The following is a 106,000-nucleotide window of genomic DNA, read 5'->3' on the forward strand; positions in this document are numbered from 1 at the left end:
AGTCCCAGTGCCTACTCACTTCTGAAAAGCAGAACCCAGGTAAAGCTCTGAGTAGGTAGCCACCTTGAGTGAACCAGTGGGAGACACAGGTGGGATCAGACCATTTCAGTATAGAATCTTTCAGAAATAAACCACACATGATATTTACCATGTCATTTTCTTGCACTCACCCTCAAATGCCACCTACACATTGTAATCTACATCATGCCAATACTTTTTCATTTATTTATACTTACACAAATACTTAACTATATAATAAAGAGACTGAAAAATAAAACCAAGACATGTAGTCAGGTTACAGTGTATGTGATCTTCTAACCAGGTGTAGGCCTGGGCCCCTTCCTCCCGCTTACCTGTCAGAAAATTAGGAATGTGTAAATCAGGGCCACAGACTGAGAGACTACAACAGACAAATCCATACCCTGGAAAAAACTGACAAATAAAAGAGCTTCCTGAGGAAAGGCTATGGGGGACCAAAACTAGGAGCTATAACTTGAAACCATCTTTGCCAAAGCAGAAAAAACTTGCCTCTAACTTTAGATTTGATTCTCTATAAAGTGGACTTCACCACATGTATGACCACAAAAGAAAGCATTGCAAAAAGTATGTGGGTTCAGAAATTAAGGACCTCTTGTTAGAAAACAATAGGAAATAATGTATATATATTATCACACATATTTTTGTTATACTGCAATATTTTTCAATGTATACTCAAAAATACTTACACATCCCTTAGCTTATACAAATAATATTCATATTTTAAACAAATGTTCAAGCTGAATCACAGAAACATAGAATAGTTAGGGTTGGAAAGGACCTTAAGATCATCTACTTCCAACCCCCCTGCCATGGGCAGGGACACCTTACACTAAAACATTTCACCCAAGGCTCTGTCCAACTTGGCCTTGAATGCCACCAGGGATGGAGCATTCAGAACCTCCCTGGGCAACCCATTCCGGTGCCTCACCACCCTAACAGTAAAGAATTTCTTCCTATATCCAATCTAAACTTCCCCTGTTTCAGTTTGAACCCGTTACCCCTTGTCCTATCACTACAGTCCCTAATGAATAGTCCCTCACCAGCATCCCTGTAGGCCCCCTTCAAATACTGGAAGGCTGCTATGAGGTCTCCACGCAGTCTTCTCTTCTCCAGGCTAAACAGCCCCAACTTTCTCAGCCTGTCTTTATACGGGAGGTGCTCCAGTCCCCTGATCATCCTCGTGGCCCTCCTTTGGACTTGTTCCAACAGTTCCATGTCCTTTTTATGTTGAGGACACCAGAACTGCACACAATACTCCAAGTGAGGTCTCACAAGAGCAGAGTAGAGGGGCAGGATCACCTCCTCACGCTCCTTTTGATGCAGCCCAGAATATGGTTGGATTTTCGGGCTGTGAGCACACACTGCTGGCTCATGTTCCTTTTCTCATTGACCAACACCCCCAAGTCCTTCTCTGCAGGGCTGCTCTGAATCTCTTCTCTGCCCAACCTGTAGCTGTACCTGGGATTGCTCCAACCCAGGTGTAGGACCTTGCACTTGGCATAGTTAAACTTCATGAGATTGGTTGGCACCAGCACACCTCACAAGCGTGTCAAGGTCCCTCTGGATGGCATTCCTTCCCTCCAGTGTATCAACCAAACCACACAGCTTGGTGTCATCAGCAAACTTGCTGAGGGTGCACTCAATCCCACTGTCCATGTCAACGACAAAGATGTTGAACAAGACCGGTCCCAACACCGATCCCTGAGGGACACCACTTGCTACTGGTCTCCAGCCAGACATTGAACCGTTGACCACAACTCTTTGTGTGCAGCCATCCAGCCAGTTCTTTATCCACTGAGTGGTCCACCTATCAAATTGATGTCTCTCCAATTTAGAGACAAGGATGTTGTGTGGGACAGTGCTGAACGCTTTGCACAAGTCCAGGTAGATGACACCAACTGCTCTACCCCTGTCCATCAGTTCCACAGCCCCATCATAGAAGGCCATCAAATTGGTCAGGCAGGATTTCCCCTTAGTGAAGCCATGCTGGCTGTCAGCAAGCACCTTGTTGTTTTTCATGTGCCCTAGCATGCCTTCCAGGAGAATCTGCTCCAAGATTTTGCCAGGCACAGAGGTAAGACTGACTGGTGTGTAACTTCCTGGGTCATCTATTTTCCCCTTCTCGAAAATGGGGGTTGTATTTCCCTTTTTCCAGTCATTGGGAACTTCACCTGACTGCCATGATTTCTCAAATATGGTGAACATTTTTCAAATATGATGGACAAATATGAATGGTACTTTTAAACTGCAATTTCAGGGGCCAGAAGGTCTATCCATTTCATTTCTAGAAAAAATCAAAGGTACTCCTTTCTATTTAGATGAAAGATACTTTAGCAACGCATCACTATTTTCTGCATTTCAGATGAACACTGGCATATCAATTTTTTTCTTACATCTGCATATCTCTCTATGACCAGAAATGTTAATTAGCATTAGGTTTCTCTGACTTAAAGCCCATAATTTGCCTCAAGGTGAGAAAAGTATTAGGGAGGGGGACAGACAAAATGACACAAAATCTACCTAACAGATAAACGAGAAGGAAGTGGGCACCTGCATCACAAAATCTACACCTACACACAGAATCACAGAATCCCAAGGGTTGGAAGGGACCTCAAAAGATCATCTAGTCCAACCCCCCTGCAAGAGCAGGGTAACCTAGAGTACATCACACAGGAACTTGTCCAGGCGGCCTTGAATATCTCCAACGTAGGAGACTCCACAACCCCCCTGGGCAACCTGTTCCAATGTTCTGTCACTCTCACAGTAAAGTTCTTCCTGGTGTTCACATGGAACCTCCAGTGCTCCAGTTTACACCCATTGCTCTTTGTCCTGTCACTGGATATCACTGAAAAAAGCCTAGATCCATCATCCTGACACCCACCCTTTACATATTTGTAAACACACTGTCAGAAAATTTTTTCCTCCTCTCAGTGTCTTTCTCACACACAGTCAGTGCTCAATTCCAGTGCAATACAGTTGTTATAGGAATGTCTAAGTAGCTTATACACAACTGCAGTTATCTGATGGCTTTCTTGGCCAAGACAGTGGGAATGTCATGTGCATCCATGAGTTGTTGAGTGTTACGTGCAGCTTTTCTGGAATTGCATTTTCATGCTAGTTCCTCCAACGAAAGACTGAATTCTATTATCTGCTTTCTCGCTGGCTGCATTTGGTTATTATTTTCATTTTCTTTGCAATAAGTGTTCTTAAGCTGAACTAACTTAACTTGCCTTCCCCAAGAGCAAATTCTGCTACAAGTCGGTCAATAGATTAAATTACTGTCTCATTTTAGAAACCCTGCTTGGCAGCACAGTATTTGTAACTGCAGTTCTAAAGTCTCCATTTATATACAGTAGTAACACTACTGCACTGACCTCTGATGGTTAGTTTTAGTTTATGTGCAGGTTAGTCCTTTTTCACCTTCTGACCTTGTTTAAGAGTATAACAACAGAGCAACCTTGACAAAATTGGAATCAACTCTTAATTAGAATTCCATTTAATGGGGATGAAAGCCAAAGCGTTCTGACTAAGAGGATACTGCACACAGCATTCTGACTAAGAGGATACCACAGTTATTACATTACATTAAGCTATATATAACTGCATCAAATGGAATATTTACGCATTGTAACTTAAGCATTTTATGCGTTAGTAATTTTCTTAATTATTTCCTCTAGAGAACAAGGGGTACAGTATCATGCCGATGCACGAGGAGTTATATGAATAACTCTTCAGGCATCAGGATAAGATCAGATACGCGAGAGTCTCACTTAAATCAACAAAAGCAGAAGGAAGTAGTGGGAAGGATACTGCATCTGGCTTATTTCATATTGCTTGTATGTACAGCAGGTACACGAATCATGCTGGAGACCTGGTTGCCTAAACTTATTAAAGATGTAACTCATTTTTTCACACTTTCATAAAGAGCTACCTATGTTACATTCTCATTTAAAGCATATCTGCTAGCCCTCTTGCTTCATGATAATCATCTTCTAATGAATTTGAGCTATTTAGGTCACACTATTTCTATATAGTCACTAGAATTTCAGCAAACAGGTGGGAATGAATCAGTAGAAAGAATGAGAGGCCATAAACAAGAAACTTCACTAACGATTCCCTGTAGATAAATAAATTAATATGCCACTATTCTTCAACACAGAACCTCATTAACTCAACTAACCCAGCCCCTCTTTAAAGTATTTTCTACAATGTGGCCTATTTTTATAGCTCTGAATTTGATACAGCAAATATTACATCTGTAATCAATGACTGCACAGAGTAATTGAGATGGGAAGGAGCTATAAAATGAGCAGGAGAGGCAAGAACAAAGCGAACATAATGTCAGAGATGTGAAAGGGGAAATGGGACTTCTGTTCATTTATGTGTATGTGGTTTATTTTATATATTATTTTTATTTTATTATATTGGAAAGTAGCACCTGGAGGTGGGGATGGAAAAACTGAAAAGTAAAGAAATAGAGACTGACTCAAAACTGGCAAAGAAAAAGGAGCTCAGAATATGAAGTGTACCTGATCCCAGCTGCATCTGATCCTACAGACTGGGTGGCAGCCAGGGAGCTCCATCTTCAGACCTCAAACTCCACTGCAGCTGTGGTAAAATCTACCTCACACTGTGAGTCAGACCAGCGTAACATCAAACAGAATTCAAGCTGCAGGGTTGCCCTAATACATATGCTGCTACCCAATTTTCCTGGAGGAGTGTGCTGACAGCTCAGACTAACTCAGAAGTAGAAACAAACTTCCAACTCTTGTTTTGCTCAGGCATTTCAAGAGATTGGACACTGGAGAAAAGTTTACATTAGGCTGCTATGGTAGTTGTCTGTTATCAAGGGATTCCCCTGTAAGTGGAATTCCTAGCTAGCCGCCACTTTGTTTGCCTTTTCAATTGCTTTGTGCTGCTGCTGAAGAGATATGATTTTGGTCCACACTGCCTAGAAACTAAGAAAATATTACAGGTTTTTACATAGCCCAAACAGCACAAAGTGTTGGCTGTACTTACCAAGCTGAATATTTCTGAATATTTTGAGAAAAATATCCAGCTGCTAGCTGGTGAATCACCATAACAAAATGTTCATTTCTCTAAAAAGTTATCCATCAATGTAAGCTATGTGTGGTTCTAAATTCCCCATTCCACAGCCCATTTGACTTGGTCATTTTGACGTCATTCCTGACATGGTGTTATGCAGCTGATGTAGTTCTCTTAAGTCTTGGAAAATTCCCCACAATGAAGGAAATCAAAAGAAATTCACTGCCATTTTCCCCTTCTTTGCCTGCAGTTATTCCAGTAACTAGTTTTGTTGTTGCTACTAATGAAGGTGCTCAAGATCTTCTTGTCAGTTTGCTACAATGCTACCTATCTTTCACCTTTTTGTTTTCCATGAGTACAGATTTTGGTCCTTGACTCTCAAGGATGCTTTTACTCTTTTTATAATCATTATTCCATTACAAATAACCAACTATAATAAACCCAAATTTCAGGCCTCCCCTCAGCAGTCTTTGTCATGTTGTCATTGTTGCACTGTTACAGCTCTTAACTTTATAATTTCCAATATCTTTTTTTGCCTAAAGAGCCATCCACAGCATAGAGACAGACCTAAAATGGTCACACTGTCACAGTATAGTTCTGCTGCTGAAAGGCTACAGGCTTATATAAAAAAGTTTGGGGAAAAGAGACTGTAGATACTCTCCCTGTACATTTCCCCTGCAGTGGTGAAATACTACTACTTATATTGATATTTGCATTAGCAGTATTAATTCTATGCACCATCTCATCCTTTAGAAGCTTCCAGGAAAATCAACAACAGTTGTTAATATTTGAATTGTTACTTGAAGCTTTAGCCAGGAAGTGAAGATGTAGATGTATACGGCTTCTTGAAAGAAAGACCTGTTTCCAGTTCCTCACAGTATGGATTTTGAAGGATTCAGAAATTGTAAGAGACAGATAAACCTATCTGTTCTGTCAGCTGGGGGAGGAAGGGGACTTACGATACTGATCTAGAATAGGCTCTCAGTAACATAGTACATCTTCTCTGGGTACTCCAAAAAAGGGGACAATCATAACTGTCTTTTTTTCATTCATTACTATGTATGATAATACTTTCATTTCAACCTTCTGTCTTGATCTGAAAGTACTATATAGAGAATACCTAAAAGCAGAACCAGGTCACTGAGGACTTACCACTTAAAAGTGTAAAACTCACGTCAGATCCAAACTGGCATCTGAATTATGCAGCTTAGACCCTTTTCTCTATTGTAAAGAGGAGGTTTGAGTGTTTTTTCATTGTTGTTCTTTTGATTTACTTTTAGTTGCTAAGCAGTATTACAATAGTAACAATGTGGGCAGAGAGATAAAACTTTATATAAGGCTTTAGCTTCAAAGTATGTATATTCCTTGATAACTAATGTAAAGCAGCTTTACAAAGAAATTCCATCTCTGTATACAGAACAACCAACCAATAGATGAAGAGCAGGCAATAAAAACGTGGCATATACAACAGCTTCCTCCTGATTTCAAGCCAAAGAAGGAGGAAATAGTATCAAATTATGTTTCACAAATCCTATCACTGTAAGTAAGTTTCTGAGGAACTGTTTTCTCTCTTAGAAGTCTTCACTGGCAAAGGCTCTGACCACACCATACAAGTCTTGGAAGGCAGATGCAGGGATTGTGAGAATGAAGACCTTGGGCCCACTGTAGGAGAGGCTCTGGTTTGAGACCATCTTAAAAACCTGAACGTACACAAGTCCATGGGACCTGATGAAATCCATCAATGGGTCCTGAAGGAGCTGGCAAATGAAGCTGCTAAGCCACTGGCCATCATATTTGAAAAATCATAGCAGTCAGGTGAAGTTCCCAATGACTGGAAAAAGGGAAATACAACCCCATTTTCAAGAAGGGGAAAATGGATGACACAAGGAATTACAGACCAGTCAGTCTCACCTCTGTGCCTGGCAAAATCTTGGAGCAGATTCTCCTGGAAGGCATGCTAATGCATATGAAAAGCAACAAGGTGCTTGGTGACAGCCAGCATGGCTTCAATAAGGGGAAATCCTGCCTGATCAATTCGGTGGCCTTTTATGATGGGGCTGTGGAACTGGTGGACAGGGATAGAGCAGTTGATGTCATCTACCTGGATTTGTGCAAAGCATTCGGCACTGTCCCACACAACATCCTTGTCTCTAAATTGGAGAGACATCCATTTGATAGGTGGACCACTCGGTGGATAAAGAACTGGCTGGATGGCCGCACACAAAGAGTTGTGGTCAACGGTTCAATGTCCAGCTGGAGATCAGTAACGAGTGGTGTCCTTCAGGGATCAGTGTTGGGACTGGTCTTGTTTAACATCTTTGTCGCTGACATGGACAGTGGGATTGAGTGCACCCTCAGCAAGTTTGCCGATGACACCAAGCTGTGTGGTTCAGTTGATACACTGGAGGGAAGGAATGCCATCCAGAGGGACCTTGACACGCTTGTGAGGTGTGCTGGTGCCAACCAATCTCATGAAGTTTAACCATGCCAAGTGCAAGGTCCTACACCTGGGTCGGAGCAATCCCAGGTACAGCTACAGGCTGGGCAGAGAAGAGATTCAGAGCAGCCCTGCAGAGAAGGACTTGGGGGTGTTGGTCAATGAGAAAATGAACATGAGCCAGCAGTGTGCGCTTACAGCCCAAAAATCCAACCATATTCTGGGCTGCATCAAAAGAAGCGTGACCAGCAGGTCGAAGGAGGTGATCCTGGCCCTCTACTCTGCTCTTGTGAGACCTCACTTGGGAGTATTGTGTGCAGTTCTGGTGTCCTCAACATAAAAAGGACATGGAACTGTTGGAACAAGTCCAGAGGAGGGCCATGAGGATGATCAGGGGACTGGAGCACCTCCCATATGAAGACAGGCTGAGAAAGTTGGGGCTGTTTAGCCTGGAGAAGAGAAGACTGCGTGGAGACCTCATAGCAGCCTTCCAGTATCTGAAGGGGGCCTACAGAGATGCTGGGAAGGGACTCTTCATTAGGGACTGTAGTGATAGGACAAGGGGTAACGGGTTCAAACTGAAAGAGGGGAAGTTTAGATTGGATATAAGGAAGAAATTCTTTACTGTAAGGGTAGTGAGGCACTGGAATGGGTTGCCCAGGGAGGTTCTGAATGCTCCATCCCTGGTGGCGTTCAAGGCCAGGTTGGACAGAGCCTTGGGTGAGATGGTTTAGTGTAAGGTGTCCCTGCCCATGGCAGGGGTGTTGGAACTAGATGATATTAAGGTCCTTTCTAGCCCTAACTATTCTATGATTCTAAGTTCACATTACTTGAAAATTAACACAAATCAAAAGAGTAAAAATGAAAGCTGGACTTCAATGAATCAAATTGAAAACTCCTGCTTCTAGTTTGATCAAAATTTTCTCCCAAGTTTATCAGAATGACATGAACCTCAGACAGGAATGGACAAAAGGAGATCTAATGCACACCTCCTTTCCTAATTTGGACAAGCAGCATTGTACAGGCTTTCTATATGGAAAAAAGAGCTTCTAAATTTAACATATCCATTTAGAAAACCCTGAAGTTAATGAGAATTGTTGTATTGAATTCAGTGAATTCTAGAGTGGACTGGCACTAATATGCAGCATAGAAGCTATTCCATTTACCTCCTGGATCCAGAAGCAAGGTTCTCTGGTTCCAGGACAGACAGTTCTAAAGATCTCCAGGAATCCCTGAAACTGAAACTGCAGTGCTTATGTGAAAAGGACAAAAGAAATACCAAGATGCTTCTTCCTTGGAAGCCATGCAACTGAGCAGCTGCAATGTCTATACTGTATCACAATCCAAACAATTCTTATACAGTAAGTTATCTATAACTCTAACAATTCACTGGCTTAATATCATGTAAGAGTCATGTCTTAAAACCTTACAGAAAGTGAGTAGCCCACCGTGCAGTTATCACAAGACATGTGCTTTCTTCTTGCATGTCAGAGGAGGATGACAAATAAGCTCCTTAGCTCTCTCTTACATCCCAGTCCCCTCAATCGTCTACATAACAAGTGTTACTTTACACACAGGACCTCTTTTCTGCTACCTTACCTTTAAAATGAAATTTGAGTTGCACTCTGAAACAAGCTGATTGCAAGGACCCACCTTAAAGGTTAAACATGTACAACCACATTGGATTTATTTGCCTCCACTCAAACACAATGCTGTAAGGCTGTGGAACAAAATCCACCCTCAGACTCTCACATCCCTCCTGCCAAGCCTCCAGGCACACACCATGTACCTGCAGCATCATTCCACACATATGCTGCTCAGACAAGCTACAACACAGCTCTCAGATTAGTTCAGACACTTTGAACTGAAAAACCCAAACCAAAGTAATGGTTAAGGGTGTACAGCCCAACGGGTAGAGCAGTGGCCCAAACCACATTGGCCAGCAAGAATGCAGTCAGCATGCCTCAGAGCAAACCCATCAAGAACTAGATGGACTTGAGCCATTCCATACCACTTTTCCTTGAGGCTAGGAATCTCTCCTTGTGATACAGCCCACAGTATTTATTTTCAAATGAGAAAGCTGAGCAGAACATCAACTCTTTCAGCAAATACATAGGTATTGTACTGACTTCAACGAAGTTAATCAGGAGCAGAACAGCCACCCATAATCACTAACTTTCCTAACCAAGCTATTTTCCCAATCTCAATGTGGCTGGAGGTGAAGCAGTTTGACCCCGGAGCTACCATCTTTCAGACAACCAGATTAAGCATCCTCTCCATCACTATCTCCAAGACTGCCCTTGCCAGGCTAACCTAATAATCATCTTCCCATCTTTGCAGAACAACCTGCTGCCTCCAACCATGACCCTTCTCAGGTGGTTTGCAAGCCAGATACAAGATCTCAAATGGAGACAGTAGCTGTCACCATCTGCTATGGACACGCTCACGCCTGTGACAGGGATGATTATAAATACCCATCCTCGGCTGCACAGATCGCTCCCACGATTTGCGCTGTTGAGCATCACCCACCACTGCTTGTACATTGTCCGGGAACTGTTGCTGGTATTGCCACTAGCCAGTGGGTGTCTAGAAACAAGGAGTGGGCAGGCACAGCACTTCTATATTCTACTTCACTGCTTCCTGGAACAGAAACTGAACATAAGAGGAGAAGGCAGGCTCATAAGGAGGCTGTATAAAGAAACTTCAGTAGGATTCAATCCACAAATATCCATGTATGGTTTTGGACTCATCATATTTTTATTACCAAAAAATAAGAATAGGTTATTTTTTGTACTATGAGTACAGCTCCTAAAAAAATGTTCACAACTAAATGCCAAGTTACAGGAATAATGTAATGATAGTTTCTCTGAATTCTTTAGTATTCATAGAATCTTCCCTGAACATTTTTCTAGTGATTCCCTATTACAGAGAGGGGTTAAGAAGCTACAAATTTCTTTTCAATATGGAAGTACAGTTCTAGGATTTTTAAAGTACACTCAAATTACTGGTATTATGTGCTTGTTCTGTCTTTTTCTAACTGCAAAAAGGAAGAGGTAAGGACAGCACCAAAATTTATGTTTTAGTTCTTTGAAAATACAGAAATACTACTTTACACCTCATATGTGTTTACTTGCTAGCTCAGCAACAGTGTCACATTCCAGTTGATGTCTTTATTTTCTACCCCACAGCAAACATTGATAATTCCTATTCTGGTTCTAACACACAATCTTGTAGTGATGTAACTAAGATCAACAATGTGCAGATACTATGTTCAGCTGCAGTATTCCACACTCAGCCTCAGGCAAAACCAGTTCATCCATTTGGAACAGAGTACACCTGTTGTTAGCTAATCCCCAGCCGACAAATTACAAAAGGGAGAATAACAAATATGTAGTTATTTAAAACACTGTGGTTTTGGCATGAGTCACCTCATGAACTCCTGAAACCTAAATGGATTAGAAGCTTCTAACAAGAATTTCATCAGGATGTTGGCTTGCTACTAGTGCCCACTTCCAAAATAAAGTTACAGATCCCAGGGCATATTTAGATTTCAATAACATGAACATCCTAACAGCATTTACACTCTTGAGGAAAAAAAAAATAAAAATCCAAGGCTGTGTATGAGCAATATAAAGACTGTTCCATTTGCTTAACACTAATATCTATCTTGTTACATTATTAAGCACTCTGAGAAAGCTTTGAGCATAAAGGTTATGCAAGTTTATTTTGTTCCATCATGCATAGTTTGCTTGCCATCTAGTGGTCATAGCACGCGAATTAGAGTCTCTACTTTCAACAAGAAATGAGCACTCAAAAGGTGTGGGTTTAACAGGATTGAATTAAATATTTCAAATAGCAGCAGAAAACGATTGGCATTGCCAACATTGCCAATTGCCTATGAGTGTCCCTTCAATGGTAAATTTATTCTAAATTCTGGGCAATCTCAAAAAAAAAAAAAAAAAGAAAGCAAAGGAAAGGAAACTTGGAAAAACCCCGTATTTTTCTACACCATTCTTTACAGTCTCAAAAAATAAACCATAAGAAGAAATCAGATCATAATTCATCTTATAACATTGCCAAATAATTTGCCTTTTGAGACAGTTGATATGCAAAATACAAGCATCCAAAGCATTCATCTCCAAGACAAAACAATCATCTTCAGTCTAGAGAAAGAAAAGTTCATAAAAAGCCTTTTGCACCTCCTTGATTCCACTCCCAATGTACAATGAATTCATTATATGTTTAAACTAAGCGTTTGATTAAGTGTCTTCCTTGATCAGAGAGCTCAGTATCTTATCGAATTGACCTGTCTGAGTTACAGCTCATTTGCTTTGAAACCAGCTCGGGACAAAAGGAACAGCAGGGAACAAAACGATTTTGTGCTTGCTTGCATCCAGTTTATACTGGAGTAAATCCATGTAACTACCCAGAGCTGAATAAGACCAAAAGATTCAGTAAAGCCTTCAAAAGTTTTCTATAATTCTTTCAAATGACAATTCTTGGTGACCTTTTGTATTGTCAGCTTGAAGAGGATTAAAATACTTTACTTTAAAAAATCCTTGTAAGTGTCAACAGAGGACAAAACATACACACCGATCAGAAAAACAAGCAGGTAGAGTCACTTTAATTTCCTATTCAGAAGATTTTATTCTGACTCTGAATGTTGTTTGGTGTCACTAAATAACAAGCTGTGTACATTTATTTTTTCTTAGTCAAGTTAAATGTCTGCCAATGACCACAGGGAATGAGTTAGGCCACAGCTGGCTATATTATGCATATGTGATTGCTGCTTAGCCACAATTTATGTAATTATTTACAGTCATATTAAAACACATATTACAGATCTAATGATGAGCTGCATTAATGGATCATTACAGTATGCTTAAATTATTTCCAAAGAATATCTGAATATGCTGCTGACATGCAAATAGGACACTTACAGAAAACAATCACATCAGAATATTAGATTTTAAGCGGAATGGTTTTAAACTGAAAGAGGGTCGATTTAGGTTAGACATTAGGAAGAAATTATTCATTATGAGGGTGGTGAAGCCCTGGCACAAGTGGCCCAGAGAAGCTGTGGCTGCCCCTTCCCTGGCAGTGTTCAAAGCCAGGTTGGACAGGGCTTGAGCAACCTGGTGTAGTGGAAGGTGTCCCTGCTTGTGGCAGGGAGTTGGAATGGAATTAACTTTAAGGTCCCTTCCAAAGCAAACCATTCTACAATTCTGTGATGCTTATTCAAAGGAATATTTCTGAATATGGGCTTTTACAAAAGATACATCAACTATACCATTTTATCATTACCATTTCAATTCTATAAAGCTGCCAATACATGGGGAAATTTTTCTTGTTGCTACTCACTTTGTTGCCAGTTTGAAATAGAATGCTCAAAACACACTAAGTCTGTTTAGAGGGAGACTTTAATTCTGGAAAGGGTGCTTGGTGGTGAATTATCAAACACACCTACAAGGATGCTTCATCTGATAGTTATACACAAAAGTTACAAAGCTTCACCTCACTAATATTATTCTGCCTACCTAATACATATTCCTTGTGATGAATTATCAAAATCCTTTGTGCCTGCCTGGGATATTGTGCTGAGCAAGCAACGTCTTCTACATCACTAAAGTCCAACTCATCCCTTTAATGTGCTATCATCAAGGGGGTCTGTTGGAGATTATGCATAATTACAGGCCTACCAGTATTGCTGTTTGACATCAGGAAGGTGTAATGTGAGCAGCAGAATGACAGCTAGTGGGGAAGGAGTTTTGTTTTCTCAACAGGCAATGTGTTACAAGCTAATACCAAAGCTCTAGTCAAAACATAAAGGATGTCTGTTAAGGATAGGCAACTCAGTTGGACAGGTAACATACCTCTGGGGATTGCCCCCTATAAAACACAAATACTGTCTCTTGTAACATTGTAGAATATTTTCATCACTTGCCAAGTTACAGATTGTTGCAAACAGAACTGTTTCAGCTCTGTTCCTCAACTTCTGCTTCCTGGGAACTTTTGAAATTCACCTGGATGAAACCCTGAGCAACCTAGTGCTGAAATTAGCCCTACTCTGATGGAAGAACTTACCACGTACACTACTAACTTGCCAGGTTCCATCCAACCTGCATCATTCTTGAGATGCAGTTATTGCTTGAGATGCAGCACACAGATAGTCAACAGACATAATTATACCACAGGACAGGTTCATCACCAAAGTAAGAATATTTCCTTCTTCATCTTTTCTGTCCAGCAAAGCAATATATGTTAAAAGTAAGCATATAAAAAGTAATCAGATGGATTTCAGTTCCAAGCAGTTCAGACAGCATATATGACTAGTGTTCACAGCTAGACTCCTGCTTTGAACTCCTTCCAAGAGCAAAGTTAGCAAGTACTCTTTAGAGTCTCTAAGAAACAATTCCCAAATGTACAACCCTGAGTACTCAAATGCTGCTGCACCCAGAATTCAGTGCTATTGATAAATACAATAAAACAAATTTCTAAATAAAAATAATATATCTCACGTTAGTGTGTTTATTACAAATGCTCACAGCAGTATGTAGGCAACCGAGCATAAAGATGTATTCATTAAGGTTTCAGTTTTGCAAGCTATTAAATATTCTGTTCTGATCAGGCAAAACACTCTGGTATGATACTAGAAGACTACAGTACAAGCATTTAAATGTAAGAGCATCTCAAAGTAATTTACAAAAAATAAGATCTCACTCAACCATTGTAAATTCATATTGTTTGCACACATCAGGAGTAATTCCAGCTAAGTCAGTAATGTAACACTAATCTTAACACAATGTAAGCTCAAAAATCCCCTATTAAGGGAATAAAATATTTGCATTTGTTAGGAGCTCAAGCAGACTTGTTTTCTCATTTGAAAATTGATGATTTATACCAAAGGTCTGGATACTCGTAAATTAAGAATTGGATTTGCTTGTCCAGTTTCAAGGTTTTAAATCACACAGTAAAACGCAGCACTACACCAGAACAGGGAAATGCTGCTAATTATTAATTGATACATAAAATATTTCTAACACCACGACAGAAAGAAAATACAGAAAAAGCTTCCAAATGCCTAATACACTTGTGAGAGTCTCAAAATATGGAAAAAATATACAAGACTATGGTGACAAAGCAAAACATTAGTAAGGTATTAAATGTATTTCCCACACTATAATTTTTGTATCAGCATTTCATTTCAACAATAAAACCGGTTGTTGCTTTTTTCCTTCATAAACACACAACCTGATCTCCTAAGGGGTTTGTAAATTATTATTTATAATGCTCACTTCTGAAATTTGAAGAAAACTGTTAATTCTTTAATAGAGAAGTCAGTCCTGATATTTTCCATCTGTTAACTGCATCAACTATTTATGAGCATTTTAATCTGTAAATAGAGGAATTAATGGAGGCAATCATTACCCCACATTAAGGACTGATTCTTCCTTGCTAGCTCCATTTTCCACTTAGGCATTCTTTAAAATTTCTTTTCCTTGTTTCCTTCCCCCTATCCATCCACTACTTCACAATTGTATTTTTAATTTCAATGTTTTTTTTAAAATAATGTACAGCACTAAAAATTTAAGAAAGATTATGTAAAAACTCTAAAAATTGCATATACATGAAGTTTACAGAAATTACCAAAGGTCAAGAAGAACACACAAGAATATGAAGTTCGGTAAACCTTTACAATATTTACATCTGCTTACAAAGTAAAAAGGCTTTTAGAAAAGTATATTTTGAAATGTTAAGCATCCCCACATTAAGCATCATAACTTTTTTAAACAATTCTACCTACATTAATTATCCACATTGTTTCTTTCTGATACGCATATTTCATTACTACTTACATTGCTGTTACTACAACTGAACTGAATCATGCCAACTGGAAACAAACACTGAATCCTAGGTGAGCTGCAAGCTCTCCACATCGTTCAGAGGAAATACGACAAATGCTTTGCCCCTAACAGGAATTAAAATCTCCCTGCTATACAATACACTCCCAGCTCCTTTAGCAGGAGCTGGGGAAGGAAAAATCCTTTTCTACCTTCCTTTGGGTACCTGCTTCCACAAATTTGAATGCCTGCCATGTAGGAACATCCTTTTCCCACAATGTCATATGGTAGCACAAAAGCAGTAGTACCCAGGAACAGCCTGTTTTCAGACTCTTCAGACAAAACGACAAAAAGATTCGGGAACAAACAGTACAATTCTTCATCCCATTCTCAGGCTAGCAGCCATATCACATTCAAGAGGACTGTTTACATAAGCACTGTTTAGTGGGAACATAAATTGTAGACTTAGGCCCAAAATAATTCCCTAGACCTATAGGATAACATCATAAATTGGATTATTACAGAAAGGCAATTAATTCCATAAATACCAGAACTCTGTCAAGACTTTACCTGGGAGCATGAAGCCTCAAAAAACTGCCTCTCTGCCCAGCATTTTGCTTGTATTCAAGATAATGCTCCAACTACACACTTTTTCCCCAGAAGGTAAATTGTACTTATAAAGGCATAAACAGCTCCATGTGCTTGAATGAAAACATTTTCATAGCTACAGAGATTCAATAACAACCTCCTCCCACACCAGAGTCCAACATCTACAGTACTGTTCCAAGTCCAGTGTTTGTTGCCTGCCTGCCACTATTTTATTGCTGCAATAAAGTGTGGGAATCAGAGGGAGAAATAGTAACCAAGAGAAGGATGTCCAACGTGTAAGGATGTTGATTATGCCTCATGCACTCAATACCTTGCACTGCGTTTCAGTTTTAAAATACCCAAGATTATGAAATTCCCATAGGGTCCTTCAAGATAGCGTTGGTATTACATTATCAGAGAGCTATTCCAGCTAGCATACTTTAAATTAATCTCACAATCTCTGGACAATTTATGGTCCACAAAAATTTATAGCTTATCCCAGCTTTCCTCACCCTGCTCCCCCCAGGAAGGCCTCATGATTCATTTCACACAATAAGGATGACTGGGGCACTGCTTTATTGGTGTATATTTAAAAGAAATCTTAAGCGTATAGCATGAAGCTCGGGTGATGCACTGGACCAGGACTCAGGAAAAACACACTTTAGCCCTTGCCTGAGTGTCCCTGAGGAAACCCCCTCTCCTTCATGTGGTGCTGCTGTGCAAGGAAGAATAAGAACCATCCCAGCCTCACTAGCACCACTAGGACTACACTAATTAATCCTAGCAAGATTAATTAATTAATTCTTATAGAATCCTCACTTGATTGCTGTGAGAAAGACTTTACCTCCCACTTTGTTGGGCACCCGCAGCACTGCTGCCTCCTGAAGAGGCTTCCATAATGCCCCGGCTTCCGGGGATCTCCGCGGGGCCACAGCCACCGGGCAGGGAGAAGGGAAGGAGGTGTCAACCCCTCAGGTAGAGGAGGTCCGAAGCCGAGCGCCCCGCCCGCTGAGGCGAAGCGAGGTGAGGCCACCCCGGCCCCGCCCGCCCAGCCAGTCCTGCCGCGTCAGGCGGCCGCGGCCCCGCAGGCCCCGCCCCGGCGGCCCTGCCCGGCTGGTTCCACAAGTTTTTGACAGTTTCTTAGCGGCGGAGGAAGGAGCTCGGTCTGTTGAGGCCGCCCTGGGCTGGGGCCGAAGCGCTCTCCGGAGGACGAAGCTCTTTCCACCGGCGCCTCCCCGCAGTCACCATGTCTCGGAACCCCGAGGAGGTGAACAAGCTGACGGAGAGTACCTACAAAGTGAGTATACGGGCCGGCGAGGGGCTGCCTGCAGCTGCCTTGGCCGGGGACACGGCGGCCACCTTTGCCCCCGCTGGCCGGCTCCGGTGTCGGCTGAGGCGGGGGCCGGCGGCAGGGTGTAGCGCAGCCTCGGCTCCTCACGCAGGAGCGGTGCGAACTTCTTTCTTTCCTCTTTCCCTGTGAGCGCTCTCGGCCGCCCCAGTGTGTCAAAGGCGGCTCGGTGCTGGCTCGTAAATATCCCGGAGGGGCCCGGGACGGAGGCAGCTGGAGACTCGGCCCCCTTCGCCCCGTTTGGTCCTGCCCGTGGCCGCAGAGCCAAGAGAGACAGCTCTGGACAAGGCGGGCTTTCAGGCTGGGTTCTCCCTCTCTAGCAGGCTCAGTTCTCCAGCGAGTCATAGTGCCCGCAGTGTGTTTTGGTGATGAAGTGGTTTGGAGATCTTGGTGCTTGTGGTCCTCTGCTTGAACCGTTTCTTCGTACGGGCAAGAGCCTAAAAACAGCTTAGCGCTGACTTCAGTTGCTTGCCTGGGTCCCGAGCTGATAATCAGATTTGTGAAGGTACGCCCCAGCACTGCCTCCCAGCACCGATGGGTGAGGGTAGTCCAGTTTATGTCAGCGAGCATGTAAACTTTACAAAATGCCTCGCTCTTTGTAGGATTCAAAGTATTTTGCATATGGGCAGTAGCTGCTTATTAAACTTTCTATAAACTCATCCCTTCCAAAACACACCAATTCTAATTGGGGAAAGTTCCCTTAAGAACCATCCTTTTGGCAAAGTAGCAATGGCAGTGTTGGGTCTGTAAGCTTCATTCTGTACTGTGTGTTGTACTAGAGAAAGTACTTATATTTGCAAATGCATTTAATCATGCAAATGAACTTACAGCTGCAGTGCATTCACAGCTTTGAGCCCAAAGGAAGGCTTTCTGGGGGATTGTTCTATTTTACAATTAAATCTTACTGGTTTACTAATGAATGTTTTCATATTTCCGAAGATGTTGTCATTTAAAGGTCTCTGAGAGTATTTACTGGAGTATTTTGCAGTTAGTTTTGTTGTTCTCCAACACCCTTAAGGTAACTTTATTCCTTCAAGTAGTCCTGTTATATCAGTGTCATGTATTTGCTAGTTACTTTCTTTGGATTTAAATATCAAATTCATGCAAAACTACTGGAAAAAAAAAGAGATTATTTCCCTGTAAATTTTGTCCTCTATATTTGATGCAGGTCATCTTAAACAGTCTGGTGATTTGTGGTATCAGTTACATTCATGGCAAGGCCATAAGCAAATATAAATTCATCTTTCTCAGAAGAACAGCCTGTAAATACAGGCTCATAGGAGAGAAATGTGCAAAGTTGACTGTTCAGGGCTGTGCCGACAAAGGAATGTCCTTCTGTCTATCGACTTCCAGAATGTAGCTAAAACAGCTTTACAGAGGAGAGGGAAGAAAATCTTCTGTGTGATGTAACAGGTATAATATATAATAGACTTTAAAGGATGACAGACCTCTAAATAAACAAAATCTTCCTGGTTTTTCAGTACTTATTCCCTGAGCAAGTTTACCCTTTTGTTGTTTTTTGTTTTTAACTAATTCAAGGAGCTATGTAAGACTGAAATTACCAGCAAAAAAACAATAATCCAAATTTAATGTTGACAGTGTGATGAAATGTCTTCCATGTGGATATTTTGAGCGATCTGGTGGATTGCATCACATAGCTCGTACTCACAGGCCTGGAAACCCTCCTGCTCTGCCCTCATTAAAAGTTGAAACTTTATCCAGATAAGGTATAAAGGCTGCTTCAGGCAGAGAATGGATTCTCGGTCTACTTTGAAGCAGTTATTTCTATATCAAAGTTGAAATCTTGAAAATAGCCCTTCACTTCTTAAGGGCAGGGAGACTACTTTGTGTATTTGGCATTTGCAGTGACTAATCACAGCTCCCTCATCTAAAACAAATGAACACCTCTTTGTGCTGTGCTTTAGCTGCAAGGTGAGTGTGCTCTCCTTTGCTTAATAATGCACATGGAACTTCTGCTCTTACTGTTTGCCATCCTAGCAATCCAGCACTTAAAACACCATGCTGATAATGATAAAATCGGGGGCAGTGTTTGTGTTTCTCCTACCAGTAAGAAGAACTTGGTACAGGGAAACAAATGTGGTGTAGCTATGGCATCTGTGTGCTGCAGGACCAAACGCAAGCTTCTGACTTCTCAAAAAAACAATAAAAAGAAATTGAGTGACCTGGAAAAATAATAGAGAATGAAATTGAATGCCATGCTCGTCTGCTTTCTTTTTTCCCTTTCTTACAGTGCTAATCCATTGGATTTATTCAATACATAGTAACCCATGTTATGCAAAGCTTCAAAATATACTTACAGAAGTCATCGGGCAGCTAAGTAATGACCTTGTATTTTTACCTTGTTCATCCTTTTCATTGGCAACAACATCGGAAAGTGAATACTTCAACTTTTTTTTTTTTAGTTAACCTGGCTAAATAAACATAACCCACAAATATATGTGTGTGCACACAAAAATCAAGGCTGACATTTACTCTTTATGTAATACCTGAAGAATCACTTTAATGCATGATAGGAATGGCACGTGCAAAATGAAGCCAAAGGGTGTGGAAACCTATGACTAAAGAGGGCCACAGCCTCCCTTTTACCAAGGAACTGCTGAGGGGTTCACTGGTATGATACTGCTCTGCCCTTGAACCCGCTGCAGCCATGTGGTGTGCTCTGGAGGGACATCGTATGACCCCTTCATACAATTGGTAACCCCAGGAAAGATGTTACATGTTGGCGTGTCATTGCAGCTCATACAGCTTTGTTTTGTCTGCTGTATGTGGGGGAAAACTATTTGGCATCCAACTGTGATACACACAGTGCAGGGGAAAGGGGACAAAACAGGAAAGTACTGAGTTACAGACCTGTCATTCTGTCTATGTGGTCAAAGGGCTAGGCAGGCAGCTCCCTTATTGCTCCTGTGGTTTGAGGTTGCTGGAGCACTTGATAATAGCGTGATAGCTGTAATTCACTGGTGTTGGTAATCGTGGATTTTAAAGATTTATTTAATTCAGGTAAATCTTACCCAGAAATTTTGATTGTTAACCAAAGTGTAATTAGAAAAAAATGGGGTGCATCAAAACAACCTTTATTCAGTGGAATGCTGTGTTCTCCTGAGGGGTTGATATGATTATTTTGGTAGGCTGTATTGTTTTATCATGAAAATATATCTGATAAATTCATTTTAAAGTCCCAAATTCCATGTTCCAAATCCCTGTCCATGTGTTTTTAAAAAGACTTGCAATGAGATTAAACTACCAAAATTCACTTCTGGTCATAGCACATGCTGCAGTTAGGCTGTTATTTTGCATCACTGAAACGTAAATCTGACATTGGGGAGGTGGAGCCTTTGGGAGTTCATGTGTGTATAAAGTCCAGTTCTATCTTAGTGCAGATTATTTCTTGACCTTACTTAGAGTTATTCCTTTTTAGAGTCTGTCCCGGGTTGCGTGTTCATAACCTGAAAAAGTTTGTATTTGAAATGCACTGATGGATGATTAATTTCTGTATTAAGCAAGAAATGTTCTGTCAAGGTGACTAATAATTAGTCATAAGAATCAGTCTTTTTGAATAAACACTGGCATCCTGATCTTTTTCATTCTGTTAAACCTGTTTTAAAACAATATTAAGCTAACTTACAGCTGAGAAAGCTTAACACGAGATATGTCAAAAGCTTAATCGCACCCTTCTGAAAACTGTATTGTGGATTTCAAAAGCTAAAGCAGGAAATGAAATGCAATAATGTATAAAACACTCCAAGTACAGTAGAGCACAATATGACTTACCTTCTACATGGCTCTTCAGATCTTCTCAAGTGGGTTTTCAGACATAGACACTGAAGACTTTTTCCAAAGCTTAATTTTACTGTTTTCCAAGTTGAGGGATAACAATTTACATTATTAATAGCTATACAAAAGTTAGGTATAAATATATACATTGATGATGAGTAATGTTAGACATCAAGATCTACTTTTTCGGTGCTAGTTCTACAGTTTCAGATTTCCACCCAAATACATTGTTATCCACTCTTGCAAAAGTGCCTGCAGGATGTAAACTTGAAGCTACAGGGAGTCTATGCATTGTTTAGTTGTACTCATACCTGCTGAGCTATTGTTCTGTGAGGTGTGTCTTTAAGTAAAAAGCAAAGCTGAGCATTCACAGGAAGGCACTTTTACAATGGATGTCATTTGTTTTGAAGATTAATGTTGTTTATATCACTATCAGGAACTGCAGAAGATATAATACCTACACATAACAAGTGGAAATACAAGGCCTCAGTCATCTCCTTTCTACCAGGCTGGTTAATTCACATTGGCCTCATGTGGTGAAAGGCATATAGCAGCTCTTATACCGGATTATATGAGGATTTAATGACTCAAATGACCAGAGCAGGTTTAATCTTACAAGTTTTCTTGGAAGGTCACTTTTGCCAACTCTAAAATTCTCTACATAAAAAGATATTTCCTGCTGCCTGTTATAAAGTGTTTCCCTTTAATTCCATTCATCCTAAATAATAGAAAGCTGTAGGAGGTGATCATGTGCCTCCTCTTCTCTTGTGGTAAATTATTCTGTTCATGTGAGGTAGTGTGTCACTAGAATATAGGACACTTCATTGACAATTAGGAAGCGAGTGTGTGTCCCTCATTGCAAAGACAAATGATGTCTTGTGAACCATTGTCTCGCCTAGGTGGTTTTTTTTTTTTTTGCTTTATGATGTCTATTTGGATTAAGATAAAAGTTTTATTCCCATGTCATTGTAGAGCATGGCACATAACAAGGCTGTGATATTTTATGAGACTTTTGATAATTTTATATTAGTGTTTGTCTTGATCAGAAGTTTTTTGTTCCTCTGTCTCTGCTTTTTTGAGATCTGGCTGCAGTGTCTGACTTGAAGTTTTGCACTGGTGTTCAGTCCCACTCATTTTCATTACCTTTTACTTATACTGCAAGAGAAGCTGTACAACTGTAAGACATCATATGAAAACAATAGCTATACAGATGGATTTGAGGGGCTCTTTTCCCCATAACTTCTGAAGCTGAACAAAATATTACAATCACTTTAATTGATTTGAAATGACTTGGCAATTATAAAATTTATACCTAGTCCTGAAGAGAGTGTTGCCAGTGACCATTTTCCTTTTGAAAATGTGCTCCAGATACATGTTCCTGGGCAGTACTTTAAAGGCAGCAGCAATGGTTAACTATATAAAAAGAGCACTAGAAGCACAGCCAGGTTTTTCTTTGGGAATCTAGAAAGAAAAAACATGTATTATGCTTCTCTATATTGTTGAAGAGAGGAAAATCATCTAAGAATTATTTCATTATACCATCTTGGAGACCCAGCAGGGGTGGGAGTGGGGGAGCTAAGTATCAAACACAAACTCTAAATAGGAAAGTAGATGAGCCTTGCACAGTTCTGTGGGGATGAGCTAACCATACCCTGCATTAAACCAGGCAAATTCCTAAGGGGAATTTCCATTGCAAAGGTTTTTACTGCTTCTCGGGCGTTCACTGGTGCAGACGCTTCTGCTAACAATCAACTACTGTGGCAGTGTAAAGGCTGAAAAGCTTCCAGAGGCTGCTTGGTCTGATGGAGAAAAGATCCGTTAGTTGTGTGCCTTTCAGCTAGCAAAGGCAGTGACCTATAAAATGTTTCTTCAACTTTTGAGCAGTTTAATGTATAAGTTGAGCAGATGTGATGACTGGAGCTCTTCTTCAGAGTTTGGTGTGTTTCAGTGCAACTGTTGTGTTTCCACAGTGTGATCTATAGCTGCTATACATGAGTGTTCAGTAAGTACTGAATCACCTAGTGAAAGTAAGGAGCTATGCGATCTGGCTTCAGAGAGGGAAGTTTTTTGAAGGCATTTTTGTTGGGTTTTATTCACTTCCTCCTAAATTAAAACAACTAATGATGGAGATGCAATCTCTGCTTTCTGTTTGAAATCTGAATTAGATGGCAAGAAAACTGGAATGTTAACCCCTGAATCCTTAAGACAGTCATTCCAAAATCAGTATTTTGAGACCAATAATTGCCATGTTACTGTTAGAATTTTTGGGTAGGAAGCAGTGAGGTTTTTACTCTATGTCCTTGTGAGGAGCAGGGTAAGTAGGGACAGGAGCTGTCTTTCAAGACAGTTATTTTCAGTGTCACGTGACAATTCAAGGTGGCATTGGGATTCTTACCTGCCATGGATACACATGGTTTCTACATCATATACACCTTTCTCTCTATCCATATCCTTGGAACACGGGACTCTATATTCTAACACAATACCCTAATTCACCCTTTTTTCTTTTTTTCTTGTGATTCACTGGCTCCATGTATGCCAAGAGGCATCATCTTTAGTATGCTGCTGGGAAGGAATGGCAAGAAGTTGGAGTAGGAAGAAACACCCCTTGGAACAAAAGCCTCACAGTCACACTGTCTCAGCTGCAGGGAGGGCAAAAGAGGCACAGCAGCAACATTTATAGTAGTAAATTAAAGAGTTGTGGCAGGAGAAGGGATGTTCCCAGCCACCAGAGCTTGAAATTCCATAGTGTTGTTAGAATAGCCTTTGGCATTGTTGGCCCAACCTGAAACACACTTTCCCAAATGATTTCTGGATGTGGTTTGCGAGTTAATACAAATCAAGGGCCTGAGGACACTAGGTAGTTTGTCTGCAGTGATCATGTTTGGGTGGATAAGAGTTTAATGGTAAGAATAGAAAAAAATCCCAGTTGTATTTAATTTGTACAAATAAAGGCAGTGGGGCTAGGTATTCTCATTCTGTGTCTGCTTTTGATGTCATATATACTACACCACCATCAGAGCCTAACAGGTTTTTTTGGGCAGGTTTAATAGCTACATTATTTTTACTCAATATGACTGCTAAAGTAGAGTTGGTGAAATGTGGAGCTAATTCTTCACTTTTTACATTGACTGGAGTTCAGGTATAGCACTATATTCAAAGAATAATAACAAAGTTCTGTCTGAATGACCTTGTCTGAAAATAAGACAAATGTGATGATGATATTCCTGTTCTTTCTGGATCCATGTACATACTAAATAGAAATATTTTCATTCTGTTAGTAGTATAATAGACAAAAACTGGAGACTATTTCACTTGTCTGTGCTTTGTATTTTTGTAAACAGAAAGCATCTGTTTTGAATTCCTGGAACTTGAAAGTTCTGCTGTGTGAACAGTATCTAGAAACATGTGAGTTGTGTCATAAAAATACTGTAATAAAATAGAATAGCAAAATGGTGTCTTCAGGTATCTCATGACCATAAAATTTTACAGCGTAATGTCACGGGTATAGTTTTGTTAGGAAGATTCTGGGAAAACAAGGTCTAGAAGCTGCAAAAACGTTAAAGTTTTCCTCTGTGGAAATACAGAGCTTCTGTGAAAATAAATGTAATACAAAATACTCATTACCAAATTGTTCCTGAGACTTAGTAGTTGCTGTTAAATGAAACTGTGGTTTGTATGGAAGAGAGAAAAGAAGGGATTAGAACATTGCAGTTACTTGACTATTAAATGACCAGACACATATGGCAAATTCTAGAATACTTGTTCAAGGTAGTTATTTACATACATGCAAAAGGAGGTTTTGTTAAACAAAAATGCTGTGTCTTCAGTTCAGATAGTGATTCTACCTGAAGAAACCAAGGAACTACCAAGTGAAGCTCAGAGGGCTCTCCTTCAAACTTACTTAGCGTCGTTCCAAAGTCAATTGCAACATTCAGTTCTTTGGAATACTGCTATTTATGCTACATGTGTTTGAGGCATCTTGAAGGGTGTGATTCCAAGGAATGAATAACTACTGCATTTATATCAGCATGTCAGCTTTGCTCTTTTTCAGTGCTAATAACAAGATAAAAGTAATTCTGGAATATTGATTTTGGGGAAAGTTTCCATCTCTGACCAGAAGGAAGGAAACTGAACCTTTCCTATGAGTAGGGTCAACTCAGTCTTTGTGAGTGACTTTCTCTTCCAGGTGAACAAAAGCTGCTGCTTCTCTCTTCATCACCCCCTGACTCTGGTTAAGTTCAAATTTGAATTCATGCATCATGGCTTAACTTATTGTCTACTTTTTGCACAGATTTGAAACATTTCTATTTAATGGTGTAGCTATTTTCTTGCACTGTGAAACTGACAGTCACAATTTCTACCACTTCATCAGTTCACAGAATTTGCTATGTATGAGGGTAGTCATGCTTGGAGCTGCTGGATTTCAGATTCTGGCTGTTTCAGCCAATAATTGTATTTAACAGCCAAAGCAGCTGCAGTGGACTATTTTTCTCCTTCTGTTTAAATAAGGTCATCATTTTCTTGCTGAGAGGACCACAGCTTTGCACAAGGAAAAGCAGCATTTTCAAACAAACAAACAAACCCCAAATGATTTCCCTTAATGCTCTCTGTAACTTAGGAAAGATAAATAAAGCACTTGTCTCCCCTGATCAGTTGCCTGGTGAATTTCTTATTTTATTTTCCCAACATTATACTTTTTTTCAGCTCGGAGCAGGGGCACAGAAAGAGCTCAAATCAAGGTTCTTGTTACTGTCTGACTTCATAAAACAGTTAGTGGGTAGACGTTTTTCTCTCACTTTTATTTCACCATCACCTACCACAAGAGAAGGATCTGTGCAAGCTTTGATCACATACTTGACATCTCTTTGTATTATGAACAGCCAGATTCTTTTTACCCCAGTGGAAAGTTTACCTTTACTTTTTCCTGTTTGTTGATTTTAAATGCTCAGTTCTTCTCCCTTCCATCCTTTGCTCTCCTCTTCCTCCCAAGTCTTCTATTTTTCACCCATCCATAGACATTTCAGATGTATGCTGTACATATGAAACCTAAAACAGACCTAAATGACACTAAGATAAATACTTCCATCCACTGTTGAACTGCCTTGGTTGTAACACACATCTTCTTTTCTGTTCCCTAGAATGTTATGGAACAGTTCAATCCAGGACTGAGGAATTTAATAAATCTGGGAAAAAACTATGAAAAAGCTGTTAATGGTAAGTCTTCTAGGTGCTGACTTTAAAATTATATTTATTTCATTTAAATATGCATATTGGAGTCAAAATCAGAATGAATAAATTTGAATCCAAGGACCCAGACTCTCAAACTTCTTCTAACATGGATGTTTACTTCCATTATTGACTTCACGGAAGCTGTCTGCCTAAGAATCGGTTTCAAGGACTGGGCCCTGGATTCCCGAAGCTCATATTCTAGGGCCTGTTAGAGCTTGCTCCATTTCACCTCTGCAGACCTGTTGAGCTGCTTGATACCATATTAAAGCGATGTAAAATCTCTCTAATTTTGCCTCATTCAAGTCTGTGGCATATCTTTTCCCTATGTGTAATCTAGTACTCTGAGAAATGTGATACTGCAGAAGTAGTGCATAGCCAAATAGACATTGAAATCTCTCTTCATGCAAATTTTAGACCAGGCTTGAGAACAAGATGAAACTAAAACCTGCTGAAGATGAAAACAGGGAAATGCTAACTTACACACAGTAATGCCTAACCTGATGGCTTAACACTGTAGTTACCTAATACCTAACCTGGGGATTATACGTAGTACCAGAAGTAATAACAAGTATTTCCATGATTGACAGAAAAACGTTTATACCAGTTTCTGAGGGTTCTGCTTTTTACGTACTTTACTGTTGATAAGTTACATTGTGCTGCTTCTCTTTTAATTCAGTTTGTCATCCATAAGTCACAACATAACTGTGCACAGCAGCACTGGAGAAGCTGATGGAAATGGTGGTGTAGCAAGTTTGTCTTTTAAGACTGGCTGATAAAGCATATCTAGCATGAATGCTTAATTTCAAGTGAATAAATGTTTACAATGTTGCAACAACTGTTGAGAAATGACATTAAAGTCATCTTTGGACTCATAAATTGTTAAACTTCTTCAGTTCTGAGTGGTATAAATAGGTCTGCAACAAGAAGTAAATACTCTGTTGCTAAACAAATACTATGCAGATTTCCAAACAAGTCAGAGTAGGCTGACAACATTACAAGACCTTCTGATAGATTTAAAATGTATTTTTGTACATCCTGAACATAAAAGGTCAAAACTTCTTTTCTGCCCAAGTTGTTTACTAGCCATAGAGCTAGTGAAGACTGTCCAAGTGGAGTTCTTGATTTAGCTTGATTAGCACAGGAGAAATCATATATTTTTGTTCCTGGTTTAGTGCCTGTATTGAGACAAAAGATTGACTTGGGGCTATCTTCAGAAAATGTTAGGTAGGAGGAGTTGGAATGGCATAAAATCTTTGCATGTGGGTGGCATACTTCTCATTCTGTCAGTAGCACCAGTACTATTTATCTGTTGAGAAAGTTTGAATATAGAGCACCTGTGAAGCACAGCTTAGAAATTACTTGTCTAATGCAGTAAAGCTTGAAAACCAATCATTGTTTCATCTGGAAGAGTTTCAGGTTTCTCGGTGAATATAGTTAGGTAACCAAAGTTGTCACCTTTGCTAGTAAAAATCACAAAATACAAACCTAAAATACTCTAGTTGGCAATTGCCAAATATGTTCCTCTCAGGAAAGAGTATTCTAAAGTCAGCAGTGAGAGTCTCCTTGGCTTCTACTTTAGGTTGAAAATGTACTTACTAGTTTGTCCTTGCTATTTCTTTGTGTAGAACAGTTCTAAATACTGTGCAGATGCAAGGCAACAACTGCAGAATCTACTACATACATGTTTCTCACTACTGGCCTCCTTGCAGTTTGAATGCTGATGTTTCCCTGTTCATTCTAGCACAACTGGCTTTGCTGCTAAGATAGCTATAACCAGGAAATTATTAACTGAGAATAACTGAAACCTTAGTAATATATAAGAAGAGCTTATTAGTTCCTGTAAAACTGGAATTGTTAAACCCCAACTATAAAGCATAAAAGGGGGGGAACGGTCCTGAAGGGATAAAAAGAGGAGCATCCAAATGTTAACTAGGGTCTTTTTGGTTGGGAATGTTAGGCCTTCAGATTTCTACTTAAACTATATATACACCTGTTGCCTGAGGTTGTTATTGCTTAAAGTACTTGGAATACTGATTTTCTCTGCCATCCAGAGTTCAGTAATGAAGACAAAAGTAGACACTTTCCTGGACTGTCAAAATAACTCTGTGCAGAAATTGTATGTATCAGTGCTAGGTTTTCATGTCTGTCCAAGAAACCAGAGATCTTCCACCATTTTAGCTTATTACGTTGCTGAACAATATAATTTATAATGATTTTAGGTATTGATGGTACATGGAAAATTGAGAAAAGAATACCAAATGGATTATCTCCATAACCTTAATATCATCTTTCAGAGACTTACTTTTTGAAGTTTTAACTTTTAAGGCCTAAAATTTCTGGAAAGTGGAAAAGTTAGTGTCTATATATAGAATCCTCTTATTGCAAGGTCTTGTTCTGACAAGAACTTGTAATTGATGACAGATGATGACTGTACAGTGTTATCCAAAATGGAAATTTTTAGGAGTGACTTTATCCAAGCTTTCACATTTCACCATTATTTTATATCTGTCACACCTAGCAACTGCATTCCATCATAGCTTTTTAGAAGCAAGTTACTCTTTCATCTAACTTAAACAATAAATGACGGTTTGCTTTTGGAGGGCTCCCTGTTTCCTTCGGGCAACCATAGGTCCCTTGTCTCATGGCCAGTAGCCATTTCTCAGATATGTGACCTGGCTGCTCAGTACAGGGCAGAGACCTTGGCATTTCGAAGAAATTTGGGACTGCATTTCTGTTTTTTCCAGCAGTTTTATCTGTACCAAGGAACTTTGTTATGTCCTGACCAATGGCTTATGGCTAAACCTACCCACTGGCTGCTCAGTTCTTCTGGATATGAGTGAAAGCTGGAACTAAACAACAGGTGGAAACTTCATTCATGTAGTCTTGTCTTCTGTCTTTGTCACCTGGTTTCACGAATTAGCATGTAGCTCAGCGACTCATGGAACTTTTTCTGGTAGCAGAATTTCCTTATTGCTATATACCCCTCTCTTACTATGTGCTCTGGATTACAAGATTTCGTAGGAGCATAAAAGTAAGGATAATGGAGAATATTTTGACTTTGACTTTTAACACTCTTTTGTGTTTTTTTTCCCTCCACCCCCAAGCTATGGTAGTGGCTGGAAGAGCATATTATGATAGCCTTGCAAAGATTGGGGATATATCAGCTGATTCTCCAGTTTCTAAAGAATTGGGTAAGTGGAATCGCATTTTTTAAAATCACTTTAAAGTATTTAAAATATAACAATTACTTTTGTTTCCCTGCTGGTACTTCACAGCACTGATGCAAAGTAGAGAAGGATCAGAAAAAATGTCTCTCTCTTGTGTGACACATAGATGGAAGGGATTACATTCCTCTGGGGTATATTATTTCTCAAGACACTTATGTTGTGACAAAAATTACTTTTTTTTTTCTCTAAGTTTGTGCTTATGCATTTAAAAGCATCAATTGTTTAGGTTCACGTAATTTTATAATAAATTAATACATATGGGAAAATGTGTAGTTTGATTTGTAGTACAAGGATGAATGTTAAAATACTTCAGCAACAGAATACTGGTATGAGGAGTCCTACTGTATGAAAACAGGTCTAAACTAAAACAATTTTCTGGATGAGTTTAGTTCTATTTCACTGGTTTTCATCAAGTATATCACTAAAAGCTCTCAGATGCATTATATTTATTTTCTAGTTGAGCTGTTGAAAGAGAAACTGTAAAGTCAAAGATGTACATTTACAGTAATGTAAAATTAAAGTTCTCCACTTTCCTGGAAACAGTTTCTGGATTTTTGGAAGATGGTCATCAGCGCTTCATGTTGTACTCCTCTGGCTAGTGTTGACATGATACTGCTCAATTTATGAAATTGTCATCAAAGTATTTATAATGTTTCTGACAAAAGATAATCTAACATCACTACAAAAGAAAGAAACAAGAACTATGCTGTAATGAGGAAACATTTGTTTAAAACCTTTGTTTGCTCTTTGACAAAAATACCTTGATAAAGTGTCTTGTGTCTGAGCATTTGATTATGGGTGACACAGGAGGGTCAGTGATGTCACATGCATCTGCTCCTGTAACTCACACAAGCAGGATAATTCGGCTGACTAAAAAGGATGTTTTTACTAAATGTTTTCTTCTAATAATTCTGCTGAAGCAGAACTGAGGGAGGACTCTTCTTGAGCAGTGGTTTCTCTGTGCCTGCACACATTTTTATCATCTGTGCTGAAACCACTTTTGTGTGAGTGTTAACACTGTGTGTTCAAAGTTGGGAGCGGCAGAACAGCAAACAGTACAAAGCAAACAGTCCTAACGCAGTCACTTGCTGTATTTGCTTTGCAGGCTGTTTACAGAAAGCAGAGCTGTTGGTTTCAAACTATAGAACAGCAGAAGTATGAGCAAGTGAAAAGTAATAACAATGCAGAGTATTATAAAAATATCAACAAACACATAATAACAATTTTTGCCATCAAGCTGTTGGTCAAATGAATCTATTTATGGAGCTTCATATGACTGTGGGATATTGCCTGCTTCTTTGCAGATATTATAATTGGGTTCTTTTGAGCTGAAATCTGAAAATAACTAGGTTTCCTTATTATTTGGGACCATACAGAATTGTGATTGAAAAGATACTTTTGTTTGTTTGTTTGTTTAGCTAGGAATTCTTCCCTGCAATTATAAAACCTTTTTTAGGTACACTGTATTGAGAAAGTGTGGCCTTCTTCAGAGTCAGGCCTCTACCACTACTTTCTGTCCATCTTAAACTGGTACTGCAGAAAAATATTTTCTTCTTAAGGAAAAGAGCAGCTCTGGATTTCTTCCAGCATATACTCTCTGACAGAATACTTAGAGATAAGGAAAGGCAATGAGCATTGGAAAAAGCCAGATAAGGTGGTTGGGAGTCTGTGAGAGATCATTTGCATTTTCCTGAAAAAGTCTTCATAGTTCTGAAGCTGGGCTACAATACTGAACTATTTAGCAAAGAAAAGTGATACACCCCAGATGGCTCTAAAGTATCTCTGCTTAAAAAGAAAAGAGAATTTACTGCACATTGTAGTATTTAAAAATACTTGGATCCCTGCTAAGCAGTGTCAGATGTGTGAAGACTAGATCGAACCTTACTATGATTTTGCTGATTTGTGGACCCTATTAACCCCAGTGGAGTTACTGTAGGTGCATCCTACTGTGGAGTGATCTCTTCTGTGCGTTTTAGACTTGCCATAAGACATGTTATTAACCACTAGCAGCTCCATCATGCATAATACTTATGCTACCTTTGCCAAAAAAGAGATCAGTAGCCATCAGTTAAGCTTTGTGATACTGCTGTTCTGTACTGTGTTCTCCCGAGCATCAAGTGAGTTTACACAGTAGCTTGTTCTAGGAGAGCTGCAGACTAAAGGTGACTGGCAAGGAAGCAGAGGAGCAGTTTCAGTATCTTTATGTGTGCATGTTATCTGGAACATTTCTGCAACTTTTTACTTTTCCCTTGCCTAAAATTATAAGGCCTCATCCTGCATCCCGTATTAACTGAAACCAATAGCAACATTCCCACAGACGTTAGTAGGAGATCATTGTAGGTTTTTCTGGTACTTAACACATTATGTGGGCTCTTCCCAATGAATTAGATAAACACAACAGTGTCAAAGTTTAAACCATTTGAGAATGCTTTAATATTTGAGGACAAATTGAGGTACTGTGATCTGATGTGGACTTCCAGCATTTGTATCCTTGGCCAACCTGACAGTATAAATGTTTTCATTGGAGTAACAAAAAATTGCAACATTCAAACTAATGCTTAAAACAAATCTGTTTAAAAGCAAACAAGGCCTTCCCCTCCCTGGCTTACCAATGTAACCACCATCAAGACAATTTAGCTTATGGATGGTTAAGACTTCATGGTAGTCTGAAATCCACAGTGCTGTATTATCTACAGCAGAAATGGTGGCAAAGCATAGCTGCCAAGTAATTTTCTTTGACTTATTTTAAATGTACATGGCTCCTCTATTAGTTGTGTTTTGCCCATCGGGTACTTTTTGCCTGCAAAAAGGTGTTAGAACAAGATTCTCCCCTTTCCCCTTTCTCTGATAGCTAACATATCAAGCTGTAACTTTGGCAGATACAGCTCGTAGTAAAATTAGCATTCTGAATAATGAACAGTGGAATTAGGCAGGAACAAAGTTTTAGGTCTTTCCTGTAGCAACTTCACCTTTAGCAGTGACAAATGAAATATATTATTCTAAATTCAGACGTGTTGAATTAAGGCTCTTACACTTAATTACAAAAAGACTACAAGGCTCAGATGGCTAAAGCAAACATTCTTTAGAATTTATGGAGGATCTTTACGGGCACATTGCACTGTCACCTCACAGTTCAAACCCAAACCTGCTGGGTGACCTGGAGTGTATTTACTGCCAAGTGTGATGTAAAGATTTGGATCAAAAACACAGTCAATCCTTCCTTGCATTAAGCAAATGCATAACATGGTCTTCCAATAATGAAACAGTAAAATGCATACCAACCCCCAGAGCAGGACAGAAACAGAAATGGAAAAGAAATGGGAGAAAGCAGAGGGTAAAATGCATAAAGGGAAAAGACGTAGTGGAGCAAAAAATCAAGCAGAAATTCCAGAAAGTGCTTTTCTTCTGTGGTATGAGATTGGAGCAGAAGAAGGAAATGAGAATTTAATGGAAATCTGGATATTCCAGCTGATTTGGAGCTTTTGTATGAAGTATCTGTATCTTTCAAGTCTGGTTGAAGCTCTGAATCATTTTAATACAGAATAACTTAATGTCAGTTGAGGAAGTAGAAGACTATTACTGCATTCATAATATCCTTATGAATAAGGGATAAGTTGATTTAGGTCAACATTTTTTCTAATTTTTTGTATTTGCCTAAATTTGTAAGCTTGTAGTCCCTCAGACTTGGCTATGAGCACTGAAAAACGTAACCTGAATTCGTGAGGTTCAGGTTATTCTGCAATATGGAATTTGCATATATTTCTTTCCTAGACACCTTTTGTAAATCCCACTAGGAAGAAAGGACAGGAAACAAGAAGCTATGTATAAAAATGTTAACATTTCATATTATTCACATTTCAGCATACCACATCAGCATAGTAAAATTTGAGGGTTCGGTAATTTCATGTAGATCCTATACCACTGTTACAGTGTTAAAATAATAACTTCCATTTTGTGTGCTAATCTATTTTTCTCTTGCCCAAACTATGGGTTATGAGGCTTTGTTGTACTGATTTTTAGTAGTTACAATTGTAATAAAGTCTCTTCTAGTAACATTGGCTTTGCTACCTTTACTTACTCAAGGAATCAGGAAGTTATTTCTTGCTCACTCAATGAATACTACTTCTTGTATCCTCCCAACTATCCCCTTGAACACCTGCCAGTTATTGTAGTTACAGCTCATTATATTGTGGCTGTAAAGTCCCGGTTTGTTTTGTGGCAACTGCATCTATAGCAGTCACCACAGTTATATTGTGGGCCTGTACACAGAGCTAATTGCTCAAGAACTACTCAGTGTATATTATTCATTGCTTGTCAAAGTATAAAAAGTCAAATTGTAAGAAAAATATCACATTGGGTGGTCTTGCCAAATGGAATGAAAGTGCACGTTCAGCATGTTCAAAGGAAAATCAGAGACGACAAAAATTTCTTCCCTAATCTAACCAAGGCTGGTAATTTGTTTAAAGGTTACTCTGATCTAGGCTTAAGTTTTTCATAGTCTCATTCTGTTCAAACTTACCTGGAAACAGGTATGCAAAAGCTTATGCTCATCTGCAGTCTGGAATTTAAGAATGTGGGGAAAAACTGTGTTCTTTTCAGGAGAAATGTTCTATTTAAAAACCACTAGAAGTAACCTAAAGAAGCGTGTATTGGACTAAAAGATTACTCTCTCTTGTGGTAGTCACAAGACAGGGAGAGGTTGGTAGAAAAAAAAAACAGAAACTTCTAGCAGTGCACAGAATAAGTAATTCTTGCTGCCAGGGGATGAGCCCTGAACTGGATGTTCCTCTCCTGCACAGAAGAAAGGACTGTTCTTCAGGTCTAAAAGACATCTTTGACCACGTTGTGAAATACAGGTTTGCTCACAAAGTGGTGTAATTGTAAAGGTCTCCACAGTTTTGTCATGCTTTGTCAAATACAAAAACCTCTATTGTGAAGTGGCATAGTAAATACCCATAGTGATCCTGTAACTATAGTAATACCAGGAGTAGGGGTTCTCTATATGCGCATTTTCTTTTCTGAGATCCCTTATACTTCCCTGCAGTTAGCCAAATGTCTGTAGTTCCTGGGATAGCTGCATAGCAGTTTGAGAATCAAGGCTGATAAACCATCAGGGAGGTAAGAGAATAAGCTAAGGATTAGTGACTAGGTCTGCAAAGTTAGTATTTCTTATGAATCCGTGTGAGTAAGCTGTTAAGTTAGAACTCTTGCATAACTTCTAACAGGATCATGGAGATACTTTGTTTTCTAGCCTTTTTTTAAAAAGCAAACTAACAGTTACCAATTTGATAATAATGTAAATTTAATGATAATGTAATCAGTTGTGTGAAGTTCAATCTATAGAGTTCTACCTGTTTGGGTTCTTTTTTCAAGTGATAACCAGTTCATTTTACATTTGCAACCAAGAGAAGCCCTGTGGACTGTTCTCTGTCCTCATCTCTATTTGCAGAAATGAGAGATTTTCTGTCAGAAACTGATCTTTAAGTGGCCAACTCAGAAAAATTTTTGCAACTGAATTGGAAAATTCTTTTGTTACAAAGAACAAATCTCCTTGCTGAACAATTTGTGACCAGAGTAAGGCGACACCTGTCTTTTTAAAACACTCTCCTGCAAGTATTTGTCATTCAAAACTATTTCCTTCCTGATTGATAAGGAAAATTGTTACTTGAGCAGGTGCTTTCCAAAGCTATAGCACTCTCTTGCTATTTCTGTGGTATGGTACTTTGTCAACTCTCGCTATTGACAAAGCCAAGCAGAAAAAGAGAAAAGTCCATTGTTTAAGGTGAATGTAGCTAGTTGCACTTCAATTAAAAGATAAAGGGGAGGCAGGGGGGAGGTGGAGTGGTTGGCTTACTTTAGCATATAAATTGACCCTTTCAGGTGGAATGCTATCTCACTTGTGTTAGAAAGATGACACCTCACACCCTTCCCTTCACAGGCTCATTTAAACGAAAGAAAAGAGATCTGACATCTTGTCTCCTGGTACTTACTGCAGCAGTGCCATCTCTTCTATAGTATAAATGTTCTGCTTTTGGAATAGATTCTGTTGGCTAGAAGGAGAGGTTAAGTGTGCCAGCAACTACAGAACCCCTTTAGCACTTCATCTGATGGAAACTTCTGGGAAACCAGCTTAAAGGCTGCAGTTTAAGAAGCTAGAGTGAGGCCAGCTTTTCCTTGGAAGATGAGCCAGCCTTCATAGATACCTTTTTACTGATGAAAACAGTAACTGGATTAGTGGAAACTCCCTGCTATTTATAGATCTACTTTTCGAGGTCATTTATAAGGTTAAAGCAAGCCAAAAATCCTACTGATTTTTTTTCTCTCTAGAGTCACAGTTGTGGGGTATGAAGTTTGGTATTCTGGATGTAAAGTCTGCTGGCAGAAACTTCAGTCTTAGATTCTTAAATATGAACAACATAACTCCACATCTAATAATTTTCCTGAGCATCTATTGCAGAGCTGTTGGAAGCTGTATATATTCACTGATTTATAAATCAATTTAACTATGCAGATATTCATAAACATGTGCCCTGCTAATGGCCTGGCGAAAGCTCCTTCAAGCCAGTGTTGTGAATGGTGAAGAATACTTGGCACTGTGCTATTAACAGACCAAAAAGAAAGGCAAGAGAAACCCATTACCACGTTGATATACAGAACTATAATTTAAAAACGAACAGAGGTCACAAAGCAATAAATCAGCAAGAAAGGTTGCTGCCAAACATATCTGAGACCATGAGTGTGATCAGGCAGCATCACACAATGAAGCTGAACAAGCAGTTGTTAGCTTAAAGGCTTCTGGTTGTTGTTAAGTTCTATAATCTTTCCCTGCTAAAATATAAAATGGGAATTATCCTACCAAAAGATGGAGTAAACAAGAGGTGGGCTTGTTGCTAAACAGAAAGTATGTAAATGCTTAAAAATGGATATTGCAGCTTGTTCTGATAGGACTACCCCAAACAAATGTTTGTTCTGGAAACAATCATGTTGTAACTCCTGTTATGAAGACTTCCAGATAAACTGCAGATTTTCTGGTTCTAGAAATGGCTGAAGGGAGGAACAGAATATGAAAATAGGCAAGGCTCTTTTTTAGGAACAATTGCAGTAGCACCAAGGAAAGAAAAGACAACAGATATTCACAGGACTTCAGTAATATTTTTCCAGTTATTTTTTCATATCAAATTCTAGATAAGTGGTCATGTTTCAATAGCATGAGTCTTATACATAGTGAAGACATATGTCACCAGGCAGTGGAAACCCTGGAAAGGATGCCCTGACCTTCCCTGAGGTGTACATACAATGCCTTCTAGATTGTGGGTAGTGTATGTCTAAATAAGAATAATTTGGAAGTGTGAGCATTGGCATTCTGTGTGCACAGGGTGTGTGTGTTTGCCATAGCTCTTCAAACTCACCCAGAGGTAGCACAGGGCTAAGGTGGTGGGGGTACTACAGGAGGTAGTCCTGCAGGCAGGAGGCCCTTCTCAGCTCATGCTTAGCAATTGTAGTTTTTCTCTAGCTCCACTCCCAGGTATGTCTGTTGGGAAAGAAACAGGCCTGAGAGCCTGTGTGGAAAAAATACACTGAGTTGGCTTATCAGTGAAAGAAACAAATGGAAAATGGGAAGTAAATTATAACATTGCAAAGCAAACATCATATCTGTAACTAGCTTGTAGGTCCTTTAACTCAAGGTCTAACCATATTTTGTATGCACAGTCAGCACTTCCTCAGGAGTTACTTCTCGACAACAAAAATACAGTATCAGTTGTAGATGTCATGAATGCAAGGGGAGAACCAAACCCACTTGTCTTAGACTGCTGAGACAGATCTTATCAAAGCTTCTGGCTTGATATGAGTGTGGATATTTTTTCCCTTTTGGATATTGCTCAGACTATTCTACTCGGTTGCAGTTCCAAAATGCTGTAAAACAAGTTGCAGTGATTCCTTGCATTTTATTTTGTTTCATGTAACACTCATAAGGATAACTCAAATGTTTCTCCTCTCCAATACTGGAAACCCATTGCCAACTTCAGGTTTTGCTGTTTAGTGTGATTTCTTTGTTCCAGTTTTGCCGAAAAACAGAGATTAGCTCTGTTGTATGATTTTCCTGAACTAATCTGCCTAAAGCCAGCAGGGCTTCATACAGGCAAGTTCAGGCTTGTGGTTGTATTGTAACTTACTTTCTTGCACCTGACTTGTCTAAGAACTACAAGTCACTTGCTTAACACTCTTGCAGCTGAACTATGAAAAGCTATTGTATATAATAAGCCATACAAGGTCCTATGAAAGATCAGTCGCAGACACACATACCTTAATATATTGTGGTTTTATATGTTTGGGTAAAAAAAAGAAATGCCTGCAGCAGTCTTTGTATTAGTAACAGAGTAACAGGTGGAAAAACAAGTTTGCCATTTTTCATGCATTATTTATGTGGCATATGCTTTTCCTTTCCTCTTTTTAACATTAAAATTTAGTTACTCAGCTTACCCATCATCTGAAACAAGTTGAATATTTCATGTTAATTAACATCTGTTCAATGATATGGTAAGTTTTAAAAAAATCTAATCTGAATCTTTTTGACTAAGAGATCAAAACAGCTTGGGAAAGAGGGGAATTAGGCTAAAACTGTAATGAAGTCACATTCCTCTTTAAAATAATGTAAGGTAATGTTTTTGTTCTGTTTAAAATTGTGAAATAGGCACATCGCACCAAGAACAAACTCACAGTAACTGGAAATTGTAATGGCCTTGATAGTCTCTTAAATATTCACTCTTGTAAAGTCTGATGTGGGAACAGCTAATTGATGAACAGTTCACTGCCCACTTAAGAGCATGTAGTGGGCAGTGTGAATTTTGTAGTACCTTTTAAAATCACTTGTGTCAAACTGAAAGAATTTGGCATTAATTTCAGGCTAAGTAACGTATATTTAAAAAGCAAGTTGACCCTTGGGTTTAACTCAATATGTTTTTTTTTTTATAAACAGTCCTAGACTTTCTGAGGAGCTCTTTGTATCTTTTAATAATTAAATATTCCAAAGCTTTAAAGAACAATCAGAATTTCAGTTGTTTCATGTATTGGGCAACTACTTCGTTTTACTGTCTTACGCTATTTTCTTCCACATGATCATCAACAAAGACAAGGAAATAATTACTACAGAATTTTGACCCTGAACTACAAAAGAAAATGCTATCATAAATAAGAGGTGCTGGGCTACTACAGTGGAAGTGAACTATGATGTGTCCCTTCACTATTTGTCTGATTATGAAATGGGGAAAGGATTTTAGAATAGCAAGATTCTTTGATTCTGTTCCTGACACTGAGAGCAATGTGTAACCTTGACAGGGGAAGTGTTAGAGTATTGCCAAGTATGTGCTCTAGCAAATTTTATTCCAAATAGTATACAGCTAAGCTCCTGAGAATTGGTAGTTATGCCTTTTGGTTTACCCTTTAGAGATAGAAATTCGTTTGGGGTAAAATCCTAGCCATCATCTTATAGCTGGTTCTAAATACATTTTTCAGGCTGGTTCCACAACATGATAGGCCTGTGACTAGAAGACAGAGGTCCTTGAGGAGATGGAGGCCACGGCTGAGCTGTCACCAGCAGTGCAATTTACCCAGTTGGCTGTATGCTTCTGCCTTGGTGTGAGAAACTTGCTAGGAGGGAGAGGAACCAGGAGAAAATAGCAGTAGTAGCAGCCTGCTACTAGCCACCTTTATTTTCTGATTTTTCACTTGCTGCTCTTTGGCTCTGGTGCAGAGTGAACAGCCTGTCAGTGAGATACAGACAGGTGTCTGTATGCATATGCTATATAAGTACATGCAAATATATACATATCAAAATAAAAGCAAATATTTTGGGAAGGACAGAATTTAATGTACAGCACTTGCTGTAAAATGATAAAATGTCATTTTCTTCCAGTACAAGTATGTTATACCTAGAAAGTAGTATCTGCTGATTAAACCAGCTATGGACTCAAAGTATGCTGGCTATGGCTGGAAAGGCATTATTTGGCTGGATAAAAACAGAAGCCATAGTACTTCTTCCCCACCCTTAAGTTTCAGCTTCAAGCTGATGAAGTCTTGATTGTGGTCAAACATAAGTAAGAACACTGGGCTAGAATATGTTTTTTCACTAGGGAGCCATATGAGGCACACAGGCAGTAAAGCCCTATGTGAAGAAGGGAATAGAGCACTAGGAGTTCATCACCACCTAACACCACAGGTGCCTAACTCACAAAAGTAGCAACAATGTCTTGCACAGTCCCATTTGTTACTTATTGTTTTGTCTGGACACAGAGGCAGGATATGTAGACTTGGGCATCTTCCAAGGTCTTAGAAACTTTGGAAGACTTGGTTATCTCTATCAATGGGACTGTGAAATATCTGAAAAGATTTTAAATATTTAGAAGTAAGGGAACTTGTGGAAAAAGTTGTGATAAAACTGAGCTCTGGAGAAATTGAATCTTCCTAACTCTGAGCATTAAATCAGTTTCAGATATTTGCCTGAATTATTATGAGCTAACTATAAATGAAAAAATTATGCCTTTTTACATGTCCAATAATGTCATGATGTTCAGTTTCATTTCTCATGGCTCATAATCAATATCACTTTGGGATTTTATTTTACTGGACTGCGCATGAATACATTGTGGCAGGTTTTTCTTTCCTTTAACCCATGTTTAATCTGTTTTAAGTTAACTTATTTGCTTGTTGTATTCCAGAACCATCTCTGTTCACAGCCTTAGTGAGAACTCTGCATATTTTAAAGTAAAAATTGATCTGAGAATGCCATTTAGAATATGAAGTTCTCTTTGCTTCTGTTATATTTACAGATTTTATTATTTATTTGCTGTTCTAGCAAAACTATGGAGTTGCTGCTTCAGGGCACTACATCTAACATGTGTAACAGACTTCAAATATGTTGTTATACTCTGAAATCTCTTCCCCTTTTCTCTTTTGTTATTCTTCCCCTTCACCTTCTGCAGTCACCTTCATAAGATGGCACTGTATGGTCATGTGTCAATGCTATTTTATAAAATTAACTATAGGGAGATTTACTCCTTGCTTCCTGTTTCATGCTCGTTCATGTGGTAAGGAAAGGCAGACTTGACCTTGTCCTACTGATTTATGTGCACATCAGTATTAATTCTACAGATTGTGGGGGTTTGGGGATAGGTTTTTTAAGCTTTCTGGACAAATTGCATTAGAAGCAAAATACAGGCAGGGCTTGCAAAGTTTTACATTACTTTGTCCTTCTTTATGATTTTATTATTTTACATTAAATACTATTGAAGCTTTTCACCTTCTTTAAAACATCTGATGCACAATTAAATCCTTCCTATGACAAAATGATAAATTTAACACACTCGAGGCTTAACAGATGTTTTGTTCACTCATTTATTTGTTATACTGTATTCCTTTGCAACTTTCTATTTTACTGCCTTTCATGTACTACTGGCTTCAAAGGACTTTGTTTCCAACTTTCCCTTGTCGTCAATGCCTTTCTTTTGGGCAAAAGGGTAACTTGGAAAACAGCATCTTGACAGAAACAGCACTAGTAATATAGTTGAACTGCATTGTCTCCGTGTGGAGCTTTGACTCAGCCTTTCATTCTCCTGTTTAATGTAAATAATTTTTGGTTTCATCTCTAATACATGAAGTTACTCGACCTGCCCTGAATGCAAAACAGGACAACAGCAGATAAATGAGTGATATAATTAAGCACTCTGTCCGTTCCCAGACATCTAAGAAAGTCTCTGCCAAGAGACTTGCAATCTTTCAAGCATAACCTTCTCTAACTAAAACTAAACTGAAGTATATTTCAAGTAAGGTGATGCAGTTAATATTTCTATTGATTCTAATATAGCTATTTAGTAGTTTTCAAGTTTCAGTGATTTTGCTGGTAGCTGTTAGTATTTGTTTCGATTGAGTTCAGGTTTTTTACTAACTTGAACTAATTCTTCTAGTCTTCTGTTCGTAAGAACAGTCAACATAAGATAATAGGGTAAATAAGCAGTACAATTACCCAGTGCAAACAGTGAGGCTGAAGTGCAACTGCTGCAGGAGTTCTGCATTCTGGTCTTACAATGAGTATTTCTGTTAGAAATTGCTTTCCTTGTTTTTCATCAACTGCAAAGATGATCTTTTAGGATGTCCTCTTGCTCATGGGATGCTGTGTATGGAGAAATAACCGTTATGCATTTGGGGTTAGTAATTTTTATTTTTTTGTAACAAACCTTATAGCATTCATGGAATTCTAGTCTTGTCTTATTTTCTCAATAGAAAATACAGGCACAACCAGCAGTCTTAGTTAAGCCTAAAAATATTCCAGAGACTCCTGAAGTTTCAGCTTAAAAGATCTTTGTACCTGTGCATTGAACCTATTTGAAACCAAAATAAATTTACCATGGGACTTGGCGTTACTGTTCATGGCCATAGTTCAGATTATAGCTGTGTTATGCAGCATGGTATCAAGAACCATATAAGGGAAATGTTTGGGGTTTTTTTCAAGTTATTTGAGATACTTGAGGTGTTCTCCCATAATCCCTGTCTGAAAGAGATTTTCTTCTCTTCCCTGTAGTGTACTTGAGGTAATAGCAAAATAACAAAGCAAGTATCTGTAAACATTAAAACTCTGTTTCTGTTTTCTTAATCAAATGTAGGAATAGTTAATGTGCCTCTGCTCTTCTAGTCACAAAGATTTCATGTTTAGGGTATGGGGGAATGGAAAGCAGAAAAAACATTTTTGAAAGCCTGATATTTTAATAGTTATGTTTATCATCAAGACCAGTGGGTTTGGATTATTAATTTGCTGCATAATATAATGCCAACGAACTGGTTCAAGTTTAGAGCATGTCTGCCACAAACTGGGCTGAAGTGGCCTGTTGCCATGCAGTCTGGTTGTGTTACTCTGTTTTATAGGTTTGGGGGTTGCAAATAAACAATGACAAGGTTAATACCTGGTTATTGTATAGCATGAGCTCTCATGTATCAAACCTCATCATGAGCAGCTTGAATACAGAGCAAAGTGGTTTTAGTTGATGTGAGAAATAGATATTTGTCTTTACCTGAAGTAGGTTCCTTTACCTTTTTACAAGATTAATAATTAGTGAACACTGGAGTCTGACCTTAGGTTATGCTGTTAATAATCCAGAGTAACCCACTGTCTTTATTAGAGCTATTCTGTTACATGTAGGCTAGGGGTTGTTTTGCCTTTCCTGAATTAGTCTTCTACAAAAACTTGTGTCCTTGTATAAATCTTACTTGGGAAGGTACAAAATGTGGCTAACCTGTTGTCTTAAACTAGCAATGCTTTATATTCACTGTAAAAAGGTGCTCTGTTTATTCGAAGTGCAGGATCTGACCTGTAATTTAACTCTTAATAGGTCAAAGTGTGCTTACTATAGGTTCTTTTCAAAATGATGATTCGAAACATGAAAGAGGAAATTGAATGGGTGAGCCAGTACATACAGTGCCTGTGGATTAGCAGTGGCAGTACAAGATCCAGCATAAAATAGCTTTTGCCTGATGCACAGCATACACAGAGTCTTTGGTTGAGAGAAAAAGAAAATGCAATTAGAGATACAGTCGCTAGTATATAAAAATACTATTTGAAAGTGTTCTAGAACACTCTAAAATAAACTTGTAAAATAACCCAGCCCAAACCATTTAGAAGGAAGTGTAGTTTTTAAAGTTCTCTTCATTTCAGGACATGTTTTGGCAGCATTCTTTGTAATAAAGATGAAAAAACCCTCTTTCTAACCAAGCATTCAAAGCCGAAAGACTTGAAGGCTGCAGTCAGTTCAAGTGCTGTGTGAGACAGAAATAACAACCTCCCAGCGTCAGGTTTTCCATTCTTGCCGCACCAGGTGAATGGGTGTTTTATTGAGCGTCTGCTCTGTGGTGGCAGTGCAGGCCAGAGGAAGGGAGGGTGAGAGCTGAGTCAATACCCGACCTTGTTGGGTGTCTGTCGGTGCTCGGATGCTGGGGCTGGCTGCATTAGCAGTGCCAAGGGTTAGCCGAGAGTGCTGCTGTGGCAGCAGATGCTCAGAACGGGCTTTTTACAAACAGGGAGAGTAAGCTTGCTTTTAATAGGGCAAAAAGTCTGTCAAGGCAGTTATTTTGAGGGGCATTTCAACACACACCCTGAATTTCTAGAACTTTCTAGTCTGCACATTTAAAACCAAGCAAACTTTGTAATTTTGTTTGTGCTTCTTGGTTATTTTATTCCTGATTTCTTTGCATACTATTTTCCTTTTAAAGTTGCAGATAAGTGCTTACAAAAGTCTTTTAAAAGCCTGTTAAGAGTCTAAAATGCATCTTTCAGTTGAGTTCAGTGAAACAGAAACTCAGTGGACTGAAGTGCATTCACTACTACAGCCTTAAAATAACAAGGTGGCTTACTCATGTCTGTTACTTCAAGTGTTTATGTAACCACATTGTATTTACTTTTCTATTGCATATGAGCAACTAATTACTAGAGCACCTCTTGTTCTCATAGTATTTATATTTCAGTAGTCACCAGCAACTTTAAATACAAACAAAAAGGACACAGAGGAAAACAAGGTATCTATAAAAAAATAATACAGGACCCTCTGTCTCTCTCACCTACCATCCTGACTATGAATTCCCTTTATCTTGCTAATAAAGAAGTTAACTGTTCTCACTGTATTCTGATTCCTCTTCCAACTCTCATGTAGCCTGTTGTGCAAAGAGACAGAGAAGTGGGGACTGGGGTGTGAAATGGGAAAGGCCCATTTTTCTTCCTGAAATGCCTCATGTTCTCCCTTAAACAATAATGCAGACCCTGTTTTTTGTTGTTCAGCTATATCTGTCTGTACGTTAGGAAAGTGCTATTGGAGGTTTAATACTGGCAGCACCCAGTATTCGCAGTGGGTAACTGTAAGGTTGATTGAGGAATAGATAGATTCCTGAAGGAGACATGCCAGAGAACCAGCTGTGGAACAGAGCCTGCTGTTCTTGCCATGACAGTAAAACACACCTCTGGTCACGGCTCTCAGATGTGACACAGTCTGAGGACCTGCTCATGGCCCCAGCGCTTCCAGTATTTTGCAGCAGCTCCTGGTGGAGACCTGGTAACTGTGTGTACACGTCTAATGTGGGTGAAGTCAGACTGGGTGCTTCAGGACACTTCCAGCTGCTCTTCCCAGCAGCGTGTTGCAATCACCAGACAAGACTGGCACGCACTCAGTGTGTCAGTGCCAGCACAAAGAAGGGAGTGGGGATGATGTGGCCATCTGCATCCAGAGCTGGATGATGTGGCTGCCTGCACACAGGGCAGGACCACAGCAGGCAGAGTTTACCTTGGTTTGCACACAGAACCACACCCAAAGGAATGAGGTATTTTCCCTCTTACATCCTCCTAAAGCAAAATGAAACAGTTCAGCATTTAACTGCTCAGGGCTAAAAGCAAGCTGTGTAACTCTGTGCTGGAGAGCAGCAGAGCCTACGAGGGATATTTAGGATCTGTTGAGAGGATGCTGAGAAAACTGCTACTTCTTGGCTGTTAGTTACTGCTGTTCGTCAGGCTGTAATCCCTGATAAAACAGCATGGGAAATTAATCAGTGTATGGATTAGCAGGTGTGCTGTGAATGAATGTGAGAGGCTACTTTATTAATTCTGAAGGTGCAATTAGTTAATAAACATTAAAGTTTAATTTTCAGACTGAAAAATGGGTAGCAGCTATTTGGATAGTAACAACTATCTCTAGTTCTGTGCTATTCTCTGACTTGGCAAGAAAAGAGGCTGTTACTAAATCAGTGTGAGCTATTCTGGAGAGAAGGAAGTATTTATTTTGTCTGGCACTCCATGTCCCTTTTGCATAATAATGAGTGATTAATTATTTTTTCTGTCCCTTACGTGCTTCTTGGTTTGTCTGTGGCCAGATCTGGTTACTTATTTAAACTACTGGGATGAGCAACAGCAAGAAATTTCCCAGTCTCCTAAATATATTCCAGTTAATAGTAATGTTAGTTACATATATTTTATTACTGCTCTTTGTTAACTAACTTCAGAACTCTCTGAAAGAAACAAATATGGTTGTATGTTTATCAACAGGCCAAGTTTTGGTAGAAATTTCAAGAACACACAAGAAACTCAATGACAGCCTAGAGGAGAGTGTAAGTTAAATAATTTCTTTTTCTATTTTCTGTCTGAACTTAGAAATTACTTTTTTGCCAATTAATAATAACTCTTCATTCATTTGCTTTTAAAGTTCAAAAAATTTCATAAAGAAATTATATCTGAACTGGAGAAGAAAACAGACCTGGATGTGAAATACATGACTGTAAGTACATTCAGTTATAAAAATTGAATTTTATACATCTATGGCTAGTCAAAGAACTTCTCAGAAATAGTTTCCTAGCAAGTAATCACTGTGTTAGAACTGAGCTTTAGATGCATAAACACTACAGAAATTGTCATACTTATTTTGTGTTAAAAAAGGAACCAGTGCAGGGCTTTAAAAACATTTTTAAACTCAAGTAGAGAGAGGCAATTGCTGAACTCGTTTGCTGTGTGATAGCAGTATCTCATAGGTGATGGCCATGTTTCTTAGTGACTTACTTACCCAGGTCCGGGGCTGACTGCACTGAGATGTTTTCAATGCTTTGGTTGCAGGCAACTTTAAAGAGGTACCAAACTGAACACAGAAGCAAATTAGATTCTTTAGAGAAGTCTCAGGCTGAGCTGAAAAAAATCAGGAGGAAAAGCCAAGGAGCACGAAATGTAATGAAATATGAGCACAAAGAAATGGAGGTGAGTGTGTTATCACTGATCTGGTTCTTTCTTTTATCGGAACTGGTCAACAGCAAATGTCAAGTTATTACTGGCCACACCTGAGTCTGCTTTTAAAACCTGACTTCTGAAGCTTACCATGTTTTTTGTGCATGCCATGTCATTAGTTAATACACATAACTCCTCTGTAAGTTGTTCAGCAAACAGTAAAACTTTACGATTTCAAAGAACACGCATTTTTGGTTCCTCAGAGTTGGTTTGTGTTAAAGGCACTCCTAGAGTATGTATTCTAGTGGAAATTATGCCCCGGACTGCTTTCCTGTGCATATTCAGACTGTTTCAGTTTCTAGGTTTCATCCCTTGATCCCTACTTATTTTTTTTGTTATTATTATTATTTTTAAAGCATCTCTGTATCTACACCTTTATACAGAGGTTTACGCAGGGACTTAGCTACTCTATGCAAATTCAGTAGTCATTTGTTGTAACTTAATTTCCCAAAGTAGGCGTACACCAACTCCTGTTACCACTATTACCTGTCCTACTGATCTTAGAGCAGCATTGCCATCTTGAGGCGAAGTAAGAAATGGCAAGACAATGAAGAGAAACTGAATTAAGAAGTCATATCCTGATTGTCACATCTCTCAAAAAATATTTGCTACTGGTGTATTTTTTGCACAGTACTTTTACTTCGTGCTATCCTATATATTTTTTCTCCATATTTTTCAATTTCAATTTCAACATGATTAGTACTAACTCCTATTTCTTACTACCTGCATAACAGTCCAGGTTTTTTAAGGTATTGGACTAAGAATTCAAGGATTAGCATTTAATCACAGTTTAGCCGTGAATCCTCATAACCTCAGAAAAATAGAGCTTAGTCTTTTATTAACTCCTTCCCCCCCCCCCCCCCCCAAACACAGTAACACAGTAGAGATGCAGCTTAACTTTGTGAGTATAAATGTAACTGCCATGGAGTAGATAAAGGCAATTAGTCTGATTAGAACACCTGTGGCCTTAAAATTGCTCAGCACAGTTGCTGCTTTGATGTCATATTCTTATTTACTGAAGTGTTTTATTTAGAGGCTAAAAGAGTGCTGCTCATTTTGCTTTGCTTTCCCCATGCCGTAACTATAGATGAGCTGTGCCTGATGGGATGTGGGAAGTTGGGTGTGTGCAGAAGAGAAACTTGGCAGTAGAGCCACCCTATCCCACCTTTCCAAAAGCTTTTTTGTAAGGCTTTGGGACTTTGCTTGAGGAACTGGATCTGGTATCAAATAGAACTCAGAGTATATGTGATTATTTTTTCTTTCTTTCCTTAGTATTTGGAAACAGTGAGCTCTCGACAGAGTGATATTCAGAGGTTTATTGCAGAAGGCTGCAGAGAAGCTCTCCTTGAAGAAAAGAGAAGATTCTGTTTTCTGGTTGACAAACACTGCAGCTTTACCCAGCACATGCACTTCTACCACATTCAGGTGAGTGGCATGAGTGAAGCAGAAATGAAACTCCTGAAATCTAATCATCTCAGAGATTGTAATTATCAGCTGCAGTATGTAGATCTGACTTCCATAAATAGCTAAGGAACACTGTAGTGCTAGACAGATGTGCAATATTCTCTTAAATGTGCTGTAGCAACAGTGAAGGGTTCCATGAGTTTTTAAAAAATCATATATTAAGAAAAAAAATGTATTGCTGGATCAGGTATTTCCAGTATCTGATGCTGAAAAAGGACAGTCTCCTTCCACAACAGTACTTGTCTCACACAGATACTACTTAAAAAAATCTTTAAGGACTTCTATTTAACTGATGTTTCCATTTTGGTATCATGAAGATTAACAAGTAGGTCCGTGTAATTTACAAAAAAAGCCTATCTTTGACAAGTACCTTTGTAAATTTGGATGCAGTGTGCGGACTTCCTGAAATCCAAGCTGCCTGGGTGGCAGGAGATCTGCAGCGATGCCACCAAAGTGCCTGAAAAAGTCAGAATGATGATAGATGAAATAAGGACACCTGGTTCCACCCCAGTATCAGGAACTCCACTGCCTTCCCCAATGATAGAGAGAAATACCCTGGTAAGATGTACTTTGATGGTTAAAAGTTCTCATCTCTGCTCCCCTGGGAACAAAGTGGCTTCACTACCTGCTATTGTACCTGCGTTTGGGATCGAGTCTACAATGTACCTCCGCAGGAATAATGGGTTGGGTATGATGCAAAATCATTCTGCTGAAGCTCTGCTACTGGAAGAACACAAGATAGAGCAGGCAGGAGCACAGCTCCAGACAAGTTCCGTTTTCAGTTGGGTGCCTAGAACTTCTTCTGCAGAGCCCAGCCTCAGGACAAATTTTGTCCTAACCATTCGTATCCTACATTCTTATCTTATTATGTAAGTAATAGTAATTACATACTCAGTAGTTCAATATAAACTTAAACAACTTGTTATTTTCTATTTTCTTTCCTTTCTTCCCTTCATGGTTCTTATGAAGTTATTAGAGCACAGGTTACATTCTAAATTCTACCTATTTGTATGTTATGTTACCATTAGTTGTTGAATTTCTGAATTATGTTAGTAAACTTCTAAAAGAAAAATCAGAAAAATCTGGATATTATCCGAGTGTAACTGTGCTATTTGGGGGGAAAAAAGTCTATTGTAGCATTCCCACTAACAAATGTTTATCAAGGAACAGAAGTCTCATACAAATTATTCTGTCAGCAATTTCATCACAATGTGAGGATTTTCTGAAGGTCCAAATATCAATTGTTTGGGAATATTTTAGCACTGTTTTCAAAATTTAATGTTGCAAAGAAGTTTTCACCAGCTCCTCAGTATCACGACCCTGTTGTTTTTGTGACTCCAGATTGGACATGATTTTTATCCTCACAATGAGAATGCAGCGAAGGTGCCCCCTGCTCCGACGGGCAGGGCCTACACCAGCCCTCTCGTTGATATGTTCAACAACCCTGCAACGGTTCCCAAGGCGTCTTCTGAAAAGCTAAATAATTCATCAGGTGAGTGTCACTCTCTAAGTGTGAATGACATCCTGTAGTGTTTAGTGTTATCTCAGGGCTACTGTCATCATGTGAATTCCAGAGCGTATAGAGGGGCAGAAAATGGTCTTTAGATACATAAATTACCTAACAGAAGAAATGTACATTATGAGAAGAACTGTTTGCAGTAAATTCAGGTCAAGATAGGTAGATTCTGGTTTAATCCCTTTGTGTGTCCCTGATGAATCCAGCTTAACTGCTGTTAGGACTTCAATCTTACCAGAACACGTTCTGTAATTTTGCACAAGGTACATCCGTTATTTCAGTGTGCACAAAGAAACATCACAGTCTAGGTTTGGTTTCCTTGAAGAGCATTAGGGAGGAACACACATGGGACAAAAGGGGCACAGTAATGTATTTATTTCCTGAAACATAAAATCCTATTCAGATTTGGTTTCTAAGTTTCTAATATATTGGGTGTTTTTAATTTGTTCTACTATTGGGCAGGAAGTAAAAGGACAAAGGCCAGATCACAAAAGACATGTAGAACTCTGCAGTGGGATAACAGCAATTCCAGCATTTCCTCCTTAAAAGTGTGTTTACAATGTATTGTACTGATCAAACAACATACAATTTGAGATCTCCTTTATGCTGTTTTCTGGTAAACATCTGGTGTCTGCAGAATGCTGAGTATCTTGCACTCACATGGATTTAGCTGGAGCTGATTGCTCTGCACATTTGGGAATGAAATCTTGGACTTCACACACAGTGACAATTCTTTAGAATAGAAATTTTCAAAGGTCTTTTCCAGCTGGGAATGTTCAGCAGCATTTCTCATGCCAAAAAAGGGAAGAAGTAGAAGTTAAAATTTATATTACTGTTCCTGTCTGTTGGTTCAACTTTATTGTGATGGGTGTGTGCATACGTAAATGCACGTGCTATTAAGAACCTTAAGGTGATAATTAACACTGGCAGGTAACTGAGAGGAGTCTGCGTGTAAAGTACAAGGTCTCAGAACTTGGTTTGCACTCACGTATTCCATTATCTACTTTTTATTTTCCTATCAGGCTATTGATTTATTCGATTTTATGAGTGTGGCTAATTTTGCTTTTTTTCTTGCTTGTTGGTGTGTTTTTTGACAGAGAGTTCAGAGGATGCCAGTTTATCACGTTCAACTTCTGTTGCCACGGGGCTAAATATAATGAAAAGGCAAAAAGTAAAGACGATCTTCCCACATACTGCTGGAAGTAACAAGACATTGCTTAGCTTTGCACAGGGGGATATCATCACCCTTCTTGTAGCTGAGGAAAAGGACGGCTGGCTTTATGGGGAACATGAGACAACCAAAGTGTAAGATCATCTATTACCCAGGGTTGAACATGAAAGAAAAACATGTCTCATCAGATTTTGTTTGGAGATGTTAGTAAATGCTTTTCACCTCTTTTGCTGCCTGTCACTGACTGGTAACTTGGGATCGTCCTGTAAGCTGAATCACTGCAATTACTTCAGGGAGATTTTGTACACTAATTTGGTATCACCAGAAATAGGGTCTTTAAAAGTTAAATCTCATTTCATTGGGTCTGTTTTGTCCACTGCTGTCTCTTGAAGTATCTTTCCAATTTTATATACTATAAATCTGAGAAACTTTCCCATTACAGAAAAGGATGGTTTCCATCATCATATACAAGACCACTGGAAGAACCAGCAGAAGAAAAAGCATTTGCTCCAGTGCCAAGGTAACGTTTTGTGTAGGACTTGCAGAAATGCTCAAATGATATTTTTCTACTCATGTTCTTTATTTTTCAGTAACATACATTGTATATACTTCCTAACGGTGTGTAGAATGATGCCTCGATTACATTAACATGTTCTGATGGTTATACAAAGACCCAAGAACTACCTTCACCCCAATTTAGAGTCCTGCTGACTTCAGCAGGGTTGTATGCTGTTACTGACTTTCAGCTCATGCACCTTCATGGTTTTTGGGGCTAAAGTTGAGATAGATGACTGCAAATGTCATTTGTTGGGTTCTGTCTTGCAGCCCTGCACCAATCCGAAGTATTAGTTCTGTAAACCTTGTGGAAAAAGGTGATGTTGTCCTCCCACCACCAGACTACCTGGGGTCTTTGCAAACAGAGAAGAGAATGGAGCCTTCCAAAGGTGCTGCTGTTAAAACACCGACTGACAGACCAGAAAATGCTGGCCCGGTAAGTCATTGATATATCAGAAATCCAAATGTTCCCCCTGCAAATGTTCCCCTACTTTTCTTGACCTACTTAGCTGAGCTCTTAAATGAGGCTCTGGAATGTTATACTTTGGCTACTTGTGCTTGACTTTGCTGCTGCTGTCTTCAGGAATGTCATCAGGTTTTGGTATTTCAGACCACCAGTAGTAATAAGAAAGAAGAAGTGTTCAGGGATATAAGAGTGCTAGGAGACTTACTCTGCATAGCAGATTTCTCAGGAATGGAATCTGTTGAACATGAAAAGAAATTCTCACAGAAAATAGTACAAATTAAAATAGTACAAAAGTGATTTTTTTGTAATGTCAGATTTTATACATTGGTTCCTACGGCTGGTTGTTGAGACCTCGTGGAATCAACATGTGTTTCAAATGCAATTATGTTCCCAACAGTTAAAAGATGTCAGCCTATGGAAGCTGCCAAGCAAGCAGTTGAATGAGTTCTCTGCCCTGTGACAAGCTGCCTTACTCTAGAGCTTAAAAAATATTGCATCTTGTGAACTGTCTGGGTGTCACAGTGCTGTGCTGCTGGTGTTGCTATGGATAACTGTTCTCAGTCTCAAAAGTGATCACTATAAGCATTGCTTTATTTGTTCTGTGGCATTAGTTCAGCGGTTTGGGGAATAAATTTAGGACTTGTGGACTAATGTTCTTGTTGAACTGAAAAACCAAGGGGAACGGCAAAGCACTTAGTTGACAGACTAGGCCAGAATTCTAATTAGAAGAGTATATTCTCTTTGGAGGCCAGAATGGAAGCTTATAGCATTTCCAGAGCAGAAAACAAATGTACCCTTTTTGAGATTCTGAACTGCCACAGGGAAAACAAAACTAAAGAAAAGAAAAAAGGCAATTCTGAACTACAAAACAATACCTGCTGTTGAGATAGATACCCTCTTACTGTGCCCCCCCTGGATTCTTCTTACCTGTTACCATACCAAAGAAAGAAGAAAACTGTAGAGGAGAGCGGCTGCTCTTGCACCCCAGTATTCTGCTGGAAAGTCACTATTTATTTTCCTTCTTCCTGAACTCCTCAGAGCTTCCTTGTCGTTCCTGCTTCCGTGCAAGGCACCAACCCCCACACCACTGCAAGGCTTTGAGAAATAAGCTCATTAAACCAGGCTGGTCTTTAGGCTCATACAGAACTGACATATGTGTAAAGCAGTATGCTTACAGTGTCTGTTATGCAGAAGCAGGATTCCTTGAGGCATCTCATTTTTCTGAATACATTATAAAAATAGCTCAGGATTTCAAGAAGGAAAGATGAGGAATGGCTCTTGCAAGTTATATTGTTCATGCTCTCATGTAGGACAGTGCTATGCAGAACAGTATCAACTAAGAAAGACGTAGTAGTTAACAGGACTTTGAGAGTTGGAGTTCAGGGAGAAGTAGCATTTGTTCATTCTAATTAATTTTAGGGCTAATTTGGCCTACTTCTAAGGTCTAGGTCTATTCCTGACTGATATATGTGAGCAATTTCATTGGAATCACAAGTCATGATGCACATAATGGGTAAGAATTCTGCTGAATTAGGTCCTGATTAAATAGGTTTCTTCATGTGCATCATGATATTGTGAATATGGTAGGTAGAACTACTGGCACAATAGACAGCGTGCCTGAAAACAAAAGGCTCACAGGCCTTTGCTCAGCAGTGACATTTTAAGTCTTAAAACCAAAGTGGCCATAAAGACTGAATGATTAATACACATCAAGCTGTTGCATAAAAGGTGGCTGCGTATTCCTGCTTCTACATGCAAGAGTGTGTACTCAAATTTTCATTTTGGAACTGTATCTGACATCAATTAGAAGCAACACAATTAGTTTGCAGTTTAAAGTACATCATTAAGTATTACTATTGCTGAAAGTTGGGGAGGGAGTAGAAATTAACTGTCCAAACTCCCACATAAAATGGGCTTGCAAACATCAATACAACAGGTTTCCATTTTATCACACCTGGAATACCAGGTCCTGTAGCAGCACTGTGACAGTGACACTGCATCTCTTGGGTTGAACTGCCTTCACAAGAATGAAGCACTTCATCCACAAATACAGTGCAGGCTGTAGCTATAACAACAAGGCTTTTCAGATTGTACACTTAAACATGACAGCTTCATTAGACTGAAATATTAGCAACAGCTCATTCCTCCTTTTGTATCACTCCCATACAAGCAATGTAAATTATACGTGTACGTCCAGCAGCTGTTTTCTTGCTTTTCTATTACTCACCACTCCTACTAGCAGAAGTCACAGGAGATAACTGAACTTGTACTTCAGGAATCCACAATAGTTAAATGCAATACTTTGTAGAAAAAAAAGAACCCTAGATCAGAAATCTGCCTTCACTCCAGGCTTTTAGCATTTAAATATGTCATTATGCTGGCTGCTGCCTCTTTTAACTTCATGGCTTTACATTTCTGTGAAGACTCACTGAAATTTATTTGCTCTGTGAAATCTGCACAAAACCTGGTTTGGTATTTTACTGTGTCAACTGCATTTTATAAATGCTGCTATAGAAACAGAATGGTGTATTTGTGCTGCAAGGAGTTCTGGCCTTTTTCCTTTGGTTTATGGCTACTGCAGTGAGTTTTCACTTGTTCTTTTAACGCAGAAAATGCCCAGTGAACCTTCAGGTGATCACTGATCATAAGGGTCAGGGGGAGGACACCACACATAATAAAAAGCCAGAAAGTGCTTACATCATTGTTTACCTTTCTAACTTTGATGTTCTGAGAATTCTCTCCTTCCCAGTTTAGCTGAATTACACAATAATTATGCTAAATGTTTTAGCTGAACGACAAGGTCTCTTCTTTAGCAGGATAGTGAGATCACCTCTAGCATGATTTTTATACCTCTATGTAAATATCTTCTTCTTCTTCTACAGAAACCTGACGCAAATGGCATTATAAAACCACCTTTTCTAAGGTATATTTTTAAAAAAGCTTTTACACTAATTTAGTTGTGTTAAGTTTTATATTGACTTATTGTATTGTATCAAGTGTAAAGGAGAATTAAGGATGTTTTTGCCAAATCACTGTGGCCAAATCACTTTCCTAGGCACTGGTAAAGCATTATAGCTGTAATTAAAATACCTCAAGTAAAATACAATGTATAGGCCTTTCTGAGAAAAAAAAATAAGTGTTTCTGCAGTAATTTGACAGGGAACAGAACTTAAACTGTCTTTGTGGTTTAAAAATCTTTCAAAACTGGAAGTTGTTTAAGAAGAAAAATGTCCAAATCTAACTGGGCACTAACTTCCCACATTTTGGATCACTGCAAAGTGAGCCTTCATACATCAGCTTCTTTTTAAAATTCAAGTTAAAAAGAGTTACCTGGAATCCTTTAGTCTGAAACCATAACTTAGTCTTCAAACGTGGATGAAGGAACTGCATGGCTTAAACACGGGGTTGTGTTGCAGCAAACCTTCTAGTAACTGTATACATTTCTTTTCAGTGGAGAAAATCCCTTTGCAACTGTGAAACTCAGACCAACAGTAACAAATGACAGATCAGCACCGATTATCCGATGAATGTACAGTCCATCATGTGTACTTCCTCCTTAGAAACACCATTTTCAGTAATTATTACTATCTAAACTTGTTCTAAGAATTTATTTAAATGTAATTACTGTACAATAGAAGCAACCTGGAATGGATTTCTGATTTATTTTTAAACCTGTACTTTCTAATGAGGTAACTGCTTTGGGCTAATGTTTGAGCACTTTGCCTTGATATTACAGTATGCCTTTTTGTAGTAGGAATTGTGAAAATACTGGGGCTAGCTTGGATTCTCTAGTGAACCAGTGTAACTAATAGCTCTCAGATCTGATTCTTTGGCATTTGTTATTTGGAAACTGCAATGCTAAGTTCTAGAACACAAGCCTGCATATGCCACTTCCTAAATAAGAAAAAAATGATGCCCCTTCCCCCCCAACAGAACAATGTAACAACTGCCTTATTCTGGAATAGACAATTACCTGTATAAAGTGATGATTCATTATTTTGTTTAAGAAAGACACCTTAGGTTATAAATAAATATTTATCCTGTAAGAATAGACAGTTTGTAATGCTTTGCTTAATGTTCAGATACAAATTTTCAAGTGTTAACATCAACTCGTTTTAAGTCTGATGTTGTACTGTCACCACATTCTTCCATGGTAATTTTTTCTTTAAAATATGTTGTCAAACTTTAGTCTTATAAAAAGATGTAATAAAACAGTGCCATGTTTTTTCTCTCAAATCCTAATATAAAAAGATGCCTTTGAAGTTACTCCATTACTGAGCTTTTCACAAAAGAAAAACAGATAAAGTCTGAAAATCCCTGAAGCAGTCCAGCACAACTGCTGGCATAGTGCAGGGTTTGAGGTGAGTGAAATACAGCTTTTAACTTCCATCACAAGCAGAGTTGTGCAGTTTGTTACCTAGGGCTCAGATTTCCTACATCCAACAAAGCTAGCTTGTCTGAAAGACTCGTCCTAAATTAATAATCATCTCAGAAATTAGCCTGGAATTTTAAACCTGCTCTGCATCAGCAGTTGGGGCTTTACCACTGCACAGGTCAGGTATTTCCCACCCTGAATTCTGTACTGTGACTGCTGCCAGTCATCGATCCTTACTCTCAATTATTACATGCTTCCTACAGCATTCCATGGCTAATTCATGTGGTGGTGTCTGCTTCTACTATAAACTGTAAATTCAAGTCATGTGAAATGCCTTTCAGTTACTTAATGTCAAAAAATAGTATATGAGCATGTGACAGCTGAAGTGGTAGAGTCCATTCATTCTACCTCCTCCTCTCACACAGTCTTTCAAGTTCAAGGCTGAGGGCACTCCATGTGCTGTGTGGAATCTTGCAAAAATATCCATTATCCCCTTTTGACACACCAACCTTTCAGAAGTGTGAATTTACACCAGAGACCAATTACTAAAGCATATTACAGGCAAGTCAGCCTAGACTATATAAGCTTTCAATAGCTCAGAATCAGATTTAAATTATCTGGAATGCAAAAACCTTTACTGAGGGCAGCTCTTACCTGGCAGTGCTGCAAGCTCTCTACCGCTGTCTGCAAACTATCACCAGCTTCAGCAGGTACAATACTGCCACTGTGTGATGCAAGACCTCCACTAATGGAAACAGGGCTCCCACTGTTACTGCTATAAAGAGGGTACATTAGAATGGTGGTAGCACACACAAGCACTTGCAACAGTTTACTCAAAAACATCTGATTTGCTTAAACAAGTACAGCCCTAAATCATGGGTTTGGTTTTTTGGGTTTTTTTAAGATTCTGGCAACAACTTATCCTTCTTTGTAACTAGGATTACTAAGTCCACTTTCTAACTACATGTTATCTGACACATTAGTCACATACTTAATAACCCAGTCACAACTTGAGGATTGCAAAAGGAAAAGCAGTTTTATTTAGTTTTCAACAGGTGCCACTAAACATGGAAAACAAGTTGGGTTTTCATGTTTTGCAATGCACATGCTCATAAAAGATTAAGTTTAAATTACATGCAAGAGACTAAATTTCTTCACACTTTACAAAACAGGTCTGAAGCAAATAAAATGATTGTACATGACATTTACATTAGAAAGAGTATGCTAACATTTGTAGCTTCCATAAGCACGTCCACGTTCATCCCATTAACCAAAAGCTGCCCCACAATTTGGGCATCTTCTCTGCCTCAGTGCAAGACAGAACAGAATCCCAATTGGAAAGAATACAATGGCACACAGAACACCAAGACAGGTGAAGGTGTCCTCCAACACGCCAACCCTGCAAAAAGGGAAAACAGACTCAGTCAAAGATACCCACCAAGTTTGCCCCAAAGTTACCACCTCGTGATTTGGTAGTCACTCAAAATAATGTAATTTTATTATGCAAGATAAGGTACAAAGAGGTTAGGGGGAGAGGTTCTCCTTTAAAAGGCCTTTATTTTCACAGCTTGCAGCAGCAGGTTTTTAATTAGACCACATAAAGAAAAACAGGAAAGTTGCAAGTGATCAAACTGTAGATAACAAGCTGTTTAGTTCCAGACAACAACCATTTCTCTACCACTGCAACCAGGATTGGTACTTTGATCAGAACAGTCACTACACCTCGGACCGCTTGTAACAACTCCAAATACTGGTTAATGCAGCTACACTGAAGAACACATCCAGACACAGCACTTGCTGAAGAGCAGGAACAAGTCACACTCCCACCTCAGAAAGCTGTGCCTCTGCAGCCACCGCTGGGCACTTCTGCAGTCATGCAGCCTGGCTCAGCCAACCTGGCTCAGTGACTACACAGGGAATAAGAGATCACACACGTGGGACAGTATCAAACTGTATTCCTTGCTTGCCCTTCCTGGGGTACAGTCCTCATCCCCAAAATGAGGAAACAATCTTCCAGAACTAACCCTTCATTCACTGGAGTTTACTCTCAACCATGAAAAGCAGCCTGCTTTTAGAATAATGCACTGACTTCTGGAATGACAGTGCTGAAGATCTAACTGTACCAGTGTTGTTGCACTGGTTATTGCACACCAAAACAGCTCTGTTTCTCAGCTTTTTTAGCTATTTCCCCACAGGCAGCAGTCACACTGCTGTCATATGCTTTGCCTGCCTAGTTTCCGCAATTATCCCGGGATGAACCCTCTCAGTTCACTTAACCTCGAGTCTCCCACAGTGTATGTGTGCTAGAGCTCCTTCAGAAAAAAATACCCTGTTTTCTGAATGCTTTGATCTGATGATTTGGTGCTTTTTTCATCAGCTTCTTCCCAAGAGAAAGGTTTGAATGGGCAGTGTTGTGTAACACTGGTGAAACACCCAGCTCATGTTTTCACTAAGCAAGTTAAAACCACTGCAGACAGGTTTGTTTCAGTCTGTTACTTCAAATTAATACACAACCTGGCAATGTCTGATACCTGCAGCTGCCAGCACATTCTCTCAGATGTGCTGGTGTATCTTCCTTCAGAAAGCACAAGTCAATGTAACTAACATGCCAAGGTCTGGGTGCACTGGGCATTTAGGGCTATGACCAAGTTAGCAGGAAAAGAATGACTTAAAAATCTTAACTATAAATCTACAGCAGAAGACAACTTTGAATGTCAGCACTCTGTTGTGGAAGGTGCCAATTAAATAAGTGTGTAGAGGACTATGCTAACTACTCACATTCGGACTTCCTAAGTCACCACAACAGCTGAGAGCAGCACTACTGTCATGAGCTGTTTAACAGGTTTATTTCTGGTAGCTAGGAAAGTCCAAAGGCCAAACACACATCACTATTAAAATAACCCTCAGTAGGTGTTCCTGGTTTCTGCTTCCAGAATCTGATGTCCCTTTAGAACTGTATGAGAACCTGATGTCAGCCAGCTCCAGCTGAGTCCTCACTGAGTGACCACTCCACAGAGAAACTCTTTTTTAGCACAGCTCTGTAACAGCAGATAATTATCCAAATTTCAGTACCTGACTTCTTTCTGAAGTGCTGTATCTCAACGTCCACCAAAATGAAGACAAACAGTAAAGCCTGAGTATTCAGACCTCAGAAGTTTAAGCAACTAGACTAAATAGTCAGAATTTGGAGTTCAGCTGAACACTCAAACAAGATGCATCCCCTTAATTCCCTGGTACAGTGAATGTCAACAGAAACAGAGCTAAGTGACCTTGAAATACACTCTACAAGCAAGGTGCCAAGGCCAATAAGGAGTTGTTTCCTACTGAGCAGTCACAAACAACCTATTGTACACAAAAAAAGAGTAAAGGAAGGAAGATGCAGACTCAGAGACCATTTCCTTACCACACTTGGCTAAAACATTACAACTTACCCCCTAATATTTACCGAGCACTTTGTACAATAGCTTTGGTATCACTTTTACTCACCAACTGAAGCAAAAGCAATGCTTAACGAGTCAAGCATAAGGTAACAGTGGAAGTTTCTTGTTTATAAGCAGATTTCTCTGTATCTCCAAAAGGACATAAGAGTCTCCACCAATGAGATCTAAACAGACAGACTGCCAAACAACACCAGTACCAGCCTACCTGCCAGAGCTTTGTATTTGACTGATTCTTGCCACAACAAGTTGCTGACTTAAAGAATATCCGGACCTAACACACAATCCTATCTTCATTTCTGGTATTTCTACTACAGGTCTCTCCTGTAGGTGTGGCTGATAGCACAAGAGTTTCTTTTGGGAACAATGAACTGTGTGCCATCAACTTGCCCTTACGCTTCTGCTGACTCGATGACAAGTGTGTCCAGTGGGTTTGTGAGGGTCAGAGAGAAAGGAATTGTGTACCCCCACCTAGCATGCAACTCATCCCTACCTCTGCAACGAAAGTGCTGACAAATTATGCTATATGCCAGCAGCCAAGAAGGAGCCAGGCCATTCCTGCTGCAAAGCAGAAACTCACCCTTGTCCTGGCACATTAGTCACTGACTCACAGCTCTTGCCCTGCAAACAGCACTCAGAGAAACTACAGGCACAAGATTTGCTCAGCTTGGTTAATATTTCTTTTTCGTCTGTGTCTAGTGTTCTGCTACAAAGAATTCTAGCCCAGGACTCCCATCAGTGTAGTGCCTCCTTCCCTTTCCCTCCCACCACAGGCAATACCAATGGGGAAAACAGTACAATGGGATAGTGCTGCCAGGGAAAGAAATATGGAAGGACTTACTGAAAAATTAGAAGCCCAAGAGCAGTAACTGTCACTACCAGAAAAAAAGAGGAATATACAGGATTATATAATGAATTCAACTTCCTATATACTATGGATTATTAATGCCTCAATCAGACCACTGTATACAGCTTCAGCCCTCAAGAAGAGAGTCAAAAGGAAAGAAAAATAGTAGACAAAATTAGTGCCCATTAACTTCCCCTCACTACCCAACTTTCAAGGCCAAATCAGTCGTTACACCATTAATCTGTGTCAGGAAAAAGATCAAAATCTTCTTGCTAGGTTGAGTTCAGAGCACACTAATGCAAACAGAGATTTTTTTGTTAGGCTGACTTGTAAAGCAGAATTGAAGACCCTCATATTAATCCTTGCTTCTAGATATTTCCAACTAGCTGTCCCACCTGAGTGTATTACTCTGTATGAGGAACGGTTAAGTAGTACTGCTTAAGGCTAACTGGAAAGCTTTAGCATCATTTCCTTGCAGCACAACCTCTTTCCCTAGGGCATATCTGGACACTAAAACTGCAAAATTACATTGTAAGTGACCCTCAAAATTAGACTGCAGTTAAAGAATGGAGTCAGTAAACAAGGCTGCCATACTGTCAACTCCATTCACCAGGGGAAAGATGTGCTACTAGAAGTGCCATCTCCTGGGAAGAAACTACTAATGGGACTGAAATGCAAAGCAATTCAATATAGGATAGCCAGACTGGTTACAGGTACAGTGCCAGAAAGGACACCAGCTTCCAACCAGAACTGGCAAGCCTGGCTGCAGAAGCTGAATGTGGCAATTTGTACTTGTGGAAATGGTAGGAATGCTGAGCAACCTGGGAGCAAACAAAAATCAGCAAGGGACACTTGGGAAGGGAGGCCTCTCCTTTTCCCCTTTCTACAGGTTAACCCAGTAACATGTTGTGTGTACAGAGAGGCTCAGACACAACCTAGATGTTTCTGAGTAATTAAAGATTTAGGAAGGTTTGAGTACTACAGATCCACCCAAGAAAGGAAAAGCTCCTTTTCCAGGCATTTCAGTGACACCAAAAATAACATTACTTGCTTTGTTAGTGCTTTTAAATCTTCTCCTTGTCTCTTAATAATTCTGTATTCAACTCCTACCCTGAAGTCTATCTTTGTGAAAGTAAGCCAGTGTTTTTAGTTAACAGTATAACCAGCCTAATTTTGATCTGACTTTAAAGAATAAACATATTCTTTAAACATTAGATAGGGATAAGTCAGGGTACTTCTGGTCAGCCCCAAGTAGCTGCAAACCCAAGTGTAGATGACTGCTGTCTAGCCCATTACAATCAACACTCTTAAGCAGCTTGCAAAGCCCAAGTCTCAGATGTCCCTGACACTTTAAATAGATTTATTTTAAACTCCCTTCCCCCTAACCAGGGTTATTCAGGAAGTTTTGTGGTAATGCAAAATGCCAATTAAAAAAACAGGGAGGGAATAAATGACCATCCATACTGAACCCCAGACACAGGGAAAAGGTCCCACAAGAGACAAAGCAGCCCCAGGAGCACTGCTGGGATGGTGACGGAGGAAGACCAGTGGCAGTGCAGCCAAGCAGCAGACCAAGGGAGCTCCAAGTGACACTCATTTGGAAAGCTCATCAGAATTGCAGCTGCATGACCTCCACCATAACATACCTGTTATTTCAGAGCCAGTTCCTGTCACGTCTAGAGCAGGGGGATTACTACTACAGCATTAGCTACATAAACGCTTTTTGGCTTGTGCTGATTTGTGTCACCACCTAATTTTAGATGAACACTTATCCAATCACTGCTTAGCCAGTTACTAAATTTAAAAGGAGAAAAGAAAATTTTTTGTAAGGGAGACTATGCTTATGTCAGTCAGTGTTCACTTCTGTATCTTACCTGAGCTGCAGAGTAATTAGAGGCTCCATATTCAAACTGTAGATTCATTAATGTAACCAAACAAATTTTGTTCTACAACATAAACCACATAAAAGCTGATTATAACTGCACCACTCCCAATCTAAAAATAAAATGGAAAGGGTTATTTATACTGCAAGTAGCATCTTGGATTTAAGCTGTAACTGCAGCTGCCAACTCCATAAAGTAAGGTCAATTATTCCCACTGACAAGCATTTAAAACCAAATCACTTTTCAGACAACCCCTTTAAAAGTAAGTTTTAAGACATTAATATCTTAAGTCAAATGCTTCTGATAGTGTAACCTGTGAACACAGCATCAGCACAATTCAGCATGTGCATTTGAGACCTCACATTCCATCACAGTATTTAAATGGGTGCTTATCAGCATTTTTCATTCTTTGCAAATCAAGTCGAAGGGTCATCCCAGGTAATTAGAGACAACCTGGTTGTACAACAAGTTCTGCAAAGCCTAAAAAGAAACTGCACTAAAGGTGACTGCTGTCTTCTACACAGATACTCACTCACTGATCAAGCAAGAGGAAATTTCTAGTCAGTGTCTTATCTCTCCTGCCACTGAGGTCAGCAAGTCTCTAACTTTAGATTTCAATGGAAACATCAGAGCAGTGACAAGTCTGGAGTATGGAAGCTGCACACTTCTTTAATTTTGAACATGAAAACATAGATAGCTTTTATTTACATCTGTCCTAGCTAATGCATCACCAGCAGCTAGGTTAAGCATGTTCACATTTCACCTGCAAGCAGCAGAAGAGGAAAAAATTGACAATTATGTATGTAACTACTGAGTAAGCATGGGCTATTGACAGTTTTAATCTCCAGGAAGAGAGAGGTGCCAGCTCCCCTAGCCTCAGTTTGAAGGCACTGGATGGTTGTCGATCCATATTCACAGAAAGGACCACAGATCTATATAAGCCTCTGGCATGCCATTCTCAACACAAGCTACATATATATGTAAATGCAATTCTCCTTAAAAGTTACCTTCGAGTAAGAGACAGCACGGTATCTGCAGATTTATCTGAACTTCCTTATACTTCAGGCCCATTTCCTATCCAGCGGGCGGGCTGCAGAGCCAGAGAAATTCTGGCAACAGGAACAGCTTATAGCTAGCTGTTGTCTTTCTGGAAATGCCTACAAATCACCAGCCTTCCACTGCTTTACTTCCAGTTCTGAGAATACATTAATGAAGAGACAAGATTCCTGGCTTCACATCAGCAGCCTGACCTCACAGCTGAGGTGAAGCATGTCAGTTCAAATGCTCTGTGCATGGCGGACATCTATTCATGGCAAACTAAACTGAGACCCTGTGTGGTTTTTCCAGACTCATCTGCATACACAGCCAAATCAGTATCATTTCTGGCTACCAAAATCAAAGCCAGTTTCCTCCTCTCACCCAGAACAATTCATTCCTGCATAGAAATTCTAATTATCAGAATACAGACACCAAGACAAATGGTGACAGTAATAAAAAGAAAATGCCACCAACACAGACCCAGTGACAGACTGTTCTCACTCGGGACCTATTACTAGGCTTACCACCTCCTCTCTTCTGAGCTTAGGTAACATTTCCTGCTAAGCAGCTGCATGCCCCAGCTACTAGGCAGGGAGGAAGAAAAAAAGTTAGCAGCTATCCTAGTCAGTAACTCCAAATGGCAGACTCATGGCATCTGCTCAAGTCTGCTGTATCAAGGCTTTCTTCTTTGGAATCACGTGCACAAGTCACTGCTGAATTTCATGCCCTAACTGCTCCAGCCACCAGATTAGAGCACAGCAGGATGAACATCCCAGTCTGCCTGAGCAGCACACGCTCACAGAGAGCTGCACACTAGAGTGTAAGGGAGCTACAGCATTCCCGATGAGGGCTGAGCATCTGTGTGACAAAAGCCAGTGCCAGGAGCTGCTGCATTATTATACCTGTTCCTCTTTATATCACTACTGCAAAGCTGGCTCCGGTCACAAGATTCAAAAGGATCTCTGGCATGTCAGCCTGCTGCCAGAAACTGAAAATCCATGTTTTTTCCTCAGAATATCAGACATAGATAGGTTTTGAATAGATATATCTGTATCTCTGAATAGATAGGTTTTGTGTTTGGGTTCTGTTTGGTTTTTTAAAAAATTATTTGCATATTTAATCAGTACATATTATTAAATTATATTAAAGAATATTTACATAAAGTTTAAGTATAGTTGTTGTAACTATAGAAAACCTATGTCCTGAGCAGTCTTCTCTCAAACAACATAGAGATTTTGTGATTGAAATAACTGAAGTAAAACCACAAGACTGACATTCTGAAGCATTTGATTACCTAAGTGCAATTTTCCCAGTCTCTTTTGTCAGGAGACAGGCACTTAGCTGGAGAAAACTTCAACCAAAACCTGAGAACGTGCTACTTTGTCAAGTAAAAAAAAAAAAAAACCAAACAAAACCCAAACCAACCAAAGCCACACAAAAACAGTCACCCCCAAAAGAACAACTTCTGGCAGGAAGAAGGCAGCAAGAGAGATGTTTTAGTCAAACTTGCTCATCTTCCAGTCCTAGAAGCAGCATCAATGCTCCAATTTGGGGCCCACTACAATACGTCTGAAGCAGCTGGTTTGTAACCATGAGAAGAGAAAGCAAGTGCTACAATGCAGCAGTGTTGTGTCCTTTCCCTTACCCTTTCCTCCAAGCAACTGAATTCTTCTTAAACAGGAAAATAAAAACCCAACAGGGCCCATCACAGGCTCTTTCCCAGATTTTGAAAACAAGAGCTTCTGCAAACATCAGATCAAGAGAATGTTTTCACAATTTTTAAATGGACCTTTCTTTGGTTAAGCAATAGGAAAGCAAACATTCCCCTGCAGTCTGTTCTACCAAACAACGCAAGATGGAGAAATAGAAATCGAAAGTGACCACAGGAGAAGCAGCCAGGCTGCATTCTCCCAGCTAAAAAGGTAATTACACAGCTGGATCACTAAAGTTAGTGGCTGTAATGACTTAATATGCATTTGGGAACACAGAATAGTTTAAGAGCAGGACTGGGCCATTTCTTAGATGTCAACTACAAGCAATAAAGCTGACAAGTAATTCTCTGTACATCAGGGCTGGGAGAACAACTCACAGCAGGACAACAGCACTACAACCACCCAAGACATTTTAATAATGCAAGGAAGGATGAAACATACATTAATACTGAAGTCTGTAATTAGAAAGCAACACTGACCAATGATGAATGAGGATGAAATGACTAATGAATAATTCTGAGCAAGAGGTACAGCTTGCAAGACAGGAGAGTCATCCCTCAGATGCCTCAATGTCTCAGAGACAGAAGGAAATAAAATGCAATTACAGTGAGCACGGGCATTCCACCTACTGTAGAGAGGCTACTTCTGGAGATACTTTATACTTTTCATACTACATAACATAAAACAAGACCAAAGATGAACTGTGGCTACCTTAATACTCCTGAGATCATTCATGACTGCAATAAAAGACTCCTCCACAAGTAACAGACCAATACTGCATATTTATCCTCAACACCATATATTTTAAGTTGATTTCTATTAGCAACATTCCTACATGCCAAAGTGCGAAAGACTGCTTTGTTTTTCTGATGGTAGAAAACCTTGTGATAGGCTTTAGCCTACTCTATCAGCTACATTATTCGACACCTACAAAGCTTTTTCCTCATGATCTAAAGTAGATGGACTTCTCTAATAACCATGCACAGCATCAAATCAGAAAAGTAACATGATGACTGACTTGGCAGCTTAATAACAAAGTTTTTATGTACCATTAATAGCTTTTTATCAATGCCCTTTCAACAACTTTTCTGCTCAGTCTTGTATTCAGAGTGTAGCTGCACACTGCATTCTTTATAAAATAGGTTTCCAGGCCAAGGAAGTAAGACCAGAACTATGTTTAAGGTCTTGCGAAGTCAAAGAGGATTATGAGCTCTTTCTTTAAGAGAAGCAGCCAGTGTAACCTTCCAGAACACGAACCCTGACCCTCCAGGTTCCTATGAGTATTTCTAGTATCATGCTTCCCACACAGTGTCCCTGTCACTTCTCTGGAAGTAGCAGACTTGTTACTTGTCAGAAGGCAAGCAGGCTGACATTTTTTGCTTCTACCTTGACACTTGACCCTTCCTCTTAAGACAATTAAGAAAAAAACGTAGTGATGCTGCAGAGAAGACTGACCCACCATTACTAGGTAGTTACTCATCCTTGGATTTCCAACCAAGAATATTTCAGAAGTGCTGAGAAGAGTCCTACGGTCACAGCAGTGCAGTATTATGCCTCACAGTAATCAACATGTCATAGTGCTCCTCACAACTTTTTTTTCCACAGCCTAACCCAAAACCTGAGGATCCAAGGTTTCAGGGGAGAATATTTTGCTTTAAGAAAGAGTCCACAATTAATACCTCCACCAGAGCAAGCCTGATGACCTCTAGAAAACTATTCAAATGAGGCCACTTAAAAACACCTTACAAAAGATTGCTCATTTTCCCAAATTTGGCTCAAGGATACTTGCAAATGATTGTTTCAAAGGTGTCTCCTAGAGCATCCCAGGATAATTCCCAGGAAAAAAAAGAAATCCCAAGAACAGCAGCATGAGTCTACCAAGTTACTGCAAAAACCACTTCCATAGTATAATGTTTTCAGATTTATTGAGTTTGGGGCCAGAAGTATAAATATACTGCCTGCCTTTTACCAAGCAACACATAAAATATTTTCTGTCTTCTGGTTGAGCTAAAGCATAAGCATTTTAATGCCACTCATGTGGCAGCATCCACCATATCCTCTGAATAGCTCAGTCATTACTCTCCCTCACTGTTCGAAACACACATCTTCTAGACCAAAAATGCTAACTGGTACAGGTTTTTCAGCCTTAAGCAGTGGTATTTCAGCAGGCACCTGTTTTTACACAACTCCACAATATACTTCTTATCTGAATCCACCTTTCAAGGGATGCAGTAACTCTCAAATACCATTTCTAACAAAACCAAAAGGCACCTGGGGCAGCCTCTGCCACTACAACAATCTATCACATTCACCATTTCAGCTATTCTAGCAAGTCTGTTTCCTACACAGTGTGGAACAGGTAAGGGTTCAGACCTGAAGAGTATCCTGGCAAGATGCCACTAGGGTAACTCCCATACATTCTGACAGAAGGGGAATGATTCTGCACTTGAGCCTGAGCTGATCAAGCACACACCAGTGTCTGAACTGCAGCAGCAGCAGCAATCTGGCTGCCCTCAACCATTAGTTCATATCCTGGGATGAGCAAAACTGAGAAGCAAAAGGGACTACAGCTGACTTACAGCACTTGTGTGGAAACACAATGCCTCCTTCCCTTTTTTATGGCTGTTGATCTCTGAGGGGTAAGGTGTTCTTTTGTTGCAACTCTCACTAATAGCTGACCACATTTTCTGGGTTTTACTCCTTCATCAAATTAACACTTTGAATCAAATCCAGTAATCTCCCTGTACTTCTGCAGTAAAAGGATTTTTAAAGCAAGAGATCTTTTAAAGCCTCAAGATACTGATGTTTTCAACCAATACTGACCATCACCCTGCCTGGTTTTCTACAGTCTGGATGCTGGTATTGGGGACACACACCACAGCTGCAGAAGCCCTTCCACAGTACAGCCAGATCACCAGAAGTTACTATGGTCAACAATTACAACGTTTCACAATAAAGTCATGCTATCCATAATGACTTGGCATAACACATCAAAAAGGACTTCCTGTCATCCTCTCCCCCAAGAATTAACCCTTTACATCTCTTACTAAAGTACTTTTAAATTAAAAATACCACCTACAGATCTTCCTCCATCAAAAAGAGCAGATTCATATTTATATATAAAGTCTGTTGTATCAATTATAGTAATTGTCACGAGCCCATTAGGACAAGCTCATGCTATGATCAAAGCACTCCATTGCTAAATCTGTGCTTTGTCAATCAATTAAATTCTGATATATACACACAAAGAGAAACTATTAAAAGGCAAAGAACTGCATGAACACCTGCATTTAGAAAAGAAAACCCAAGACCTGAGTTGATTTCCCAACTAGAGAGATGGTTTACCTGCAGGCAGGACAGCCACCAACTACTACGACAGAAGTGGTAGCAACAGGCTGCTGAATAATGGTGTACGTGCTTGAATAGTTTGGCTGTGATGTCGGTGGAGGAACAGCATATCCTAAAATAAGGAAAAAAACTCAATCACCACATGTAAGGCACAAAGAACAATGATCATGATTAAAAAGTATTCAAACAGAGTGTGGAAAAATAAAGAGAAATGTAGTCTCAACTGAGGACCTGAAGAAGCTCTATCAAAATCAGAGTTGGAACACAATACTCAGCACATCTAATAGCAAAGCCACCTCATAAACCCAAGTATCTAACACAATTTAACCATTGAAAAAGAACACTGAGCTAATAATTAACTTTATGAATTTGTTTCAATGCTCTTTAAGCACCAGGGAAAAACAGATTAAACAGAGAACGACCACAGCTTTCACTTCTGGATATTATGTATCGGGTATGTCCCACTCCAGAGGGCAAACTAGTTTAAACAGGATAAATTTTCCTATGGTTTCCTGCTTAACTTCAACATATTAAGTTTATAACTGCACAGACAGGTAAGAGTGATAGGATTCAAGTGAAAAAGAAGTTGTATACGATAGAGAAAAAAAAACAACTTTCAGAACCATGTTGTCAGCCAGTGAAGGTGTCATTTTAACAGCTGTAGTTAGGAGACACAATCCTTTACCTACTGCATTGACATTAAAATTTAAGAGGGAAAAGATAAAAAGCTTTTTAAAGGGACAGCTATCTGCAGTGTACTCCTGCAGTCGAGGTACACTGAGTCGTTTTGAGCTTCTCTCCCAGAGAACAGTTCTCAGATTTTCTTGAGCCAAGTTACATATCAGTAAAGTCCAGCATCCTCCCTAGTTAAAATTAACCTGAAAATAATCAATAATATTTGTATTGTAGGACAGTAAATTCCAATTTATTAACTGGAAGTTAACCTATAGCCTCAAGATTCAAGCCAACGCTTGCTAACCGCAAGATCTGCTATGTCTGCTCTGTGCTTTTTGTAACTTCTGAAGTACTCCCTTAACTTTAAAATCTTTTGCGAGACGCTACTTCTTTCTCTGATGAGGTCAGCATTAATTCGGTTAAGAGAAGTACTGTACCTACTCAAGCCTCTCCAAGACTGCTGAAGTGTACCAGGAAAAAACAAACATTAACCAGAGTACAGTGAAGTGTGTGCAAAGAAAAGTGCAGGTTTGGGGGCTGTTTCGCTGCTAGCGCAGCTGCGCCTCTGCTACTGCTTTGAGGCAGAAACCCCCACATCGCAGGAACACATGCAAAGCCGGTCGCATTTTCGGGAGGGCGGCACATAAACGCATTTCACCTCACAAGCACCTAAGGAAGGAGGGGAGCGGGAGATGGCGCTTTTAAACACCTGGATCCCCTCCGCACCTCCTCCCTACGATGGTTTTAAGCGTGCAAGCCGAGAGGCTCCAACCGCCTCGCTGCTGACAGGGAAGACCCACGCAGGAGGCTCAAGAGTTCCCCAGCTCTCCCCGCTTCTACCGGACAGTCCCTCAGCGGTGCAGGCCACGGCCCTACCCCACAGCCCCTGGGCACCCCACAGCCAACCCCGTCCCGTTGTTGGGCTGGAGGGGGGGCCTCTCCACAGCCGTCTCCCGTCCCAGAGAAGGGGGCAGCGCGGCGCAAGCACTCTCCCTCACGCCGGGAGCCGCGCACCCCGCCGAGCCGGGAGCCCGGCCCTTCCCCCGCCGCCTCAGACCCACCTGCGGCGGCCGCGGCGCCCGGGTAGGGGTACGGCGGGGGCGGCTGGAAGCCGGGCTGCGGGGCGGGGATGGCGCCGTAGTTGCTCTGTCCGTAGTCGTAGCCCGCGCCCTGCGCGGCGGGGCTGTAGGCGGGGGGCCGCTCCTGCAGCAGGGGCTTGTTGTCCATGCCGGGGGCGGCGGCGCTGCCCGCGGAGCCGTGCGAAGCGCCGGGAGGGCGAAGAGGAAGCGGCGCCCTCGCCTCAGCGCCCAACTTGGCGGGCGCCGCCCCTCCGCCCCGCCCGGGGGCGCCGGAGCTCAGCGGCGGCGCGAGCGCCCCGCCGGCAGCGCCCCGCGCGTTCGGGGCCGGGCACGAGGCACCGGCGGGGGGGGGGGGAGGGGGGGGGTGTGTGAGCGGCCCCTGGCGAGCGGGCGGCCCCTCCCCGACAGCCCCGCGCCGCCGCGCTCGCGGCCGGTCACAAGACTGCGCCCCACGTGACGCCGCTCCCCAGCGGCGCGGGGTGACTCTGCGAGAGGCGCAGGAAACCCTCGTCCTTAAAGGGGCCGCGCTCCGGCTCCCGCCGCGCTGAGACCCGCACCCACCGACCGCATGGCCTGGCAGGGCTGCAGGGGTCCTGTTCTGGCTGCGAGGGTGCTGTGCCCCTCCTGCTGCCCTTATGTTGGGGTGAGAGCAGCCACCCTTGGACCTCGGGTCACCGGGTGATGATGGATTCTTAACACGCTCGTTGAGAGCCTTTCTATCATCGCTTTCCTTCAAGTACTCCGCTCCCAGAACGAAGTGCCTGCTGGAAACTGGCGGCCTGAACAGGATGCAGATGAGGTTCATTAAATCCCAGCTAATGTTGGGGTCGGCCACTGCTGGAGGGTCTGCTCAGTCCGGGAAGGCCGCGGGAACAGTGACAGAAAGGGGAATGCAGGAGGTTGTCAATTCTGCACCTCTAGTAACACCCAGAGCCACTCTGAATCATGCAGTAGCCAAATGAATTCAGCTGAGCTTTGGGAAGATGGAGACGTTGAGAGATAGTGTCTCCATATATGTAAATATACACATACATATATATTCTGTGTGCATATGTGTTTGCTTTTACACAGCACCCACAGTCTGAGGAAAAAGCAAAAATCATCAGCAAATGGTGATGTATCCTGCAGTGACTTCTGCAAACTCTTTGCATCCCCACTGAGAAGAGCTGCACTTGAGCTAACGGGAGGAGAACACTGGGAGTGGCAGCACAGAATGGGAATGTTGTAAAATGGGGAAAGCTTTTGAAATGAGATTAAGGAAAAGCAGATGAAAGCTCACATGGCTCAAAAAGATACTAAATTTGTTAGAACACCACAGAAAGGAAGAGGAAAGCAAGGGGCGTGCTGCTTTCTCCCAAACAACAAACTGACGGAACACCTTCAACAGCACTTCCACCAGGCTCAGCTGCTTCTGAAACCTGAGTTCTCAATGGCTGGTCAGCTCAGGCCAGATGCTGAAAGAATCTTAAATGTCTTTTATCACAGTTAGAACTCTGGCCTCTTCTCTCACCTTCATCCTTTGAGCTGTCTGATTCACCAAATCTCTTATTTTTTAAACACACACAGATTTTACCTTCACCACAAGCACCAGCACAGCCCCATCAACCACTGAGTCCCATGACACTGCTCCTGTGTGGTTTGGAAAGCTCAGTCCCGCTCCATCAGAAGGGGAAAGAAGACATAAAGAAGGAAAATGATTAAACAGTCTGCCCCAAATTCAAACAAATTATTGGAAACAAGCAGAGATGCAGATGACATGACCCAAAATCCAAGGCAGTGCCAGCATCACATGATGGTGAGAGGCTCCCTGCCCTCCTGCTTCCCGTCTCCTCCCTCCGGTTTGCAGTGCCTGACTCATCTGGAAGGGGCACCGCTCACAGTTTGCAGTGACATTTAAGAGACTGCTCCCACTCTGAGGAAAGCTTTTGCTTACTGTAACTGTAATGGTATAAATATTACATGAGGTTTTTGAAAGAAAAAGCTTAAAGAACAAATGCAACACAGTACTTCCTCATTAGGGGAAAGATACTTCCCTAAAATCAAAGTCAAGTGATGAGGAAAATCCCCCTTTCCCCACCTTTTTAGGGAAGTGAGATTTGGGAAAGCGTGGAAGAGCCAACAGTAGGGAAGCCACCAGTATGAACTGTCTCTGCAAAACAGTGGAACAGGATCTAAAATACCTTCTATGCTTTGGACAGAGGAAAGTCTTTTGTAATAACAAGAGATTCAAAAGTTCAGAGTTGATTTCAGAGTGCTCCAGCCATGCACAGGCCAGGGATGTGCTCCAGTCCCAGGAACAGACCTCCCTGAACTGCATTTTTCATATGAACTGCATCTGTGCTGTTGTACACTGCAGATTGTATATAGATAGCTACAATCAGGCAAAACTGAGAGAAACCTCCACAGCTGACAAGGGGCAGCGACCTTCACCAAGTGGTACCTCCTTCATTGGACATAATCCTTCCTCCTAAGTTGCACAGTAGCCACGGGACTGAAGGACAGACATAGGAAAGGATATCTGGATGTTTTCTCTCTCTAGATGATCTTAAGATCCATTCCAACCCTAACTATTCTATGATTCTTTTGCAAGGCCTCAGAGCCCCATTGAGGGAAAACCCAGATGCAGCCTTCACAAGACACAGACTGGAAGTGATGTTCACATTACCCCAGTGCCCCAGAGTCACACAGCATATCCACTGTTCACACTCATGGCAAAATGAACATCAGTTTATATTTAGCTGGTTGGTTTTGCAAAACCTATCTCTTGTTACCTCCTTACCAAATGGAAGTCTCTATTGCAGCAATGGCAAGTGAAGAAAGCAGGGCTCAGAGCCAGACACCCAAAGCAAGCAAGGATGGATGAATCTTCATAAGGCATCCATTCATTCATAGCTTTTACATCAAATTACGGACAGAGCAGAGCCACCAGCCACAAAAACACCAGTGTCATGGAGAATGTTTGTTGGGTTTCACATGTAAGGTCCTCCTTAAAATAAGCCTGAGAAAACTGTACTGGTTGTACATGACTTATCACGCAGATGCCTTGCATAATCAGTCATTCCTTTTGACATCGTGTAAGACTACAGCACTGTGGTTCAAAATTCAAACTGTGAGAAAATCCCAGAAAATGCTCCTTAAATTCTTCTGCAATACAGTTCCCATGGAATACCACCACTCTTGTTTCCGCATGCTTGAAATGGCAACTGGACAGAATACATGTCATATATATGTTCAGTATTAGAAATCTTGTAAAATTAATTTCCTATGGCACATGCTCTTTATAAATATGTTTTGCTACAATAATCAAATCGTCAAAACACAACTAGAGAGTAAAAAATTCTGTTTTGAGGTGGCATCAAGCTGTGCAAGGGACCAAACCACAGCAATGTGAGTCAAGTGTCCCTGCGGCACAGAAGGAAACACCCCAAACAGGATGGTTTTGCCTCATCCAGGCTTCCTTCTAGAGAGTTTAATGTGTACATCAGCCCTCTGAACCACAGCCCTCTGCACATCAAAACCATCTGAACCTACAAACCACAGAAGAGCAAGGTAAAGGTGTTCTCTTTAACCAGCAACTCCTCGGGCTGTATTCACAATGGATCCACCAGTTCCCTTTGGGAAAGGCCTGAAATGAAAGCTGACTGTTTTTCACCATTCTTTACTGCACCTTTGAGGTACACAAAGATCTGAGATACCTTCTGTTTGCAGATCTCTCTTGTGTTTGGTTATTTGAGTAGACAGGCATGGAAGGCCTTGTCCATCATGTGAGGTTTCCTGACTCACTTCAGAATTAACTGGAATGAGATAGCTAAACCTGAGATTTATAAGCAAACTCTTCCTAAGGGAGATTACAATTCTGTAGCAGGGAAGTCCTGCAACAAACGGTAAGCAGCACCTTTGGTGCTCTCCTGGGAAGGACTGCGACTACGCTACGAGGACGCCTCCTTCCTTATACCTCAGGCAGGACATTCACTGATGCATCAAGAACGAACCGCACTTCGGGCTGCATTCACCCCATTGCATTCATTGCTCTCCCGCGCAGAGCACCTCCCCGCGCCTCCACACCCCTCCCCGCCGCGCCATGACGCGCCGCAACGCAGCCAATGAGCGCCCGGTGCTGTTGGGCGGACGCTGCCTGCGCGTCGGTGTGGGGCTGTCCTGGCGGGTGCCGTGCGGAGGCTCCTTCCGCCGGTGAACGGCGCCGGGCGGCGGGGAGAGGCGCGGCCGGCGGGAGGCAGGTGAGGGCCGAGCCCCGGGGGCCTGGCTGGGGCAGAGCCGCTCGCTGTCAGCAGTCCCGCCGCCGGGAACGGGGCGGGCGGCGCGGCTTGAGATGGGGCCGCCGCAGGGCCAGGCGCAACCCCCGCGGTATTCTTGCCCTCCCCCCCATCGCCCTTCCCGGCGGCTCCGGTGCAGGCGGCAGCGGGACCGTGCGGAGATGCCGGCGCAGCTGTGCAGTCCCCCAGGGGGCGGCGTGCGGGTCGTTTGAGTCACCACTGGAGACCCTCTCCTGTCTTCTGCTGCCAGCCTCCCTGCTGCGGGGGAGTGAGCTGGAGGGGGAGCGGGAGCCCTGACCGGCCGCCATGGCGGGCCCGGCGGCAGCAGCCCGGATCTGGCCTTACCGCCCGGCTGGGAAAGCAGCGGGCGCCACCGCTGCCCGCGCCGGGGCCGTTCCCGTGTGTTGTTTACGCGGTGTTGAGCTCGTACCGCACTTGCAGACCCCCACGCACGGCCCGCCCAGGGTGCTGTGGGCAAGGGGAGGCGAGGCAGGTTTGTGTGGGTTTGCCCCGCGGGCACCGGAGCCTGATGTTGTTCTCGCCCCGGACCGAGGAACCGGGGGGACATGGCCCCGTCTCCGGAGGAACCTTGTCAACATGAGATGATTTGAGATGGTTTCCTTGAATTCTGTAGCAATCAGTGTCATATCAGGCAGATGGAAATGATAATTAACAGTATCTCATCTTCATCTCAGTAGTTGTAGTTCAGAATGACCTGGCTGAGCTGAGGGATGAGGAAGCATTTATAAGATGTGGATCTGAATATTCACAGTCCCCTGAAGATACTGGGCAACTTATGCATTTACTGAAATGCACATGAGCTACAAGTGCTGAGCATCCTTCACGATCAAGGGATACATGTCTTCATCTTCTGCAATGCAGTCTGTGCAGAGGGGCCAACACTGAAGTCTTAAAAGTAGTTTATAATCCCAGATTCGTTTGTGATTTTCCTGTGATTCTTCAAACGCTCGGTCCTCAGAAGTTCAGAAGGAATGTACTCGGCAGTGTCTTAGCTGTCTTGAACATTTTAATCCAGTTACATCTGCCTGGATTATTTTAATTTATTTTTGCAAACCTCGTGATCTTTGGACCTTTTCCTGAACTTTTCCATGTACTTCCTGACTGCTCAGTTTGTCCTTCCAGATTCAGGCCCTTGCTTGCATAGCTGCCCACTTTTAACACACTCAAGCATCACTTCCCTTCATTACCTGCTAGGCAGGTACCTTCACTGCAGTATTTGTAATGTTGCCTTTGCTCCAGACTCATGTTCTGGCTGTTTAAGATGGAATGCATCGTGTTTTCCTCGGTCAAAAAATCTTTTCTGCAGAATTTCAAGTGGTAATACTGAAAGGCTTATTTTCATGGTCTTTCTTTTCCCAGTGGTACACCCATTATAATTCTGTCCTCACCTTCACTTTGTTCCATTCAATATTTTTTTCCCACATATTATGTCCTTTTGTACTATCCTACTTCAGCTAACAGAAAGGCAATATATAAAGCAGATAAATGGCTGGTCCAAGAGCAAACAGAGGCAGTAAATACATGCCTGTGTACTCCCAGCCACAAGGAGAGAAGAAAAAAATAAGTCAAAATTAGAGGATTCATCATAGTTGTGCTGCCACAACTAATAGGAGAATTTTACTAGTTCTCTGCTTCTATAAATGTTTTTCTCACTGTTACCTGTTACTCACCTGGTGGACCCAGGTTTTTAGGTACTTAGCAGCAGCAGTTCTGAGAATAAGAGTTCTGAAACATCCCCCTGGAATCCCATATGAATGCACTGTGTTGTTTGTCCCCACTGGCCTAGTTGTTTCCAGGTCTGCTTCCACCATTCAAACACAAGGTACCAGTTGGTCCCTGTGTACCATTGCTTGCTACCAGTCAGAAGCTATCAGGGATTCCTCTTTTCTTTCATTGTGTGGGATCAAAGTCCCCTTTTCTACCTTTCCCTCCTGGTCCTCCAGTGCAAAGTTAATAGAACTGGAGGCAAAGTTCAAAATACCCATCAGTAGTTGGGATTGTGAGACATACAGAGCAACCAAAATCTGTACAGTTTAATGGACTGGTGTACACCCACCTCACATGAAGGGGAGAGCTGCAGTATCCAGAAAGTATCAGGTGGTGCAACAGGAATAGAACTCACCCAGGCCTCTGCTGGGAAACCACACTCTTAAGTACACTTAAATAAATACCCACTTAGGTATATTAAATGAAGATCAGATCCCAAAGCAGTTACCAGAATGCTTTGAAAAGAGGTTTCCTGACAACAGGTCTATGGATTAAAACTAGATGTGTGCTCATGGAGAAGCTTTCTTCCCCTTTGTACCTGTGTTGCATGCACCAAGAGGAGACAGAGAAGTTACGGGTTTGTGTAACTGAGATGAGCAGGGTGTGTAGCACCACCAGTGTTATCAGATCTCCTTTTTGCCTTTCAGCCATGGCCATGCCCAGTTCCCTTCTATGGGCTGTCGACATTTTTGGGAGGGTTTACACCCTGTCTACTGTTGGCCAGTACTGGGAGCTCTGCAAGGATGCACAGCTGGAATTCAAGCGGGTCTCTGCTGTCAAGCAGTGCTGCTGGGGAATAGCCTGTGACCATCAAGTCTACACCTATGTGTTCTCGGGTGACGTTCCTATTAGATACCAGGAAGAAACTTACGAGAACCAGGTACGACACATAGTGGGTACCTGTCACACTGCCACGTGCTCATCAGAACAGAGCGATAGCAAACCCCTATGTCAACTGTCCCTGCGTGTTTTTCTTACAGGAAGATTGTTTGGCTTTATTCTCATGTTTTGATGATGCTTCTGAAGAGCACATATGTGCCAAATAGCAGGTTGTTCTTTGAATATTTTAATTCTCAAAGGAAGGTTATACTTCGCTGCTCTGGCCAAAAGCAACACCAGTGTGCACCACAGCCTGCTTCATGCAAGCCATTGCAGGCTGGAACATTCACCCTTTTCACCTGATATTTTCCCTTCCTTAGTGACACATAATCCCCTTTAGTGACACAATCCCCTTATGTCCAATGTAACTTACATGCAGCAAAATATATAATATATATAATTATATATTAAATATATTATTCTTAATAAAATGCTATTTTTTAGTGTTTCAACTCGAAGAAAGGCATAACTCTCCACTGAAGTACGTTTCAAGCTTTTTTTAAGATGATCCTTCCTATGTGACATACTTCAACAAAATATGTATTCAAAATAGTATTTTAAAGGAAACTGATCTATTATGGTTTTAAATTAACCAAAAATTGTTTGAGAAAACTGAAGGGTTTTCTTGAGCACATTTCTCTGATTTCTAACAGGCAAGGGGATAAATATAAGTTGAGAAAAGACATTACTTTATCTACATGGGTAAAAATACATCAAATTAATTTTATACATTACTTAACATTTTCACAACTTTCTAGCCATTTAAAAGTGTTCCTTTTGTTAGGCAAACATGATCTTTTAAAATGGAAAACTTTACCTTTTATTTTGTTATTTGAAAACTTGTTTTGTTTGTTCTAGGCTATGAAAAAATGGCAACCAAAATACTAGAGTGAAACTCAAATAGATAATGTGCATAGCATTGTAGCCAGATTCTTAGTAAAAGTAAACAAACCACTAATTTTCCACATGCCCTAAAATATAAGAGAGTATGACATGACAAATTTTGCCAATACTTACATAGTAGGTAAGGGGTGGGGGAAAGAAAAATCACAGCTGCATTGGCAAAACCCTATCAAGTTTCTTGTCCTGTAACTGAGTAAAGCCAGATTTGGAAAAACATCCAAAACTTTTGGTTAACATAAGACACAGGGAAGAGTTACTGATACCATTATCTTGACACAGTTCCTGGTGCAGAGGCCATGCTGTTTTTCTAGTGCATGCAAGATACTAATCGTCTTTCTCATGGTGAGCAGATTAGAGATCCCAAGGCCACCTATACAGCATTATCCTAATGCTGCAGTGTGATGGTGCCATGCATCTCCCAAGAAAAAAGCACTATCAGTATTAAGATATATATCATCAGATGTTCCTATTTGTGTAGCTGAAAAATTACTTGTTTGGGACTAACTGCAGTCAACCCTTCTTTGATACTTAAAAGACCTTCTCCAAAAGACTTTGTTAGATAGGGGCTTACAGCATGAGCATTGTCTCATTCACCCCAGGCTTTTATTCCTCTCTTGCTGCAGAAAATTAGCAATGTATCACTTCTGACTCCCTGTAGATGTCCATTGGAATGCTATGATTTCAAATAAAATCATGTATTATTTCTGACAGCGCTGGAATCCAGTTGGTGGCTTTTGTGAGAAATTACTGCCCAGTGACCGCTGGCAGTGGAGTGATGTGAGCGGGCTAAAACATCAGCAGCTTGATAGTTTCACACTGCCTTCACCCCATTGGGAGTGGGAGTCTGACTGGTATGTGGATGAAAATATTGGAGGGGAACCAACAGAGAAAGGGGTAGGTGAACAATACCAAAAAGAGATCTATTCTGGGAATTCTCAGGCCGTGAAATAAAAGGCACTTTTATAGAACTGTAAAAGATCTATAAAAATAAAAGGCACTTAACTTCACATAGCTGCTTTCTAGGAAATAACTATAATACAACACAAGGTTCTTGTTTGAAGTCTGTAGCAGCTTCTACAGAAGCTTTTTGCTTTGAACAGGCCACAAAATGTTGGCTACCAGACGCCCCTGTTGTTTATGACTTTTACTATGAAAAAGTAAAATGCTTTACTGTGTCTTGCTTGTTCTGTGTATATCATGCAGAGGAATCTGAACAGGATTCATATGGAATTAGCTGATGTGCTAATCGGGGCTGTTGAGACATGCACAGTAATTTGTACTGCAGTTGTAGGAGTGATTCTTGCGCAGAATTGCTCCGAGTTATGATTTCAAGCTTTCCCTTGGTCCTGATTTTCATACAAGAAAACTTCTGTTTGCAGGGCTGGACTTATGCCATAGACTTCCCCAGCACCTACACAAAAGATAAGAAATGGAATTCTTGTGTCAGACGCAGGAGGTGGATCAGATACAGGAGATACAAATCACGGGATGTTTGGGCAAAGGTTATTGTTATCTTTTCATTATTAAATAAACTGATTTTCTGAAATAATCAATTTTTAAATGCAGGGGAATTATTTTTTCTATCAGTGCTCTGTAGGCTGCACCTGTATTCCTTGACTTCCAACTTGTAATTCTTGCAGGTACAAATGGAAGGCTGGGATTTTTCATAGTAACTCATGGTAATAAGGTGCCAGATCTCATGGTAGTGCAGTTGGAGATAGATGCTCAGCTCCTTTGCAAATTTCAAACCAACTTTTTAACTTTCTTTGGTTGTTTGACAAAGCACACTTGTTTGAGGTGCAACAGTCTAGCATCAGTCACCAGCTGTGTCTTTTATCTGTATCAAAAACTTCTTTAGTAATTGTTTCAATTTAAGAATATGCAGAAGTTGTAATTTATGATGTTCCAGCTTTCCAGTTCAGAGAATGTTTGTATGTACTGTTCTGGGTGTAAAAATTCCCTTCAGTTAGGGGATGAAACAGACGTTTTCATCCTGCTTCAACAGCATTTCCTCTCTTTCTGCATATAGCAGCCTTGAATGAGAGGAATCTCCATAGATTAACCAGTATGAAAGAGAAAATTAGGCCACCAGGCAAATCACCTCTCTGTTTGCAGTGTCTCCTCAATCCTTTTTCTCTTTGCTTCAGATCATATCCCAAGATGATCCAGATAAATTGCCAGACCCGTTCAATGACATCTCCATTGGAGGATGGGAAATCACCGATGAGCCTCTGGGCCGTTTATCAGTGTGGGCTGTTTCTTTACAAGGAAGGGTATGTGCATGTTCCCCAAGTTTTCTAATATGAATTACTACTGAAAGGGAGTTAAATACTTTTAAGGCATGGCAGGTTTGTTATTCATAGACTCAGAGAATGGTTTGGGTTGAAAGGGACAGTAAAGGTTATCTAATCCAACCCCCTGCATGGGCAGGGACATCCTCAACTAGATTGTCTGATGTTGGTAAGGAAATAGCTGTATTTGCATTTGGCAGGGGATGTAAAAGCTGTGTTGAGACAACATTATGTAACAACCTGAGCTGTAAATGGAAAGGCTTAGTGTCTCATGGGGTTGCTGGAAGCCTTAAACCTCTATAAACATGTGAATCTTAAAAACCTGGGGGGAGAAATGTCTTCTGAAAAATGCCCAGAATGCAGACAGTGGGACTGGTAACAGAGAGAAGGAACCTTAAAACCTGATAAAGATTCTTACAGAGCATTATGCTCCCCAGTAATAAGTGACAGGCATCCCACTCTACAAGCTTACTAGACTGACATTGTAAAACGCTTTCATTTCCCAAGTAAAAGTCCCCAGAGAAAATAAGTATTTCTAAAAATGAGCATTTAGCCCTCAGCAGTCATGCTCTGGAGCTCTGGTATGACTGCTGGAGGATACTTTCTATGTGTGACCTTCCTATTTTGACTGCACTCTATAGAAAAGTGCACAGACAAGTAGGACCATATGGTCTGAGTGTCACTGAAGGCTGTACAGAGTGGCATTTTTTACCCGTGTTGTAGCAAGCTCTGTTCTGTGGAAATGAAGTCAGGCTATCATCAAACAGTAACATTTTATGTATCTGTTCATTCTTGGTTTATATAACATGCCCTGAAATACACTGGAGTGTAGTTTAGATGTTGAAATACACACAGAACATGTAGCAATATGTTACTGTACCCAATCCAGGTTCACTTCCACGATAAAAGCCAGTCTTTAAAAGGCGCCTCCCTTCGTACATAAGGAAATAGATTCAGCTGCGTAATCACCATCAAAAGAATACCTTTAAAGGTCATAGTGCATACACTGCATACAAGCATCCTGTTGTTAGAGGAGGACTGTGCTTTCCAGTTTGTCTTCATGCTTGTCTCAGAGGTTGTGTTGTTACAGTGATATTTTCCAAGTTTTATTTGATTATGTTTCATTTTTGAACTTGTCTAGGTATGGTACAGAGAAAATGTCTGCCAACACAATCCAGAGGGTTCCATGTGGTCCTTAATCACCACTCCTGGTGAAGTTGTACAGATTAGCTGTGGACCATATGACCTCCTTTGGGCAACTCTTTGGGAAGGCCAAGCTATTGTGAGAGAAGGAATAGACAGGAATAATCCTCAAGGTAAAGTTTGGTAAATTTAGCTGGAAACCCCTTTGATTTATATAGTGGTGCATAAGAAACTAATCCACAGTGTCTTCTGGGGTTTGTTTCTTGCAGGAATTTCCTGGAGTATTGTGGAGTCTCCAAGCTCTGAAAATGGGATTATGCACGTGTCTGTGGGTGTTGATGTGGTGTGGTGTGTTACAAAGGATAGAAAAGTAAGAGGTGTCAATGTCTGCTTCTGCTTGCTTGTTTGTTTTTAGAATCATAGCATATCTCAAGTTGGATACGCTCCATGATCCAGTGGGATCATGGAGTCCAACTCTTGCAGGCAGTCTTGGAAGTCTTGAGAATGTACTGGAGTGCTCTTGTGCTGGTTGCCATCAAATCCCTTCATGCTGAATTCAAAACCATAGATGAATTCTATGAATGTATAGTAGTTTTAAGTCATTGAGTAAGTCTGGTTTAATGAGTTACTACTTGTTGGCTAGATGTGTTCCACCTGCTCCATCTGCCAAACAAAACCACTGCAATAAATGTAGGTATGCTAGCACGGTTTTCTTTAGATCTTCAAGATAGTCAAGCACACTGTTATGTGATTGAACTCAACAACTTCTAAAGTAGCTGCTCACTCCTATATAACTATATGCTAGATACAGCTGGAAACTTTTTCCAGGTACCCAGCCCACAGACACTTTTGGATTGGTAAAAACTAATCTAAGGGGAGACAATTTAAAGAGCTGTACCACTAAAAAGATCCCTTTGACAGTTCTCTGCATCAGCCCTGCTTCTGGGGTTTGGACCCAATAACACCATGTAGAACCCCATTCAGAGTAACCAGAAATAGCCTGCAGCTGACATGTAATATGAAGTGTTTTTTCCAATGGCAGAGAAACTAACTGTGTCACAGAAAGTCATAAAAAGTCTCCTTGTGGGCTATTCTAGCTGTAGTTGTTCACAAGGACACAGTCTGGGTACTGTTAAGAAAATTGCCTTTACCTGATAAAGAACCAAGGAGGTAATGACTTCTTAAGGTGATATGGCAAGTTGTATTAGAGATTAAGACTAATCCAATAAACAAACTAAATTCCAGGTGTCTGCCTGCGAATGCAGAAGGAGCAAAATTTGGATTTTCTGCTGTTGTTGTTGTAGGTGTGGTTTAGAAGAGGAGTGAACTCACATAATCCTTGTGGGACAAGCTGGATTGAAATGGTTGGAGAAATGATGATGGTAACTGTAGGCTTAAATAACCAGGTAAGACAGCTGTATACCTGTTGTGAGGGTATTTACGTTCCCCTTTGTACAGGTGGTATTCACACGTGGTGAGGACTGTCAGCAATGCCAATATGGACAGCTGCACAAGAGGTCCATGTGCTTGAACTGCTAGGAGGGAATGCATGGCTAAATTCTTCACCAGAAGATAACAGCATGTCTCATGTGTGGCACATTCAGGTGCAGTTTTCTCTTGATGGTATAGAATTTTAAGCTGCATCTACAGTATCTGCATTAAGGAAGAATACAAAAGGAAAATGCTGTGTCTGGCAGATTTTTGTGCTGAATTTTCCATTACTGAACCTTTTTTGTAGCTTTCATCTACCTGCATTCCATGGCATTTTCTTCACCAAGCCATGTCCTTCTCTAGGTATGGGGAATTGGCTGCGATGACAGAGCAATTTATTTCCGTCAAGGTGTCACACCAAGTGAGCTCAGTGGGAAGACATGGAAGGCAATTGTGTCTGGCAGAGACAGCGACAGATCTCAGACCGGGAGCTCAACAAGTCTGCTCAGGTATGTAGTGAAAGACCCGCTCAAGACTTTGTATGCCAAGAATTTCAGTGCTGGGAGATAGTTCTTTACATTCAAACGGTACGGACAGGGAGGAGCGGGCAGGGCATCTCTAATCATTATGTATGCCAAAAGGCATTTTGGGGGTTTTGCTGTTAAAATTAACAATAAGCAGCATTTGTTGCACACAGAGTAGAAACTGAAGCTCTCACTTTGCAGTTCAGTGCATGTCTGCAGTAACTGGGCTTTACTATCACTATTTGGAGCTAGTCTCTAGTAAGATAAAACACTACCTGTGAAATATCAGGAAGGAGTGTCAGCTCTCTTTAGGAATTATCCCTGTCCCAAGTGTCACTGTGTTTCCTGTCCTAGAAAAGTTAAATCAGTAACTCCCAGCTGACTGCTGGCCTCTTGGCTATGCAAGACATGCCAGTGGAACCAGGAGTGCTGCAGAAACTACTTGCCTGAGTCAGTGTGCTCTGAGTAAAAGCCCTATAGCTAAGACAAAAATCAGAGAGTTAATAATAGGCTTTAAAAATCCTATTTATTTCATATCCATAAAATCGATGTTGCTTCAGTGTTCCTGCAAGTTGTAGGCAGCAAATACCACCTATTGTTTGAAAAGAACAATGAAATATCTATGGAATATCTTCCTGTGCCTCAGATTTACTAGACTCCTCTGCCAGATTTGTGTTAGACTCCCCTGGTAATAGAGTTTGACCTTTAAAACAAGAAGTCTGTTTCTCTCCTGAAGCTGAAATGCTGGATTGATTTCTATATGTCTGTGCTAATTTATAGTGCTGTGAGTGATAGTTAATTAATTATCTATTTGTCCTTCAGTGCTGGCTGTTTCTTTACTGATGATATTCAGAACCAAACAAACGCGATCATTCAGGGTCATGCAGATACTTCCTCTGATACAGAGCTTCTGAGCGTATCCACGAGCCTTGCCAACACCCCCCCAGCAGGAGCTGCAGCCAGCAGCAGTGGAAACAGCCCAGGCAACCAGACAGCAGAAACTCAGGAAAATGTGACTGTGAATCCTCTGGACTCTGGTCAAGGAGAAGTCACTGTTGCTTCGACTAATAATGAGAATGCTAATCTTGAAATGCATAAACCTACAAACCCAAATCCTTCTGCAGAACTGCAGTGGACAAACATTGACTTGAAGGAGGCCCAAAAGCATCCAGTCCTTTCTGTCAGCAGCTTTGCAGAAACATCCAGCCTGTCTTCCCTTGGCATGTTCTCAGTGGGAGCCGAAGAGCAGTATGGAGCCGATGATCACCCACTGTGGGCCTGGGTGTCTGGGGGAGGCTGTCTTGTAGATTTGCACAGCCCATTGAAATGGTTCACTGTTCCATCAGGTACTCTCCAGTTGCTACAACAGACCCTAATTCCCAATCACAGTTCAATATGCTCTTTAAGAAAAACATTGGTTTGGGCCCTTTTGAACAAAACCATGGACAAAACTTCTGATAGTTCATTTACTGCAGTTTGTTAATACACTCCACGTCTGAGGATACTGCTGCTTGTATTTAGCTGGAAAGCACTTTGGGATTGTGATACAGAAATCTAAAGGTGGTGTTTTCTCTCAAGTTTCAGTAAGAATTTTGTAAAGTAGTCTGTGCTGGATCTGCATCTCATTCTTTATTGCACAAAAAACTGCAGCTTCAGGCAAAACCCCTCATACCACTGAGTGGTAACTGAAGCAGAGAAAAGGGCTCTGTTGAGAGATGCAGATGCCACAGATAGCGCCTCTCTCCTACCATTCCTACTGAGACGAGGGTGAGATACAGAAATTACTCAGAGTCACTGTGTGAGCTCAGCTCATAACTAGATGGTGTTAGATTTTAGACTATTGAGAGACAGTGCAATGTAACCATATTTCCAAAAAATAAACCATAAACTAATAGATGTAATAGCAGTGTAACTCTTAATGCACTATACTATCTAGATGATGGCCTTGAAAGATTTTGTATTCCCATCTAGTGATCCCATTTCTGTGCATTATTTACAAAGTTTGGCTGTCAATTCTGAAGCATTCAGTAATTTTTAAGTATAATAGCTAGAACAATTAGGTTAGACTGGGTTGATTCAGTCCAGTGTTCAAAGCAGCATCATGTTTTACCTTCCACAGAACTGTATTTAAAGCTCAAAATTTGGTTTGGGTTCTGTTGTAGGTTTGTCATCCTCTGTGCAATCCCTGTCGCTGTCTATCACTCCAGCACAGACAGCAGCATGGCGAAAGCAGATCTTTCAGCAGCTCAGTGAAAGGACAAAGCGGGAGCTGGAGAATTTCAGGCACTATGAACAGGCTATTGAGCAGGTAAGCAGCGAGGGTGCTTATCTGTTTACTGAACATATCTATCAATACTGGGCGTCAGTAACATATTTCTGATGTACTGATTAGAAATTGTTAGCTTTATATTCTTATTTCTGCCTATGACAACTTTCCTGGATTATCATTGTCTGAGCTCCCTATGGGAAATTTAACAGCTTATCAACATGGAGCAGCAATCTTTATCTAAAAACATTAGCTGATAGTTTTGTATAGGAGCAAAACCAGATTGGTCAGCATTATTTGAGTACACTAAAACCTCAAATCCACAGAGAAATATTTGCAACTGTGGAACTTTGTATGAATTATTCCACCACAAGATGAAGCTTCTTAACTGAACCAGTGACTCAAGTACGTGAGCTATCCCTCTCTGCAACTCTTAAGGAATTAATGTAAGTTCCATAAATAAAACAGTGATGCAGATGTCAACAGCAGCACCTGAATAGCAGCACTTTTGTTTGATGTTCGCTGTTATGACTCCTTGGCTCTTTTCAGATTCATTCACATTTTTGGTCTCTTCATTGCTAATTACCAAATGACATCTGGAATTCAGTTGCTTAAAACCACTTGGAGTGCAGGGGTTTAATCAGGTTTAAAAAGATAATGTCAAAACCCTTTAGAATCCAAGTAGAAGTTGTGTTGTAACAGGAACACACTGGAGTCAGTATCTGTGTGCTCCTGCATTCTTTCAGAGGTAAAATGTTAACACCATTGTACACATGCTACTTCAGTGCCTTTTTGTCCAGTTTTGTCAGTTTTCATTTTGTCTTCAGCTTCTTGAACACTCTGGTACCCTCTGTGTCAGAATGAACTGATCTGATCAGACTGACCTGCAGCAGAGATTTTTTGTGGTCACAAAAGTAGTATTTAGGAGAAAGTGAGTCACACAGATTGCTTACTCCTGCAAATTTGTGTTTGCATTGCAGTCGGTTTGGGTTAAAACTGGAACCTTGCAATGGTGGAGGAATTGGAAGCCTCATAAATGGATGGATGTTCGAGTCGCACTTGAGCAGTTCACTGGGAGCGATGGAATTCGTGACAGCATCCTGTTCATCTATTACATGTATTATGAGGAGAAAAAGGTGTGTTCACCTTGAGACCCCTGAGAGAGTTGTATTTGGCAAAGGAAAACCTTTGAAGGGAAAAGTTTTCTAAAGGAAGGCAAATTAGGGTACGCTGCTGTTCTAAGGAACCAGTGCAAACAGAATCTAGAGTACTAGCAAATTGCAAGCTTTCCTAAGTTGCAGCTATATTAATGCTGTGTCAGAAATACCCAGTCAGCAACGATCCACATTGTTTGAACCATTAGCTTTGTACTAATGTGGAATTCTTCTGGAAGTTCAAAATGTTCTTTCTTGTGAAGAAAGAGCCAAGCTTGCCTGGCCATGATCTTCATCAATAGGGTTAATGCATATTGGCAGTAGGAATGAGAGGTAGTGCAGGACTAGAAATAGAGAGCCCTGTTCCTTCTTCACCAAGAACTGATTCTTTGCTGTCCTTGGCAGGAATACCTCATTTGTAGTTCTAAAGTGCAAAAACGCTGGCTCTGAGGAAGGTATATCTAACTTAGTTTTACTTGCAATTTTTTTTTGCCTTGTTGTAGTATATCCACGTGTTCCTGAATGAAGTCACTATTATAGTTGAAGTTCTGAATGAAGCCAAACATTCCTTTGCACTTTATACACCTGAAAGGACGAAGCAGCGGTGGCCAATCCGCCTGGCAGCCACAACAGAGCAAGAAATGCATGACTGGGTAATTCTGTGTATTTTTTATTTCAAGATGGCAATATCTGCAATAAAACATAAAGCTAGTCTCTGAATCTCAGCATCGCATATATTTAGGTTACTTATCTGTTTTCACAATTTAGGTATTTAAAAAGTCTGTTCAAACTTAGAGGCACCTGAGGCTTCTTTTGTCCACTGGACTTTGCATGCTTTCTGATGCTGATCCTACTATCTACAGTAAAACCAACATTGTTTTTCCTTCCCCTTCTATCTCCAGATATAGATTAGGCTATGAATGAGTTAGGAGTTTAATTCCGTTAGTCTATTCTTCTGCATTGGTATAAAAACTGTTACCTGTTGTCACTGTTGTAGAGTCTTATGTATAGGCAGGCACATACACACTGCAGCAAAGGAAGCCCTGAATGATAAGTTCATAATGACCAGATACTGCAAACACAATAGTTCCAGTGATTGTTAATGATTTCCAAAACTGAATTCTGATGCTTTTGAGAAAAAGCTGCAAATTCACTTCACTGATTTGCAAGAACATACAAAGGTAAAACTTTGTTTTATAAAACTGAAGCACCCATGTGGAAGTTTTTGTTACCACTGTAAATGGAAGCTTTTGGTTCTGTGCTTCCTGTTTTGTAGCTGTCTTTGCTGAACATGTCCTGTTGTGAAAGCAGACGGATTCAAGGCCCTCCTTCTCACCATGCCATTTGGTCAGTTACTTGTAAAGGAGACATCTTTGTTAGTGAGCCAAGTCCTGAACTGGAGGATGGAGCACAAGTGATGCCATGTGATCAAATGTAAGAGGTTTCAGAAGCTGTTCTTTCTGCATGGGATGCCATCCAGCAAAGACTGTCTTTCATGTCAATTTGGTAACTTTGATAGGCTGTCAGAGTATATATAGTACACTGCAGATGTCTGTCAATGAAAAGGTTAATAGCTGCCTTCATATTCATGGTTGCCTGTGAAGAAATTCACCAAATCTTATTTGAATTTTTAGTTGCTGGAGCTACTCATGTGATTTCACAAGCCTTTCTCATTGAGTTGCCAATTTTTGGTGATTGCATCTTTCATGTCATAATTACTTAAATTAAGAGATGACCTAGTCTAAAAGTAAACATCATCACTGTAATTGTAGTGGAATTTAAGTTTTCAGTTTTATCAGAGTCAGGACTGAAATTCTGAGTCCTTCATAGTCACTGTGGTCTGGGAGCAGCTACTTTACAGTTTTGATTACAACTATGCCAATATATTACTGCCAACTCTTCTAGCAGAAACATACCAGCCTCAGAACTGGAGGCTTAAAGGCCAGTCTTCAATTTAAAAAATATACACAGTTTCACGTTACTCACATAAAGCATCTTTTAATAATGCTAAGAAATCCTTTAGTCCTTTTTCTTCAGGGTAGAGCACCCTACACATCTGGCAAATCACAAAGCTCTTGCATCTTAGTTTGAGGGATCCACGATCTAGATGATCTCGTGCCATTCTGGTAACTAAAATACTCCTCTGCAATCTCTTTACTTTTCCCATTCTTCCCCAGAAAGGTACCATGGCTAACTGGCTGTGTAATGCCCCAGAAAAGGATTAACCTGCAAAGATTAGGAGAATAGGAAGAATCAAAGCCCTTGTTTTTACCAAGCTCTATAGCAAATACATAAGTAATTTGCTGTCTTGTTAGATAAAAATAGATTAAAAAATAAAAGAGGATGAAATTAAAGCTGGGGCAGTTGATGGCCACGAAGACATAAGGGTTCCAGCAAAATTTTCCTAACTAATGTAAAAAAAATATATATGTATCTAAAAAGAAACACAAGTCACAAAGTAAAAGTAAAATACTTCCAAGCCCAAAAATTCCAAGTGAATGCAGATAGGTTCCTTATATCTACTTTTCAGTGATTGTCCAGAGGGAAATGCTTTCAACTGGCAACTGCCTGCACTTACAGGTTGCACAGAGGCTGAACAAGAGTGTATGTGAAGTTGAGTTGCAGGAGAGGAAAGCATACATTCCTGATGCTTGTGGTGCAGAGTAAATGCAATGTTGTCCTTTTTTTGGCAGGTTTTGGCGTCAAGTTGGAGGTCATCTTCGACTGGTAGAGTGCAATAACCGAGGCATAGTGTGGGGCATAGGATACGATCACACAGCTTGGGTTTACACTGGTGGATATGGAGGTGGCTTCATTCAAGGTATGGACATTGGTCTGCTGTGGTGTGCACGTTTCTTATTTTCCTGACTGGGTCAGCTATTCACGCTATTTCAGCTGTCTGTCCTTTAGCCTAACAGGTAGGGATATACAGTGAAGAGGTCAAACATTAGGAAGGAATTGGTATTGCCGTTTTATATTTGTATTAGGAAGGAACTGGTATTGCAGTCTTTTATTACATTGGTATTTTCAGCTTAAGAGCGAGAAACAGGATAATCAGCAATATTACTGCGCCTGTTGGAATTTAACATGTACTTTCTTTAAGGTTTAGCTTTAATATAATCCAGATGATTTATTTCTTAACAGGACTGGCCAGTAGTGCTGATAACATTTATACACAATCAGATGTGAAATGTGTTTACATCTATGAGAACCAGCGGTGGAATCCAGTCACTGGATATAGCAGCAGGTTGTTTATTGTATTTATTTGCCATTGGTTTTTACCACTGTCAAATGAAATAAGGGGTTTGGTTTAGCTTTTTAGAGTAGTTATTACAGTTACTCTGTCTTCAGTCTCCTCCAGCATTTATTGTTAACCTGAGATGGAAGGAGCAATATTTCTCAATTTTCTAGATTAGTAATTATTCATTCAAAATGCATTTGTAGCAGAACATTACAAATTTGTGCTTTGTTGAGTGCACAGTGTGCCTACTTGAAACATTTTTCATTATTAGGGTCATACAGCAAATTTTGTCTAGGATATATGCATTCATATATATTGTGCTAAATACTTTGGGTCCTTGAATAGTATATTTAAACAAAAGTATTGAAAAAGCATTCACACACGTGAGTGTTTATGCCAGAAAAAACTCAGGATTCACCTTCCAGTTTTAAATAGCAGTGAGGAACATCACTCTACAGATAAAAGTTTACACGGTCCTTAAGTTTGGTATAACTGGAAGCAATTGTGCAGGTTCTTTCCCACTATCCTCATCACTCACATGATATTTCTAAATACAGAAATTAATGATGGAAAACTGTTTCATGTATGAAAGTAGGAAGTGCTATAAGTAGGCTTTTCTTCCCTCACCTTTCAAATTCCGTGTTGTAAATGACCTTGCATTCCTTGTATGCTGTTTCACCACAGAGGTCTGCCCACAGACAGATACATGTGGAGTGATGCATCTGGCCTGCAGGAATGCACAAAACTCAACACCAAGCCTCCTTCTCCACAGTGGACTTGGGTAAGTTTTGTCTTAGAGGCCTTTTCTCGAAGGCAAAGCTTAGAGAGTAGGACACAAGACTGGGGCTTAAATGACCCAGATTTTCTTTCTGGATTTGTTGTAATACTTAACCTTGGTTTCTCTGTTTACAGAATAGCAGTAATCTTCCATAATCAAAAGAATATATTGCATTGAGTGGGGCTTTCTTGTTTAGGAGGCCTTAGACTGCTGCTCTGATCCTTTTTGATTGAATTAATTTAATTAATGAATGAATTGGGAATTTAAATTTAAATGAATTCGTACTGCAAGTATTATGTTTCTAGCAAAGCACTGCACTCCAAAAGGTGGAGGGAAAGGGTGAAAGAGGTTATTTTCATTATATAGTAGGTGTAGATTGTGCTTATTATTCTCACTGTCTCCTTTTGACAATAGGTATCCGATTGGTACATCGATTTTAATACTTCAGGCGGAACTGATCGGGAGGGCTGGCAGTATGCAGCAGACTTCCCAGCGTAAGCAATAACTTTTTCTACCTGAAATACTTGCAGGCAAATGCCATACTTAAGTCCTTGCTTCTTCTTGTTTGCTCTTTTGCATACTAACTGTGCTTTAACAGGGACAAGCATGCCTTGATTTCTCCTTTTCAGGGGGACACTAACACTGACATTCACTGGGGAGGCAGGGCAGCAAGCTGAGGCTAGCAAATACAGTCTCAAGTGTTTTAGAGTCAACAGGGATGTCTGGTGGACAGATACATAGGCAGTGCTCTCAGGCTGGCACTGACAGTGGAGGTGCTCTGACACTCTCATGAACACCTATTTAAATCTCTTTTGGTAGGTCTTACCATGGTCACAAGACAATGAAAGACTTTGTCCGACGGAGGCGCTGGGCAAGGTGAGGAATTTATAAATAAAAGTTTGGAACTTGAATGCTAAATGTTGCCTGGAAGAGTCCTTTAGTTACAAGAAGGAGAGTCTTGTCACTCAGTCAACAAAAGCAATAGCAAAGAAACCTGCAATAAGTAACCCATCTCCGATAGAGAAGCTGATGATCTTTAGCACTGTGGCTTTAATTGTAAGCCTTTACAGGTAGATATCCTAATTCATTTTGTGGGATATGTAGTTAGTGTGTATTCATTGTTTTTCCAGCTTTTCTATGCTTTCTGTACTAGAGCATCTGTTAGTTATGATAATAAATTGCTATGGATTTCTGCATTGTTCTGTTTGCTGTTGATGCTACATAGCTTTTTTTGTCCCTTTTACAATGATCTTTGAAGGAAGGTCCTGAAGCATCAAGCTGTTGTTCCAGAATAGGCAATAAAAGAAATTGCATCCAGTCAATCACAAGGGTGACCTAAAATAAAATCAGCAACTTGAGAAATACCCTCAAGTCTAAACATTTCCTCTTGTTTTAATTATCAATAGAAGATTGAAAATTAATAGAGAACAACTTAAGGCTGGATCCAGTTTTTCAGAACTGGAGAAAGGAGGAATGTCCCGTGTTTTTTAGGACATTCTTCATACAAAGAAATCACTGTTGTGATGATCTTTCTGAAATAGCACTATGTTGTTGCAGTTTCCACAGAAAAAAAGACACCAATTCCCAGAAAGACCTACCTCTAACTCTTCTCTCTGCCTGCCTTAAGATGCTATGTAAGTTTTTAACAGGTCCCACAAAAAAAATAATTGTAAGATAATTCCCTTAACCAAGACAGGAAGGAATAAATCAGGTGTGGAGTTCTGTCTGCAGTGGGATTCTCAGCTGGGGTCGAATATTCACTATCCAGCTGTTGCCCAGTGAGTTGGAGAGAGCCAGGAAGCAGTGTAGCACAAACTTCAGCTTTAGATTTACAAAGTTTTTAAAACCAGAAGCTTTGAGAAATCAGTAATATGTCAAAATTCAAAACCTGATGCAAAACATGATTGATTGTTATAAACGTCTTTGAAATTAAAAATACTAATGCCTCCGTAATGAAGAGACTTCAGGATTATTTGAACTGAAGTCAACAGTGGACCAAGAAATAAATTCAGTTCTAGAAAGTATGTTGTTGAGACGGGTTTGGTTTTCTTCTGCTTCAGAAAATGTAAGATAGTCACCAATGGGCCATGGCTGGAAGTGCCTCCTGTTACCCTGTGGGACATCTCCATAATTCCCAGTACAGATGCAGATGGTGAAGAAGCAGTAGCACTGTGGGCAATCAGTGACAAAGGAGACGTGCTCTGCAGGCTTGGAGTGACACAGCAAAATCCAGCTGTAAGGCTCCCTGTTTGTTTTTACTGCCTTATTGATGTATTTAATATGATATGCAAGTACATACACACAATCATGCAGTGCCTTCTCTCAAAGCACCTTGTTATGTTTTTCCCTATCTCCCAGATTTGAAAGTCCTTGTCTATCATCTGTAACAGTTTGCTGCCCACATTTCTTATAATAGCGCTTCTCTTGCATAATCTACCTTAGCTTATGCCACGTCACCTGCAGGAGCCTCTCTCAGCTCCTGTACATCTTGTGAAGCATTTCACTTTCACTTTTTGCACTGACAGCTTTGTTCCTTTTTTAATTGTTGCTAATGTGTGCACCCTATATATGAACTGTTGAGGAACAGAATTTCTCTAAAGTATGGACCCATATTTCTAATGCCTGTTGATATCAGAGGGAGTTTATCCTTTGACTTTTCTGGCCTGGAACTGACTTTGCTTATTGAAGACAGATGGGCTTGGACTGGGACAGAAACAATGACTGCATGTCCAGTAAAGTATGCAAAAAGGAACAAATAGTCCCAGTAACTTCAACAGGAATACTTATTTCCTACTAATAGATACATACTGAAACATCACGTTAGGGTTGGTATGTGCTGATTTTAAGCCATATTTACAACAGGACAAAATGTAACAATATACTTCAGTGGAATTTGGGAGAAAACTACAAAAAAGTTGAAAACTTACAGGATTTTTTTTTATCTTTCTCCCTGTTCGATCAGTTGCAGTAGAACAGATCTGTAAAGCAGTGCAACAGCAAGAACTGGAACACTGTGTCTGGAATCTGAAACCCTGTATCAGTTGATTTTTGTAAGACCCATTCTGCATAATCAAAACGAAGGGATTATTAAAAAAAAAAAAAGACTAGCCCAGCTATTCAGACACATGCAGGTGCCTAAATTCCAGTGATCTCAATAGAAAATTCCCTGTTAAGAGTCCAACACAGCTATTTTCATATAGTTATATCCAAATATCTTTGAGGATCAGGGACCTCATTTCTGTTCAGTTGTACAGGTAGGTAAGGATTATTCTTCACAACATTTTTCACTATGTAGTCTCATTTGTCTCACATGTTTGTCTCATTTAGTAATAATCCATGATACTTTGTCATGGAGTTCTGAACAACTGCTCCACAATTCACCTTCTGTGGTTTGTTAGGGAACATCCTGGCTGCACGTGGGAACAGATCAGCCCTTCATTTCCATCTCAGTTGGAGCATTTTACCAAGTGTGGGCTATTGCTAGAGATGGATCTGCCTTCTATCGGGGTTCAGTGTCTCAAAAAAAACCTGCAGGTAAGTGCTTGTACTTTTTTAACATGGTCTTCATCTTACACATTGTGTAAGCTCTACTACCCTGCCATTTCTGAAAACAATCTGTTTAGCAGGGGTCTTTCCAATAGCTGTGCGAAAGAGTGCATATAAACAACACTCATGATAATTTTAGCAGTTAATTTGGGACTTCACTTCTGTGATTTAAAGTGTTTGTTTCTAAAAACAAGCTAGTCAAAATATAGTAAGTGTAATGTTTAGAGATTTCTTGCACAGCTCTGTACTTCAGCTGCAGACATTTACAAAACTTCTCATATATAATTCTGTTTTCTCAATGTTTGACTCAAGTATCCCTAACCTTTAGGTGACTGTTGGTACCATATTCCTTCACCTCAAAAACAGAAGTTAAAACAAGTCTCAGTAGGACGAACATCTGTGTTTGTGTTGGATAAAAATGGTAAGGACTTTTTAAAGTTACCTATCTGTCAATGTTACAGAAAATAGATCAGTATACATCAGACCGAATTAAAAAGGAGATGCTAAGAGCGCTTCTGCTTGAACAGATGGTTACTGTTGCTTCAAGATGATTAATATATTTTATGTTGCAAGAGATGGAGTAGGCAGCCCACTGAAGTACTGCTTTTAAAGACTTGGGTTTTGTTGTATCTGATAGTGCCCTACGTAGCAACAGTCCAGCACAGTCCAGCATCTGTGCTATTCTTGGGGCAAGAGATAGGTGAGTATCAACAAGGAGAACTGCTTGGCAGGATTTTATCTAGGGTTTTACCTAGAACATACATAACTGACGAAGAATACTTGCCTGTTGCAAAACCTAGGAACAGCACCATCATTGCAAAATAAATGATGAGCATCCTTTTACAAACGAAACAAGCCTTTAACACCACTCTCCTTCAAATCTCATTTGCTTTATGTCTCTGGTGCATAGTTCCTTATGTGAACATTTTTCCCCAAGAAAATAAAACAGAGTATTTACTGTTTTCCAGAAAAGTTCTAAAGAATAATTATAGAAATACAAATTTGAAAGTAGGAACCTCATTATTCTTCACTGTGAGATATTAGTCAAAACCATAATGCAGTTCCACTGAACACAGGAAGTATTAAGCATTGCTTTGTTATGTTGTTTACTAGCACTTTACACCACGCAGACATCCTGAGCTGTAACCAGGACTCTGTGTTTTATAGGCAACCTTTGGTATCGGCAGGGTATCACACCAAGCTACCCTCAAGGATCTACTTGGGACCACGTTTCAAATAACATCCGTAAAATGTCTATAGGGCCCCTGGACCAGGTGTGTATCAAGCTTCCACATAGCAGTTTATTAGCAGTTATGCATAACATTCTTTTGTAAGTAAATGAAATATTCTTCAGACTTGTTTTTATTTGATTAAGAAGATTGTCTAAATAGTGAAATCCTGACAGCAAGACAAAAACTGTGCCAATGAAATAGTCATACAACCAGCCCTTTGCTAGGAAAAGCCTCACTTTTTTTCCTCTTTCTTTTAACTAGTAAGGCTATTTTATATATTTAATCTCTTTCCTGTTAAATCTTACTCTCTGGCAATGTTTTAATTATGACACTGGTATCTAGTTGTTTGTTTGAGGGTGTCTCTGACTACATTAGAACAGTTTAATCATTAACACTATTCAACATCAAGACTGGTTTCTGAAAGTGAGGACACACTTAAAATTTAAATATCTAGAAGAGCAGCATGGAGAGCACATTTTATTGCCTCTCTTTGCTTTCTTGAGGTCTGGGTGATAGCTGACAAAGTACAAGGAAGTCATAGTTTGAGCTGTGGGACAGTCTGCCATCGGACTGGTGTTCAGCCAATGGAGCCTAAGGGCCTCTCCTGGGACTATGGTATTGGGGTAAGTGCTGGGGACATAATACTGCCTAAAAGTTGTGTATCCAAATATCCATGGGAGTGTTGGAACAGGAAAGTGCCATCCTGCTTAGCTGGCCAGCTTTCTAAAGCTGGCATATACCTGCAGGAAACTGACCTTTGTTTTTCAGCTTTAGGTTAAATTTTATATATTAGTATAGTAGGTGATGCAGTTACAGCTAGGAAGTCATTCATTTGTGTTTGATAAGTATTAATTTATATAGGTAATTTCAAAGTTGTAACGAGAAAAGCAGTAAAGTAAGTGCCGTTAAAAAAAAACTCAACAAAAAAAAAAACATATTCCTTCCTAGTCTGCACATGATTATTCCTCATTGTTGCTTCCATGTATTACACTCAGTCTTTTGAGAAAAGCTGTTTCAAGGTTTTGGCCTCTTATAAGTTTGTAGAAAACCTGCAATGACTCTATTAGGAGCACCTGACCCTACTAATCTGAATTCCTGTAGTAAAAATAATCCTTAAGGGGTATTTTGTATTTTGTTTTGGTTTGTTTTACAAAGAACCATTTTCCCGATTCAGCCCAGAGCAGGATTACTTCCCTCTTGAGTAAATAGTATAAAACTAGTGGCGCACGTAAAGCATCACATCAGATATTGTACTTGTAGGGTGATGTTTCTCCTTTTGTATTTCTTTATTGATCTCTTACAGGGTGGATGGGAGCACATTACTGTCAGAGGAAATGCAACTGAAGCATCTAGGCTCACTGTGCATGGCACTTCTGAGGAAAACCTTGCAGTATCAAAGGATTTAGAAGATGAGGAGAGTAAAGGGAAAACAGAACACTCTAAGTCCCCACTAATGGTCAGTGAAAGTCAAGAATTGGACAGAAATGCTGTTAATTGTTAAGTTGTTGCCATCTACCTGTTCCAAGCAGTAGTCAGTATCACTTAAAAGGAAACTAAATATCTATTGCCTGGAGAGAAATACATGACCTTTTTGTGCTACTAAAATATTTTACTGAACTGAATTTGCAATGGGGTATTTTAAATACTGACTTCTACTACATCATGTGCAAAATGTGACTTGATAGAGCTAATAGTTTTGTCAAAGCAGGCAACCTTTTTAGCCACAATGTATTTCTGACCCTTTACCATAGCTGCTACAAACCATACAACTGTGAATATTTTTGCAGACGATCATTACATTTACTACATTTTTTTAACATTACAGTTCCCTTCATTTCTTTCAGATTCACACACCTTGCACACTGTTCTTCAGATTCACATTTGAGCAGAGATGAAGATGTCACATCAGTGTAAATGAATAACAGGCAAATCTAACAGGTCCTAATTGCACAGACATGCATGTAACTCTGCTCATGTGAGTCCTGCTTTTACAGGCCTGTAGCTTGTGTTGTGATATCCTTGCTCCCACCAGTAAAATTAAATTCTACACAACTGAGCTTAGGGTGCAGTTACCAGTAAGGGACAAATTTTGCTATCATTGCTCACAATGAGCAATTTCACAATCAAGTAATGGAGACACTAGTTTTGATGAGACTGTGGAGAGCACAGACCTATTCAGCCTAAGTGACAATGTCTCAATCGTAAATTATTGGTCCAAATAGTGATAAATCATGTTTTGTCTAAATCTTAACTGGAACTGTGGTAACTGAGGTATGCAGATGCCTACTTCATGAGGGTGAAAGGCACCAGACGCTTGATCTGGGCTGCATTCCGTATCATTGCAAATCATGTTTTCAATAGTGTAAAAGACAAGAGGAGGTCTTCAATAATATTGTGAAGTCACAGTAGTAGAAGCGCAAAACAACTTTCCTGGTATCAGTGAAGTTTGCCAATATATACTAATGTGGGTTCAGAATGAAGCTCCACTCTTTGTTTTTAGTGATTGATTCATCCCTTCTTCCAACAAGAAGCCACTTCTTATTCTCAAAAAAAAGAAAGTTTTTTTTTTCCTGTCTTGCTTGTCATAATTGAACTGTGATGGGAAATTATTAATTGAAATCCAGTCCTTGGGAAGTACTGAAAAAGCCTTTCCCATAGCTTCAGGAAGGCACCATGTTTTTCCCCTGGCAGCAGTTTACATCCATTTTTCCTCTCTGTGTGTGACTGTGTATGGCATTATTTTTGTATGATGAGCAGTGTGGTGTGGTTTCAGTACTGTATTTGTAGAAGTAAAACTTATGTTTGCACGTATTTAAAGAATATATTTGGTATTTTAATGCCAAGGAAAGCACTGTTTCCAAGTCCAAATGTGAATGAAGACTGAAGATGCTTTACTGTTTTAAAAAAACGTGTTGATCTTTCCAGTATGTGATTAGAGATTTCTGGTTGATACATACACTGTGGGAGTACCACCAGTAACATGTTTGCTTTAATTACCAGAATAGGTTTTGCATAACTTGCACAGTATCTTGTCCAAATAAATTACTTTATTACATGTATTTTTAGAGAATAACTAGGATTGTATTTTCTCTGCATCATATAAAAAATATTTTCTTTTAATAGTGTTTACATATCCAACAATCAAACTGATTTCATACGATAAGCTTTATAATGTACCTTTGCATTTTTCCCTACATTGCCAAGTTTCACTTACTTTACTGTAAAAAAGACAGGTTTAAGTGAATAAAAGATAATTTATGTTGTTTATGTTTTAGTACTAAGTATTTGCCTTCTAAAACTATTATTTAGGAAAATATTTAATTTAAAAATATGTCATTGTTGTGGCTAGTAAGGAAAAGTGACTTTAAAATGAGGGAATTTTGAAAAATAAAAAATAATTTATCACAAAAAAAATGCTTCTGATGAAATCCTTTTTGACATGCCCATGACTTTGTAGCACAGCACCACCGTGGAACTATCAGCTGTCATTCCACTGTGCTCTGTGCCTGGCTGTTCATCGGGATGGCTGTGCTCAAGTGAAGGGGCAACCTTCACCTGCATCCTCTGCTACTGTATTTATAGCTCAGTATTACATGCCATTTGGGCTTAATGTTAGAAACACTTCTATTTGCAGTAAGTCCTGACAATCACTTCTACAAGCATTTAAACTTCATGTGTATAACAGTAATATCAGTAAAATTGTTTTTTTAAGGGATGTGCAATTCTTCAGCACTGGCACTGTCAAAATACGCTTTTTTCTAACTCACTGGTTTTCTTCATCTGCCAACGTAACCAAATAGCAATTCAAACATGGCTTTCCCACAGAAACATTTCAGGGATGACAGTATCTGGAAACTCTCACCTCTCCTGTATCACAGATCTAGCAGATTAATGACTTTAATAGTATCCAACAACAAAAAAAAAATGACCATGATCTAGAAGTGCTTAGTCATCATTTACTGACTACAGAACATTACAGAACCACAGAACTTAGGCTGGAAGGGACTTCAGGAAACCATCTAGCCCAGCCCCTGTAGGACTAATGTCATCAAGTTGCACCAAGCTGTGTCCAACCAGTACCTCAACCTCTCCGCGGATCGAGTTTCCACAACAACCACAGCACCATCTGAAGCCACCACTGCTGCAGCCCGGGACGGAGGCTCCAAACCCTCTCTGCACCCACACCTGGGCAGCAGTGTCCTTCCCTCCTGGGGAAGGACGGGCACAGACCCCGCAGCGGTGACGCCGGGCGCTAGGGCACCGCTCCCTCAGGCTTCCCTCAGGAGGAGCACCGCTCTCCGCTCCTCTCGCGAGAGGACGAGCCCGCCAGAACACCTTCCGGCTGCGGCAAGCGGCACACCACCCGCTCCCCGCTCCTTCCCAGCGAGGCTGTGTGGCATCAAAGCGCCCATGGCTCCAGAGGAAGGTCCCCGCCACCGCCGCGCCCGTCCCGTCCCATCCCGGTACCTCATCACCACCGCGGCCCGCTCCCTTCCTCCCTCGGCCGGTGAGCGCCGCTGACGCAGCCAGAGCCTTGCCTCGCGCCCCGCCACTATTGGCGGGACTCTGGGGTCGCGAGCTGCCCCCGAGGGCCTGATCAGTGCGGGAGGTTACCTGTTCAGTCAGGGATCGCACGGCACTGACGGCAGATCGAGCCTGTGAGACCAGCCAGTACTATCATTAAGAAGTAGGTTTGGATAAACACAACTATTTTAGTGTCAAAACAGCTTGGAAATGAAGAAAACCCAAAATCAACACAGGAGTGACATAATTTCTATCTCCACTAAAGCAACTGGTCATATGAAAGACCATGTTGTTGATGTTCTGCGTCATAGGGATGGGTTGCTATGGTGGAGAAAAATCAGAACCATAGACTGGTTTTGATTGGAAGGGACCTTGAGTTCATCCAGTTCCAACCCCCACCTGCTAGAGCAGGTTGCTCAAAGACGTGTCCAACCTGGCCTTGAACACTGCCAGGGATGGGGCAGCCACAGCTTCTCGGAGCAACCTGTGCCAGGGCCTCACCACTCTAATGATATTAAAGACTTTCTCCTAATATCTAATCTAAATCTACTGTCTCTCAGCTTGAAGACATTGCTTCTTGTCCTAGCACTACAGACCCTTGTAGAAAGCCCCTCTCCAGGTTTCTTGTAGCCCCTTTAGGCACTGGGAGCTGCTCTAAGGTCTCTCTGGAGCCTTCTCCAGGCTGAAAAACAATTCACATTCCTTACTAACCTGTCTGGGAAACCTTACCTTTTAGTCCCAGTGAAAATTACCACACTACAAGCCCTGCTGAGGCAAAACAAATAGCATGTTACAAACTGTGCTGTGCATCATAACCTTTCTGTGATGACCTGATAACTCCTGCCTCAGCCACTGTTCCTCCTCCCATACCCCTACTTTGCAAGGAGAAGGGTCACACCCCATACTATTATCAATCCTACCGGTGCATGAGATGTCGAATTCCTACTTCGCTGTCCACACAACAGAGCAACAGCCAGCCAGCCTCACAGGACTTGGACACATGATGTTCCACAGGCAACACAGTTCCAACTAAGGGCACCTCCCCCTGGTCTTCAGGTGAGAATATAAGAGCAAATGAGAGTTCCTCAGTGACTTAAAACTTTATGCAATTAGAGGGGGGGAAAAAAACAAACCATTTTCCTTTTTGAAGAGTTCCTGCTTCATTTATTGTGTTTAATAATAGCAGAATCTAGCAGTAGCCCAGAAAGAATCCTGATCACATTACAGGCTTCATTAGCAAATATTTTTAGTTGGATAGATCACTGTGTAACTTTTGACTACACTAAAGCATTTTTATCATAGTTTTGGCAAATATAAGTAATTTGTCCCTTACCTATTATTTGTATTAGAATGGCACCCAGAGATGCACTAAAGAAAGACTCCATGAGGCTGGATGCTCTGGAAACCAGAAAACATCCTGACTCTGGAGAGCTTACAATCTAAGAAAGCTTTGTAGATATTAACATTAACAAGTACTTTAGAAGTTTTATGCTTTGTAGGGTTCAAAATTAACAGAGCAGATCTGAAACACTCAAATATTCAGATTTGGTGGCCAATTTCTCATACGTGCTGCTTCAGTCACCAATTTCCTCCGCAGCAGAACAAGAGGAAACCTATTCTGGCAGGTCACTGACAGGTTGGTAAATAGCACTACTGCCAAGATTCTCTACAAGCTCTAGGGATCTTGGGTGACAATGGGCCTTAAATGCTAAACTGACAACCCTTCCAAAGAAGAGAATTTTCAGTAGTTGCTACATCTTTAGTTTCAAGGCAACTACTGTGTCACAGGACAGGTTTCCAGACCCTGACACACCAAATCAATCCATTAAGCTCTGAAAAAGTCTTACAATTTAAGGCAATTTTGTTTAATGTGCCATGTAACCTATAGCCACAAGTGTTGTTACCTGTTTATCTTTTTAAGACAAAAAGTAGGGGATATATGGAATCAAAAATAAACTCTTAAAACCTTTATGTACTGACATGTATCATGTCAGAAGGAGAAGGAATGGTGGTATTAGCTAACTGTAGGTGTTTTGGCTGAAGCTATGAACCTATGTGGAGTATTTTTGTACCTGTTCCTCATTATCATCATTGCCATGTTGCTGTTGATAATGCTGGTACAATCTGGACCCCCGGCCTCCCCCTATACCTTCTGCTGCTGGCAAGTGTCCATTGGACATATTTAGTATAATGGAGGTCAAGGATTTAATGTAGTTTTTGGCCAGTGTGAGAGTCTCTATTTTGGACAGTTTGTTCTCAGCCCTCACATGAGGGATCACCTCCCGCAAAGCCTGGAATGCATTGTTGAGCTTGTGCATTCTCTGCCTCTCCCTCTCGTTGCTTTCCAGTCTCCTCAAATGCCTGTCCTTACTGTTCCAAGGATGCTTGGCTCTGGCTGGAGCCATCTTGCTGCTCTCCTTGTTTCCCCCATTCCTCCTTTCTTTGTGCCGCAAACATTTCACCAGATCTTTTTTCCTCATTGATGACTCCTCGGAAAATGCTTCGTCAGCAGCGTGCCTCTGCTGCTTTCCTTTGGGTTTAGTCTTCATGTTTTGGTAGAGGTACTGGTATTAGGCATCAATGTGCTGTAAAAACATGGACATCATTAACTGCTGCACAGCTCCATGCTGAGCAAATGATCTGATGCAGGTTTGAAATGTTTACTTGTTCACTAATGGAAAACCATCCCTGGCTCCCAGTTTAGTGGTGTTCATTTTAGAAGCTGTGGATGTTATCAGTCAAGATGACATGTGCAGATGAACAGAGGCAGATGAACAGAAGAGAAAATCCTTTTTTAGAGAACAACAGATCCTCCTTCAACTGGAAGGAAAAAGTTACAGAGGGAGTAGAAGCCAAGTGAACAGAACCATTGAAACAAAGATGCAGTGAATCACCTATTTATGTCCTCATATATGGAAAGCCAGGTGAAAACTACACACCTTTAATTTCTTGTAAGTAGGTTTCAAGCTCCTCTCACTGCACATAACAGAAAATAGTCTCCAAACTGATCCAGTCTTCCCATAGGAAAAGTGAATCACAAAAAAAATAACAGGAATGCAACAGTCAATTAGGTTTGATAACACATTGCTTACATTTTGACCTCATATGCTTTTGTCTTCACCCAGCTCCAGTTACCACGAGTTACAATAAAAGCATGTACCACCTCACTGCACGCGTGCAGACTCACGTGTGGGATACTAGCACCCTCAGGTTTTTACTCAAAGTAATTTCTCCTTGAACTCCTGGTAACTGCTTTTTGTAGGAATAGGTTTCCACTGTGTTCACGAGCAGTCCACTAGAGGGAAACATGACACACAAACTGCTACAGAAGCTCAAAAACTCACAGCTGGCAACACGTTTTCACACGCAGTTTTTCTGGACCCTGGGCTAGTACCCACCACACACACAAACAGTTACTTCCTCTTCCTACAGCAACCAAATAATGGTGGGGTTTAATTGCAGTTTCTGTCCCAGTTCAGCAGCAGCAGTATTTATTCTTCAGGTTATCCGAAAAGACCCAGCAATGCTTCTTCCTCACCTGTTAGCAAGGGCAGATGACAGCACTGAGATCTTGCCCTCCCTCAGCCCAGATTCTGTGCCAACACTACACCAGAAGGCAGCAGCCCCACAGGAACCCTGCCTGCAACACCAACCATCAAGGTTACTGATACTATTTCCGTAACATTTCTTTCTACTTTCTTGGAGTTCACATTGAAGGTTCAGACTTTAAAATAAATGTTTTTATGCTGATGCTGTCATGTAGGTAGGAGCAGTTACAGTTGGTGAGCCAATTAAAACAAAACCAACCCCAAAGGAACCCACAGGTGCTCAACTGTCCCTCTACAGGACAACAACCTTAACTGGAGCAGGTGGTGAACAGTTCCCAGGTGTGCTGCTATAAATAGCACTTCCTCTCCTGTTCCTTTAGAGAGGTCTTCAGCTGCTCAGCATTCACAGTGACTTGGTTCTCTGCCTGTGAGGGCATCCTCACTGGTTCCTTACCACCAGGGAGGCAATTGACAGGAACTCACAAAGCAGCTCGGTTATGGTAGCATCCAGGTGATGAATGCTGAAAGACAGCACTGAATGGCTTGCGTTGTGGGAGCCTAGAAGAAATGCTAGAGACATACGGGTATCTTAAGAAAGAAAGACTAAAAAGCCAAGCTCTGTGACCCTTCCTGACCCTTAATCTAATGCACTTGGCAGAAAAGGTGTAACTGCAGGACAGAGAAATAGAGGCAGGCACAAAGGAGATCAGTCAACTTTCCCCTCCAGCACAAAAAGCACTGTTAGAGCAAAGAAATGAGCAGCTGCTGTTGGAAAGGAAAACAGCCTGCAGGGCTTGGTGAAGAGGAGGTTTGTGGAGGCAGCCAGCAGAGAATGCTGGAAGAAAATGCAAGAGAGAGGAGTCTTCAGCAAACTGTAGGAGAAAAATACCCTTTAAAACTGCAGGCTAGGGCAAAGCAGATGGGATGACATGGTAGAAGAGGGCGCAAGCCTGAGAAACACCCTCATGGAACTGCAGCAAGGCTGCCAGGACCCTCAGGGAGAGATCATGGGTGTGCGAGGAGGAAACAGACACAGAGAAGGGATAAGGGGCAACAGACTGGAGTGGTCAAGGGAAACTAAAGACAGCAACCAAATACCAACAAGCTTTCCACCCTCTGCATCAGTCTGGCATCCCTCTTCTGTGACTTACCACTGCCACCAGCTGTGGAGAAGGTGCCTAGGACTGGAGGGGTGCACTGGCAGAGACCCATGTGAAGCCAGGAGCAGCAGCAGGGGCTGAGCCAGCGTCTACAAGCAGGGGCCAGCGAGGGCCCCGGGCCCTGCCTAACGCCGAGGCCCCGTGAGGCCGGAGCTGGGCCCAAGCGCTGCCCCGGCCCCGCAGGCACTCGGCAGGTAGCTGCGACACGTCGCTTTAGCGGCGGGGGCGGGCCCGACGCGGGCGGGACCTCGGCACCTCCGCGGCCGTCGAGTAACGGACCCGCTGGGGAAGGGGTGGCCCTCGGGTGCCGGTGGGGGAAGCAGCAGGCCCAGGCAAAGGAGTCCCGCAGCGGCACATCAGCCCGGATGTTAGCGGCGCCCGTTTTACCCCGCGAAGGGGGAGAGGGCCCCCAGCATCCAGCACAAGTCTCCTGGGATTTGGATGGGCACGGAGCTCTCGGGGACCACAGAACGTTAGAGAGTAGGCAGCACTGGGCTGGGGCTGAGCAGCTGTGTGTGTGTGTGCATCCAGGCACTGACACCAGACCGGTGGATGCTAAGCCAGGCAAATCAGTGTCACTTGTAGGAGGGGTCAAGTCAGTACTTCAGCAGATGGAGGAGGAAAATGTCTGAGTGCACTCTGTTCTGCCAAGGGCTGTGCAAGTTACCATAGCACCTTGTGTGACAAAGCACTTGCCTCCCTTGCAAGCTGATGCTGATGATAAGGATTGCAAGTGCTCAAATTCTTTGATAATAGGTTCTATTTAAGATGACCAATTTAGTGCCATGGGATCTTTTACATCTGTTCTCAATCATGACCACTGTCTCGGTCAAATTTCAGCCCAGTAGTTATATTTTACCTAATGAAGTTAAGTCATCTTGATATCAGTTTCTCATTCCCAGGTCTCAACAGTTGCCAGGGCTCAGAACAGCTGCGATGCTGAGGGGGGGCTTCCACAACAGCCTCCATGACCACTGACACCACTGCAATCTGTCATCACAACCTTAAGAGTAAACAGAGGGATTCACTGCCCCACAGAGTGAACATCTCAATCTCAAGTCAGAGAAGCTACCAATACACAAGTACTGCATTTACTTGATATTCACAGAACAGAACCATTAGGGTTGGAAGGGACCTCTGAAGATCATCTAGTCCACCCCCCCTGCCAAGGCAGGGCCACCTAGAGCAGGTTACACAGGAATGCACCCAGGCAGGTACTGACTGTCCAGAGGAGATTCCACAACCTCCCTGGGCAGCCTGTTCAGTGCTCTACCTGATGATCTTGGGTTCATCCAGTGCATGCACTTAAATCAAAAATGGAAATCTTCCAGAAATAAGCTGAATTAATATTGAAAAAGCATACCAGTAATCTGTTTGCTGAAGGGTACTTAAATTTTGATA

General features: G+C 40.8%; 4 protein-coding genes across 4 annotated transcripts; 2 read left to right on the plus strand and 2 right to left on the minus strand.

Moving 5' to 3' along the window:
• The first annotated feature begins 17,065 nt into the window (after positions 1-17,065).
• Positions 17,066-55,576, plus strand: BAIAP2L1 (BAR/IMD domain containing adaptor protein 2 like 1). The gene is made up of 14 exons (XM_005145281.3): positions 17,066-17,248; positions 26,236-26,311; positions 29,431-29,517; positions 45,626-45,687; positions 45,783-45,854; positions 46,187-46,324; positions 47,624-47,776; positions 48,206-48,373; positions 49,157-49,307; positions 50,429-50,636; positions 50,945-51,022; positions 51,328-51,493; positions 54,406-54,446; positions 54,975-55,576. The coding sequence occupies exons 1-14, from the start codon at positions 17,198-17,200 to the stop codon at positions 55,048-55,050; spliced, it is 1,527 nt and encodes a 508-aa protein (XP_005145338.2). The 5' UTR covers positions 17,066-17,197; the 3' UTR covers positions 55,051-55,576.
• A 1,332-nt stretch (positions 55,577-56,908) lies between these two features.
• On the minus strand, positions 56,909-70,189 carry BRI3 (brain protein I3). The gene is made up of 3 exons (XM_031045592.2): positions 69,900-70,189; positions 68,161-68,275; positions 56,909-57,297 (listed from the first exon to the last, which is right to left on the minus strand). The coding sequence occupies exons 1-3, from the start codon at positions 70,063-70,065 to the stop codon at positions 57,165-57,167; spliced, it is 414 nt and encodes a 137-aa protein (XP_030901452.1). The 5' UTR covers positions 70,066-70,189; the 3' UTR covers positions 56,909-57,164.
• A 3,869-nt stretch (positions 70,190-74,058) lies between these two features.
• On the plus strand, positions 74,059-98,772 carry TECPR1 (tectonin beta-propeller repeat containing 1). Its single transcript, XM_034065333.1, has 25 exons — positions 74,059-74,155; positions 76,627-76,859; positions 78,473-78,655; positions 79,141-79,263; positions 79,909-80,034; positions 81,194-81,368; positions 81,465-81,565; positions 82,500-82,601; positions 82,990-83,135; positions 83,973-84,496; positions 85,313-85,458; positions 86,397-86,552; positions 87,074-87,223; positions 87,847-88,004; positions 89,264-89,391; positions 89,715-89,817; positions 90,496-90,592; positions 91,004-91,083; positions 91,409-91,465; positions 92,650-92,824; positions 93,988-94,123; positions 94,464-94,556; positions 95,303-95,409; positions 95,871-95,990; positions 96,671-98,772. The coding sequence occupies exons 2-25, from the start codon at positions 76,629-76,631 to the stop codon at positions 96,866-96,868; spliced, it is 3,615 nt and encodes a 1,204-aa protein (XP_033921224.1). The 5' UTR covers positions 74,059-74,155; positions 76,627-76,628; the 3' UTR covers positions 96,869-98,772.
• Positions 98,773-101,491: 2,719 nt separating this feature from the next.
• BHLHA15 (basic helix-loop-helix family member a15) lies at positions 101,492-102,589 on the minus strand. The gene has a single exon (XM_005145285.3). The coding sequence runs from the start codon at positions 102,438-102,440 to the stop codon at positions 101,943-101,945; it is 498 nt and encodes a 165-aa protein (XP_005145342.2). The 5' UTR covers positions 102,441-102,589; the 3' UTR covers positions 101,492-101,942.
• Between the last annotated feature and the right edge of the window lie 3,411 nt (positions 102,590-106,000).

Source organism: Melopsittacus undulatus, chromosome 8, assembly GCF_012275295.1.
Source record: "Melopsittacus undulatus isolate bMelUnd1 chromosome 8, bMelUnd1.mat.Z, whole genome shotgun sequence".
Lineage (NCBI taxonomy): Eukaryota > Metazoa > Chordata > Aves > Psittaciformes > Psittaculidae > Melopsittacus > Melopsittacus undulatus.

Bases quoted from the DNA above. Each gene is read 5' to 3' on its own strand.
- BAIAP2L1 (XM_005145281.3), top strand. From the start codon at position 17,198: ATGTCTCGGAACCCCGAGGAGGTGAACAAGCTGACGGAGAGTACCTAC. The intron at 49,308-50,428 runs GTGAGTGTCACT...GTTTTTTGACAG, and splicing joins AAAGCTAAATAATTCATCAG to AGAGTTCAGAGGATGCCAGT. The intron at 51,494-54,405 runs GTAAGTCATTGA...CTTCTTCTACAG, and splicing joins GACCAGAAAATGCTGGCCCG to AAACCTGACGCAAATGGCAT.
- BRI3 (XM_031045592.2), bottom strand. From the start codon at position 70,065: ATGGACAACAAGCCCCTGCTGCAGGAGCGGCCCCCCGCCTACAGCCCC. The intron at 68,276-69,899 runs GTGGGTCTGAGG...TCCTTATTTTAG, and splicing joins GGGCGCCGCGGCCGCCGCAG to GATATGCTGTTCCTCCACCG. The intron at 57,298-68,160 runs GTAAACCATCTC...CCCTTTTTGCAG, and splicing joins GGTGGCTGTCCTGCCTGCAG to GGTTGGCGTGTTGGAGGACA.
- TECPR1 (XM_034065333.1), top strand. From the start codon at position 76,629: ATGGCCATGCCCAGTTCCCTTCTATGGGCTGTCGACATTTTTGGGAGG. The intron at 76,860-78,472 runs GTACGACACATA...TATTTCTGACAG, and splicing joins AAGAAACTTACGAGAACCAG to CGCTGGAATCCAGTTGGTGG. The intron at 94,557-95,302 runs GTAAGGACTTTT...TGTGTTTTATAG, and splicing joins GTTTGTGTTGGATAAAAATG to GCAACCTTTGGTATCGGCAG.
- BHLHA15 (XM_005145285.3), bottom strand. From the start codon at position 102,440: ATGAAGACTAAACCCAAAGGAAAGCAGCAGAGGCACGCTGCTGACGAA.